The sequence below is a fragment of the Telopea speciosissima genome, chromosome 3 (genome assembly GCF_018873765.1).
Source record: "Telopea speciosissima isolate NSW1024214 ecotype Mountain lineage chromosome 3, Tspe_v1, whole genome shotgun sequence".
Classification (NCBI taxonomy): domain Eukaryota; kingdom Viridiplantae; phylum Streptophyta; class Magnoliopsida; order Proteales; family Proteaceae; genus Telopea; species Telopea speciosissima.
Window position 1 is genome coordinate 44,255,507 of NC_057918.1, and position 144,179 is coordinate 44,399,685.

Sequence of the window (144,179 nt, forward strand, 5' to 3'; positions counted from 1 at the left end):
AACTACTCCTTTTTACAAGTTTTTGGATGTCTATGTTTCCCTCTTCTCCGTCGTCTCAATGCCCACAAAATGGATTTTCGATCTGCACCATATGTATTTTTGGGTTATAGTCCTTCTCATCTAGCATACAGGTGCTTAGACCACTCTAGTGGTCGCATTCAAGTTTTTTGGCATGTTTCCTTTTCTGAAAATGTATTTCCTTTTGCATCTCTCTCACCTGCAACACCGTCATCACCCCAGGTTCATTTACCTTGGGCTACTGTACCCACGGCCCTTGCACTATTGCCGCACCCAACCATACCACCACGACCCATCCATCCACCAAATGTAACCCCAACACCCTATGGCAATACATCACCATTATCACCACCTCGTCGGTTTCAAAGTCCCAAATGCAGCCCACCATCACCACCCCAACAGACTAGACCCCTTGTAGATCTCTATCAAGATCCACCAGCCCATAACCCACCACCACCACCATCACGTCACCAAATGCGACTTCGTTCTCACAAAGCAGCGCTTCACTCAGTTCCAACCACCCAAACCCCACCCATTGAACCCACTTGCTTTTCGCAGCCTGTCAAGGTTCCCGAATGGCGCACCGCCATGGCTGAGGAGTTTAATGCTCTCATTAGAAATGGCACATGGAGTTTGGTCCCACCATCCCCAAGTCAGAACTTGGTGGGCTGCAGATGGGTCTTCCGAATCAAGCGGAAGGCTGATGGGTCAATTGAAAGGAACAAGGCCCGTCTTGTGGCTAAAGGGTTCCATCAGCAGTAGGGGTGGACTATGGTGAAACCTTTAGCCCAGTGGTGAAACAACCCACGATTCAGACAGTTATCTCGTTAGCAGTATCTAAAGGCTGGCCCATCAGACAACTGGATGTCCAAAATGCTTTCCTGCATGGGGAGTTGACCAAAGAGGTCTACATGGTCCAACCACCTAGTTTTGAGGACAAGTCTAATCCAGCCCATGTGTGCCGCTTGCATCGGTCACTTTACGGACTTAAACAAGCCCCACGTGATTGGTTCCAAAGGTTGTCCAGGTTTCTTTTATCTACTTGTTTCACAACATCTAAGACTGACACGTCCTTGTTTATATCAAGACAAGGTGGTTTAGTTCTTTAGGTGTTCATATATGTGGATGATATCCTAGTTACTGGTGACTCACAGACCAATATTTCGGCCCTGTTGGCTAGCCTGGCCAAGGAATTTTCTATCAAGGATTTGGGGTTGTTACACTATTTTTTGGACATTGAAGCCTCTTATACCCGTGGGGGTCTAGTTCTCTCTCAGCAGCGCTACATCTCTGATCTTCTTGATCGTGCAGGCATGAAAGACTGCAAGCCTATATCTACACCGATACCCACTTCTTCAAAGCCATCAGATTCAGGGGGTGCTTATTTTGACCCAAGCCACTACCGGTCTATTGTAGGTGCACTTCAGTATGTCTCCCTTACAAGACCATATGTGACCTTTGTAGTGAACCGTGTATGCCAATTTATGCACTCCCCAAAGAATGATGATTGGAGCCTAGTAAAACGGATTCTGTGATATCTGAAGGGCACTGTAACTCATGGTCTTCTATTTCAAAAGTCTCCATCATTGACGTTTCAAGCCTATACAGATGCGGACTGGGCTGGTAGTCCTACTGATCGACGACCTACAGGTGCCTATGCAATTTTCTTAGGGCCCAATTTAATTTCCTGGAATTCACGGAAATAGAAAACAGTGTCCCGCTCATCCACTGAGGTCAAGTACAAAGCTCTTGCTGATGCAGCGACTGAGTTGATCTGGTTGCAGGCCCTGTCCAAGGAACTTGGCATTCCACAGTCTATAGCCCCAATTCTGTGGTGTGACAATATAAGGGCCACATATCTGTCGGTGAATCCGGTTTTCCATGCTCAGACCAAACACGTGGAGATCAATTTCCACTTTGTCCGAGAACGAGTTGCTGCCAAGTCCCTACAAGTTCAGTTCATCTCGACCCAAGATCAAATAGCAGACGTATTGACCAAGGCGCTGCCAACCACAAGATTTCAGTTTATGAGGGACAAACTAAAGATTCTGCCACACTTGCTCTTCATCTTGAGGGGGTGTATTGACCAATATAGCCGTTCCCATCCTTGGAACGTGCTATATTGGTTCCCTTCCATTTATATTTCCTACCATGAATTGTGCATTCCATTTATATTCCCTACCATGTATTGTGCATTCCATTTGCATTCCTTTCCATTTATTGCATTGATTTGTATATATTTCCTACCTTGTATATCCACATGTGATATGGACTGTTTCCTATTATCACATGTGGGATCTTCACCTACTGGGGATTCTCTAATCCTCTATATATACTTCTTGTAAACCAATTATAGTGATTGAGAAATAATATCCCAATTATCCAATCCAATTATAGTGTTTTATGTTTCAAAACTATATTTTACATATCCAGAAGCTACATTTTCTTGTCAGAGGGACAGACAATGAAGGCCTATCTCCAATGCAAGCCATCCATCATTTGCTTGATTGAAATTATATTTAAATCCTTCCCAACCTCAGGCATGTTTCTCAGCACTGTCATAAACTGAGTAATGTTGTGATATATACATACTCGTGAGTTGAGGAGATGGAGGATGTAAATGAGGTACTGTTGTATCTCTCTATATTGGCTCGAGATACATCAGCCATGGCCTTGCAATCCATTAGGAAATCTGAGGTCGTACTCCTCTTCCTAATGGAACTTGGTGTTCTGATAAGCCTTCAATTAATAGATGGGGGGATTCTCTTCTACCTCCCCAGCATCAGAATCTCCCAACCCTGTCAAAAGGAGTATTTGGAAGAGACTGATATGCTTCTTGATTGATTCGGGTGAAAACTCTTTTAGTGATATATTATTGATCAATCTCTTCATCTGTGTTGAGAGAATCCTTACCGTTTCCAATCCCATAATTCTCAGTGCATATGAATCACCAAATACCATTTGTAGTTTTGGCGACTAGGGCAATTCATTTCTTCTATATTTTGACCAGATTAGGTTTGCTTGAAAATTTATAAGAGCTTACTACCATAAATAGTAAAATATTTTTCCAGGTTACAGTATGAAAAAACATAAGATTCAGTACTCTGTTACCTTAATTTGCCAATCCTAGACACCCTCATCCTTAACAGTGCAAGTCCTAGTCACAATGTTCCAACTGAAGTCCGATGTCTCCAACAATTTTTTGAAACTGTTATAATCAGCCGTCAGTTTATTCATTTTATTACGGAGCCGTAAGATCTTAAAACTACAACCAGTTTTGGCCTCAAGCTGGTTTTTAATCTTGTTCCATCATACTCTAACATCTTGTGAAGAATACCATCATCATCATCACCATCTGCTGTCACAGCATCAGCCCCCTTCCCATATAGCCTATATAGTGTATTAAAAACTCTTTTCAGAATACGTTGTTCATTGTCAAGCCATCGAAAATGAAAGGATTTTTTAGAGAATAAAAAAATAGAACCATTTGAAGAACTTCACAAGAACAAAATAGAATAACATGAACCTAACAGTAACAAAAACAGATATAGTTCCCAAACACAAAACCATCAAGAGAACACATATATATATTTTAAATTATTTTTTTTTTTGGGGGGGGGGGGGGTAAGACAAGGACTTGAATATCCTAAAGTAAAAAGATTATAAAAGGACAGGTTTTATCACTTGGCTCTCCACCATAAGTCTTTCCATGGAGAAGCAAAAAAAAATTAAATAAATAAGGAAATGTTAAGGAGACTGGCCTTGTACCCCTGTACCACGTTCAGTAGATTGACTATGGTCTTCTTCTGCTTGACGCTGCTCTGGAAGTGGGTAACAAACTATCCACATAACTCTGCGAACGAACTTATCGACCTCAGTCGTAGTCTGGAGAACCATGATGCAGTTGCACCCTTGAGGGATGCAGGGAACGCTCGGCAGGAGACCACGTCTGATCCCCCATATAAGGTCATCATCCCGTTGAAGTAGTTGATGTGATCATTGGGGTCCGTGGTACCACTGTAGAGTTCGAAGGTAGGTAACCTGAACTTGGAGGGGAGTGTGGCTGCCATGATCTCTGTAGAGAATGGATGTTGCCCGGGTGTCGAGTGTGTCTCGCCCTTGGTCTGCTTCTTTAATCCTTCCAGCTTCTCATCTAAATCTCGGAGTTTCTTGTCTAGCTCCTCTTCTCCTGATTGTCCCCCACATCTGGTTGGATGTTCACTGCGACCTCGCCCTCGACCTCTCCTTGAAGTTCCCTCCCGTCTTGAGTGTTGGCGGGATGGAGAATGGTTATGTTGTGATGACCCCTGGCGTGAACGTGAGGGGCTTTCTTCTTGATAGGTCTGGCTCCACCCTGGTGTGTGACTTCCTCCTAGTCGACCTTGGAACACCAACCTCCTAATTGATCCTTTCGGACTGGGTACCACGTATTGGTGTGATGGTGTCCTCCCACGGTCTGACCGTACTGGGAGGTCCACTGTTCTCGTGGGATGCTGGGAGGGATCCCCCCGTTGGTGAGTGGCACTTGCGCGCCTGGTGTACCTCTCTGATCTGTCACCCCGGGGAGGTAACCTCCTAGGGCTCTGCTCCTATCGTGGAACAGGATTTGTTCTTGGTGGTGGCAACGTTCTACGGCGTTGGGACGTCACACGCTGCCTTAGGTAGTCTCGAAAGAGTTGTTGGTCATTAAGGATCTGTCACTGCAAGTCATTGATTTGACCCACAGTCGCTGGTGCATTAGGGTCAGGTACTGGCTCCACGGCTGCTTCGGGGTTGAGGTCGACTACCTCAACCTGTTCGTTCTCTGAGATCTCCCTCTCCTGAGAGACAGGGTAATTGGCTCTGCGACGTGAGCTCTCTGGAGGAGGTGATCCGTTCTCCTCCCTCGCAGCATTGTTGGTGGAGGGAGCGGTCTTCTTACCCCGTGGTGCCATTGAGTGATGGTGGAATCGAGCTAGCAGGTACAATGGCTAGCGTCGTTCCCACAGACGACGCCAATCTGTTGCGTCAAGAAATCGTCCCCCTTCGAGTGTCGTAACCTGCAAAAGAACCAGAGTGACAAAGGAGAACCGGTGTGGTTCCGGCCTAGGACTTTGATGCCTCAGCTAGATCTCTCTAAGCAAACATTCAAGACAGATTATGAGGTAGAGTACCTTCCCTTTTAAAACCCCCAGTTCAAGAACAAAAACTAGATTTTTGGCGATAGGTGCAATTTTCAACTTTTAAATGCTGGGGTTTTTATCAAATATAAAAATCCATAAATCTTAATATGGTAAAACATTGCTAAAAATCAAAAGTGCGGTAAAATATTCATTTGTTTTGATGTCTAAAAAAATATTTTCATTCAGGGCGATTTTGACAGCATTCGCGCACACCAAATTAAGTTTGACCGGTACATAACTCCTTCAATATAAATCAGATTTAAGCAATCTTGGTTTATCACCTCAGTTAAGATTCTTCCCTTCTTGTGTTCGATTTGTTATCCTTAAAATACTACTCTGTTAACCATTGTTCCTACAGGTTTTATTTTCTGTTTTCTCGTATCCCTACGATTTTCTGGGTTAACCTAATATAGGAGTAACTTTGTCTTAATGCTTCTCTTAATCTAACCATTGGATGATTTCAATTTCTAATATAATCTCCCCTTCCCTCTTCACTACAATCAACCAAAATTTAGTAGTAATCGGATTAGTAGATTGGGAGTTATGGGCTATTCTTTGACTTACTAATTCTGTCTTTTATCAGTTTCTATCTTCTGACGATGTTTGTTTCTTTTAATCCAACCATTGGTTGACCTTGATATTTTGTGCACCTAGCCTACCCATTAGGACCTCCATTCAGTCAAAGTTCCAGCCCCATCGGGTATAGGGATTGAGAGATCTATTCTGTCCAAATTTCTGCCATATACTATTAGTATTGTTTCACTGCGATTCTGGCTTTCTCTAGTAGGTTTTCTGGTGTTGTATTTTCAGCCAAGCAAACCTCATCAAACTCCCTTTATCTCAGATCTGATCATTGGATCTGCTTGCATCTGAGATCCATACTGTGGATATTCAGATTGCATTACAAGAATTAACTTGGAAGAGTACAGATAGAAGAATTACAACTCCTTCCCACCAAATTCAAATTTGTTTACACTAAATCAAGAGATGGTTAGGAAGAACAGAAAACTTATACAACGGAACACATTAGATTTCAAGTAAGGAATAATTGAATGAAAGAGAAATTAATACCAAATTGTTCTCAGAAAATTTCGAAACAGGGGAAGAATGAACTGATCAATGCCCCCTTTCAAATGTTAAAGGACAATCAAAGATCTCTGAGAACAGCTTCTCCAAAACTAACTTCAACCTATTTCCGTGGAACTAATGATAAGAGAAGTTCAAGGTTAAGTGTAGAAACGGTAAGAGAAAAAGCTTACGAACGATAAGTGCAAAGAAATTTGTTCTCGAACACAAAATGCTCTAACCTTTGACTATATGTGATAACAACAAACAATCTTTGGAACGGGGTACTAAAAGAACGCCGAGGATTTAAAGCCTGAAAAAAGAAGTTATCAATGAATCCAGTGGCAGTAAGCACTACAAGATCACTTGGAAAACTATCAATCTCCTGCAATCAAAGAGCTTCAAATACGACCAGTGTAGATTTCAAACAGAGCTCTCAAAAATCGGTAACATAGAAGATTTCGAATCAGAGCTTCAACATTTGAAGATCACTTCGTGAAAAAAAGAAAAGAGTATATTTCAACTAATATTTACGTAAATAGAGTTCTAAAAAATGGGGAAAAATCAGAGCATTATCATTCAAAGATCACACGGAGAAGTATCAAGAACTCATATAACAAAATCGAGCTCTGAGTTATCAATAACACCGGAGAATATTATATGAGAGCACTGTAAACATCAAAATTTACAGAAATGAGATCAAAAAACGGAGCAATCAATCTATACCTGATAAGCCGAAGTGGCGACTCCGAAGACGAAGTTGGAAGGAAAGTCCTTTCGAGAAACTTCTTCGGAGATCTCTTCCACAAAGTTCATCCTCGCCATTGACGAAATGCGTGTGTGTGTGTGTCTGTGAGTGAGAAAGAGAGAATACTTCTCAGTTGTTCTGTTGTGGCTATTTAATTGGTATATGCGAGAGAGAGACGCTCTTGTTGCGACATTGCAAAGGTCTTCAGTCACATCACATGAGAAAGAAAGGCATTTTGGAGGTGCTTGATGTTTTTTATGTTTTATTATGAGAGAGTGCTTGCAGATTTGGTAATTTGGGGTCGTGCAGATACCAGAACAATTTTTCCTTCTTTCAAGTGCTTTATTGCCGTAAACGGATGTAAGGAATCGAAGGGTCGGAGTCATGATTCTCTGGAGCGCTATTGCAGAGAGAGAGAGAGAAGCACGGTTGGAGCCTTCGACAAAAAAAACTGAGATTATGATTATATCGATGGTGTTTACACCCATTTTTGGTCCATATTGACCGATGTTTGTGGGATGGTTAGCCAAGTCAGGATGTTTCGGTCAAGGAGACCGATGTTTAGTGAGCATTGTAAGTAGTTTTAAAGATGAGCAACCAGAGATAGTTATAACTGCTTGAGGAATAAGGTTGCAGTTAAGAAACTACCTTTGGAGGGAAGAATCAGAGAATGTATATAAAAAGGAGAAGATTGAACTTTCGAAGGGGATCAACAAAAAAATGCAGACTCAACACACAAAATGTGTACTTTATCAATCTTAATTTTCTATTGTTTAATCTGTTGTTTTTCTTTCCTTCTCCTGACTTCAACGCAAAAGTTGATCTGTCGAATTTTACTTTGTAATTTTCTTAGAGTTATCCAATAAAGCTAGTGTTCAATTCTAGACTTTTGGTTGTTTACTTTCTTTTGATTCAATTACTTTTATTGTAAACCCTTTTCACGTAAACGTCCTTAGAGTGATCAAGGCAACAGTGAAGATTACTCTCGTTTGATAAAAGTCAGATTAAGTTCTTTTGGGCTTTCAAAGTCTCTGGCACGTCTGCAACTTTGAGATTGCCAAGTTGAAAAAGAGGTAAATTGTAATACCCCTATCCTAGAATTGTCGATTTAATAATTGATTGTTGTTGAATTCACAGAATGACCGGACTGGATGGAAGGGGACCAATTATAATGTATGATGTTGCTAGATTATGGTAAAATTTTCATGTAATTATGATTTTACTTGTTTTATGATGATTTTTAGGCATATGTATGATTGATGGTCTTATATGGATTTATGTTATTTTATAATCCATGATTCTATTTTATAGACTATTATGTGATTTTATACACTATGGTTGTATTTTTATACATTATGATTAATGATGAAAAAATATGTATTTGAGTGACCTAGGTATATGTTATATATTTTTGGGTTCACTTATGTTATCTCTTGATGGTTGAATTTTGTTGGTGGCTGTGTATCTCTTGATTTTTTGGAACTTATATTGTTCAATAAATGGATTGATGTAAGGCCAAATGTGAAGGCTTTAAGGCCAAATATTGAATTTTTGTTGGTCAAAATGTATCTCTTCCTTTCCTCTTCTTTTTCTTATTCTTTTTGTTCCAGCTTCAGAACCGATGTATTGGCTGAAGCATTTCATGTTCCAGTTGTTCTCTTCAATGATTTATTCTTTGAATTCTTCAAGGGCACCCTATCCTTTTGCCTTCTCTCTCTCCCATTACAATGGGAAGCTAATATGTTTTTCTTGTGTTATTATTTCTATTTTTTTTTCTCTCTTTCTATATTTTGGGTTTGAAAATTTTCTCTATACTGCTTCCTGGAGATCATTTCCTCTTTTATGTCCTATTTCCCATCTTATTACGTAATTTTTTTGCTAAGTTCTGCTTCTAACTTATGAAAATTTTAAGAAACTCACCACCAGATAGGTATGGTAGTTGTTCATGTGTCCATGGTGAAGGCAATATATACAACAGCTATGAAATTGCAGTGCTAGATTAGGAAGGAAAATGTAGCACCCTTATCAGTGAATCAACCATTTTTAAAGAATAGAAAGGTCCAAATTATAGAAAATTTGTCAATAGTTTATGTTGTGATTTTGATCACTCATTTATATTAAAAGATCTCTTATAGATTGTGGAACACAATGAATAAATAATGAATAAAAGATTCATACCTTTTTGGTTGATAACTGAAGTTGATCCCCGTAGCTTTTAGAGCTTCCCAAATAGCCTTCCACAGCCTTTCACTTTCAACTCCTGTGAGCAGGAAAAGATAAAGAATGACAAGTGACGGTTGTGGGGACCTTGGGTTGAATATAATATTCACCTGACCCTAATCACACTCTCACAATTTGTTAGGTCAGAAATACCCCTGACCTAAACTTGGAGTGGGTATCCTTTATTATGGGCCCAATAAGCAATGTGTATCAATGAAGCCCAAAACCCAATAATCTCCCACTTGGGCAAAATTAATATCTTTTATTGGAATTGGTCAGAGTCCCAATCTTTCACTCAAATTGCTTTGATTTAATTAATAATCATTTGTGTTGAACAACAACAGAAGATATGCCTCAACATACGGCATACAACTTTTTGTCATCACAACCACAAATGACCTATTAACGCGAACCACTTTGGCTATATGTATAAACAAGGAAACTGGAGCATAACGAGTGATCACCAAGTACATGCTCTTTCATTGTAGGTCCTCTACTTTGAAAATCCTCACAGGTAGTATACTTTGACATTAACTCATCCTTGGGCAAAACTGCCATGAACTTGAGTTAATGTCATACTTCAACTCATCGCCCATGGCTAACTGCCATTTTAGAATCTTTGGCTAAATACCGTCTATGGCTAACCGTCATTTCAAAAATTTTAGCTAGATACCACCATTTAGCAAGACATGTCATATAAGAATAAATAATGAAACCATAACCAGTAAATGTATTAAGATGGCAAAAGAATACAAAACCACTGGCCAGAATAAAGAGCTCAAATAATAGTCCAAAAAGGGAAAACAGACTCCCACTAAACAAACATATCAAAAGACTCTATAAGTCTCATGCTGGTAACATGACCTCTGGAAACTCCCAATGAAAGGGCCTTAGTGAGAGGATCAGCCACCATCTTCTCGGTTGAGATGTGTACAACATCAACCTCTCCCTCAGTTACCTTCTCTCTGACTAGAAGATACTTTATCTCAATATGCTTTGAACTGTTTGACTTCTTGTTGTTCTTTGAGAAGATGACTGCAGAGTTATTGTCACACCATAGCCTCAAGCATTTAGAGATAGTGTCAACAACCTTCAATTCTGCAATAAAATTTTTCAACCATACTGCTTGCTTGGTCGCCTCAAAAAGTGCCACAAACTCTGCCTACATGGTGGATGAAGCTAAAATCATCTGCTTGACACTTTTCCATGAAACAGCTCCTCCACCCATCAAGAAGACATAACCTAAAGTTGACTTCATGTCATCAATACATCCACTGAAATCTGAATCTGAGTATCCAATCATTACAACTTGTTATCTCTTCTGTAGACTAGCCTAAAGTCCCTAGTCCTCAGTAAGTAACGCATCACCTTCTTAGCTACAGTCTAGTGAGCCAAACTTGCATCAGACTGAAATCTCCCAAGGACGCTAACTACAAAAGCAATATCAGGGTGAGTGTATACCTATGCATACATCAAGCTTCTCATAGCAGAAGCATAAGGCTTGTCCTTCATAGAGTCTCTCTCAAGGTTATTCTTTGGACACTACTGCTTGTTCCACTTATCCCCTTTGCTGATGGGTGCATCATTCTCGAAGCATTGGGACATGTTGAACCTCTTCAAGATTCTGTCAATATAAGCCCTCTGTGATAAACCAAGAAGACCTCACTTTCAAACACGATTTATCTCAATGCCAAGTATATAGGTGCTTTCACCTATGTCCTTCATCTAAAAATTACTAGATAGAAACTGCTTGGTCTCCTGGAGTAGACCAAGATCACTACTGGCTAGCAGAATATCATCTACATAAAGTACCAAGAAGATGAACCTGCCCCTAGCAGTCTTCAAGTAAATATAATTGTCAATTGCATTCTCAATAAACCATATGAAGTCACTATCTGATCAAAATTCAAGTACCACTATCTTGAAGCCTGTTTCAGTCCATATAGTGATTTCTTCAGCTTGCAAACTTGATGCCCCTTTCCTTTCTCCTCAAAACTCTCGGGCTGACGCATGTAAACTTGTTCAGCCAGATCACCATTCAAAAATGTTGTCTTCACATCCATCTGATGCAGTTCAAGGTCAAAGTATGGTACAATGGCCATGATGATTCTGAATGAGTCTTTCGAAGACACTGGAGAAAAGGTCTCCTTGTAATTTATACCTTCTCTCTGTGTGAAACCCTTTGCTACAAGTCTGGCCTTATAGCGCTCTATCTTTCCCTGTGAATCAGTCTTGGTCTTGAAGACCCATTTTGATGCTATGGCTTTGTAATCCTGTGGAACATCTACCAGCTCCCAAACACCATTGTTCTGCATGGATTGTAACTCTTCCTCCATAGCTTTTACCCATTTGTCAGAATCTCTGCTATTGATCGCTTGTAGGAAGGTAATGAGATCTTCCTCCTTACTTATGTTAAACTCACATTCATTCAGATATGTGACATAATCTGAGTGAATGGTAGACTTGCGAGTCCTGGTAGATCTCCTCAAAGGCTCAGGGTCTGTAACGGTAACCGTGTTAGCTAGTAACGGATCATCGAACACAGGCAACAACTGCAGTGACCTTAATAATAGGATCTGTGGGCACATCCATATCAACATCCATGTGAGTGGCATGGGTACTCTCTACTATTCTATTCCCTGAACCTGGGAAATAGAATCTGTAGCCCTTAGACCTTTCTGGGTACCCCACAAAATAGCAGCTCACAGTTTTTGGGTCCCAAACTTTCTGTTGAGGATTGAAAAGTTTGGCTTCTGCAGGGCATCCCCAGACTCCTAGATGTCTAAGGTTGGGCTTCCTACTAGTCCATAGTTCATAAGGAGTTTTACTTACAGACTTACTTGACACTCTATTAAGAATGTAAGCTGCAGTTTTGAGTGCCTCTCCCCATAAAGACTCTGGAAGATTGGTGTTACTGACCATAGTTTGGACCATGTCCTTTAGAGTACAATTCCTCCTCTCTACTACACCATTTTGTTGAGGTGTACCTATCATGGAGTACTATGGAGTTATCCCTTGTTCTTGTAGATATTTGGCAAAAGGCCCAAGTTGTTGTCCTGTATCATCTGCTCTTCCATAGTATTCTCCACCCCTATCAGACCTGATAGATTTATTTTTTCTAGAATGGAAGAATTCTACTTCAGCCTTGAATATCATAAAAGCATTCAACGCATTCGACTTCTCAGCAAGCAAGAAGATATAATTGTATCGAGAATAGCCATCTATGAAGGTGATGAAATAATGCTGGCCTCCAAGTGCAAGAGTTAAAAAAGGTCCACATATGTCTGTGTGGATGAGGTCTAGGGCCTCACTGTGGCGGAATGCATCCTTCTTCGTAAAAGAAGTCATCTTCCCCTTTATGCAGTCAGTACATGTTTCCATGTCCTGGAAATCCATGTCATCAAGTACCTTCTCCTTGATCAACCTATTCATTTTCTTCCTAGAGATATGGCCCAACCTACTATGCCAGAGTACAGGAGACTTCTCATCCACTAATTGGCGTTTAGTGTCAACATTCATAACCCAAGAGGAGGCACAATTCAATCTATACAAACCATCAGAAGAATAACCAGAACCAACAACAACAGAATTCAAAACCAAGGTGAAGCCATCTTTATTAAAATTAACAGAATATCCATCTAAAACTAATCTGAAAACTAAAATTAAGTTCTTCCTCATAGAGGGAATAAAGACAACATCCTTCAACTCAACAAAACTTCTGAACTATCTGATTTCAAAAGTGTAAAACCCTAAATTTTGCCTAAGTATATTTTTATCTTTTCACCTGTTTCAGGGCTAGGGCAAGTTGGAGTGTGAGAAATTTGGGCTGGTTGGGAGTTACACTTACATAATCTTGGTAAGTAGTGAACCCTAGTGTGCCTTTTTATTTTGAATTACATTATTATTTTGCCTAATATGTAATTAGGGCTAATTAGGATAAATATTTGATTTTGTATGCTTATAGAATAAATAGTAACCTAACCTTGTGGTTTGATATTTAATTCAAATGAATAGAGGTCTAAGGTTCCATTCTTGAGAGGTAGAATTAAAATTTTTTTTATAATTTTTATTGGGCTTTAAAGGGGGGCTTCCATGATTCTAGCTTGGGAGTTTTTTCTAAATTAGAAAGACAGAAACATGAGAGCGAGGTTTCCTTGCTTGTGTGTGGATAAGAACTGCCCAAAGAGAGAAAATGGGGAATTTATATAAATCTAGGATTTTGTGTCACTAGAATAAAATATTAAAAAAAGGAAGTAGACCTTCTTTGATTAAATTAGAAAATAGAAGTTACTATAATTAGGGATTCTTATTATGGACTATTTCTTTATTAAAAGATCTAATTAAGTAAAAGATTCTAATCACTTTTATCCTATTGGTTAAGTGTCACCATAATAAAATTTCAAGGATAATTGCACTAACTAGGATTATTCTTATAGATAAAATTTAATTTAACTTAAATAGCATCCTAGTGGTTGAGTGATGTGGTGATAGGATTGGGAGTGTTTAAGACCTTTGGATTAGAATTTCTTGGGCTAGAAGAAAGGGAGAGAGAGAGAGTCCAAGTTGGAAGAAAATAAGCCATTGTGACTAGACTAAAAGGAAGTCACGATTCTACTCATTCTCCTATTCCCTCATTCCTTCATTCAAAAAAAAATAAATTGTTCAAGAAGAGAGAAGGGCTGGAAAATTCAAAGAAGGGAGGAAGAGAAAGAAAAGGAAGAAGAAGAGAAGAGAAGAAGAATGAAGGAGAAGAGGGGGCTTCGGGCTGTGCAAGACCAGTCACTTGATGGCAAATTTAGACCCAATTTGAAGTCAAATTGAGAAAATTCTATTGCACAATAAAGAGTAGCCTTGTCTCTTAACTTCGCAACCAAACTTGAATTACCCTAATCGGAGATCAGAGCAGAGAGATATCGCGGATTTACTGAAGGTAGTTTTTTTTGTCAAAAATCTGTGTTTTCCAAATCCGAATTTAAACAATACCTTGAAGTTGATTTCATCATTACCTTACTCCTTAAACTCCATTAAAGCTTCTCAACCCTAAAAGAGGAAGATCATCACCATTAGAGCACTTAGCAAGCTTGGGATTCCAACAATTTTTGGTATTTTTGTCTAATCGAATTTTCTTGAAGAGGTGAGTACTATGCATGATTTTACTTGATATTTTATATATGTCAAACCAGAATTTTATTTTCATGTCTCTTGTTTAGTTAATTATTTCATGCTCATATCAAATTTTTATATTGCTCAATTGACGCATACACTTGAGTGTTTGAGAAGAGTATTTTATTCTTCACTATTTAATTCAAAATAGGTCTTGCTGAAATTTTCTTTAAAAGTATGCATGCATAAGATAAAATTTATACATGATTGTGATGGTCTGACGAAGTGCTTTGAATAGTACTTCCTAATTGATAAATTCATATATTTTATTGCGCACAAAAATATTCTGTTTTATTATTTTGATTTAATGGTTGTAGTTATGCTCCAAGAGAATTGGAGAATTTGCTTACCGTTTGATTGGAGATTATTGTTTGATCTTCACGATTATGAGTGCATGTCTTGGATACTTATTGGCGCTTTAAAAATTCTGTTTTCACATAAAATTCTATTTTTATAGGTTTAGTTCGTTTTACCGTTAGTACATCATAGGGTGGAGTGGATGTGTAGCTAACCTTTATTTAAAAAATTGTTTGTATGGTATATGATATTTTTATTGATTTGCTTTTCTTACCTGCATGGGTTTACGTGTGGGAATAAGGTAAGACGATTTTTCTTATTGGAACATTGTGCTTCCATACCATAGTATTCGAGTTTGAGAAGCGTGCTGTTAAAATCTTCGGGGGCATTGTGGAGCTACTGCTACTATAGGTCACTAGTAGTGTCAATCATTTCTATTTGACTGACTGGGACGGTAGAATGATGTAGTTCACGGCTGTTGCATGTGTTGCTATCACAAGGGCCATGATCAGTGCATGATTACGATCGCTCTAGTAATCGATTTTACATGAGAGACGTAATTATTTTCTTCTGCCTTTACTTTCAGTATTTATTTATTTACTGTCTTTATTGCTGTTTTGATGAGCATTACCATCTTGGCTTATCTGTTTGATGATACACTATGATCATGGTGATGTACGTTTTCCTGATAGGATACTAGATATCTTACATTATATGTATGTCTTTTGGACTTGTTTGCATGATCATTTTTTTACATCTGTGAAATCATGTATTATACTTGCTAAGCTTTTTCCGAAGCTTACCTTCATCACATTTCAGATATGACAGAGTTTAGAGATGACTATGCATATAAGGGCATTGAGGACTTTACTCATGATGAGGAGGATGAACCTTTATATTAGCTATCTTTAGCTTTAGACTTTGGATTAAGACTTTTATGTTTTAAGACTTAAGTTATTCTTGAGGTTTTATATAATTTAGAATTAGACTTTTAATTATGGTTTGAATTTTCAATGATGTAATTTTCATTTCAGCAACTTTAAAATATTTAATATTAATGGAACATCTTTAGTTTAACCATTTTACTTTAATGTATCTGTCTTTGGTTCTGCTTTGGTTCGTAACCTTTAACTTGAGATCCTGTGGACCATAAATGTCCCTAAACCACTAGGGTGGTTTTGGGGGCATTACAAAAAGTAATCTAACAGTTCCTATAGCTTTCACTTGCACTTCCGCTCCATTCCCACGAACACTGTCACCTCACACTTGCTTGGTACCCTCCTTCTTATGAACCCCTGCAAGAAATAAGTCACATAAATGGATGGCCCAAAATCTAACCACCAAGAGTCTATTGGTGCATCTATTAGAGAAGATTCATAACAGACCAGAGATGTATTCTTACCAGTGTCATTTTTCTTATCTAGATAAGCCTTCCTCTTGAAGCAGTCCTTCTTCATGTGCTCTTTCTTCTTACACCAAAAGCATTCAACACTGTTTGAATCCTTATGCCTTGTGTTCTCTCTATTGCCCTGTTCATTGTGGTTCCTTCCAGTTCGGTAGGGTGTGTACCTGCCTTTCTTGGAAAACCTTCTGTTATTTCTGTGAGGTCCTCTAGATGAAGACCCCTTGCCCTGTATGAGATTGACACTCTCAATTCTGTCCCTATTCATTCTTGCCTCTTCCTGCCCAACTATGGTAATCAACTCATCCATACTTCACTTATCTTTTCAAAGCATTGTAGGTGCCATGAAGATGCTTATACTGCCCTGGATGTGAATTCAGTGCAATGGTCACTAGGAAGTCATCATCAAAATTTATTTCTAGCTCCCTAATTTTGTTTTCCAAGGAAACTAGACCTAGAAGGTGTTCCTTGGTGCTACCATTTCCATCAAACTTGGCAGTTGTTAGGGTACTCATCAAATCAACTGACTGGACCTTCTTTGAAGATTCAAACTTGACTCTAATTGCCTCCAAGTACTATGTTGCAGTCGCCTTCATGGTAATGTTATCTTTCATAGTCTCAGAGATAGCATGCTTTATGACTTTTAGGCATTTCCTATTGGCAGTGTCCTACTTCTCATGGTCAGTCTTCTCAGTCTGAATACTGCTGAGGCTTGGGTTCTCTCAGACAAAGATCTAGGTCTCTTAGGCATAAATAGACTTTTGAATCCTCATGCCAACTTCTATAGTTCTCACCAGAAAACTTGGGAATGCCCAACAAACCATGGCTTAGAGACATCTGTCATAATTTATGGATATAATAAAATCATACATCCATCGCAGGAAAGTAAATATATTAAACCGAGTATTTTTATACCTAAAACCCATGCTAGTGTATAAACTAATGAACTAGCCTATAAAACAAGAGTATCAATTGAAACTACATTTCTAACCTTTGGATTTTTTAAATGCACTAGTCCTCTCAACACCTTGCAATTACTATGGGACAGCACCAACCTTTGGAGAAATTGTCACCTTTGGGTAAACAATTATTCCTAGGTTAATCTCTCCCTGTGTGTGTGTATGTATTTCCTTTTAGTTTTTGATGATGTTACATTTGGGTGAGCATCACCTTTCTTTGCTGCCATTACAGAAAACCTTGAGTTATGGGTATTACGATAAAATCAGGTTTTACCACTTTGGTGAGTTCCAATTAACCTTATTATAATACCTAATAACCCATGATGCAGCTATGAGATATTTTCATTCATAAATATGAACAAACCAATTCATAAAACGTCACACACACAATAATTTAATAAAATAGTGCTACTGTTCTGCATTACATCATGTTATATCATCACAAGCATTTATCTCATGATCATTGGGAATAAAAAATGCATAAACACACATTCCAATCATTGAAAAACACACAAACATGCTCACTGTGGGTCCCATAAGTGACATTTGAAGCAAGTGTTATATACCAGTGTGTATAGCATAAAAAAATAGATGCAGCAGAAAAAATCGGGACCCCAAACTCGATCCCACGCGCCCTCACGCGACCTTGGAAGGCGACCAGCTTGAGATCACTCTTGGTCTGGGTTGGGTCTGGTCCAACTGAGCGGTTTGGCCCGGTTCAACCAACCTAGTCTGGATCCAATCGGTTAAACCCCAGTCGGGTCGCCCAAACGATCCAAGTTCGGGTCGATCAGGACGGGTTGGTTTAACCCAAATACAAACAATCGGGTTTGACTGAGTCAAACCAATTTGCCTCACCGGGTTGACTTGGGAACCCTACCGAGTCAACCCGACGATGAATCGTCCATCGCAATAAAAAATCATTTTTTTAAAAATCCAAAGTCAAGTGCGTGAGATGTACATGCTTTTTTCGACGGCGCATGAAGCGGTTTCTGGCAAATCGACTTATATGCCCGTGACCGCCCTGACCTCCTCTACAACCCCATATAAAAACTTTTATTTTTGGTGGCCGTACACCTCCAACAGTGACCGTACAGGTTGATCCAAAACCCAAAAAACCCAAGAAAATTGATTTTGTTAAAGAACATTGATTCCAGATCCATATGGGTTGGCTCTGATACCACTTGTTGTGATTTTGATCACTCATTCATATTAAAAGATCCCATATAGATTGTGGAACACAATGAAAAAATAATGAATAAAAGATTCATACATTTTTGGCTGATAACTAAAGTAGATCCCCATAGCTTTTAGAGCTTCCCAATAACCTTCCACAACCTTTCACTTTCAACTCCTGTGAGTAGGAAAAGATAAAGAATGACAAATGACGGCTGTGGGGACCTTGGGTTGAATGTATAATATTCACTTGACCCTAATCACACTCCTACAATATGTTAGGTCAGAAATACCCCTGACTTAAACTTGGAGTGGGTATTCTTTATTATGGGCCTAATAAGTAATGTGTATTAATGAAGCCCAAAACCCAACAGTTTAACCATTTGTGTGGAAAGTTTATGTCATGGCTATTTTCTGTTGAAGAAAACCGTAAGAACTTTATATTCATTGAATTATTTAGTACTTTTTATGGGTAATTGAGTTAATTAGTTCTTTGTTGGAAGGGTTATCTTTAGCAAATTTTGGCAAACTTGGTCTAATGACATTTCTATTAGATGGGTGTTGCACTTGGTCTTCATTCTTCCATGGTTTTACTTTATTCATTTACCTATGGATTTTGTTTGTTTTAAGATATGCTTATGAGGAAATTTTTATTTTGCAACTCTTATGAAGAACTGACCCCAAACATAATGGCAAAAAACAGATCCAACAATCCATGTTGAGTGAGTTTTGCTGGTCTAGCTAGCCCCTTAATCCTGTTAGTGGTGGTGGTTAATTGGTTATAAATTAGCTATATTTTTGTTAAGCCTATTCTATTGTCATTTTTTGTGCACTGAGACATATCTTCTGTATCTATGTTTATTTGCTTTCTATTGGTTTTTGTGTTTATGTGACTTCTTGGTATTATTAAATTCAATCCTAGATTCAATTTCATGATGTTGGTTGGTTAATTTGTGACAATATGACTATTTCCTACTAATCTTGGGCTTTGATGTGTATCATTTCCTATTGGTTTTATGATGTTGTGTACGACATGGCCAGGATATGTCATTTTGTCTAGTGTTACTACCTTAATTGTATTTTTATTTCATGGTGTCCTATGTTAACTGACTGTCAAACATAATCCATGTGTTATTCAGATATTATGGCTAGTTCATCAAAATCAAAAGTTGGGCCTACCAATTGTATCTGCTATGCCGTCATCGGATTTTCTGAAAGGTTAGTTGAAGAGTGCAATCACATCCTTAGAGAATCAAGCCAAGATGTTCAAAGACGTCCTTGAAGTTCTTACTAAGTTAGACTTGAAGAAAGAAGAAGACTTAAACAAGTTTTAGGTTGTCAAATTTGTAATTTCAGTTTTAATTAACTATAATTTGACATATTTAATTTATGTCAAGGTTGATAATTTATGCTTGGTTGGTAAGAGTGAAAAAACCTTGACATGTATTTTTTTGGTCTTAATATAGATGACAATGGCATTATTGTGATTAATATCAAATTTGGAAGAAAATTTTATCAAATGACATTTTTGTTCTATTATTGTTCCAAAAACGTTCTTTAGGCCATTACCAAACAACCATTTTCATACACAGAACACCGTTCTAGACTAGAAACGCCAAAGAGCATTCCTAACCAAGAACGGGTGTTCTTTACCAAGACCATTACCAAACATAGCCTTCCGTCCATATAAATTTCAAAATTTGAAACTTCGGGGTATTACAAACCGACTTGATATTGGTTGGACATTTTCTAACTAGTTGGACAACTGGTCGATCCGATTGTTAACCGACTTGATCCGGTTTGGCTCCTTAGCTTCTGGAACCAACTAGTGGATTCGATTGGATGAATTGGTTAGACCGGTTGGTGAAAAATCACCATGCTTTGAGAGTTTTCAATCTAGTCTTCTTGGGGCATTTTTACCAACGGTCCTTCTACAAATTTTGATCAATGTAATGGATCTTTAGGCATCTCCTAAGGTCTAACTAGGCTTAAGAGTAAATGTGTGAATGCATATTCTATGTAAGTGATGCAGTGTCATATTATAGACTAAGTTGTATTCGCTCTTCATTCTTCTTTAAGTTTCAATTTATTTCAATTCTTGGGCTTCTTTAATCTTCTATATCCTTTACAATGGTGATGTTCACTGATGTTCCATTCTTTGTTTCTCCATATTGGATCACTACAAGACATCATACTTAAAGTATTTGTTATCATCAAAATCAAGTTGTGATCAACTTAGGAGAGTTGGATTCCCATGTGGGCATTTTTCCAACAAAGTTGCAATGGTTTAAGTAACGAATGTTATATTAAGTACAGTTTTAGGTTTTTGTTAAATGCCATCAGTCCCTTGATAGATATGTAATTTTTTTAAGTTATATATTTTCGCTTATAGAACTTTGATGATTATATGGAAATGAATGAGCCTTTCAGACACCCATGCTCGTTATGGGATTTTAAAAATGTTAAGCTATATTTTCTCTTTATACCATTCCAATCAGATCTAGTGTCATGGGCCCCATCGGGTCTGTGAAATTGGGATCGTGACATAATTAATACAAATATATATTATTTTTTACTAAATTTCAACAGATTTTATAGAACTATAGAAGAAGGAATGGAAGAAGAATGTACATTAAAGATATCTAGAAGGAACTAGATATCACAAAAAAAAGAAAAAAAAAAGAAAATTGAAGGTAGATTTCCACTCCATATTCGACAATGCCATCGACAAAGAGAAAATCTAACCCAAGCAGACAACTATTCAAACGCAGCTCAATCTAAATTGAGGTCTTTCTTCCAAATCACATCTGAAATCCTCTATGATTAATGGTGGCAGAAACATCCAAGAGTCAGATTCATGTGATTAAGCTATCTTCTTAGCTAAAGAGTCTAAAACAGGATTCATCTCACGATAGCAATGGGAGATTCTGCACGTCGATACATCAAGGAATGATTTGTAAAAAATTCACTTATGCCGAAAACACCAAAGGATCGAAAGATTTCTGATGCACTCCACAATAGAAACTAAATGACATTTCCCCCAAAACTTATTTAATTCAAGTTTCTGCATAATCTCAAACCTTCAAAGAACGTAAAAATTCAGCACAGAAATTTGATGAAACACCAACATAAGAGCTAGAACTACTTAGATGCGTGTCAAATGAATTTCAAAAAATTTGTCCAATGCTTGCATGACCTGGATTCCCCAACACATTTCCATCAATACAAGTGTATATAATTGCAAGTAATTTTTGTAGAAATCGCTTTTGATTATGATAAGAGGCGTCGAATTTTATTGTCACTAACAGTTTGTTCCTCCATCTTCACTCCATTTAGAAATTCCTTGTACCATTTTGCAGATAATTTTGGTATTCTCTCCAATGTATTGTAGTTCACATAATGAATCCCAAATCGCAAAGAATATCCATTTGACCATTCAAAATTGTCGAGTAGAGACCATATGAAGTACCCCTTCACATTAGCTCCATTACTGTAAATATGATCAGCAAGAGTTGGCAAGGGTTAATAAGGGGAAAAGCATTCGTGCAATAAGCACTAAATATGGGGGAGTGCCTCTTGGCGTGGTGGTGGTTGCCAGTGCAATAAGGTTCTAGCCTAAGTCCAAGGGAGTAGTCATTGGTTTGACTCCCCTAATTGGATGTTTGACATCTTCATTCCACCTCCCACCCCCCATTGGCCGCCCTCTCCTCTCGGAGTTGGGTTGCTACCCTGGTTGCCCTCTTGGGCTGTCACCCCTAGTGGCTTATGAGCCTTCAGTACAATCTGGCCAAAAAAATAAAAATAAAAATAAAAGGTGGCAATTAGTTAAATTCAAGCTGTGTAGAAAAACATTACTATTGGTGCTTATTAATCTTAATCCCTAAATGATTGTACAAATAATTGCAACCTCTAAAGATTTAAAAGATATGATCTTGTTTGATTCTAGCAACGTACCTCATTGCCTTGGTTAGTGAAGTTAAATAGCTATTTAAAAAGTCTACTCTCTTTGTATCATTGAGAAAATCCTCGATTGGAGAATCATGATAGCTTGCATCAGCATACCCTACAAACAAGGTATTGTATTATTATTACGTTACAAGTATATGCATGTGCACAAATGTATACGGTTTGAATTATGAGTGTGCAAAAAAAAAATGCAAGATATCCAAGGGTTTTAAAACTATTATATTGACTAGAAAGCCTTACTTGTTTCTACCTTACTTGGTCTAATACTTGTTTGTGACATGTGAAAGGTCACGAGGGAATATATATGGAGCATTGGATATGCAAAAAATATTATGGATTAGCCACGCGTCAAATTTTAAACTTAAAGTTAGTCATATAACAACCCATGTATGTCCATGCACGCTTGTCCTTTTCAATTGTTTAAGTATTAACATGCAACATTGTCTTGGATTTTCAGAGTTGTAATTTGCCAATTGGCCAACTGGGCAAAAATTTGTCATGTAAGCAAGGAACCTTGATGTCAACTTTTTCACAAAAGTTCTGCCACGATTGACTTACCATATGCTAGGAAATTTGTGTAGACCTAATATTTCTCTGCTTAAAGGAAAGTGGCAATTAAGGGTGTCAAAGTTTAGTTGAATCGGTCAGATCTGTCAAAAGCGACCGATTCAGCCTGGACCAACCAAGTCCTTATTGGTTTGGTTTTGAATTGATTTTATGAAACCATTATAAATTAAAATACAAAAAAGGACTGAACCTGATAAGAAATTGAAACCAGACCATTAATAACCCAATAAGAAACCGAAAACACACAAAAAAAAAAAGATTCCCATTGATTTTCTTATGTATACATGTAAAATCAAAATCAAGTCGTACCGAACCCAATAGTAGCCCGTTTACAAATCGATATAAAAAATATCAATAAGAAATTGGACTAAAATTGACCAGAATCAAAACTTCTTAGCAGTTTGATCTCAAGTTGACCTAGTACCAGACCCAAACCGATTTAGCCCGACAAAAATCGGATTGAACCGAAGGATTGACACCCTTAGTAGCAATCCCCCACTTAGTAACTAGTGTTTTTTTCATATATAAATATGAAATACAATTTAAAAAACTGAAACATGAAAGAATAGGGGCAAAAAAGCAATAAGCAATTTAAGTGAATCACAAGTTTTATTAAATTGTAATGATTAGATCTTATAGTTGCAATTTAATGGAGAGACAAAATTCTAAGATGCTCAATTTCATAGCTACTTTAGTTTGGTTATAGAGGTGGAATATTGATGCAATGGTCCAATTAAACAAATCATTTATAAAAATGACCTATATGAATAAGATAAACATAGGCCAATTATTTTAGCATGTCATACCATTCTCAGTAACTATCATTGGAGTGCTGTGATATCTTTCTTTGAAATACATGACCACTTGCTCCATGCTAGAAGGAACCACATAAAAGTCTGGCATCCCTGTCTAAAAAAGAGGAAAACACATCATTAGAGGTACATAATAAATTTATCCGAATGATAAATAAAGAATTATAAAAAAAAATTTATGGCATTGACAACGGTAGAAAATGTGCTTCTTTTTGCTTCTTTTTTTTTTCTTCTTTTTCTTCAGGGGATATAGTGGACTACTATGATTAATCAAATCATGAAACTAATACTGAAAAGATTCATTTCCCAAAACATAGAATGTTGGAACCCACATACCCCCCCTCCAAAAAAAAGCGGCAAGTTATGTCCATTCAATCAAAGTAGTGGTCAATCGTCTAGAATGAACTAGCTCATTTGGGACACAATAGGTTTTGAGAATAAAATTATCTTTGATCCTAAAATCCCTTCTGTCCTGGATTCTATCAGGAACTTGCATTTAGCTACATGTTAGGGAATTCTAGTTTCCTTCTTGTAATGCCTATGTAATATCTTTGTCGTGGTAGCCTCTCTTCTTTGGGGACAGGCCGGACTCCCCTTCCTCCTCTCCCTCTTTTTCTCTCTTTCTCCTTCATTCTCTTCCTCTTGGGTGTTGTATGTTTTGGACTTCGTTAGATAAATTTATTTTTATTTTTAAAAAAAATAAGTTAACTATTCAATTTTCTTGTTTTTTTTTTCAAAATAAGTTCACCCATTTGACAACTTAATTGTTTGAAATAAATATATCCACAACTTAACTTCTCTTTCACTTACCGGCTCTCCAATAGGACGACCATCTCTTTCTACTGTAGGATTCACAAATGCATCAATTTGTGAAGTCATAGAGTTGCATCGAGAGAACAGGCAATCTTGTGCATAGAAGGTTGTATAATGATTAAGGCCAATATAGTCTAATTTATTTTTCAACTTTTCTTTTTCTTCTCGTGAAAATATTGGTAGTAATGGACCCAATATTTCACGCATTTCAGAAGGATAATCACCATACATTATGGGGTCCAATATCCTGCAAACATAAAACATATGAATATTTCAGAAGAAAATAATTGATGAAAACAAAAATAATTTTAAAAAGATATTTACTAGTTTTCAATTTTATTTATTTATTTATTTGGTGTTGTCATAGTTGTGTTTTAATTCTCCATTTTTTTGTCTGGCTAAGTTAGCCTTCTACCTAATGGAATCATCATCTTAGTCTGGTTATTTCTCGCTTATTGAAAGACTTTTTCAACAAAAAAAAAGAAAAAAACTTGGGCTCAGATTTAGCTATATTCTTAATGTAATCACATCTAAGGCATGATGATTATGTTGGTTATTAAGGTGTCAAAATAAAGATTTGAATCCATATGAGTCTTACCTTATGTAACATTAGGGGATTCTAACTAGAATAAGAGGGACATAAGTTACCTAACAGTCCACAATCGTAGACTCTCCAAAGAAATATATTACTAGTGAGCAGAACTTGATTTGCAATCCCTCGAACACCTTAATGTGTGGTGATAAATTTACATGGAGAAACAAAAAACTAACAAGGCATTATTAGTAGTAATAGCATTTATTTAAGATTATCATCTTATTACATCCACATATAGGTGAGGAATGTAAAATCATTGATTACTAGGCATCTATCTTTACATACACACATGATAAATTTTAAATTGATTACCATGCATGGAAGAAATCAATTGCCCGTTTAGCTGCTAAGTGATCTGCTGGGGTATCTCTATGTGGTTCATACCACATTGCATGTAAAACGATCCCAATCATACCTCCCTGCTTAACCTTTGTTTAAGGTTAAAAAAAATAATAATAAATAATAGAAACATGCTTGCATGAGATTCCAATTATAAACCATATGCATGTAGAGATCACGTAGAAGAAGAAGAAGAGTTTTTATATTACCTGATATTTTCTCCTATAAATGTCTACAACAGTGGCATGTGATAATATCATGTTGTGCGCAGCGACATATGGTTCATTTGCTGGGTTCCCATAACGACAACCATTCGAGGGTTTGGTGCAATGATTGGGTGGGATATCCCCTATGATATAACCAAGTTTTGCTACAAGATTTGGCTCATTCATTGTTGCCCAATATTTCACTCTATTACCAAAAGCTTTGAAACATACTTCAGCAAAATATCTAAAATCTTTTCTACATGTGTAAGTAGTGAAATTTTGAAGAAAATATAATAAAATAAATTAATAAAATGATAAGAATACAATTACAAAATTGAAAAACAACATAGTGAAAATAAAATAGACTTACTGTATTTTCGAACTCAACCATGAGCCATATCGATCTTCAAGTTCTTGAGGAATATCAACATGGGGTGCAATGTAACAAATGGTTGTATTCCTGTTCAAATCCGTAACAATTAAGATAAGAAAAAATTTCTCTAGTTGCAAGTAATTAAAGGGAAATGAAATAAAATTAATTAGAAAAAAAACATTATACTTAGCCCAGCCCATATGAGTCAAAATAACTTAAAATATTACTAAGCATGGTACTTAAAATTTTCAAATGTCCGAATTCCTTCTTTTTTTTTTTTTTTCCATTTCTTGGGCTAGCCCATATGAGTTGCTCCCTTAACTCAAATACAAGGAATCTGGTTGAGAATCAACAATAATACAATTACTGCATTTTTTAATTGTGCCATATATATTAATATGTCATTGGTGGTAATGATTAAATAGGTTCCATTTTGTTCTTAATTTCAGTTCCATTCCCCTCAATTTACTTCCAAACAAACAAAACCCAAAAATTTAAATTAAAAATAAATAAATAAGGAATTTTACCTTTTTGTAAGAGAGCATTAATTAGCTTGTTGTAAAATTCAATTCCTGCAGGGTTAACTTCTCTGAATCTACCTTCTGCATTTAGGATAGAATTGAAACATAAATATATCAAGTAGTGTTCTTATTTGTTTTAATTAATGTCAATAGAATTGAACATAGTAAAACTTACTTGGTAGGATTCTAGACCATGAAATGGAAAATCTATAAGAATTCACTCCAAGGGAATGCATTAACTCCACATCTTCCTGTTTGACAATCAACTTTAAATTATAGACCCAAGTTCTAGATCTTTACCCAAGTAATAAGATGCAATAAACTTGGTCTTTATTTATACAACAAAACAACTTAAAAATGAATAATAAGCTTTCAAAGATTAGAATCTGGTTAAAGTTGAGATTTAACCCTTTCATATAATGCCGGCCCTCATAATAATTTTAGGGATCATATGAGTGTGGACCAGCCTTCAATCCTTAAATAGGTCAAAAACTATGTCCTCTCAAATTGGCACCCTTTCGTCCAAAACATTTATTCCAGATAGTTAGGTTGTATGATTCAAGATTTTCTTTTGGGGTCGGGTTTGGGCTACATTGTATTCAATCGTGATTATTTGATATGAAAGTGACTTATTATGTTATTTTCAATAGTTGTCTTTGTCCATGTGAAATGAAATGATTTACCCTCATGGAAAAAAGAAGTGTTATACTAAAAGGGTTCAAAAGTAAGGTTACAATCTTGTTTTAACCAACCTTGGTGACAACAAGATTTTCCCAAAAAAATATTTGCTTCAAAAGAGCTATACTAGTTTCCAAAAAAAATATTTGTTATTATGAAGAACTTAATAAGAAATGAAAGGTATTTGAACACGTACCATGTAGCGGTGGTAGTGATCGGTAGAAACATCTGCATTGCTTCCATCCTTGATACCTCCTATAAGATGAACCAAAAAATATTGTTTAGATACTAGAGTAATTATTAAATTAATGAGTGATCATTAGTGTCATCTCCACTGTCTTCTCATGCTATTGATTATCCAAGGTCACAAATGAATAAATCCAGATTTCGTAGCCATTGTTAAGAGGTGCTATGAAAATTGTTGTTTTACCCTAAGGTTTTGTAGCTAAGTTGGCAATGACCAACACCTCACAATTAAGATGTCATAAATTCAACTCTCCTTCAGAAGCACCTATAAAAAAAATATATATAGTAATGGACCCAATTAAATTTCATTATTTTGGAATTTATCCAGTCTAAATTTTTATCTTTGTTGGAACTTCCTTGAGAGTGTAGACCATTTATTTTTTTTTCTATCTCTTCTCTAAGTCGGTTTGGGGTAACATTCTAGAAAATGTTGGTCTGTTCCTAGAGTTATCCTTCTACTAACAGAGAATAGAAGTAGACTATGTAATCTTTCAATAGCAAAATCGTTGACACTCTTGGTAAATTGTTTTTTAGTACAGTGAATCATCATATCTGGCGGGAACAAAATAAGAGGAGGACTTTTTTCTCGTGTTCTATTGAACAAATCTAAGACACCATTACTTTTGAGATAAGAAATAAAATTCTTCATAGATGTGCTATTTACCCAGATACTACGAGAAATAGACATCTTGTGTTGGCTTGAAATCTTCTTCTTGTTTTTCCCCCTACTTTTGATGAATCTTCTATTTTCTTTGTTTCTCTCCTCCCCCTTCCCTCCTTGTTTTATTGTTCCCACATTTGTTAGGTTGTTTTATCCCCCTGGATTTTGTTGTATCTATTTTGATGGTTGCTCAGTTTTCTTTTGTTGAGGTCTGTCCCCCTTGCTAGCCTTTGGTTTTTGGATTTTATCTCTCTTTTCAATAATAAATTATCCTTTCACAAAAAAAAAATTGGTACCAAATATATGTTAATTAGGATCTCACAATATGCTACAAATAGAGCTAAACTTCATTGATTCTCTAATCTTTCCATTTAGGAATATCATCGTTAATGCAAAGTGTAATGCCTTAAATTTGATTTATTTGTTCACGACTCATGAAAAGATTTCAAAGTAGTAGTCAATTTTAGTAATTTAAAAAGGAATTCCAGAAGTAGTGGATTGTAGACTGCATCTCAAAAAAGTAAGGTCAAAAGTGGAAGTTACCTGGCAGATGAGTAAATGCATCCCAATTGTTGAGGCTTTTGTTACCTTCTAAGTAAGCACCTTCAACCTGGAAAGGTATGTATCAAGCAATAAATCAAAACACTTAAGAAGATGGTCAGAGCTTCTGCAAATTGTGCAAGAGATATAGTAGCTTGATAACACCAAAATGGGAGAAAGAATGCCACCCGATCACGCAGCGCACGCCACACCTGTATATAGACACATGGGTGCACGTAATGACCGCTGCAACCCCTTGGAACGATGGAAATGACCAGGGGTACGGTGATCATTTTGCGCGCCCCTGTGTCTCGATGCAGGGGCAGCGTGCACTGCACGACTGGGTGGCGTTCTCTTTCCCTAAAATTTTTTTATCTCATATAGTTCAGATAACATAAATCCATGAAATTTAATGTGCAATAACAAATCAAGAGGACACTAAATAAGAGTTTGTAAAAGTTCTTGTGTCTATTCATGAAACCCTCTATCGAATATGGGTAGACCACCAAATTTGATAATCCGTTTGTTTTTGGTTATTCCGTTTTGTTTTGGTTTGGTTCAAGATATTGAATATAGAAATCAATATTGAACCCAATCGAGAATAAGAACACATTTTCAAAACCAAAACTGAACTGACTCGGTTCGATGAGTCGGTTCAATTTGGGTTTTTATTCTATTTCATTTTCAGTTTCTCATTCGGTTTATATCCTATTACTTAGACATGTCACCAATAAATAATATAGAATTGAGCCTCCAACTACTAATACAAATTGACTTGAATACAGTGCACAATCTTCAAGAAAAATAGAATGTTCAATTATCTAATTTTGTGAAGAATAAAAAAAATATAGTTCAAAATTAACAATGTATATTTAATCACTTGGATTCATAAGGATGAATATTAAAGAAATGCCCCAATTTTCTTGTGACTTAATGATGTTTTATGCCTTTATCTTAGAAAATTTAATTGGTTCTTCCCTTCACCATATCTGAACAAGCTGTAACTACTAATACAATTTAGAATAAATTCAGTTCAATGCTAATCAAACGGTTTTACCCTTGAAATTGAAATCGAACCAAAATTGAGAAAAAATCCTTATTTTAAAACCAAAATTGAATCGATTCTTCTGCGATTCGGTTCAAAACCCGGTATGCCACATAGAAAATTAAAAGTGTTAAAAAAATGTTTAAACATAAATATAAGGATAAAAATTTGAGGAAATAATCCCAATATATGGAGGTATATGGTTGCATTGACTTTAAAATTGGATATGTGGTGAATCAACAACTTGCCTATCTATTATTTCCACGTGGGTGCTATGTGTTGTATGGGCAGTCTTTCCTATATGTGACCAAGCTACAAAGAACTTTTCTCCTTTGGAATGTAAATCCTCAAAAATATTTTCCATTAATTTATATATTAATCCCTTTGTAATACGATGTCTAGTTAGTTTAAATTATTCTTTTTATATTTGTAATCTCCCTACAAAGTATATATAGAAGAGTTATATATATATATATATATCAATAATCTCTAATAAAGCAATAAAGAGTATTATCAACTCTATACTATAGGGGCAAAAACTTTATGACCAAGATTGCACCTATGGTGCAAGAAAACTTTCTCCATTCTCTAATATATAATAATGGACATTAGTAGAATTTTTGCAATTTTCCAACTCTCGTCGCACTTTAAACCATTAAAATATGCTTATTTTTTTATGAAAATTGACCAATAAATGGTTGTGGTACTTTATAACATGGATCCACCCAACAAATGATAAGAAGTTCAATATTATTAGTGTATCAAGTAAACCATAACTTAAATCCTTTTCAAGTAAATGTACCATTTGTAGCATTGGTACCCATACTAATACTGCTTATCAATTCTTGGGACTACAATTTTGAGAGTGGGAATATAAAGGTTAAAAAGGGGTACATCTGGTTTTCACCAAGTAGTGAACTAAGAAAAAGGGGTGCATCTGGTTTTCACCAAGTAATGAACTAAGAAATGTAACCTTACTTTCATAAATAAAAAAAAAAGAAATGTGATCTTACTTTTTTGCCCTTTGTATTATTCTGAAAAGTTATTTAATGTGGGGTAATCTCGTCATTTAACATGAATAATAACAACTTTTGAAAATGACATAATGATAAATCACTTTCAACTTATTTTGAAAACTTTGGTGATTAAAATAACTTTCAGTAATAAGACAAGAGGCCAAAATGAACCGTTACAATCTTGTTGTAACCAACCTTAGTTATAACAAGATTTTTCGGATAAAAAATAACTTGAACAACTAATGTGAAATTAAACTTGACTACCACCCAAAAAAAGCACATTGTCATAAAAGAAAGAAATGAGTTGGTTGGTTGGAGTGTTTCCTTAATTACCTGATAAGCAGACGTTGCAGTTCCAAAAAGAAACGTTAGAGGGAACTGACTGCGATGCAAGAGGCAACTAGTGAAACAGAATAGTTGAGTAAAACAAACGACTGCAAAGAATAATTTCATCATCTTGATAATGTTTTTTTTGAAATTGCGTAACCAAAGGTCTTCTATTATGTTCTATTTTGGGCCATCTATATTTATATAGAAGCAAGTACTCAAGGAGAGTTATGATTCAAACAACACTTCTTTGCCTCACATTTCAGGAGATTTCATTTGGTGGCATGAAGAAGCATAAAGTATTCAAATACTTCTTTCTTCATACAAAAATGCCCTGTACCTCATGCCTCATGCCACCTTATTGTTTTGTGTGACGCATACATGCATGTATTGAACTATTGATTTTCCTTCCTCTTTTCTTTGTCCTTAATATAGCCTCTATATTTTTATGCATTTAAAAAATTCTGATGCTATTTTTTACAATTGTATTTAATTTTTTATCTCTTATGCTCATTTTGGTTGCCTGTTAAAACTTTCGAAGTCAACTATTGTCATATATGAAATCTGATGTCATCTTTTTAATTAATTAGAAGGTCTATATCAATAAAAGCAAAAGATGTTTGACTTTTAATGCAATTGTTCAAAAGTTATTGATAACATAAGTTGAAAGTATGGTCAACAATTGTCATACTTCATAAAATATAAAAACACAAGGCTATTAAAAGGGTTTGTGTAATTAATAGTATGAGTATTTTTTTTTGGTAATATTAATAGTATGAGTGTTATTAAAAGTGAAAATAGTTTCACTTACCGTTATAATTTCGTCATTTTCTTATTAAAAAAATATATTTTTTAAATAAAATCAAAATGCAATAAAGTGTTTTAAATTTTAATGTAATAATACTAAAATGTAAAAAGTAAAATGGTTTTACTTTTGAACTGATTTGAGTCCGTCCAAACCGAAAATGTCCTGACTGCAATCGAATTGAATCGAGTCAAATTCTAAGCTGATCCAAGTATTAAAAAAAAATCAAACCATTTTGTTCTTATTAAACCGAATTGGTTACATATGTTCGAATTTAAATTTCTATTTCTTTATAGAGATTCAAAGTCGGCCCTCTTGAGGATAAGGATTATGGGCCCTTTTGGATGCAATGGCAATAGAATATTACTCAAAATATTATAAATAGATTTAGAATCCTGGTTGAAATGGAAATCTATTTCGTACAAGACCCTGTACATAAGAGGACCTCATCACTATGAAATGTGACTGCATTCTTTGGATCATCAATGACTAAGACTCAAGCGAATTAAAGCCGGTGTCCTGGGAATGCACGAACATTTCATGAGTGAGAGAATTACTCAACATGGTCACCACTGCCCGATTGGAAAACATCAAGATAGAGATTGTCCGTGGATGGTCGGATCGGAATTTGGATCCAATGCTGTTTTAGAAATGGTTTTTGCAAAACCTATTTTCACATAAAATGATAGATTATATGTAGTTTCAATTGAAAATATTTTATCGTATTTTGCGGGACCCGATCACGTACACAGACGCTCTTGTATGGACATGTGCTATGGAATAGGGTTTGGCAGTACATGTGTACATGCCCTAGATTCCATAATGATGATGTACATTAGTGGTGTGTTGGTACATGGTAATTAATTATTATGTGAGGGTATAATTGGAATTTTCTAATTAATTAATTATTTATTGGATAAGGTGCTATTTTATTTATCCATTAAATATAAAATAAATAATTAATTAAACATTTTCTATTAGATTCTGCTTCTTCACCAATTAGAAGCCCATCAGGTTTAAACGGGTTCAAGTCAAAGAGGAGAGAGAGAAATAAACTCTCACTGGGTTTATTCAAAATAGGGTTTTAGAAACCCTCATTATATAAACACCTAAAAAAAGTGGAGGGGGGCACCATGTTTTTTCCAGCCTTGGGCGGATTTTTGGTGCTCCCCCTCCTCCCCGTTTTTGGCTCTCAAACTCTCTTTCTCTCCTTCTTGCTCTCTAGATTTTGAGAGTTTGGGTTTTGGAAACCCAGATTTATGCTTGAAGATCTGAAGAGATTATTGGTTTGACTTGGAGAACCTTGGCTGCACCATTGGAAGTTCAAGTTTGTTTACCTGGTGTGCTCATTGGAGGAAGAACCACTGTCTATTGGAGGAGAAACACTTGAGGCTCAACAGGTTAGCAAGTTCTTGTTAATTCCTCTTGTTTTTAATTATATGATAATCATGGGATATGAAAGAAACCCGAATCGATATCTTTCTGCTGCGCATTCAAGTATGGGTGGATCCCTCTTTCCATGGGATGGAAAAGAGATGAGTTTTCTCTCTCTTATGGATCCCATAATTTTATGGGACTAGAAAGAGAAGGATTGGGTATTGGTTTTTCATACCAAACCCTAATTGGGTCATAGTAGGGTTCCCTTGGGCGATCATAGGCAACCCTAAAATTTAAATAGGGTACCCATGGGATAACCCAGATTTCAATTGTTGTGAACCTAAGATAATTTTTCTTTTTGGTTTCCTAGGGGAACCGAGGAGATGATCCCATGGTCTGCAATTTGACTAACACTGAGTTCATGCAACCGGTTCATTACAAGTTGACACCTCCTTCTTTTAGAAGGTGTAGGGTGTTGTGGCACTCTTATCAATCGTGTTTCTTAGATCAATTGATTGATGATCCAAATATATTCAGTTTAGATCCTACCTGAACATATATGGGAAGATAACAGAAGAAAGATCAATAACCATGCTTTTAATTACGAGCACACAAACAAGCTTCTTCTTTCTCTAAATATCTTGAAAGGTTTCTCCAAAGAGAAATCCATACCACAAATCCCTTGGAAAAGATGGAATCCCACAAAGAACACAAATACTTGGAGAGCAAGAGATAGAGAGAGAGGAAATTTGGTTTCCAATAAATGGCCTTAGTGTTAGAGAGACTCTATTTGTAACTAACACACTAAGCCCCCCCCCCCTTTTTCACACTCACACTAGGAATAAAGAAAGGAGGGGGTAGAGAGTCGGTCACTTAAGTAGCTGGCCCACTCTCCCCTTGCTCGAGGGTAGGGCCGGTTGCCCTTTATGCTCACCACAGATCGGGCCCAAGGACGGTTCCTACTTACATCTCCCACTCCCCCACACAGGGTGCATTAGCTCAACTATGCATCCAAGTTTCTCACAATTGTGTAACTCTTCATATAGAAAATGGGACGCGCAACCTAATGAGATAATATAAAATAGGAGTACTATATTAAGCTTCCATCTAACTAACATAGCACATCACTCGCAAACAATCTTGAAATACCCTAAATGATCCAATTATACCAGATTTAGCACTCTCGATCCCTCATGATGATCAGTGCTAACCCCTTGTATGTAATGTACTTATGATTACATCGATCACAAACACGATAAGTCGCCCGACCAATGAGTCACAAAATAAAGGTTTAATATCAAATGCTTTCCCTGAGCCCCTCATGTCAATCCGATTATCTCCAACAACTTTCCCAATCGTGTTCCACTGAACTGCATCATCCATGATCTTAAGGAGTACGTCAAAGTAGCGTCATTGGGTTTCTACTTCATGACATTGTCTTAGGTAATAAGGGTACTTAGGGATTAATATAATCCACATGGCTCACATGGTATTGAAGTAGGGATCCATTCAGTCACTCTCACTATCGGTCAGTATAAGCACATACAGTATGATATGTATGCTTTGGCATAACTCCCACTGAGGTGGGAATGTCACTTTAAAAAAATAAACATCATATGGATCTTAGTCTAGCTATTGTGCCAAGCACCTAACCTGAGTTTCTAGCGCAGTTACCCTTATGGTTTCTGCTTGAAACCTCACATCCGACTTTTCATAGGCTATGTGGAAGTGTGGTATCTTCCATGTTGGACCAAATAAGGTCTCATCTTAGCTCTGACTAAGGTGCCATGAAGAACAAATGCTCATCGGTTCTACCCACAAGCGCCAAGGTGAGTCACCCGTGTGAGTGGGTCGACTCAATGCTTAGTGGCATCTTTACAATAATAAATGAATGTGTATACACAATATTACTCAAACAAATATATCTCATAAATAAATGAAAGAGAGATACAAATAAATGTTCATCCATAAAAGTGTCCCAAAGTAAAATACATATCACATTTGCCTCAATCCCAAGTTCTTAACATGAACCAGGAAAACATCTCTGGCAATGGGCTTCGTTAAAGGATCAGCCAACATACTACCAGTGGAGATATGCTTCAAAACTACTTCACCATGCGCAACCATGTTTCAAATGTAATGATATCGTATGTCAATGTGCTTGGCTCTCCCATGAAACTTGGGGTCCTTCACAAATGCCAGTGTTGTTGTATTGTCACAATGTATAAGCACAGCGGCGTCTGAGTGAGTAGAAACACTTAGTATTTGCAAGAACCTTCTGAACCAAATGGCCTCCTGAACTGTTGTCGAACATGTGACATACTCTGACTCCATCGTGGATAGTGTGATGTAAGTCTATTTCTTGCTACTTTAAGTAGCGACGCCGCCTCCTAGGATAAATACATACACTGAGGTGGATTTGCGCTCGTCTCTGTCACTAGCCCAATCAGCATCATTATAGCCTCAGTCTCCAATTTGAACCACTATAGGTGAGCAAGGGGTCTATAGTCCCATGTAGGTATCGAAGGATCCTCTTTACTGCTTGCCAATGAATTGGTCCTAGATTACTCTAATAATAGCTAACAATGCCGACAACGAAGCCGCATGCACATCATCGCATACATCAGACTACCTACTATGGCCACATTGGATATTTTGAACATTTTTTTTCTTTCTTCATCAATTTTAGGGCATTGGTCTAGGCTCAAATTGCATGCCTTATCCAGTGGACTATCTATGGGTTTTGAGTTGATCATATGGAATCGATCCAGGACTTTCTTTATGTAAGTCTTTTGAGACAAACTAAGAAATCTCCTAGCATGGTCCCTCACAATCTTCACTCCCAACAGAAAGTTGGCCTCCCCATGTCCTTCATCTCAAACGTAGAGGGCAACCACTCTTTATTGGAGACAATTAACTCCATGTCATTCCCAGCTAGTAGGATGTTATCAACATATAAGGATAGGATAAGGAAACCTTCCTTGTACCGTTTACATACATGCAGTGGTCTTTTACAACAAGGGGTCATATCAGATAGGGACTCTCTATATCTCTATGAAAATATCGGTGGTGCTGCAATTCTTTAGTCGGACAATCTCTGATGCTTCACCTTTAACCTATTCATGGAACTAAAGATCGGTGGTGCTACAATTCTTCAGTCGGACAATCTCTGATGCTTCACCTTTAACCTATTCATGATTAGATTGAAGCTACACAAGTGTAGGCAATATTCCCTGCATGAACAAACCCTAAGGTTTTGAATGGCTGGAAAAGAGGAAACGAAGTCCTTAGATTGGGGTTTCTTCTGCATAAAATAGGAGAAGAAGTCCTCTTAGCTTCTGAACTAATCTTTGCCTATGATAGCTCACTTCAAATCATTTTGAGAACACTCCATTCTAACAAGGGAAATAGAACTTAGATCTTTGTACGGGAATTTACAACATCATAAATGAGATCGGTGTTTTGATCGTATTCATAGTAGTGTCACCGTCGACAAGCAAGATCGGAATTTGAAGGAAACAAAAGGTTCTGGTTCAACGAAAATCAATTCCAAGACTCGTGGGATCACCAAAGGTTGACCTCCAAAGCTTGATTTTCTGATGTTAGGGTTTGTAGAGAGAATAGAGAAGAAGGGAGAGGAGTAGCTCCCCAAGATCCTAACATGTATGCTTATGGAGCAATCTTGTGGAGCTGCTGCTATGGAAATGCGGCGGTGGTAATGGTGAACAGCAGAGGGAGAGAGGTATGGGAGGGAATTGAGAGAGTGAGCGAGAGAAGAAGAGAATAATTAGGGGGAGAGAGAAACATGTGAGATATAAAAGGGATTAATATTTTCCATAATAGAGAAATAAGAGAGAGAATCTAATGTTAGAAAGGAAGAATATGGTATTTTTTATAGATACTCCGTCACTGAGAATAGAAAAAAATCTCCTGTGCGATAGGAAGTATATGGTATTTTTATAAAGAATAAAGAAAAAATAAATAAAAGGGTACCAATGATATGAGAAGAATAAAAAAGAAATAACAAAAAGATAATGAATGAGAGGGGGTAATTTTACAAAAAAGAAGGATAAAATAGTCAAGTGAAAAATTTGCCACAAAACATGAGTTCATGCACTTATATAATAGTATGATATGATATGATATGATATATATCTTACCTGTAATTATCCTTCGTTCATTGAATATAAATATATATATATATATATTCATATTTATACATACAAACAACTATGCATCCAACATTCCATTATTACTGTACACCGTAATAGATACAAAGTACTACATATTCAATCCACCAATGTTTAAGTTCGGGGTGTCGTATCGTTACTGTATATATATATCTAAGGGTTTTAATCCTAGTCGCTAGTAGTGTGAAAACTAGAGTATACCTTTACATATACATCCTTGCATTTCATGAATTGTTAATCTTTGACAATCCTATAGATTCAATCATAGTCCCAATAGAGCTTCACCACTCTGATACCATCTGTGATGCACTAGTCCCGAGATAAGAGAAATGTGCTAATCTCACGGGTGCTGACCGTAAGGTCGAAACAATAATCTATGAATCACAATCAAATTTGACATTTTAATTACCACAAATCTAATACATCAGAGTTTACAACATTTGTGGAAGCAAACTAAAATGAAACATATTACACATCAATGCCCTCCGGCACACAATATGTGACCAATTATCGGAAGCAACTGGGGTCTTATAAGTACATGTCATGCCTTGGTTGGAGATCATGGTTCCTTCGGGTATTTCCTTCGTCCTGTACAACATCATTCAACTCTGTCCAAGTTGTGTACGACAATATCGATATCCATAGGTTCCTGGACTCCTCATCACTGGGACACCTAAAAATACACTGAAGAAAGGGGGTCCCCAATGGGGAGAGCTAAAAAGGTTCAATGAGTAGAAATACCTTAAAATACTCCCAACCAAAAAAAATTCATTTAATAAACCTTTCTCTTTGAAAACGCTTTTGAAAAGCTCATTAATCAATCATAAAATCCATCATGTATTAGTATTGTACCAATCATGTACACATCACCCTTTTGTTTGAAAAACCCATTTACACTACTAACCTCACACCCAAAATCATACCATACTCACGCTAAGGATGAGCTGGGTCACATTACAATTCCTTACTCAATTCCCAAAACATCAAATCATTGCCATATTTACACACTCAAGGTTGAATATTGGCCTCACAGTAGTATCATTTTCTCAATTATGTCTCAAGATCAAGCCATACTTGCACTCACGACGAGGTGGACCCAAAATAGTATCTACACAATTTTCATCCCCATGCTTGCTACAACAGGTGGAGGTATCCATCTCATTTCATCTCTCATCTCTACCACGTCCTCTCTACACCATATCTGTACCCACCATCCCATCCTTACCCCCCGCTAGGTATGGTACGTGCCTATGGTTTCCCTATGATCCCATGCATCCCCCTCCGTCCACATGAGGTAAGCCGACATTTTCATTCCACAAAGTGAGGCATCCCACTCTACAAATTGAGGTATCCATCATCCCACTCTCCAAAGTGAGGCATCTATCTTCCCACTCTCTAAATTGAGGTATCTCACACTACCATATTCGTACCCTCCATGCAATCCCCCCTTCCACGTGAGGTACGCACCTATGGTCAAAATCTCTCATGCAATCCCCCCGTCCATTCACAATCACAAGGCATGACATCAATTCATAGAATTCACATCATCTCGCAATTATAAGATTCAACTCAATATCATTCTCATATTATCTTAGCACATCGTCATGATCACATTCATTCATCCAATATTCCAAACAAAATCAAGTCATTCATCCCATATTATGCATAACATAAAATATACTCTTTGTTGGAAAGGATTCCAAGGTAAACCCACTCACCATATTGAGCAATCAACGGATTACCCCACCGAAGATCCTGGGTTTTCCAATAAGCACATCACCATATGGAAAACAAATAGGGTCATCAAAACATGTCCTTACTCTTGTATAAACCCAAGGTCACACCCCCAGTAGATCCCACTCATCATAACATCTCGTTTCCCACAAAATAGGGGTATATCGGACTCACCGGTAGGTACTGGGATTCCCTACCAGACTCACCGGTATCCAATCTACCAGCATTCTCTATTCCAAAAATTTTAAGCATTTTACTATCGGACTCGCTGGAAGGTTCTATTAGAGATCTCGCAAGTGCACAGAACTTGCTCGAGATTCGGATTTTGGGGTTTTTCGCAAGGGGTTTTCAATCCCAACCTCTACACCTGGTTTCCCAACACTTCTTAAGGCCAAACACCTCATAGTGGCTAGGTTTATGATGTGGATTAAGTCATGACAACTCCCATCCATATACCATTTCCAGTTCTCCCCATTCTAGGGTTTTTCAACTTCATTCAAAGTTTGAATCCACTATCCCTCCGCATTTCTTTCAAAATCGGTTCCATACACACGTGCATTGGGTCTTAAAACACCCTTTGCAACTATTAAACTTAAGCCCCTACTTGTACAAATGAAACCAAATGAAAAATGAGGTATTTACTTCGCGGGAGACTTAGAAACTCTAAGTCGGTGAGGATCGGCAGGTCTCCCACCCATTTCCTAGGTCGCGTGAGCTCCGCCGCTTTCCAATGCCGCCCATTCCGGTTCTTTTCTAGGTAGAACTCCCCAGCTTGGTCAGTGGAGGCCTTCCTCACCCTTTATCTTCTCCTTTTCTTTCTCTCCTCTCTCATTCTTTCTATTTTGTTTTCTTTTGGTGTAGTAAATAGTGTTCACTGGCTAAGCCTTGTAGCCTTATATAGGCTAGCCCTTGGACCTAGTTGGTCCAGCCATGGGTCTGACCTATAGTTCAAGTGAACCCAGTCGAACCAAGAAATAAATTCTCACATGGTATACGGTCAATATAGTCAGTCCATTGTTCATCTAATATTCATTTAGACTATGTTTGAGTTAAAATAATACCACAAGCATACGGGTCAATCGTAGCTACGGGTTGAACACGAGGAGATATACGCCACTCTATTTAACTAACTTAAAAGTAATGCAAAGTTAACCAAATTAAAGTGTTAAATTAAACTAATAAAAATTAATGCAACCTAACTCATAAGCATCTAAAAAAATTAAGGGATTAAATTGGCGTCCTAACACATTAGCATCTAACCTATCAAACTAACGCAAATTGAAAGGAATAAAAATGCAGCCACACATAATAACCACATAAAAAGGAATAAGGGAATAAAAGTGCATCCACAAACCACAATCATATAAAAAAAATAAAAGAAATAGAGGGAGAAGAAGAAGAAGATAGAGAGAGATAGAGGAGAGGGAGAATGAGATTAAGGGTTTAGAGAATGAAAACTTGGATGTGCTTGAACCGGACTGAAATTGCTTCCTCTTCTAAATCTCCAAGTCTTGTTATCAACTTAGAAACTTAGACTATAAAGCTTGAAACTAAACTAGAATTATTACAACCATATTGAAGACATAAAATTAAAGCATGAATCAAAAGCATCACAACCATGAAATTGAAAGCATGAAATCAAACTAGAACTTAGAAAGCCAAAAACTAGAAGAAGAGAAGAAGAAATTTCACTAATTAATTGAACTAAAAACTACATTAAAAATCGAATTAAAATTGAACTAGAAACTAACTAAAAATTTGAACTAAAAACTAACTTGTTACAACCCAAAGGGCAAGGGGTATTTAGGGGGAAGGGAGAAGAGAGAAGAGAAAAGAGGGAAGTGGTAGGAGAAATATTCCCTAAGAAAAGAGAATATTCTCTTCTCCTTCCTCCTTTACATTGCCTTGAGTCCCAAGAAAAAAGAAAAAAAATAGAAAGAGGGAGAGAAAAGAATCCTAGATACATAAACCTTCTATTTATTAAAAATTAACTTTCTAATTTGAACTTGTGCTTTATTTTCTTTGTAGGTGTCTTCTCCAAGCAATGAGATCAATGCATCTTTGACTTTTCAACCTTCCATAGATGAGAAAATATTTTTCAAAAGAAATCTATCCCAAGTAGAATTTCAAAAGTGCCCTTGAAAAGTTGGAGGAGAGAGAGAGCAAGGGTGTTGACTAGGATTTCACTCACAATTAATGAAATGTCAAATCTCTCCTTTAAAAAACGTGGAGCATGGTATGTTTATATGGGCTTCACTGTTGTATTCCTTACAAAAAATCACCCAAAATAGACCCGAATTTTGTCCAATTTGGAGTTTGGGAGCCCAAGATATCTCAAGTTGAAGTTGGACTGCTCCGGAGCCTTCCAAATGGAATCTTTCGGCTGACAGAAAGATAACTTCTGATAATTGTGCTAAGGCCCCTAGAATCCGAACTTCCACTTTACTTTGTCTCCGATCGACTGTCAATACTTACAAATAAACCCCTATCCACGAAAACGGCCGTAACTTCTTCGTTTCAACTCGGAATCAAGTGTCGTTTGAACCGTTGCGAAGCTAATTCGATGGGCTACGGATCCATACTATTGACACCTCAAAATTATGCTAAAGGGCCCACTATAATCACATTCAAATTAGATTGATTGGTGTGATTCTTTCAGTGCTCAATCCAAACTTGATTTTCTCAACTCCTGGGCGCTTCCGGCTATTCTTAGCCTCTTTTGCTCCATTTTCATAAGAATTCACCTAAAACCTGAAAAACACCAAGAAAGCACCAAAGTAACTCTGTCCAATGTGGTAAAATGTATGCTTTATGCCCTAAGATTTCACACATAAATGTGCTCATCAGGCTACGTTTGGTAACGGTCTCAAAAACATTCTTTGGCATTTTTTCGTTCTTGGAGAACAAAAAAATAGAAAATCATGTTTGGCAAATCGATTCGTTCTTTTGGTCTTTTAGAACGAACCGGATGGATTTTTGGTCTCAAGAACCCATTTTACAGACCGTCTCAGACATGTTTTTTCGTTCTAAAGACCAACTTAAACTCACAAAAGAACTTCACTCAATCGAAAAAACCTGATATCAGCTCAACAAGAACCACGAGAAGAGAAGCTTTCGAAGCTCAAGAGCCTTTGGTGAGTTTCATCCCTCCTCAAATCTCTCTCTTTCTATCTCTCTCTCTCTCGCTCTCTGTTTCTAGCGAGTAAGAGCGTTCTGTTGTTGGAAGTTTTGATCTGACCTAGGTTAATCCCTATCCCATTTTGTCTTAGAAACTAGATCATAATCACCCTACAAGAAGAGTGTCTGGTGTTAGGTCGAAGAAAACTTATCCAAAGGTATTGATTTGCAAAGTTCTTGAGTAATTTAGGGCTTTTGTGGTTATATGGAATTGAGTGGGTTCTTGATGAAATTTGTCAAGGCTTTTGAAATAGATAACTTCATCTTCAATGTAATGTTCATGATCTTTCGTTATCTATGTAGTCTCTCTGAATCTGAATGTATGATTGTTTGATTTGGTTGAGGCCCAGTTAAGATCGACTACTTTTGTGCATAATGACATAGTGAATTTTGTTGGTGGTTGTGTATCTCCTGATTTTTGGAAACTGGTATTGTTCAATAAATGGATTTATATAAGGCCAAATATTGAATTTTTGTTGGTCAGAATGTATCTTTTCCCTTCCTCTTCTTTTTCTTATTCTTTTTGTCCCAGCTTCAGAACCAATGTACTAGCTGAAGAATTTCATGTTCCAGTTGTTCTCTTAAATATTCTTTGAATTCTTCAAGGTCACCCTATCCTTTTGCCTTCTCTCTCTCCCATTACAATGGGAAGCTAATATGTTTTTCCTGTGTTATTATTTCTGTTTTTTTTTCTTTCTTTCTATTTTTTGGATTTGAAAATTTTCTTTGTATTGCTTTTTGTAGATCATTTGCTCTTTTATGTCCTATTTCCCATCTTATTGCATAATTTTTTTTGCTGAGTTTTGCTTGTAACTTATGAAATTTTTATGAAACTCACCACCAGATAGGTATGGTAGTTGTTCATGTGTCCATGGTAAAGGCAATATATACAACAACTATGATATTGCAGTGCTTGATTTGGAAGGAAAATGCAACACCCTTATTAGTGAATCAACCATTTTTATGTTGGATTTGTGTGTCTATCAAATCCTATTCGGTCTGGTTTACTTTGTATTGAACCTTTTATACATTTTGGTTTAATATTATCACATGCGATATAAACCTTTTGAGCATTATATGTTCGTAAGTTTTACTTAAAATAGTAGTCACGACTAGGGTTTGGGCTTGGCACCCTTATCATATGGTCATCGCATTGGGTATGCCTAGACATGTTGATGTTGGGGTAGGAATGCGAGTGCACATTATCATGTGCATTGGCGAAGAATCTACTTTGTCAATTCCCTCATATATTTCTGCCAGATGTAGGATGGGACAGACATGTGTCATTGTGACTCTATAGCTTAGAGGACCTCGTCAGTGCGAAATGTGACCGTATTCTTTGGATCATCAATGACTAAGATTCAAGAGAGTCACAACCGGTGTTCTGGGAATGAGCGAACATTTCGTGAGTGAGAGAGTTGCTCAACATGATCACCACTGCCTGATTGGGGAACATCAAGATAAAGATTGTTTGTGGATGGTCGGATCGAAATCTGGATCCAGTGCCATTTTAGAAATGGTATTTGCAAAACCTATTTTACATAAAATGATAGATTATATGTAGTTTTGGTTTAAAATATTTTATCTTATTTTGCGGGATCTGATCATGTACATAGACGCTCTCATATGGACATGTTCTATGGAATGGGGTTTGCCAATACATGTGTACATGCCCTAGATTCCATAATGATGATGTAGATTAGTGGTGGGTTGGTACATAATAATTAATTATTATGTGAGGGTATAATTGGAATTTGCTAATTAATTAATTGTTTATTTAATTAAGTAGATGTGGTGCTAATTATTATTTATCTATTAAATATAAAAGAAATAATTAATTAAACATTCCCTATTAGATTATGCTTTTTCACCAATTAGAAGCCCATCAGGTTTAAACAAGTTCAAGTCAATAAGGAGAGAGAGTGTCAAACTTTCACTGGAATTTCAAAAATAGGTTTTTGGAAACCCACATTATAAAAACACACCAAAAGGGGGGGGGGGCTCCCAAGGCTTGGATGTTTCTGGCTCCCTCCCCCTTTGGATGGTTCTGGCTCCTCTCTCTCTCTTTATCTCTTCTCTCTCCTTCTACTTTCTCTCTAGCTTTTGAGAGTTAGGTTTTAGAAACCCAGATCTGTGCTTGAAGATTTGAAGAAGAAGATCTTGGATTAACTTGGAAAACCTTGGTTGCACCAATGGAGGTTCAAGTCTGTTTATCTGGTGTGTTCATTGGAGGAAGAACCACTATCTATTGGAGGAGCAACATTTGAGGCTCAACAGGTTAGCAAGTTCCTCTTAATTCCTCTAGTTTTTAATTATATGATAATCATGGGATGTGAAAAAAAACCGAATTGATCTCTTTCCGCTACGCATTCGGGTATGGAATGGATCCCTCTTTCCATGGGATGGAAAAGAGATGAGTTTTCTCTCTTTTATGGATCCCATAATTTTATGGGACTAGAAAGAGAAGGATTGGGTATTGGTTTTTCATACCAAACCCTAATTGGGTCACAGTAGGGTTCCCATGGGCAACCATGGACAACCCTAAAATTTAAATAGGGCACCCATGGGCGACCATGGGATAACCCAAATTCTAATTCTTGTGAACCCAAGATAATTTTTCTTTTTGGTTTCCTAGGGAAACCATGGAGATGATCCCATTGACTGCAATTTGACTAACAGTGTGGTATCAGAACCACTTTTCTCACCTATGAATATCACATAATTAAATTTTTGATGTAATTATTGCGTATGGGATGTAATTTTTTTTTATTTAAATATTTATGGTAGAATATGGTTATGGATGATTACACATGGGTTGCTAATATGGTTGTAACAACCTTCCCATATGGCACATGGGTAGTTACAAGATAGGTATTCATGTAACAACTTTGCCCATGTAAGATGATAAATATTCTTTTTATTAGTTAATTTTTATTTCATCATAGGGTTTAAAAACCCAATATTCCAGAATTTAAAGAAAAAAATGAATGTACCCTATTGTCCTTGTACACACCCTGCTGCCTCTACGCGTCCGTGGCCTGTGCATGGCACGCACGACGTGCAACTGTAGCAGGGCCGTGGCCTGCACCTTGTGTGCAAGTAGTGTGTGGCTACGGCAGGGCCGCATCCTGCACCACGGGCGCGTGCGGTCTGCCCTGTGCAGGTTGCGGGTGCCCTAGATTGCTGCCCGTGGTGCGCGGGTGTGTGCATTCAGCCCAGTGATTTTTGGCAGTTGATTTTTCCCTCAAGAAAAATAAAATTAAAAAAATAAAATTTATTTTTGTTAATTTTGTTTTGTTGTTGGAAGAAGAAGATGGGAGAAGGGATTCTTATCTTCACCCACTTGAAATTAAATTAATTTTGAACTGTGGGCATGGATACATGTTGTCACATTAGATGTGACGGTTTAATTTTGGAATGATCCATGTGATTGAGGGCCCATACAAGATGTTACATTGTCTATGTGATTATGGGATTGACTTTCTAATATAAATGGATGGCGTATTTATGCACGTGATGCGTTGATTTATTTATGGGACTATAACGCCCCCAAATCCGCTCAAGAGTTTAGGTCATTAACGGTCCACAAGATTGATAGTCTTATCAAAAAAGGACCGGAGTGTGAACCAAATTAAACCATAATAGCCTCAAATTACAGTAGAAGCGTATCTAATCATAACCATTCAAATAAATACAACGGAAGTCTTTAAAAAAAAATCCAACAACATCTACCTTGTTCCAATCATCCTCAAAATCTTAAACATGATATCTATTACAACCCTCCATAAAGTCGCAAATTAAAATCTTTCATTTTTGTTTAAACTCCAAAAAAATTTAAATCGGAGCTATAGTGTCTTCTAACAACAAAGATAGTAAGGTCCATCATTATCATCATGTGGCTCCTCCTCTTCAATCGGCCATCCACCAAGTGCGGTTTCAGGTTCTATGGGCTCATTATCTGAAATTTTGTAAGGGGTAAGCTTTCGGAAAAAAGCTTAGCAAGTACACAACATAATAACCATTCGAGTATTCTAAATTAGAGACAAATTAAGGAATAGAAACAGTCAAGATTAGATGAAAATTATGGTAATAACAGAGTAGAAGATCATAAACAAAGATGAAGTAATGCTATCCTCATGCTATAAAATAATTTTCTCTTTAATATTTCCAAATAAATTCTGAGTGAAAATGAAATATGGCCCCGTAACACAATAAGGCCTGTAACTTGATACAACCTTTAACCATTCCAGGTTTCACCAATGCCAACTCTTATGGGTACCAATATATATCCTTCAGGATCATGACATAGTGCCCCATTAGCGTGGTACGACTTGTAACGTAATACAGCCTTAAACAATATGTCATTACCATTAGGTGTAAATCAATAATTTTTTTTTTTATCCAAACGTAGGAGAACATAATCCCCAATTCACAAAATAACATGCAATGTAATTTCATAAAATTCTCCCTTTAGACACATGAATGAAAATAAATCACATTACTAATATTGCTATAGGAATTTAATTCATGACATGTTATATCCACCATATAAAATCACTATGGTAAATAACCAAAAGATAGGCTCACCAAATCAACCAAATTACTATTAGAATAGATCATAGGTTGGCTTAAGATATATCCACATACAATCATAAGATTAGTATTTTGATAGGAATAGATGATTATAGACCAAATTAAATAGACATAATTTCATTGGAGGTCAAATCAAATAGAGCATAGATCATTGGAGAATAAATCAAATAGAGGATAGATCATTGGAGAATAAATCAAATAGAAGATCAAAGAGGAATGAAGAATTCATACATGGAATCATAAAGTGCACTTACAGGTTTGTCGAATTAATCAATGTGTACTTCTCCTAAACTTTGAAATTTTCAAAATTCCTTACTCAACTTCAACTCAACTTTTGGTCCACTTAAAGGCAGAATTGGAAGATGTCTATTTCTATAAATTTTGTAGATTTTGGTGTCTTTTGACTAACGGAGTTAGAATCAATTGATTTCAATCTGTATTAAGTGAGTTAAGGTCTTCACAATTAGGTATAGGTCAAATCTGTACGGGATAGAATCAACTCACAATTTGCTTGAAAAATCAGATTTCCTAACAAAGCTGTGAAGGTGCTCTAATAGAAGATGATGAGCATGCTACATCTACAGGTCCAGCAATGGAGGCGAGGTAATAATGTTGACCTTTTCTCTTCCTCTTCTCTTTTTCTTCTTTTCTTCTTTTTTTTCTTCTCTTTTCCTTCCTTTCTCATTTCTTTCTCTTCCACGATTTCTCTTGTCAAGCCTGCCCCTAACTGGCTGGAAAATTTTAAAAGAAGGACAGGGACCTCTGGCCAGACATCCAAACACCCTATGGAGCATCACTCTAATAGTTGAACCTCCAAGGATGTCCTCTTACATACCTGCCAGAAGATGGATTGCAGCCCCATGCAGTTGCACTGCCCACATCATAATGTACTACATAAACCCCCAGATATTTTCTCTCCTATCCATAAATGTGGGGCCCACACCTGTAAAGATGTGTATTAAACCCTGGGTGAGGTGTTGGTACAAAGCCCAACCCCTGGGCCAAGCCCCTGTGCAAGCACAGAGCCTTTACAGCTTTACTGTATTCTCTGAGTGATGCACTGGGCACCCAATCGCCCAGTGAATCGCCCAGAGTGGCTGAATGGTGTATTTTGGACTCCAAACATGTGAGGACCATCCATACAGACCATGAACACCCTCTAGGGGTAGATGGAAATTTTAGGAACCATGGCCTACCCTTGGTCCCCTATGGACCCCACCTGAGTTGCCAGAATGGCTCAGAATCAGTTTAAAAACACATTCTTGGAATAGGGGGCCGGCAGCCAAATAGGCCTTAAATAAGGCTGGCCTATAAATAGGCAAGCCCAACCCAAAATTAGAACCTTTACACTATTTAAATCGTGGAGGGAGAGAAACGAGAGGAAAAAGAGAAGGAAAAGAGAGAGAAGGAGAAGAAGAGAAGGAGAAGAAGAGGAAGGAAGGAGGGAGATCACTCCTTGCATCCAGCCTCTATTCTTGCAGCCCAGATCAACCTCAGGTATATATTTTTACCTCCTTATGCTGTTGTTCCCTATATTCTCTTACGGATCTCTACTCTGTGGGGGTGAATCTGGCTAAGGAGAGCCCAGAACATTTGGGGGCTGCCTTGTGTTGCCTCAGATCTAACAAGCAAACCTGTTGCATGTAAGATCTGAGCATATTTTGTATGATATACCTGCTGTTTTACATCTAAGGCTGAGATCAGTCTCTGTGCCAGACTGCACTGCCCAGTTGCACCCAGAACAGGCAATCTGGGCTTGGATATGAGCATACAAGCTGCTCCTTGCCTAGCTCTGTGTAGGAACAGCTTCCTACTATGATATTACACTTGGAACCATCCTTGCATGCAGCCCAAACCGTGGCCTTGAGCTAGAACACAGCTGGGCTGCTGTTTTATGAGCTATCTGGACAACTCCTGGCTTCCAAATGGAGGAACCAAGCTATGATCCATGAGGACCATTGGATTCCACTCCTCATGGGGTCCCTAACCACCCTACATGCATTTAGGATCGACCCCAGCACTACCCCTGTAGAAAAATCCAAGAAAAAGGGCCTATTCACGCCTCAAATAGGCTCTAAGCGATGCACTGAGTGATTGGCCCAATCGCCCAGAGATGGAAAATGGGATGTACTGCTGTCTTGTCTCTGTGGGCCTTCACCAGTGGGCCATACACAGTGTGAGGAGGTGGTAAATGACCAAAATATCACCCTTCACATCTGTTCAATGGTATCCATACCTTGGGTACCCAAGTGGGCCTCACAGGGCCTGGTAACCATGCCAGGGATGGTCCAGCAAACTTGTTGTCCTGGGAACTATTTTGTACAACTATCAAGACCATGTACAATTGATTACATTGCCATATACCAGATCTAACCCTGATCCGCGTCTCTAGATGATGCACCGGGACGTGGACCCGAAAGTCCAGTGCAAGACCCGGAGAATTCCAAGTGATACCAGACTGAACACCGAGTTAGACCAGTGAGCCTAGACCAACACTAGGTTATCCAAAATAGATTTTAATATTAATTAACACATTTCTAATTTATTAAATTAGGATTTGATCCAATGCTCGAGGTGCACAGCCAGACACAGGCCGGAACTGAACAAACAACTGAACCAGTAGAATCAGACCAAGGTGAGTGAAATGTCATCTTGTATGTAAATGTAACAAAATGATGAGCACATTTTTTGTGTGAAATCTTAGGGTATAAAGCATGCATTTTACCACATTGAACAGAGTTACTCGGGTGCTTTTCTGTACTTTTCAGGTTTTTGGTCATTTTATGTTATTCTGGGCTATTGGGAGCTGCATGTCCGAATTTACACGTAAAGTCACCATTTTTCTTTCCATGACTATAAAGAGGACTGAATTTTGAGCAAGATGGATGTGACGGAATGCAAGTACGCATTTGTTTAGGCCACCGTGCAAGCGATTATTCTTTTCAGGCTAAGAAAAAATAATGAGTCAGAAATAAGCTAGAATGCAAGCCCAAGCCTGTCTGCCACGTCCCAAGGGTATTTTTGACATCAAAGAAGGTACTTCTAATCAAGGGTTGAGATCTACTACAAGTACAGGACCCTTTCTGTGATTTTCAAATCTTGAAGAGGGAGAAGAGCTACCATCCACACATGGGGGGACCACTCTTCATGTTTTTGGGGCACACATGCCACTCTCCACGATTTTTAGGGTGCACCAAATCTCCATGATTTTTAAAGGACAACATGGGGATTTAATTAATTTTTTAATAGAATCCTAGTCATCACTCTCTCTCTCCTCCAAATCTCCAAGGGTATTATAGGAATTTGACTATAGATGGATATTTTGTGGAGAATATTCTCTCATCCTTGGAAGGTTGAAAAGTTAAAGATTGGAGATGCCTTGATCACATTACTTGGAGAAAACTCCTGCAAGGAAAAAGAAACACAGGAATAAAATTGGAAAGTCTACTCTTTAGAAAATAGCAGGTCTATTTTGCTTAGCCTTGTATATTCCCTACTTTCTATTTTTTTATTTTTCTTGGGATTCAATCAAATTGTAAAGGAAAGAGAGATGAGAGAATCAAATTTTGGGAGGATTCTCTCCACCCTCCACGTTTTTCAGAGGGAGAGAACCTCCCAAAATCGTGGAGCTTCCCCCCCTCTTCTCTCTTCTTTTCTCCTTCTCGTATAAATACCTAAGGGGGTTGGGGGTTGTATGTTGTTCAAGTTAAATGCTTAATGAAATTTCTTCTTCTTCTTCCTCTAATTTTTGGCTTTTTAGTTTCTAATTTGATTTTATGAGTTTGATTCTATGGTTGTAATAATTTTATGCAAGTTTTAATTCAATTATTGTCTTCAATATGGTTGTAATCTCTTAATCTCTAGTTCTAGCTTTTATTTTAAGCTTTCTAGTCTAGGTTTTTAATTCTTGTGAGAAGACTTAGAGATTTGGAAGAGGAAGACATGCAAGGTTCATTCAAGTTTTTCAAGCTTCATCAACTACATCCATCCAATGCCTAATCAATTCATGCAATTACAAGTTTGGTAGAAGGGAGTAATGGTTCAAAGATCTTTTTTTTCTTTCTCTTATTCTTAGTCTCTTATTTCTTCCATCCTTTTTATTTTATTTTTACTCTCATCCCCTCTAATTCCTCCATTCTAGTAGGATTTTATTTTTCCACTCTTTTTATTTTATTTTCATTCTCTACCTCTCTAATTCTTCCATAGTTTTGGAATTTTTTATTTTTATTTACTATCATCATCATGCATTATGTTAAGCTCTTAATTTAATTATTTTTATTTTATTTTTCAGATTTGGTAGGAGAATTCAAGTGTGGTAGAGAAAGCCAATCAACTTCAGTCCGGTTCAAGCAACTTTGGGTTTTACTTCTTTGACCACTTGGATTTATTTTTCCTTTGTTTGTGTGTGATTGTGGTGTGTGGCTGTGGTGAAATCAGCGTTAGTTTTGATAGGTTAGATGATGAATGGTTAGGACGTCAATTCAATTCGTTAGATGGATGTGTGTTAGGATTCGATTCAGTAGATGCTTGTGAGTTAGGATTCGTTAGTTTAATCCAACACCTTAATTAATTTGGTACACTTTGCATTGCTTTTAAGTTAGTAAGATAGAGTGGCATACATCTCCTTGTGTTCGACCCGTAGCTACGATTGACCCGTATGCTTGCGGTATTATTTAAACTCAAACAAGTTTTTGGCGCCTTTGCCAAGAAGATATTTGTCCACTTTGTTTTCTTATTTTTAAGTAATTCGGAGTGCTTTATTTTCTTTTCTTTTTCATTTTCTTCTGAAAAAAAAAAAACCTCATCTTGTTTCTCTTATTTTTCAAAGACTATGCGCTCAATCTAAAATTCTTCATATGCCCAAACCCAGCCAATCTTGGTGTCCCTCATAGGATTTAGTTACCTATGACACTATCCCTTGATTCGTTTTGGTGGATTGGCATGTGACTTATCTTTGGAGGTGACCAAATTTGATAACAGGAAATCAATAAAGTGAGTGCTTTTGTTAGTGATTCTTTTTCCTAGTCCTTTTATTTTTTTGTCTTTAAATCTAAAAAAAAAAAAAAGGGGAGACTTCTTATCTATTTAGGTGGCTACAGTGTGGACCTATGATTCAACCAACCGTCTTATTAGAATACCACCTTTTACCATGGTTGACCAACCTCCACCCAAGACTCTTAAGGATAGGTTTTACCCTACCAGGACTGCACAGACTTCCTGCATCAGTCTACCAATTGCTACAGGAAACAATTATGAACTCAAGACCAACTTCATTAGTATGCTGCCCCATTTCCATGGGATGGCCAATGAAGATGCCTATCTCTTCCTTAGGGAATTTGAGGAGGTTTGTGTTCTGATTAAGGTCCAAAATTTATTTGATGATGCAGCTAGGCTTCGGTTTATAACCTTTGCCCTGAAGGACCATGCCAAGAAGTGGCTCTATGGACTGCCGACTAATTCCATTACTACATGGGATCAGTTTACAATTATCTTCTTAAAAAAATTTTTCCCTATTCACAAGACCAATAAACTCAAGAGTGACATACTTCAATTTAAGCAGAAACCACATGAGTCCTTCTCTAGATTCATGGAAAGATTCAAGGACCTCCTGTTAGAATGCCCTCACCACGGTATTGACTTGTGGCAAATCTGCCAAATCATTTATGAGGGCATAGACTTTCAGACCAAACAACTTTTAGAGTCTATGTGTCCTACCGGCTTTACCTCTTTTACTGATGAGAATGAGGCCTGGACATTTTTTATCAACTTGACTGATAAGACTAGGGAGTGGAAATCCACCCAAGAGGCTGAAAGGACCACTAAGGGTTAACTTATTGAGGGTGTACCAGCCAAGGAAGCCAAACTGGATAGCCTCATCAAAAGGTTGGAATCCATAGTTTCTGAAGAGCCTATACCGGTTAACCAGGTCAATCATGTATCAATATGCAGTTGGTGCCATACACCTGGACATCTTTTGGAGGAATGCCTCAACACCTTTACGGGTAATTCCAAAACTGAGAATGTAAGTGCTCTCTACCAAAATAATCCATATAGCAACACTTACAATCCATGATGGAGAAATCACCCTAATTTCTCCTGAAATCAAGGGAACCAAACAGGCCCATCCAACTTTCACCATCAAGGCTAGCTTGGTCTCCAAAGGCCTAACTATGCACCACAAAACCCAAGTATGTCTTCTCACCCCTTTCCCCCTTGTCCTCATTTAGGACCTCCAATGAAGTCTGCTAGGCCACCTCTCCTTGCACCTTATCAATAACCCCCAGGGTTAACCAATACAGGAGAGGCAACAAGAATAAGTGAACTGGAGAAAAGCATGTCCCTTCTCATGACAAGCCATAATAATATGGAGAAGCAATTCACCCAGCTTGTCATAATCATGCATGAGAGGGAAAAAGGAAAATTGCCTAGCCAACCTGAGCCGAATCCTAGACATCAGGCTCTAATTCAACAAGATACCCAAGCTCCTCTGCTCAATGTTGCACAAGGTCATCAGCATCAAGGGCCCTCTAATCAGATTAATGCAATATATGCTTTACAGAGTGGCCGTGAGTATCAACAGGGTAGTACTCCTCAGTCTTTACCATCTGACACTCCTATTGACTCTCCCCCTTCTGAGGAGGCCGTTGTAGTGCCTTCTGTTCTAGGTTCATTTGATGAACCTGAATAAATTCAAAATGATTTGGTTGAAGAAACCAAAGATGATTCTGTTGAGAAAGTGAAAAGGACCACCCTGGAAAGAGTGTATACCCCACCTGTCCCATTCCCAAAGAGGTTGGTTAGCAAGAAGTCTCCTTCTGTGGAGAAAATACTTGATGTTTTTAAACAGGTTTAGGTGAACATCCCTTTGTTGGATGCTATAGCCCAGGTCCCTGCTTATGCTAAAGTCCTCAAAGACTTATGTACCAAAAAATGGACCACTAATGTGTCCAGAAAGGCATTCTTGGCTGCTCACATTAGTTCTCTCATCGCACAGCCAGTAGTAGCCAAGCATAAGGATCCTGGAAGCCCCACCATCTCTTGCACTATAGGCAACACCACTATTGATCATGCTTTATTGGACCTTGGTGCAAGTGTGAACCTACTGCCTTTTCATGTCTACCAACAATTGGGATTGAGAGAGCTGAAACCCACCAGAATCACTCTTCAGCTTGTAGATAGGTCGGTAAAAGTTTCTAAGAGGATGGTTGAGGATGTCCTGCTTAAGGTTGGGGAATTCGTATTCCCTGTGGATTTCATTGTCTTAGATAACCAACCTACTGTAAACTTTAAGGACTAAATCCCTATTATCTTGGGTAGACCATTCATTGCTACCAGTAATGCTTTAATCAATTGCAGGAATGGTCTCATGAAATTATCTTTTGGCAACACTTCTGTGGACTTTAATGTGCTTAGGTTGGGCAAGTAGCCTGATATAGATGAAGAGGTACATATGCTTCAGGGATTCCCCAATGATGTTGAGACTTTCTTTGAGATTATTTTTTATTCGGGATTTCAGGAATATATGAAAGAATTGGAAGGTGTTGATGATACCACCTTATCTAAGGTCTGGAACATCCAACCACCATTGGAGCCCCTTAGACCCCTATCCACCTCCATTCCTAAACCTTCCATTATTGAGCTCCCCACATTGGAGTTGAAAGCATTGCCCTCCAATCTCAAGTATTCCTTCCTAGGGCAAGATCGCACTCTTCCTGTAATTGTTGTTTCTGATCTGACTTCTAGTCAAGAAGAAGAGTTGATCAAGCTTCTAAAAGAACATAAGGAAGCCATAGGTTAGACCATGTCAGACATTAAAGGTATTAGTCCCTCCATTATTCAGCATCATATTCATCTGATGGAGAGTTTCAATCCTTCTAGGGAACCCCAAAAAAGCGCTAATCCTGTGATGAAAGAGGCAATTAAGAAAGAGATCCTAAAGTGCTTGGATCATGACATAATTTATCCTATTTCTGATAGCCAATGGGTGAGTCCTGTGTGGGTTGTGCCTAAGAAATGAGGAGTCACTGTAGTTGAGAATGCAAATAATGAACTGATTCCAACCCGTATCCAAACGGGATGGAGAGTGTGCATTGACTATAGGAAGCTGAATGCGGCAACATGGAAAGACCACTTCCCCTTGCCTTTCATTGATCACAAATGTTACAAAGACTAGCTGGCCATGAATATTATTATTTTCTTGATGGATATGCAAGCTATAACCAAATCCCTATTGCTTTGGAGGACCAACACAAGACCACATTTACATGCTCTTACGGAACTTTTGCTTACCGACGTATGCCTATTGGGCTTTGCAATGCCCCTGCTACTTTCTAAAGATGCATGATGAATATCTTTTCTCATATGGTAGAGCACTTCCTAGAGGTGTTTATGGATGATTTTTCTATTCACGGCTCTACTTTTTCTAATTTCATGCACCATCTTTCCTTGGTTCTCAAGAGATACATAGAAAAGAACTTGGTCTTGAATTGGGGGAAGTGCCACTTCATGGTGAAGCAAGGCATAGTTTGTTGTTATATTGTTTCTAAAGAGGGGATTAAGGTTGATAGATCTAAGGTGGATCTTATTGTCAATTTACCATCACCCAAGAGTGTGAAGGATATTAGATCTTTTCTGGGTCATGCTGGCTTTTATAGAAGATTCATCAAGGACTTTAGCCAGATAGCTAGACCTCTTACTACCCTTTTGGCAAAGGACCGTCCCTTTGATTTCTCTCTTGAGTGTCATAAGAGCTTTAAGCAATTAAAAAGAGAGTTGACCTCAGCATCCATTATTCAAGCTCCAAAATGGATAGTACCATTCGAGCTTATATTTGATGCCTCTGATTTTGCTATAGGAGCTATTCTTGGGCAGAGAATCAATAAACTGTTCCATGTCATTTATTATGCAAGTAGAACTCTAGATGATGCACAGCTTAATTATACCACTACTGAGAAAGAATTTTTAGCTGTTGGGTCACATGTGATTGTGTACACTAACTATGCAGCTATCAAATATCTTGTGTCGAAGAAAATGCCAAGGCTCGCCTCATTAGGTGGGTCTTCTTGTTGTAGAAATTTGATCTTGAAATTAAGGATAAGAAAGGTAGTGAAAATTTGATTGCAGACCATCTAGCCCGGCTGTCAAATTCCTTGACTGATACTTCTCTAGTCAATGAGAACTTTCCTGATGAGTATCTGATGGCAGTGTCTAGTGAACCTTGGTTCGCTGACATTGTTAATTATCTGGTTACGGGTGTGACACCTGCACATTGGTCCACCCAAGATAAGAATCGTTTCTTTTTTCAAGTTAAATATTTCTTTTGGGTAGATCCTTATCTTTTTAAGACCTGTCCGGATCAAGTCATTCGGAGGTGTGTTCCTAATCATAAGCAATAATCTATCTTATCTTTTGACCATGATCAGGCTTGTGGAGGCCATTTTGGGCCCAATAAGACAGCGGCCAAGGTGTTACAGTACGGATTTTATTGGCCTAGTCTTTTTAAAGACGCTTTTACTTATTGCAAGGTGTGTTCTTCATGCCAATCTTTAGGGTGTCTCTCAAGGAGGAATATGATGCCCTTCAATCCAATTCTGGTGGTTGAGGTGTTTGATGTATGGGGTATAGATTTCATAGGACCTTTCCCTAATTCTTTTGGTAACTTGTACATTTTACTTGCTGTGGACTATATATCCAAATGGATTGAGACAATTTCTTGCAAGACCAATGACCACAAGGTGGTTGTAAAATTTCTAAAGGAGAACATTTTCTCCTATTTTGGTACTCCCCGTGCTATCATTAATGATCGGGGCAAGCATTTTTGCAACCGTCGCTTTTAGGCCCTCATGAGAAAGTATGGTGTCATTCACAAGTTGACCACACCCTACTATCCCTAGACCAGTGGCTAGGTTGAGGTTTCAAATCGGCAAATAAAGTAAATCCTTGAGAAAACCATTAACCCGAACTGTAAGGATTGGTCTAATAATTTGGTAGATGCTTTGTGGGCCCATAGGACCTCCTTTAAGATCGACCTTGGTCAATCTCTGTACCGTCTGGTGTATGGAAAAGCGTATCACTTACCTGTTGAGCTAGAGCAAAAAGCCTTTTGGGCTATTAAAAAGCTTAACTTTGATCTACCTACTGCGGGTGCCCATAGGAAACTCCAACTATCTGAGTTGGAAGAACTGAGAAATGAGGCATATGGGAATGCCTGAATTTACAAGGCAAAAACCAAGGCTTTTCATGACAGGCATATTTTGAGAAAATCTTTTGAGGTAGGTCAGAAAGTATTGTTGTACAATTCTCGTTTGCACATCTGTCCAGGTAAGTTGCGCTCTAGATGGGATGGCCCCTATATTGTTCAAACTGTTTATCCTCATGGGGCTGTTGAAGTTGTCAATCCAAGTACAGGTGTTACTTTTAAGGTGAATGACCAATGTTTGAAGCCATACATTGAGATGCCCATTCCAGTTGTGGAAGAGGTAATGGATCTCCATGAGCCTCTTTACCTTGATGATTGATCTCCTGGTATGTTTGCCCTCCCTTGTCCTTGTTCTTTATTTTCTGCATGCATTGAGGACACTGCATGGATTAAGTGTGGGGGGGGTATGTGAATTTAATTGGTGAATTTTGATTGTGGCGATAGTTTTGGTTTTGTGCATACATTTCTTTGCTTGCGAAGCAAGAGAAAGAGAGAATTAGGTGCCCCTAGCATGCGAAATAATAAAAAAATCCCTTTCCAAAGCCTGAGTGATTGGTATGTATCCGGTGATGGGGGTTGAGTTGGAAAATATGAGCACCATTTCATTTGATGGCTAGATTCCTCTATGTGTTTTATGGACCCTTTGATCTTTTGGCTAGTAGCTGAGACCAATTTGTTTGTGGAAAGGCATAAAATTGAATGAAAAAAAGAAAAGAAAAAAAAAAGAGACAAGAAAAGAAAGTGGAATTCCTTGGAACTAGATAGGGCACTGGTGCCTCAAGAAGCAGGGTGACTTGTTCGAAATTCCTTGGAAGGAAACTCAAAAAAAACTCCAGCATCAATGTTTTAATATCTTTATAGATATATGCAAAAAGCGAAGCTACCAAGTACTTGGGTGTCTGGTGTATGCTCCACCATGTCATTCAGGGAACAGTAGTGGAATGGAAATAGTGTTCACTGTTTGAAGAGAAAGAAAAGTTATTGCCTTAATGCCTGAAAAAGTATGGTAAAAAATGCTCAAAGCCTGAGTCTTTGGTTCCATTGATGCTATGAGTGGTTTACCTGAAGGTGAGTAGTGTTCAGAAGATATGAGGAGATCCCTTAATCTTGATACATGCTTGTTACTTAAATTGATGTGGGGTAATAAAATTCAAGTGTGGGGGAATCTTTGGCTCCTTAATCTTTAGTTGAGAATTTTTAGAGCTTGTGTGCACTATTCTACTTATGCCATGATTAAAATTTGTAGCATTCTTTTTGACTTATTGAATTTTGGGTGTACATTCACTACAAACATCCACGAGACTAAACTCGTCCATTAGGGGTAACCTAGGGGTTCAAAGGCTTGTTGCACATGCTAAGTGCAACCGTGATTCCTACGAAAGTGAGTTAGGATTTCTACATTTTAGATTAGTTTTTGTTTTGTTTACTTGAGGACAAGCAAAGTTCAAGTGTGGGGGAATTTGATGAGCACATTTATGTGTGAAATCTTAGGGTATAAAGCATGCATTTTACCACATTGAACAGAGTTACTCGGGTGTTTTTTGTACTTTTTAGGTTTTTGGTCATTTTATGCTATTTTGGGCTATCGGGAGCTGCATGTCCGAATCTACACGTAAAGTCTCCATTTTTCTTTCCATGGTTGTAAAGAGGACTAAATTTTGAGCAAGATGGACGTGATGGAATGCAAGTGCGAATTTGTTTAGGCCACCATGCAAGCGATTATTCTTTTCAGGCTAGGAAAGAATATTGGGCCAAAAATGAGCTAGAATACAAGCCCAAGCCTGTCTGCCACTTCCCAAGGGTATTTTTGACATCAAAGAAAGTACTTCTAATCAAGGGTTGAGAACTACTACAAGTACAAGACCCTTTCTAAGATTTTCAAATCTTGAAGAGAGAGAAGAGCTGCCATCCACCCATGGGGGGACCACTCTCCACGTTTTTGGGGCACATATGCCCCTCTCCACGATTTTTAGGGTGCACCAAGTCTCCACGATTTTAAAAGGACAGCATGGAAATTTAATTAATTTTTTAATAGAATCCTAGTCATCACTCTCTCTCCTCCAAATCTCCAAGGGTATTATAGGAATTTAACCATAGATGGATATTTTATGGAGAATATTCTCTCATCCTTGGAAGGTTAAAAGTCAAAGATTGGAGATGCCTTGATCACATTACTTGGAGAAAACTCCTACAAGAAAAAAGAAGCGCAAGAATTAAATTGAATAATCTACTTTTTAGAAAATAGCAAGTCTATTTTGCTTAGCCTTGTAAATTCTCCACTTTCTATTTTTTTATTTTCCTTAGGATTCAAGCAAATTGTAAAGGAAAGAGAGATGAGAGAATCAAATTTTGGGAGGATTCTCTCCACCCTCCACGTTTTTCAGAGGGAGAGAACCTCCCAAAACCGTGGAGCTCCCCCCCCCCCCCCCTCTTCTCTCTTCTTTTCTCCTTCTCCTATAAATACCTAAGGGGGTTGGGGTTGTAAGTTGTTCAAGTTAAATGCTTAATGAAATTTCTTCTTCTTCTTCCCCTAAATTTTGGCTTTTTAGTTTCTAGTTTGATTTTATGAGTTTGATTCCATGGTTGTAATAATTTTATGCAAGTTTCAATTCAATTATTGTCTTCATTATGGTTGTAATCTCTTAATCTCTAGTTCTAGCTTTTATTTTAAGCTTTCTTGTCTAGGTTTCTAATTTTTGTGAGAAGACTTAGAGATTTGGAAGAGAAGACATGCAAGGTTCATTCAAGTTTTTCAAGCTTCATCAACTACATCCATCCAATGCCTAATCAATTCATGCAATTACAAGTTTGGTAGAAGGGAGTATTAGTTCAAAGTTCTTATTTTTTTTTCTTTCTCTTATTCTTAGTCTCTTATTTCTTCTATCCTTTTTATTTTATTTTTACTCTCATCCCCTCTAATTCCTCCATTCTAGTAGGATTTTATTTTTCCACTCTTTTTATTTTATTCTCATTCTCTACCTCTCTAATTCTTCCATACTTTTGGAATTTTAATTTTTTATTAAGTAACATCATCATGCATTATGTTAAGCTCTTAATTTAATTATTTTTGTTTTATTTTTCAGATTTGGTAGGAGCATTCAAGTATGATAGAGAAAGCCAATCAACTTCAGTCTGATTCAAGCAACTTCGGGTTTTACTTCTTTGACCCCTTGGATTTATTTTTCCTTTGCTTGTGTGTGATTGTGGTGTGTGACTGTGGTGATTAAATCCTTCAAATCCACATTAGTTTTGATAGGTTAAATGATGAATAGTTAGGACGTCAATTCAATTCGTTAGATGTATAATTCGTTAGATGGATGTGTGTTAGGATTCGATTCGGTAGATGCTTGTGAGTTAGGATTCGTTAGGATTCGTTAGTTTAATTATTGTTAGTTTAATCCAACATCTTAATTAATTTGGTTCACTTTGCAATGTTTTTAAGTGAGTAAAATAGAGTGGCATACATCTCCTTGTGTTCAACCTGTAGCTACGAGTGACCCGTACGCTTGCGGTATTATTTAAACTCAAACTAATATGCTGAAATGAATTATAACATAATGAAATTGTGTTGTATATTTAATTTATTGAATCTTGAAATCTGGAAACAACAATGTGTTGACTGTTAGAATCAGTGGTTGAATATTGTATGTTGTATGTGATTGTTAGACTAGATGCCGTACCTGGCTTGAAAATTAGGCCTGTGGTAGCCCGTAGAATGGGATACGGTTGACACCACCTGACTCATACAATGCCATATAGACATATTGGGCTAGCGTTTCATCACCAGTGCTGTGCACCCTTGCCAACAGGGGTTAAGATGTTGGATGCCTGTGGGAGTGACCATATGAATGAGAAAAGAAAAGAAAAGAAAAGAAAAGAAAAGAAAAAAAAAAAAAAAAAAAAAAAAAGAAAGAAAGAAATGTGATTGCACTGAAAAGGTGATTATGGGCTATAAGCCAGAGAAAAGAAAAGAAATGAAAAGGATGGATGCCTCACATGTTAATCATAGAGGGCTGGTCGGGTTGACCTTGGTGAAAGCTGCGGGAGTTGATTGGTCCTCTCCGACAACTCAATGGGTATATCACGGGAAGGGGTTAAAAGCCTGCACCAGGGATACATGTATTGGGGATTGTAGTAGCACTAACCTGCCTTAGTTGTGATGTTAGGTGGCTAATAAATAAAATTGAACTACGCCTCATGTAGGATCCATATGGTTGTGATTGCAACTGCATGCATGATAATGTTATCATTCACGGGCTCAGTGGAGCTCACACTCTGTTATATATGTTTTTCTGTTAGATGATCCTACAGGTGGATGTCACTGTGGCGGGGAGGCTTATTACCTGGAGGAGAGCCATGGTGGTTATGACTATATTGGTGTGGACTCGGACGGAGGTCATACTATTGGTGCGTGTATTTTCGGTGGTAGCTGAGGATGACCCGTGAAGGGTGTTGGTGTTGACTTTTTATCTTGGGGACTCCTTTTTGTTTTTGATGGAGTTTTCCCCGTTTTACTTTTAGCTTTCTTTCTTTTTGGGGCTCGGGTTACCTTGCCATGTATATATTTCTTTTGTTAAAAGTTGTATATGGTAGAGATAGATACTACTACTTTCTCTGTGGGAGTGAGTGAGGGAATGATCAGACACAGTATTGAACATATTATCATTTCCTGTACTGCTACACTTTTCAAGTGTTTTAATATAAATATAGTTTTTCCACAGCACTCTGAGTTTTACATGATGTATTATGGTGGATGTGTGTCTATGAATGGATTAACTGCTTCTAAATCCGTGGGATTTGGCGGATTGCTGACTTGCAATTCGGGCCACCTACCTAATCCTCCTAGGGGGTGGTTTGGGGTGTGACAGAGCTTGGTATCAGAGCGAGAAGCTCTTTCTACATTCACAGACAGCGGAATAGGAATAATAAATTTGTAAGAAAATAAAACATGTAATAATTAAAAGCTACAGGGGGTAAATATAAATAAACGGCACTACACATATTAAACTTTAATAAAAGGTACCTGTGGCAGAAGCCACTACATAGAATTTAAAATGGAAGTACTACTTCCAATTACATTTGCAAAGGAACAAAAAAAAAAAAACTACATAAACCATGATAAAAAAAAAAAAAAAAAAAAAAAAAAGGAAAGGAGAACTACATCATGTCAGGTTAAAAATAAGAACTGGTGCTAGAAGGCTACTCCTGGGGAGGTATGTCGTTCGGCGGAGGTTGAGTTTGTCTGGAGTCAACGCACTAGTAGGAGTCCTAGAAATCTAGGCGCTACTCCACTAAACCTACTCTCCCCTCGAGGGAAGTGAAGCCCTGATCCATCCGTGTCGACATTTGAGTCAGCTGGGTGCGGAGACCCTGAAACTGTTCCATCATATCAGGCCACCCATAGGATTCTGGCACTTGAGAACTAGAAGCACCAGTCGGCTCATAAGTGGGCAAATCTACAAATTGTACCCCAGTACCCTCTGGATCTCCCTCCTGCTCACCCAGCTCTGTCCCCTCTGCTTCCTCCTACTCCATCTCCATCTCCTCCTCGAACTTGGGATTGCTCTCAGGTTCCCCTTGCATCTTCATCTTCTGGATCGAGGTCTTGCTAATGGGTTTTGATCTGTCCCCATTCGTGTATTCTCTAGCCAGTGTAACCCCGAAGTACTGGAACACAAGAGTTAGGAACTTTCCATAGGGTAGGTTCCCATCAGATGGGTTCTGTGTGTGATAGAGCATCACCTATTGATCACTGGACCCCCCTTACCAGCCCCCAACAGACAATATGTGATATATGCCCAAAGCATAGAAATACTACCCCGGTTTTCGCCCTTCGGATAAATGTTGTAGGAGATGCACCTGCTAATGATCCTAGATGTAGGCTTGTAGTCAACCTCAGTCTTCGGAACCCCTTCTGTCCCAGTCAATGCCTTGAATACTGTCCTCCTAGTCTCTAGAGAAAACATATCGGAAATATCTATCCGAGGCTTGTAATAACACCTATCGCCTGTAATGGGCAGTCCCAAGATCTATGCTAAGATGGTAGTGGTAAGTCTCATATCAACTCCCTTCACCCTGCTCTCCAGACCAAATCCTTGCACTCCAGATGGTACAAGGTTACAATAAAAATACCGAACTAGGTTCGGTTAGCATGGCTGTGTGGGTGACAGCATCGATGCCTAGCCTAGGGCATTAAACCTGGCATACAGTCCATAAATGTGGAAGTCATCCACTTGCACCACCCTTCCATTCACTATGTTCTTGGACTTGAACTTCGCCCAGTCCTTCGAGTTCTCAAACCTAGAGAACCAATAGTGGTCAAACTCCGGTTCCTCAGACGAGGAATCATCTCTTGGCAATGCAGCCGGTACCGTAGATGGTGAAGAAGGTGTAGGATTAGACCACAGCCGTTTGCGGGTCACTGCCTTCCTCGCTGTACTATGCCTACCACTTGTGGACATGGTGCTGCAAGCAAGAAAGGAAAATAAAAACAAATTAGGGCATAAAAATCTGTATTTTTAAACAAAAAGACAAGGAAACTGTGGACAACAGTCCAAAATAGGAGAAAAAGTGTAGAAAACTTACCCTAGATTCGCGTGGATGCGCGGAGGACTCGTGAAGACACGTGGATTTGGTGTAGAAATAGTCAAGGAAGCCTTTGGAGCTCTGCCCTTGAGGTTTAGAAGACTTAGGAAGGAAAATGAGTTGACAATGACAACTCTCGAACTGATATAGCCTGGGCCCTGATTCTCTAGGCGATGCACTGGGTGATGGGACCAAATGCCCAGAGAATCGCCCAGAGAATGGAAATTTCAGCAGTTTTGAGATATTTGTTTATGAGCTTATAGATTCTACCCTAAAATAGTATGATAAACATAATTACAGTATTCAAGTGATTATGTGAATAAAAAAAAATTATATAAATAAATAAATAAAATATATATATAATAATAAAATAAAATTGAATAAATAAAGCAATAATGGAGAAAACCACATTGGAACAAACTAATAGGATAAGGAGTGAGTGGTTTAAGGAAATAAAATTTTCTTTTTAAATGGCTTATTTTAAACATAAATTATACGTTTAAATATTTAAATATTATATGTTCATATATATGTATGTATGAACCACTGTATGAGTGATGCTGTGCAAACTTGAACATAGATACATAGGCATATTGAATTATGTGGTTGTAGAATCTCGGGAACTTAGGCCTTACCATACCCATAGCCTAGCCCAACAAGGATTAGACCTAATAGGCTGCCGAGCAAGATAAGAACCCCGTAGGTACTGTAATACTGTGTGCAACCTCGAGCTGACCTATTTATTTTCCTATCTATGCTACTTAATTTTCCTATAGTGCCACACTTAATTTTAAGTTGAGTAGCCATAGTGACCTGATACTTAGAAATTCTCCATGATAGGACTTTATTACGTTGTTCGGGCTTGGAGACCCCAGCAACATGCTTTACATTAGACAACTGAGGAAGAGACTAGCCTAGATATAAGAGATACAGTCCCGGGCCGAGAACCGATTGATTGTCTTCTTGGCACTTACAGATACTAGTGGACCCAAGGGTCGTGCCATCTACCTTTCCTTAGCAGACGAGGTTAGGAGTGATATAGGATACCTTTACGTGCAGGCTCATATTACTAGGACAAAGTTGGAGAGACTTGCATGCTAGACACAGGTATAAAACTAAGAAATTTCTATTTAAAGTAAATCTTCAACATAACATCATGCATAACAAATCATGGCATAAAACACTCCACGAACATGAGACACTTAATAAAAACATTCAATAAATAACACACCTTACTAAGATGATAACATGATTTCACTGGAACTGTAGATTAGGTAATGTACAAGTGATCGTTAGGAATTATATGTTGACCTCGTTAGAAGTGTGGGGAATATTGAACATATAGCTTCTTTCAGAAAAGCAATTATGGTCAACACTAGATCCAACCGAGGTGGTCGTCGAGAAAAACGCCCTTGATTTGTTCCAGAAGTTGAGCTGTCGGATGGAACCGAAGCTCAAACTTTTGAAGTGTCGACTACTTCGCCGAGGGTTCCAATGGCTGCCCAAGGTACTGCCGCTGCACCTCAGCCAGGTATAGCAGATGGAGAGGTGAATACCTTCATGACCACCATGATGCGGACCATACAGCAACAACAGGAGCTGCTGGGCCAACAATTTGCGGCCATGATCAAGAGCGAGCAGTACCACCACCACCACCCAACCGATCAATACTCTTCCCACTACCCGTGCCCTAATACATAGCAAAAAACTCTATAGCTAAGGTGATGGAAAGTTTCAAGAAACTCCAGCCGCCCATGTTTTCCAAGTTAACTTCTGAGGCAATGCAACTGGAATGGTAGATTAGCGCCTTGGAAAAGGCATTTGATGTACTTGAATGTACGGATGCGTAAAAGTTGATATGTGCTAGATATTAGCTACAAAACGAGGCAAAAGCATGGTGGAAGGCAACCAAGCCTAACCTTGAAGCAGCTCATCCAAATCCTACTTGGGAGCAATTCAAAGAAGTCTTCTTCAAGAACTACTTCCCTGAGAGCTTTAGGGACATGAAGGAAGCCGAGTTCTCTGCACTCGTGCAAGGAACCAAGTCTGTGCTGGATTACCAGTAGTAGTTCGAAGATCTATTCCATTTTGCTCCGGAACACCTGAAAGGGGAAGTTAGTAAGACGAAGAAATTTGAGAAGGGACTCAAACCAGAGATCGGGTCCATTTTGTCAATTATGGATATTCGGGATTACACACAAATGGTCGACAAGGTGAAGACCATGGAAGACAGATTGAAGGAGAAAGAGAAAGAGAAAGCTACAATGTCGCCCAACTTGGGTAAGAGGCCAAGTAATTACCAAAATTTTGGTTGGCCGAGCATAGTTTTCTGAGGAACTAGTTTGAGCCCTAACCAACTCTGTACCGTAGACCAGATGTGGGCCAGAACTCTTTCCACTCCACTTATTACCGGCCTACCCAACCAACTCCAAGTCAAGCGACAATAGTAGCTTCGCAAGCCCGACCTGTAACAAGCCAAGTGAGCCAAGCCTCAACACCGATCGTGTTGTCCAACAGATGCTATGTGTGCCACAAGGCAAGACATATGGCCAGGGAATGCATGCAACGCGGATACAACACTTACTCTCCAAACCAATCCTATGCTCGACCTTTCCAGCCATGGGACAATCGGACTCGAGGAAAAGTGTTCGCGCTGACTAATGAGGAAGCGGAGGCAAACCCCAAAGTAATGATCGGTAAGTCTACTGAACACTACTAAATTATAGGGAATAACCTATGGATGCCAGAAAACTAAATTTTATACAAACCCTAGGTACCCTGATTGTCTCGTCCGTCCCCGCAAGAGTACTATTCGACTAGGGCGCATCCCACTCTTTTGTTTCCATCACCTTCGCGAGTAGGATGACTATTCAACCAAGGGACATTAGGCATGATTTAGTAGTCAACACACAGACTGGTAGTGTCGTAATCCTGAAGGAAGTCTATGACCCCTGTCTGGTAGAAATTTGTGGGAAGAACTTAACCGCATGTCTGATTAAGTTCGATATGAAGGACTTTGACGTGATACTAGGCATGGATTGGCTATCCGCCTATAGAGTTAACGTCATGTGTGCGGAGAAGAAGATTATATTCAAGTTAGATGATGGCTCGGTTTTCACCTACCAAAGTGAACCGATGAAGAAGCCCAAAAGAATAACCTTATCCACCCTCCAAGTGCGAAAGTTGATGGATGATGGATGCCAAGGCTATTTGGCCACGGAAATGGATACCGAAGCAAAGATAAAGCCTTTGGAGGAACTTGACGTCGCTAGAGAATTTCCCGATGTTTTTCTAGAAGACCCAGCTACCTCCTGATCGAGAGACAGAGTTCGCAATCGATCTGACTCATGGTGCGGCATCGGTATCAAAGGCACCATACCAAATGGCACCTATAGAGTTGAAAGAACTACAGGTCCAACTACAAGACTTGCTTAAGAAGTGATTCATACGACCTAGCGTGTCTCCCTGGGGAGTGCCTGTGCTATTCGTAAAGAAGAAGGATGGTAGTATTGGTCTGTGCATCGACTATCGAGAACTAAATAAACTGACAATCAAGAATCGATACCCGTTGCCACATATCGATGACCTATTTGATCAACTATAGGGAGCAAAATTTTTCTCCAAATTTGATCTTAGGTCCGGATACCACCAATTAAAGATCAAGAGTGGTGATATTCATAAAACGGCATTTAGAACTCGATACGAACATTATGAATTTTTAGTATTATCATTCGGGTTAACCAATGCCTCGGCAGCATTCATGGACAGGATGAATAGAGTATTCCATGATGTGTTGGACAAGTTCGTCATTGTATTCATCGATGACATTTTGGTGTATTCTAAGAGTGAAGAGGAGCATGCTTGACACCTTACCTTCATGCTGCAACGATTACGGGAGCACCAGTTGTACGCCAAGTTCAGCAAGTGTGAAATTTTGGCTCCACCAGATTGGATTCTTGGGGCAAATCGTCACCAAGGATGGCATCAAAGTAGACCCGGACAAGGTGAAGGCGGTTCTTGAGTGGGAGACACCGAAGAATGCCACCGAGATCCAAAGCTTCTTGGGCTTAGCCAGGTACTACCGCCAATTTATTGAGAATTTCTGGTGCATCTCGGCACCCATGACAAAGCTAACAAGAAAGGTGCAAAATTTGAATGGGCCGACACTTGCGAGAAAAGCTTCCAAGAGTTAAGGAACCGATTGGTGACGGCACCAGTCTTGACTATTCCAGATGGCATCAGAGGAATGGTGGTCTGCACTGATGCATCCCAAACAGGATTGGGTGGCGTATTAATGCAGAGAAGTAAACTGGTAGCCTATGCCTCAAGGCAGCTGAAGGAACACAAAAAGAACTACCCCACTCATGGCCTAGAGTTGGCTGTGGTAGTCTTTGCGTGGAAGATGTGGTGACATTATCTTTATGGTGAAAAGAGTGAGATCTTTAGCGATCACAAAAGTCTGAAGTATTTCTTCACCCAAAAGGAGTTGAATATGAGACATAGACGGCGGTTAGAGTTAGTGAAGGACTATGACTGTGAGATCCAGTACCACCCTGGCAAAGCCAACGTAGTAGCGGATTCGTTAAGCAGGAAGTCCCAAACCGCATATCTCGCTTCCTTGGTTGTAAGCGAGCAACTGATAGAAGAAGCTCAGAAGTTTGATCTGGAGCTTATGATCAAAGGAACGACTATGCATTTAGCAGCCATGGATATACAGTCGTCGATCCGGGAAGAGATAATTGAAAAGCAGCCTGCTGACCCCGAACTAGCCAAGATAATTTGGGAAGTGCAGCATGGTGTCCACAAGGACCCAGACTTCACACTGGCCCATGATGGGGTCTTAAAATTCAGAGACAGATTGTGCGTGCCTGATGACTATGACGTGCAAGACCGAATTCTTAAGGAGGCGCATAATTCACCCTATTCAATCCACCCCGGAAGCACAAAAAAATGAACAAGGATCTGAAGAAGTACTATTGGTGGATTGGAATGAAGCAAACCATAGCCATATACGTGTTCGAATGGAAGAGTCTACAATAGGCACTGGGATCTCAACTAAATCTCAGCATGGCTTTCCATCCACAGACGAACGGACAGTCCGAAAGAACAATCCAGACTCTGGAGGATATGCTCAGAGCCTATATATTGGAAATGAACGGCAGTTGGGATGCCCACATACCCTTGGTGGAATTTGCATACAATAATAACTACCACTCCACCATTGGCATGGCACCATATAAAGCTCTTTATGGTCGAAAATGCCGGACCCCGTTGTATTGGGACGAAGACGGAGAACGGAAGTATCTTTGGCCTGAAATGATACAGACAATCTACGAGAAGGTGAATATAATTAGAGAAAAGATTAAAGCGGCCCAATCAAGACATAAGAGTTATGCCGACAATCGAAGGAAGAACATAGAATTTGGGGTCGGAGAGAAAGTATTCCTTCGAGTGTCTCCAACAAAAGGATTGCTATGTTTCAACTAGAAGGGCAAACTAAGCCCAAGATTCATTGGTCCTTACAAAGTCCTCAACAGAGTGGGACCCGTAGCATATCGACTAGCATTACCGCCATCCTTGCAAGACATCCATGATGTTTTCCATGTGTCGATGCTAAGGAAGTACATCAACAACCCGTCACATGTACTCTCAACTAAACCTGAACAAATGGATGCAGATATGACCTACAAGGAGCAGCCAACGGAGATATTGGACAGAAAGGAACATAACCTCCGTAACCGCATGGTCGTATTCGTCAAGGTTTGATGGGGAAACTATCCCATAGAGGAAGCATCGTGGGAACGTGAAGAGGAAATGCAGGAAAAGTACCCCGAACTATTTGAATTACAAGGTAAGCCAATTTCGAGGATGAAAGTTTTGTAAGGTGGCGAGAAATGTCAAGCCTGCCCCTAAACGGCTGGAAAATTTTAAATGAAGGACAGGGACCTCTAGCCAGACATCCAAACACCCTATGGAGCATCACTCCAATAGTTGAACCTCCAAGGATGTCCTCTTACATACTTTCCAGAAGATGGATTGCAGCCCCATGCAGTTGCACTACCCTCAGCATACTGTACTACATAAACCCCAGGTATTCTCTCTCCTATCCGTAACTATGGGGCCCACACCTGTAAAGATGTGTATTAAGCCCTGGGTGAGGTATTGGTGCAAAGCCCAAGCCCTGGGCCAAGCCCCTATGCAAGCACAGAGCCTTTACAGCTTTGTTGTATTCTTTGGGTGATGCACTGGACGATTGACCCAATCGCCCAGTGAATCGCCCAGAGTGGCTGAATGGTGTATTTTAGATTCTAGACATGTGGGGACCACCCATACAAACCATGGACACCCTCTAGGGGTAGATGGAAATTTTAGGAACCACTACCTACCCTTAGACCCCTGTGGATCCCACCTGAGTTGCCAGAATGGCTCATAATCAGTTTAAAAATGCATTCTTAGAATAGGGGGCTGGCAACCAAACAGGCCTTAAATAAGGTTGGCCTATAAATAGGCAGGCCCAGCCCAAAATTAGAACCTTTACACTATTCAAATCAAGGAGGGAGGGAAAGGAGAGGAAAAAGAGAAGGAAAAGGGAGAAAAGGAGAAGAAGAGGATGGAAGGAGGGAGATCACTCCTTGCATTCGGCCTCTGTTCTTGCAGCCCAGATCAACCTCAGGTATATATTTTTACCTCCTTATGCTGTTGTTCCCTATATTCTCTTATGGATCTCTGCTCTGTGGGGGTGAATCTGGCTAAGGAAAGCCCAGAACACCTGGGGGCTACCTTGTGTTGCCTCAAATCTAACATGCAAACCCGTTGCATGTAAGATCTGAGCATATTTGGTATGATATACCTACTATTTTACATCTGAGACTGAGATCAGTCTCTGTGCCAGACTGCACTGCCCAGTTGCACCCAGAACAGGCAGTCAGGGCTTGGATATGAGCATACAAGCTGCTCCTTGCCTAGCTCTGTGTAGGAACAACTTCCAACTATGATATTACATGTGGAACCATCCTTGCATGCAGCCTAAACTGTGGCCTTGAGCTGGAACACAGCTGGGCTGTTGTTCTTTGAGCTGCCTGGACAGGTCCTGGCTTCCAAACGGAGGAACCAAGCTATGATCCATGAGGACCATTGGATTCCACTCCTCATGGGGTCCCTAACCACCCTACATGCATTTAGGATCGATTCCAGCACTGCCCATGCAGAAAAATCCAAGAAAAAGGGCCTGTTCACGCCTCAAACAGGCTCTGGGCGATTGGGTCAATCGCCCAGAGACGGAAAATGGGTTGTACTATTGTCCTGTCTATGTGGGCGTTCTGCAGTGGGCCATACACAGTGTGAGGAGGTGGTAAATGAACAAAATACCCCCCTTCACATCTGTTCAATGGTATCCATACCTTGGGTACCCAAGTGGGCCCCACAGGGCCTGGTAACCATGCCAGGGATGGTCCAGCAAAGCTGCAGTCCTGGGAACTATTTTGTACAACTATCAAGACCATGTATAATTGATTACACTGCCATATACCAGATCTAACCCTGATCCACATCTCTGGATGATGCATCGGGACATGGACCCGAAAGCCCAGTGCAAGACCCGGAGAATTCCAAGTGATACCAGACTGAACACCTAGTCAGACCAGTGAGCCTAGACCAACACTATGTTATCCAAAACATCTTTGAATATTAATTAACACATTTCTGATTTATTAAATTAGGATTTGATCCCATGCTCAAGGTGCACAACCAGACACCGACCAGAACTGAACAAATAGCTGAACCAGTAGGATCAGACCAAGATGAGTGAAATGTCATCGTGTATGTAAATGTAACATAACTAATATGCTGAAATGAATTATAACATAATGGAATTGTGTTGTATATTTAATTCATTAAATCTTGAAATCTTGAAACAACAATGTATTGATTGCTGGAATCTATGGTTGAATATTGTATGTTGTATGTGATTGTTAGACTAGATGCCGTAGCCGACTTGGAAATGAGGCATGTGGTAGGCCGTAGAATGGGATACGATTGACACCACCCAACTCATACGATGCCATATAGACATATTGGGCTAGGGTTTCATCACCCATGCTGCGTACCCTTACCAACAGGGGTTAAGGTGTTGGATGCCTATGGGAGTGACCATATGAATGAGAAAAGAAAAGAAAAGAAAAGAAAGAAATGTGATTGCACCAAAAAGGTGATTATGGGCTATAAGCCAGAGAAAAGAAAAGAAATGAAAAGGATGGATGCCTCATAGGTTAATCATAGAGGGCTGATCGGGCTGACTTTGGTGAAAGCTACAGGAGCTGACAGGTCCTCTCCGACAACTCAATGGTGTATCGCGGTAAGGGGTTAAAAGCCCACACTAGGGATACATGTATTGGGGATTGTAGTAGCACTAACCTACCTTAGTTGTGATGTTAGGGGGCTAATAAATAAAATTGAACTACACCTCATGTAGGATCCATATGGTTGTGATTGCAAGTGCATGCATGATGATGTTATCATTCACGGGTTCAGTGGAGCTCACACTCTGTTATATATGTTTTTCTGTTAGATGATCCTACAAGTGGATGTCACTGTGGCGGGGAGACTTATTACACGGAAGAGAGCCATGGTGGTTATGACTATATTGGTGTGGACTCAGACGGAGGTCATACCGTTGGTGCATGTGTTTTCGGTAGTAGCTGAGGATGACCCGTGAAGGGTGTTGCTGTTGACTTTTTATCTTGGGGACTCCTTTTTATTTTTGACAGAGTTTTTCCCGTTTTACTTTTAGCTTTCTTTCTTTTTGGGGCTCAGGTTACCTTGCCCTGTATATATTTCTTTTGTTAAAAGTTGTATATGGTAGAGATAGATACTATTGCTTTCTCTGTGGGAGTGAGTGAGGGAATGATCAGACACAGTATTGTACATATTATCATTTCCTGTACTGCTACGCTTTTCAAATGTTTTAATGTAAATATAGTTTTTCCGTAGCACTCTGAGTTTTACATGATGTATTATGGTGGATGTGTGTCTGTGAATGGATTAACTGCTTCTAGATCCGTGGGATTTAGCGGATTGTTGACGTGCAATTCGGGTCACCCACCTAACCCTCCCAGGGGGTGGTTTGGGGTGTGACATGTCTCCCTTTCTCTCTCTCTCTCTCTCTCTCTCTCTCTCTCTCTCTCTCTCTCTCTCTCTCTCTCTCTCTCTCTCTCTCTCTCACATTTTTGGAGGGGAAATATGGGACCTTCCACTCTTATTTTCCAAATTTAATACTCTTTTGAATATTAGATCAAATTCCTGTATGATTCTTCCTAAAATCCTATTCAAATTTTGATTTGTTTTCCTCCAATAGAATTATTTCAAAGGAATCTTTGGTTTAGGGTTCTTAATTTAAAATCAGATTTGGTAGTTTTAATCTAACTTAACTTCCTTATTTTTCTAGGATTCTATTTTGTGGAGATTTTCTCTATCCATAGAGAAATGATTCTCTTAGTGCTGAGTCCCCAACCAATGAGAGATTGCCACATCACCTCAATCCTCTCATTAAAAAAAATCAAATAAAATCTATATAATTTACATAAGTCATTCAAACATATATCCTTTAAAATAATGTTATTTTATTAAGCTATAATAACTAAAGTATAATTTATTAAGTCCACAAATGTTAGGCCCATTCACACTAGGACAGACCGGTTTAGGTTTAGCCCAAATTAGGTTAAAGTATGTTTGGTTGTACTAATTAGAAATTAATGAATTATTCAAATAGTGAACATTTATTAAATTACTTATTAAATTATTTATTGTGGAAAATTTCAAAATTACCCTTTTAGTTTCTCTCTCCAGAAAACCCTGAAAATGATATTTTTACCCTTTTTGGTAAAACTTTTAGAAGAACTCATGGGAACTAACCTTGACTATGTACGGACTTATTTTGGCTTAAAAGCCAATAAAATATTATTTTATGCAAAAGTACTAACCCCTGATTGGTTGTCTCAAGGCCAAAGTGCTCACAGGGCTTTCGCAAAAATCCGATCATCCTTCTGTCACTTCTATAGGATATACATAATGAATAAAGTTTTAAATTAATTCTCTTATTATTCCAGAATATTACAATCCACCCCCATTAAAGAAATTTCGTCCTCGAAATTTACATATCAGGATCTCTAAACTGTTGCAGATACTTGGATCGCATTTCATTTTCTTTTGCTCATAAAGCCTCTTGAATATCATAATTCCTCCAGAGAATTGTCACCAATAAAATAGTACAATCTCGTAGGACTTTCTCCTTTTGATCCAAAATCCAATAGGCATTTCCTCAAAATCTGAATCACTCTCTCTGACTGCCCATCTATTTGTTGGTCAAGATATTTTATTTAGAAACTTAACCAATTTACTAAATTCGACTTTGATTAGACTAAATCTATTGATCGATATAAATAATATCCAACATGGTCTACCTTAATAGACCAGAAAATCAACTTGGTTCCTGGTTAAAACGTTGAGTCACTAAGCTGAACCAAAATTAACCTATTATTCTTAAACCACTAAAGTAACATGCAACCTTAGCTAAATCAGTATCTAAAAATTTCTTGATCATTATCTCTATATTTCTGGCCAATTATTTATACAGAATAGGCTTGACTATAACTGAACCACTCACACTTGAGTTGGACTACCAATGAATTGAATCAGAATTGACTTGGTCCACAAATATTCAACATTTATCCATATAGAATCATGCAAGCTCAAACCCTTCGAATTCTTTTGTGTGAGTCACACATAGTCATGTATCACATAATCTCGCATACATGCACCTTACATTATAAGTCAAATTGTTTTTACCTTAGCATGTACAATCAATAGATTTCCAAAAAATTTCAGGTTATTACATCCTCCCTTCCTTAAAAAAATTTCGTCCCCGAAATTATGTGTCCTTTAAACTTGGAGGGTCCCATAAATCTAGGCTTAACTTGTCCTCCATATCAAACATCATTATTCCCTCATCAAAATATTAAACACTAGTGTAGTTGGAGGTTAAACAATTCACCCAAGTTGTTTAAGTTCAAACCTAGGTGTAATGTCTCTATGTTCAAAATCCTTTGTCACCAGTTTTGAAGTTCAAGGTTCACTAAAACTCATCTCTAATGATTCTCATGTTGTTTCATAAATCAAAGTTCATCCTTAGTTGGTGGTGGTGGAGGATTTCCATCATTTGGTAGTGCATTGCATTGCCACCTCGCTCTTCACAGAGATGTTTTGGTCAAGTACAAAAGATCAACAACTCACTCCCAAAATTGTAACTCATAAGAAAAAAATTGTGTTTTCTCCAAGTCTGCCCGTTTACAGTAGAAATTAAGAACTAAAACTTCTGAAAGTCAATATCAATGGAAATTATTTTAAATGAACCTAACTTAGAGTTTTTAAACATATCCAAATATCATACTATAAACATTTGTGTAAGTTAGGTTTCTATGTTCTCCAAAATCAGTGTACTTAACAAATTCTGACCCAAAATTTTAAACAGTGGGAAAATGGGTTTGCCGAACTCAATTCTGTCCCAAATTTTTCAAAAAATATAAAAGACTCCTAATAGTGTTTACAGTCCAAAAATCACCCAAAATCTTGAACTCTAAGTTCCTCTGTGAACCCTTTCTTCCTCAGGTTCCAGATTTTCACCAGGACAGTACCACTCAATTCTCTCTAATTATTTGACCTATCAAACCAACTCTATTTTAAATGAAATTCGGTGGAGGTCCTCTAGACATATAGAAGTATCCCAAGTAAAATTTTTAGATCCAATTTTCACACCTAAGTATGTCAAATATCCAAATCAAATCCAGACTACCATAGTGTTCACTGCAGTGAAACTTTTCCTAAGTTACAATGTTCAAGTGTGAGTTTTTATGTTCTTATAGGTTCAATGTCAGTGTCTTAGGTTCATGTTTCTAGTTCTCTTTTCATCCTAAAATAGCTGCTCTGATACCACTCTGTAACGCCCCCAAATCCGCTCAGGAGTTTAGGTCGTTAACGGTCCACAAGATCGATAGTCTTAGCGAGAAGAAACCCGAGTGTGAACCAAAATAAATCATAATAGCCTCAAATTACAGTTGTTACACCCGTACCCAAACCTCTACTAATTTAAACTTGTGTGTAGGGGCAAAGCTCTATTATGTTGGGGACCTCTGGAACATCACTAAATCAACCTATAAGATCTTCATTATGTCGGATGGTGAGCCTGTTGAGGAGAGATTTCTCGATAGGGATCAAGGGAGGTTCATCAACGACTCCGCACATGTCAACCTTCCCCCAAGACTACCCCCTTAGAGGAATGAAGGTATGTACAATTCACATTATTTTAGTTCCAATTATACCCCTGGGGGAATTGGTGTACCAACCTCCTCCATTGATGCCCATTAATACCCCCTCTTTGGTTGGGACCCACTCATAGAGGTCTTAGCACTTTGGGGCCTCTGAACTGCCATTTGGAACTGGCGGCTCATGCATGAGCCGCTAGCCCATGATCCGTTAGATGTCAGATTTGTCACTATGAGGCTAAGGGCAACTTGGTTCGACCTTGCCTTGACCCAGGGCTTAGCCAATGTTTAATTTAGGTTATTTGGGACCCAAGGGACCCATTTTAAACTACAAGCCATGAGCCTATGGACCGTTTGGGCTACACCTTAAAGTAAACCCATTTTGGACCTTAAACCCATCCCCAAGCCAAACAAGACCTAGACCATTTATATAACCTAACCAAAACCCTATCCCTCCTCATTTCACTCATCTCACAACCCTTGAGAGAGCTGAAAACGTGGAGAGCAAACCAAGGAGGAAGAAGGAGGAAGAAGGGAGAAGGAGTGAGTGAAGAAGGTCTCCATCTCCATTTGAGCTTGCCTTAAGCTCACATCTCTTCCCTAGTCAGCCCTTCACTCACCAATGGAGTAGGAGTCCATGGAAAGGTTGTCTTGGAGCCCAAGCTTAGCTTAGAAACTCCTTCTCTTGCAACTCTTGGCTGGAACTCATTGTAAGCCATCACTTCCACCTAGTTCTTATGCTAATTTATGTAGATTTCATGTATTGATGTCCAATCCATGCTCCAACCTGTTGGATGTAACATTTATGTGTCTATCAAACCCAATTTAATTTGATTAAATTAATTAATTTAGTTTTATTTAATTATGTGCTTGTCATAATTGTATATTGCATTTGCCCAATTCAAACCGTTTTGTCCATAACTACGGATATATTTGGGCAATCTGTTCTATGGTTGCTATATTTTACATTCGTACAATAGTGATTAGACCAAAATGTAAATATATGCATATTTCATGTTGAACATGATCCACAGGGATTCTCAAATTATTCACCGTCAAGTTATAGTTGCAACAAGAATCTCCGGTAGTTATTTTTTCTGTACTTGAGAGATATTTGCCATTTTATTTATGTTCTATACATTTGTGGTGTGTTAATGGTTGATGTCTACCGAAAAGACTGACTATATATCGGCCGCTTGGTGTGCACAATATAAATAGTTATGGATGTGATTCTCAATAAAATTTCCACTGTCTGTAAAGGAAGAACACCAAAACAGAGTGAACGGATTTGATTGTGCCAAATCCAAGGCCTTGGTATTTTGTAAAGTGTTTGCAAAGATTATTTTATTTTATTAATATTAAATTAAATATATTTTGGAAAAGAGTTTTCAAAGAGTTTTATGGCCAATCAAAGTCCTCCATACTCTCGTGATAAATTATAATGGACCGGAATTGTGGCGGTGGCATTTATTCCATAGTTGCAATGGCCCATTATAGGTGTTAGTAGTGTGGGGAGAAAATATAATAAAATTACCTACCACAAGGGGTTTTTCAGGTTACGCCCTGGTAGGATCATCCTTTACTATGATTTTAGATAAATTTTGTCTTTATATACAATTTAAGATAATCTTATGGGCTACCCTTTAGGATCACACTACTTGGTTAGATCTGGACCGTAGGTTTGCAACCTCCTCAATTATGTCTCTATATATATAAAAAGACCTAAGGCCAAAGATGATTGATGATGATAGAGAAAAAATCATTAGAACAATTTGCACAAAATTGTGAGAGAGCTTAGAGAGAGAAAAAGAGAGTCTTCTTCTTCCTCATGCACTATTGGCCATTTGAGGTGAAGCAAGCTTGGGAGATCTTCTTCAAGTGTTGCATTCCTTTGGAGGAACACACCATTTGAGTGTTCTAGGTGACCTTGCTCTCCCCTTGAGGTTAGTACATTAATGTATTTATCGAGATCCTTGTATGCTCATAAAATTTTGTGATTACATGAGAATCCCATCGCTTCCGCCGCCACTAACAATTGGCATCAGAGCCTAGGTTCTTCATTAAACACATGTCAAAATCAACTTGCAATGTTCTTCTTCTTCCTCTATTATTGTTTTTGAGTTTTTTTGAATTTTGAGTATTGTACACAAAATTCGAAGTTGACAATAAATGAAATGAAGGAGAAGAGGCCACACCAGCCAGAACCGCCGGTCGGTAGTCGCGTGGGCAGCGGCCCTTGCATCTCAAAAAAAAAAAAGGGTCCATGGGGGTTGGGTAAGATGATGATTTTTGAAATTTTTTATGTGTGCATGTGATGTAGATTTAAAAAGTTCATCTTCTTCATGTCAAATTCCATCTTGTAAGCTCCATTAATGGAGTTCTAGTTGAAGCTATTTTAATGGAGATTGCTTGAAGATGTTCTAATTGTGTTTTAAACACAATAGGACTTTTAGCAAAGTTTCCTAATTAGATTAGAAAACTTGTATTTGAATTAATTTCCTATTTTGGATAGGAATCTAAATCTAATTAAGTTACTCACAATTTAATGAGAATTTAAAAGGAGTGGGATTCTGATTTCCTATTTGGAATCAAACTCTAACTATTTTCTCTCATGAATGGAAATTAATTTTAAATAGGAATCCTAACTTGATTAAGAAAGTCCAAATTAAAATAGGATTCTATTTAATTGTAAATTGACCCATGGGACCCACTTTATTAATACATGGGTTGGACCCATGGGACCCACACGGTTCGGCTTTGGGCCGAACCAAGGGCCGACCCACATGGGTTTAATTGATGGGCTGGTCCATGTGGATCGGACCACTTGGGTTGACCCATGGGCCGACTTGACTTGTAAATAAAAAAAAATGTTTTGAATGAAATATATGCAAATTTTATTTTTTAATTTAAGGTTTCACTTGGTGTGATTAATGAAAATTGATTGGCCATCGAGTTTTATGAGAACCGAAGTGCATTTTCATCCTACCATCGTTTAATTAAAGAAATTATAGAATAGTTCTTGAAATTGTGTAATTAAACAAGTATGTGTGAAATTATAATTTTGCCCTAATTGCATTTTGTTATGAGATAATATAGAGAATGCAATGCTTTCTTGAATACATGCCTACCTATCATGTATAGATTGCATATCCAAGTGTTGGGTATTAAAGTTGATACTTGAATCATTTTTAAAGAGTTAAAAGTGGGATTATGAGATTCATGTGGTTCTAGCACTTTGATTTTGAGCAATTGATCTAACCATTTGTTTTGTAGCATGGAATGGTCATGGAAGTAAGTATGTGATGGTTGTTTTATATTTATGTCACTTCTTAATTTCCCCCCTCTCTTCTTACCCTATTCTAAATGGTTGATTTCCCTTGGGCAGCCCTATAATTGGAGGGTTGGTTTCCCAAGATTTTCTAAATGGTTGTAAAATTTTAATCTTTATTTTTAAATTCATGAGATGTAATTTAATTTTAAAGTCATGGATGTAACCGCTTGAAGGCATAAGATGATCTTTGAGATGAAAGAAGAAGAACGTGACTTCAAGGAAGACAAATTTTTGAGTGGGAGCTTCTCAAGTTTCAAGGAGTTGAAGACCTTCGAGAATCCCATGACCATACCATATTATTGCTTACTTTATTTTCTTTATATGGTTTGCTACATGTTAGTACATAGGATAATATTTGTTTGTGCGCGTTACTAGATGCATGTGATGTATGCTGGTTAGGAGTAACATGATTAATGCGTAGTAATATTAAAATTACCTTATTACCCTTGACTAAGTAAAGCAAGTAATAGTGCAAAAATCTTTAACGGTTAGAATCCCATGACCTCCTATCTTGATGAGAGAATGGACTATCTATAGACCACTTTGGGAACTCCAAAAGGCTAACCTTAGTGATCAGTGGATAAGTAGCATCCTCCCATCTCTAGTGCGATAGAAACAATTATAGTAAATAGGTATAGCCTGAGTGTCAGCATTACCTAAGAGCCATGAATTATTTTGAGGAGATAGGTACCCACTTGACTTGAGTGTGCAGTGAACTCCGAAAAGCTAAGCTGTCACTCAGGTGGCCAAAGTATGTTGGAGGTCAACCCTTATATTAGGATATTGACAGCAAAGTATATACACAATGAACTCCGAAAGGCTAAGCTATGCATATTAAAGAAGACTCCAATTCACATTTTTGACTGAGAGGGATGTTGATTTTGTGAGTTACCATTGGAATGTGATGTATGTTTCCTTAAGTATTTCGATGGTATGGTAACTAATTAATTGCTTGTACGTTATTTGTAGACCCTAACTGCCATCAATATGACCAACAACGCCACCCTCAATTCCCTACTTAATGACAATAGACTGACCGGGACTAATTACCCCGAGTGGAAGCGAAAGCTTATACTCGTTCTAAAGGTAGAGAAGATCCACCATGTCATTTCTACTGATGGACCTCCCTTACCCCACACCATTGAAGGTGATGACTATGTGACTTGGGAGACCTTCAAAGAGAAGGACGCTCTGGCCACCGCCTATATTCTTAGCTCCATTGATAAGAACCTCCAGAGCTCATATGATGACCTGGAATCGGCCAAGGATATGATGGAACACTTAGAGCAGACTTTTGGCAAGCAAGATCATCTTGCACGCCACCAAATCTCCTTAGCGCTGTTCTCTGCAAAGATGCACGACAGTACCACAATCCAAGATCATATGATGAAGCTTACCAAGCTCTTCTCTGGATTGGAGAATAAGGGTACTCTATTTGAGTTGGACTTCAAGATAGAGATCATCTTTGCCTCACTTCCTGATGCCTATAGCTCCTTTATCATGAACTTCCACATGAATAAAGTAGTGGTTAACAACGTCTCTGAGCTTACTAACATGCTTATAGAAGCAGAACGTACACTTAAGAAAAATAAGGTTGTTTCTCTTGTTACTGAGAAGAGTTCTCAGGGTTCAAAGAACAAGAAAAAGAAGAGGACTAAGAAAAGCAAGAAAGGCAAGGCAACCGGTGTGAAAGAGGGAGGTGTGCAGGAGAAAAAGGCCAAAGCTGACAAAAGAAGTGTTTCCATTGTGGCAAGATTGGACACTAGAAGAGAAACTGCCAAGAGTACCTAGCTTCCTTGAAGAAGGACTATTTGTGAATCTTTTGTTGTTTCTGAATCTCTTATGTTGGTTGGACCAACTAACATGTGGTGTGTAGACTCTGGGTCCACCGCACACATTTGCAATAAGTTGCAGGGGTTTCAGGAGAGCAGAAGGACAAGAAGGAATGAGATCACCCTCAAAGTTGGAACTGGAGATGAAGCTGAAGTAGTAGCTGTAGGAACTTTTTTCATTTATTTTAGCAATGCTGGTTATTTGAGACTTGATAATTATTATTACGTACCTGGATTTAGTAGGAATTTGATTTCGGTTTCAAGACTTATTAATGATGGTTATAAGATTTCATTTGATAATGATATGATCATTACTCTTCAGGGCAAGTTTATTGCCTCTGGTTTTAAATTGAATGGCCTTTACTTTCTCAATTCTATCTTGAATGAATCCGGTGATTCCAGCATGAATGTTCACGTAGTGAAAAGAAAGTACTCTCTAGATAATCAAACGTATTTATGGCATCTTAGACTAGGCCACATAGGGATAGACAGGATAAACAGGTTAGTTAAGGATGGACTTCTTGAAAGCCTAGAGGTTCTGTCATTTCCAACATGTGAATCATGTCTACAAGGTAAAATAGCTAAGTTACCCTTTCCTAAGAAAGGAGGAAGAGCCAACAGAACGTTAGATTTAATCCACTCAAACATTTGTGGACCATTGAATATCACTCCTAGGCAGGGATATCAGTACTTCGTCACTTTCACCGATGACTATTCACGTTATGACTATGTTTATCTAATGCATTGCAAATCGAAAACCTTTGAAAAGTTCAAAGAGTTCCAAGCCGAGGTTAAGAACCAATTAGATAGGCACATTAAATGCCTCAGATCCGATCGAGGAGGTGAATACTTATCCTAGGAATTCTTGGACCACTTACGAGATAAGGGGATCTTATCACAGCTGACGGCACCAGGCACACCACGATAAAACAGTGTGTCAGAGCATAGAAACAGAACTCTATTAGACATGGTTCGATCCATGCTCACCTATTCTCAGCTGCACTTGTCATTTTGGGGATATACATTGGAAACGGCTATATACATTCTAAACAGGGTTCCAAGCAAGTCTGTGGCCAAGACACCATATAAGTTATGGATAGAGTGCAAGCCTAGTCTACGACACTTTAAGGTATGGGGTTGTGTTTCACATGTGAAATGATAGCATGCAGACAAGCTTGAACCCAGGACTGATAGATGCTATTTCCTAGGCTACCCCAAAGGCACTGTAGGTTACTATTTCTATAACCCAACAGAGAAAAAGGTGTTTATAAGCAAACACGCCATGTTTCTTGAGGATGACCAAATTGCACCCAGAACTGAGCCGGTTGTAATTCAAGAGTTGGATAACATGGATACTCAGATGGTCCCTACACCACCCGTTGAAACTTCACCACCAGTTATGAATCCTATAGAGCCTAGGCACAGTGGGAGAACAATCAGGGCTCCTGACCGTTTGGTTTTCTTTAGTGAGGAATCAAACAAAGTAGAAGAGTTCTACATGGTCGCCGATACTTTGAATACGGATCCCTGCACCTACCAAGAGGCTATAGGAGATGAAGATGCAACTAGATGGTTAGATGCTAAGAAAACCAAAATGGACTCCATGTACTCTAATGGCATTTGGGCTCTAGTGGATCCACCTGAAGGCATTAAGCCTATAACATGCAAATGGATCTACAAGAAGAAGAAAGTCACCGATGGAAGCGTGGAGAGATATAAGGTAAGGCTGGTAGCCAAGGGCTATACCCAAAGAGAAGGCATAGACTATGAGGAGACCTTCTCGCCAGTCGCAATGTTAAAATCCATTCGGATTTTACTTGCCATAGCGGCACACTTCAATTATGAGATCTGGCAGATGGATGTCCAGACAGCCTTCTTGAATGGACGTCTTGGTGAGGACATTTACATGTCTCAGCCAGAGGGGTTCATTTGCCATAGGGAAGAGAATAAAGTGTGCAAATTGTTCAAGTCAATTTATGGACTTAAACAAGGATCTAGAAGCTGGAGCATCAGGTTTGATCAAACGATCAAAGAGTTTTGATCAAAACGTTGATGAGCCATGTGTCTACAAGAAATTCAATGGGAGTTCGGTCTGTTTCCTTGTCTTGTATGTAGATGACAAACTTCTCATTGGGAATGATGTTGGAATGCTCACTTCTGTTAAGAAATGGCTTTCCACCAACTTCTCAATGAAAGACCTGAGTGATGCCACGTATATACTAGGCATTAAGATAGTTTGAGACAGAAAATGCAAGATTTTAGGTCTGTCCCAAGCTAATTACATAGATAGTTCTGGAGAGGTTTAACCCTCAGGACATAGAAACTATGAAAGGGGTTCCATATGCTTCGGCCATTGGAAGCCTCATGTATGCAATGTTATGTACCAGTCCAGATATTTGTCATGCAGTTGGTATGGTTAGTCCATTCCAATTAAACCCTGGACAGGAACATTGGACAGCTGTTAAGTACATCATGAAGTACTTGAGAAGAACAAAGGATTATTTCCTTGTTTATGGTGTAGATAACTTATCAGTAATAGGGTACACAGACTCAGATTTCTAGTCAGATGAAGATGACTAGAAATCGACATCTGGCATGATATTTGTGCTAGGAGGAGGGGCTGTCATAAGGAAGAGTGCAAAGCAGAAGTCAACGACGGATTCCACAACTGAGGCTGAATATTTAGCAGCTTGTGAAGTAGCTAAGGAAGGGGTATGGTTGAGAAAAATTTTCTCCCACATGGAGGTAGTACCTGACCTCGTCAAAGACCCCATGACTTTGTTATGTTATAACAAAGGATCCATTGCTCAAGCTAAGGAACCAAGAGCAAATAAGAAGAACAAGCACGTGGAGCGCAAGTATCATCTCATTCGAGAGATAATACAAAGAGGGAACGTATCGATTGCCAAAGTTGATTCTGCAGATAATTTGTCCGACCCCTTAACCAAGGGACTGACTCCAATAATATCTAATAGACATGTTGACAACATGGGGATAAAACTTGTTGGACATTGGGTTTAATGTACTAGTGGGAGATTGTTGGATGTAACGTTTATGTGTCCATCAAACCCAATTTAATTTGATTAAATTAATTAATTTAGTTTCATTTAATTGTGTGTTTGTCATAATTGTATATTGCATCTGCCCAATTCAAATCATTTTGTTCACAACTACAGATAGATTTGGGCAATCTGTTATATGGTTGCTATATTTTACATTCGTACAATAGTGATTGGATCAAAATGTAATATAGGCACATTTCGTGTTGAACATGATCCATAGGGATTCCCGAATTACTCACCGTCAAGTTGTAGTTGCAACAGGAATCTCCAGTAGTTATTTTCTCTGTACTTGAGAGACACTTGCCATTTTATTTATGTTCTATACATTTGTGGTGTGTCAATGGTTGATGTCTACCGAAAGGACTGACTATATATCGGCCGCTCGGTGTACACAATGTAAATAGTTATGGATGTGATACTCAATAAAGTTTTCACTGCCCGTAAAGGGAGAATACCAAAAGAGAGTGAACGGATTTGATTATGCCAAATCCAAGGCCTTCGTATTTTGTAAAGTATTTGCAAAGAATATTTTATTTTATTAATATTAAATTAAATGTATTTTAAAAAAGAATTTTCAAAGAGTTTTATGGCCAATCAAAGTCCTCCATACTCTCGTGATAAATTACAATGCACCGGAATTATGGCGGTGACATTTATTCCATGGTTGTAATGGCCCTTTATAAGTGTTAGTAGTGTGAGGAGAAAATGTAATAAAATTACCTACCACAAGGGGTTTTTCAGGTTACGCCCTGGTAGAATCGTTCTTTACTATGATTTTAGATAATTTTTGTCCTTATGTGCAATTTAGGATTATCTTATGGGCTACCCTTTAGGATCACACCACTTGGTTAGATCTGGACCGTAGGTTTGCCACCTCCTCAATTAGGTCTCTATATATATAAAGAGACCTAAGGCCAAAGATGATTGATGATGATAGAGAAAAAATTATTAGAACAATTTGCACAAAATTGTGTGAGAGCTTAGAGAGAGAAAAAAGAGAGTCTTCTTCTTCTTCAAGCACTATTGGCCATTGGAGGTGAAGCAAGCTTGGGAGATCTTCTTCAAGTGTTGCATTCCTTTGAAGGAACACACCATTTGAGTGTTCTAGGTGACCTTGTTCTCCCCTTAAGGTTAGTACATTAATGTGTTTATTGAGATCCTTGTATGCTCATAAAATATTGTGATTACATGAGAATCCCATCGCTTCCACCGCCACTAACACAACCAAAGGGCTTTTCATTTCTAAGGACCTAATCCACTGAATAAGGCTTGATTGCACCAATTAATGCCCAAGAAGGGACCAATCCCTCAGTTCTTAGCTTACACAGCTTGGAAACCCCAATTGGAACACCATTTCCATGGATGTTGGGTGCTTGGGTGAAGTTCCAGCCCATTGGGTACTAATTGGAGTCATATCCACTAACCTAATGACTCCATTAGGGACCCTTGACACCCCCCATGCTGTCCCCGAAGAACCCTTGGCCATTAGCCTCACTTTGGATGCCATCCGAGCTGAATACAACTCTCTCGGAGTCTGGCAGATGATGCAGTTGGCAAACAATGCATGATCCGGTAGGTTATACAGGGCATCGTCCGCCAAGGCCAAATTGCTCTGTTTTGGTGGTTCCAGTCTCGGGGCTTCAGTTGAGCCATCTCTCACTTGTGCACACTCATTTTATGATATATTAGGCTAACGTGCACGTGTGGGAGGGACGTACATTACACGAAAATCCTTATCACCTAAGCGTGAACTTCTGTGAGTGGATCGAACACTTGAACTATTTTACGGAATGTTTCTCATTAAGCATTAAGCTATGTATGCATGATGAATGGCTATGAGTATGTTACACATGTTTGCTTTATCTTTAATATGTCTAAGTTAATGAAATCAGACTCTATATGAAAGGAGACATGATCAGCTTTGCATGTCGGTGATATTGAGAAGGAGACATGCATATTATAGGATGTTTATATATATATATATATATATATATATATATATATATATATATATATATATATATATATATATATATATATATATATATATATATATATATATATAATTCTTCATATTGATTGGTTTATTGAATTGATTCGGTTGGTGACCGCACTGTTATTTCGGTATCACACCCGTCGTATTGTTATTTGGGTGTGGGTGTAAGCTGGAGAGACGAGAGGGTAGTGACCTTCGGATTAGGCATTATGGACTTAGTCTCCAGACTACACTCGCACAGTGTGGAATTGTAAATATAAATATTGCATTCAATAGTTGTTTATTGGCTAGAGGGTGATGTACCCAGTGCTACGACCCTTCCGACAAGGTATGTAGGTGTCGGGCAAACCCATGGGTCCCGATCGTATTTTGGGGTAGCCCACCGCAAAGTCATCGTCGTATTTCGGTGATGCCAGGACGGGATTTATATTTGGGGCTCGCGGACAATTCGATGAGTTGGTCCGATCTCGCGGGTTTCCTTGGTAACATGGGATTAACATGGTCGGAATATCATCTATTTCTATGGCACTGTTAATTGTCATTCATTTATGGTACCGTTTGCCGACGATGCTACCTGTGTTATTGTAGTACTTGACCTGACTCGGAATCTTGTTACTGGGTGGGAAGTTGGGTAAACGCATTCATGCATCATATGTGATGTGCATACCTTGGCATGCATTGATGGTGTATCTATTGTTGTATATTGTGGATGGTTTGGTCGCTCGTTGGGCTTTGTAAGCTCATCCCTTGGGAATCTTATTTTTAGATGTGGATACAGGGGCAGCGGATACAGTTGAGGGAGATTCGACGATATCCTTGGGCGAGGACTTTGAGGCTAGGGGAGCTCAGCAAGAGTCGGAGCCGGTGTCAGGTTATCTTTGCGATGAGTGCATCCATGAGGGTTATTACTTTGAGCCTGAGGCTTGAACTTTGGATTTGATATTTCGTACTTATGGATTTGAAGATGGATGTAATAATGACATAATACTTGACTTTCTTCTCTTACTCTTACATGGTGATTAGTACTAGTGTTCTACTTGTGAATTGGGATATTTGAGTTAAACTGTTTATTTTACTTATAAAATATCACATAGAACTCCTAATCAATTGTAATCATTACGTTTATGTTCTTCTGCCATAACTCTAATTTCTTCTTATTCATTGAATGAGAAGCCGGGTAGTGTACATGACACAACAAATTATGTCGATCCTGTTGTTTGGTGTGGAATACAGGGGTATTCTCGTAACATTTCCCTGGATCAAGGAATGGGGGTGTGACAAAAGTAGAAGCGTATCTAATCATAACCATTCAAATAAACACAACAGAAGTCTTTTAAAAAAATCCAACAACATCTACCTTGTTTCAGTCATCCTCAAAATCTTAAACATGATATCTATTACAACCCTCCATAAAATTGCAAATTAAAATCTTTTTTTTTTTTAAACTCCAAAAAGACTTAAATATGAGCTATAGTGTCTTCTAATAGCAAAGATAGTAAGGTCCATCATTATCATCACGTGGCTCCTCTTCAGTCGCCCGTTCACCAAGTGCGATTCCAGGTTCTGTGGGCTCATTATCTAAAATTTTGTAAGGGGTAAGTTTTCAAGAAAAAGCTTAGCAAGTACACAAAAAAATAACCATTCGAGTATTCTAAATTAGAGACACAAATTGAGGAATAGAAGTAGTCAAGATTAGATGGAAATCATGGTAATAAAGGAGTAGAAGATCATAAACAAAGATGAGGTAATGCTATGCTCATGCTATAAAATAATCCTCTCTTGAACATTTCCAAATAAATTCTTAGTGAACATGAAATATGGCCCCATAACGTAATACGACCTGTAACGTGATACAGCCTTTAACCATTTTTAGGTTTCACCAATGCCGACTCTTATGACTACCAATATATATCCTTCAGGATCATGACATAGTACCTCGTACTGTGGTACGGCCTGTAACATAATACAACTTTAAACAATATGCCATTACCATTAGGTGTAAATCAATAATTTTCTTTTTTGTTTATCCAAATGTAGGAGAACATAATCCCCAACTCACAAAATAACATGCAATGTAATTTCATAAAAATTCTCCCTTTAAACACATGAATGAAAATAAATCAGAATACTAATATTGCTATAGAAATTTAAATCATAACATGTGATATCCACCATATAAAATCACTATGGTAAATAACAAAAAAAAAGGCTTATCAAATCAACCAAATTACGATTAAAATAGATCATAGGTTGGCTTAAGATATATCCACATACAATCATAAGATCAATAATTTGATAGGAATAGATCATCATAGACCAAATCAAATAGACAGTTTCATTGGAGGTCAAATCAAATAGAGCTTAGATCATTAGAAATAAATCAAATAGAGGATAGATCATTGGAGAATAAATCAAACAGAGGAACAAAGAGGAAGGAAGAATACAAGCATGGAATCATAAAGTGTACTTATAGGTTTGTTGAATTAATTAATGTGTACTCCTGAAATTTGAAATTTTCAAAATTCAACTTCAACCCAACTTTTGGTCCACTTAGAGGTGAAATTGGTAGACGTCTATTACTGAAAATTTGTAAATTTCGGTGTCTTTTGACTAACGGAGTTGGAATCAATTGATTTCAATCTGTATTGAGTGAGTCATGGTCTTTGCAACAGGGAAAGGTCAAATCTGTACGGGATAGAATCAACTCACCATTTGCTTGAAAAATCAAATATCCTAACAAAGCTTTGAAGGAGCTCTAATGGAAGATGATGAGCACACAGCATCTATAGGTCCAGCAATGGAGGCGAGGTAATAATGTTGATCCTTTTCTCTTCCTCTTCTCTTTTTCTTCTTTTCTTCTTCTCTTTTCCTTCTTCGTTTTTCTTTTCCTTCCTTTCTCCTTTCTTTCTCTTCCACGGTTTCTCTCTCTCTCTCTCTCTCTCTCTCACGTTTTTGCTAGAAAAATATGGGAGCTTCCACTCTTATTTTTCAGATTTAAAACTCTTTTGAATATTAGATTAAATCCCTTTATGATTCTTCCTAAAATTCTATTCAAATTTTGATTTGTTTTCCTCCAATAGAATTATTTCAAAAGGAATCTTTGGTCTATTCCATGGAGATTAAAAATCAGATTTGGTAGTTTTAATCTAACTTAGCTTCCTTATTTTTTAGGATTCTATTCCATGGAGATTTTCTCTATCCTTAGAGAAAATATTCTGTTAGTGCTAAGGCTCCAACCAATTGGAGATTGCAACATCACCTCAATCCTCTCACTAAAAAAAATCAAACAAAATCTATACAATCTACATAAATCCTTTAAAATAATGTTATTTTATTAAGTTAGAATAATTAAATTATAATTTATTAAATCCACAAATGTCGTTCACGCTAGAACTAGACCGGTTTAGGTTTAGCCCAAATTAGGTTAAGGTCTGTTTGGTTGTACTAATTAGAAATTAATCTATTATATTAATCTATTATACAAATAGTGAACATTTATTAAATTACTTATTAATTTAATTATTAAATTATTTATTGTGAAAATTTTCAAAAATATCCTTTTTAGTTTCTCTCTCCAGAAAATCCTAAAAATGATAGTTTTACCCTTTTTGGTAAAATTTCTAGAATAACTCCCGGGAACTAACATTGACTATGTATGGACTTATTTCAGCCTAAAAGCCAGTAAAATATTATTTTATGCAAAAGTACTAACCCCTGATTGGTTGTCTCAAGGCCATAGTGCTCTCAGGCCTTTCCCAGAAATCTGATCATCCTTTCGTCACTTCTATAGGATATACATAATAGATAAAGCTTTAAATTATTTCCCTTATTATTCCAGAATATTGCAAGGACTATGGGTGGATGTGATGCTTCTCTCTCTCTCTCTCTCTCTCCTCCTTTCTTCTTTTATAAACAAATGTACTCCACCCCATGGGCAGCCCAAATGGTGGGTTGATTTCTCTACACAAGGTTTCTTTATTATGGAAAGGAAAGTCTATAGAATTTTTCCTAGGTTTCCATTGTAATTTTTTAACAGAGTTAGGACTCCCAGGGCATGTTGATGATGATCCACATGTGGTGCTCAAAGATTATGAAGATCTAAATCACCAACTTTGAAGACTGATCGGGTGGAGGAGATGGACGAGGAATGGCATCTGGAACATCCTGGCATGATGATGCACCCATGATTCATAGAAAGTTATTAGTTTTAATTTTTTTTATGGGAGGGTTTAATTATTACTTCTATTTAAAATTGTCGTCATCCCATAACCACTTTAATTATTACTAACGGTTAATTGCTATGCATGTATGATGTGCGAGTTCATCATTACCCCTCTTTGATGACAATACATGTATGATATGGATTAGTCTAGGTTAGTAGACATTCCATGGCCTCCTATTGAAGGTCAATGTAGAGGTTGTATGATATGACCCTATATACGCCGATAGGATATTGCCAGGCTCATTATCACATGATTATCTATATTTATCCCTATCTAGATACATTAGGGGATGGATTGTGAGAGGGCATTGCGACAGTGGGTCATATTTCATGATTCCATGGTTCTAACCAATGCAATAGGTGTATACATGACTTTGGTGTATGTTAGCCAACAAGATCTGGATATGACTCTCCACTAGCCGAAAATATTGGAAGCCCATGAGGCGGACAGATTAGTCCACACTACCACAGTATGTATAATGACTCATGATAGGGTAAGTTATGCATGCAAGGGTTGTAAGTATCCAGTTCATTTTTTAGGTCATGAGGGAGACCTAAATTATGAGAGACCATTAATATGTATGCTCATTTTTTATTGATGGTTATTGATATGCGTGTGGTTTACTTGAACATGTTTAGATTCTAATTCAATGACTGTCGTTAATTCCAACATGTTAGCGCTCATTAGCGAATATTGGTTTTGATGTACAAGTGGGAGATTGTTGGATTTGTGTGTCCATCAACCTGGTTCGGTCCGATTTACTTTGTATTGAACCTTTTATACATTTTTGGTTTAATATTATCACTTGCGATATAAACGTTTTGAGCATTATGTATTCTTCAGTTTTACTTAAAATGGTAGTCATGACTAGTGTTTGAGTTGGGCATCCTTATCATATGGTCATCGCATTGGGTATGCCTAAACATGTTGATGTCGGGATACGAATGCGAGTGCACATCATAATGTGTATTGGCGAAGAATCTACTTTGTCGATTCCCTCATGTATTACTGCCAGATGTAGGATGGGATAGACATGTGTCATCGTGACCCTGTACCTGAGAGGACCTCGTCATTACAAAATGAGACCGTATTCTTTGGATCATCAATGACTAAGATTCATGAGAGTCAAAGCCGGTGTTCTGGGAATGCGCAAACATTTCGTAAGTGAGAGAGTTGCTCAACATGGTTACCACTGCATAATTGGGGAATATCAAGATAGAGATTGTCTGTGGATGGTCGGATCAGAATCTGGATCCTGTGCCGTCTTAGAAATGGTTTTTGGAAGACCTATTATACATAAAATGATAGATTATATGTGGTTTTGACTTTAAAAAATTTATCGTATTTTATGGGATCTCATCATGTACACAAACGCTCTCGTATGGACATGTTCTATGGAATGGGGTTTGCCAGCACATTTATACGTGCCCTAGATTCCATAATGATGATGTTGATTAGTGGTGGGTTGGTACATAATAATTTATTATTGTGTGAGGGTATAATTAGAATTTACTAATTAATTAATTGTTTATTTAATTTAGTGGATGTGGTGTTAACTATTATTTATCCATTAAATATAAAATAATTAATTAATTAAACATTCCCTATTAGATTCTACTTTTTTACCAATTAGAAGCCCATCAAGTTTAAATAGGTTCAAGTCAATGAGGAGAGAGAGTGTCAGACTCTCACTGGGATTTCAAAATTAGGTTTTTGGAAACCCACATTATAAAAACACACCAAAAGGGGGGCTCCCTTGGCTTGGATGTCTCTCTCTCTCTCTCTCTCTCTCTCTCTCTCTCTCTCTCTCTGTCTCTCTCGCTCTCTTTATCTCTTCTCTCTCCTACTACTTGCTCTCTAGCTTCTGAGAGTTCGGTTTTGGAAACTCAGATCTATGTTTGAAGATTTGAAGAAAAAGATCTTGGATTGACTTGGAGAACCTTTGTTGCACCACTGGAGGTTCAAGTCTATTTACCTAGTGTGCTCATTAGAGGAAGAACAACTGTCCATTGGAGGAGCAACACTTAAGGCTCAACAAGTTAGCAAGTTCCTTTTAATTCCTCTAGTTTTTAATTATATTGATAATTATATGAATCGATCTCTTTTTGCTGCGCATTCGGGTATGGGATGGATCCCTCTTTCCATGGGATGGAAAAGAGATGAGTTTTCTCTCTCTTTCGGATCCCATAATTTTATGGGACTAGAAAGAGAAGCATTAGGAATTGGTTTTTCATATCAAACCCTAATTGGGTCACAGTAGGGTTCCCATGGGTGACCATGGGCAACCCTAAAATTTAAATAGGGTACCCATGAGCGGCCATGGGATAACCCAGATTCCAATTCTTGTGAACCCAAGATAATTTTTCTTTTAAGTTTCCTAGGGGAACCATGGAGATGATCCCATGGACTGCAATTTGACTAACATTTTAAAGGATAGAAAGGTCCAGATTATAGAAAATTTGTTAGCAGTTTAACCATTTGTGTGGAAAGTTTGTGTCATGGCTATTTTTTGTTGAAGAAAATCGTAAGAACTTTATATCCATTGAATTATTTAGTACTTTTTATGGGTAATTGAGTTAATTCGTTCTTTGTTGGAAGGCATAGATAATGCGAGACAGAAATCAAGAAGAAGATTGAAGGAGGTAGAAGAAGAAGCCGGAGGGGGAGGGGAGAAATCACACAGAAGAAAGGGGAAGAAGGAGCCATGAGAAGAAGAAGAAAGGGGGGGGTGCACACACACAAACTCACTTTGTTTTCAATTCATTCATTCCAAAATGTGGCTGAGTACAATCTTAAATAAAGACAAGAAAAATGAAATCCCTAACATAAAGACTCTTAATTACTTACTAAAACCATACTAACTAAAATAGAAACCCATAAACTCAAATTGGAAATTTCCCTATCTGTCTAATAACTACCTTAAAATAAAAGATTACATAATAATTTTCCAAATAAAATAAACTTCCTACAATCCTACTAGATCGAAACACTCAAACTGGGCCCGGTTCAACTGGGTTTGGGTCGATCCAATGTGGTAAACTAGTTGGGTCGGCCCGGTCCAAGATTGTCCTGCATCAACTCTCAGACTCCCGATGTTGAGAAAAACTCGACCACTAGTTTTAAAAAGGAGAGGATCAACACCACTCAATCAACATCCACGATCAACAACTTGGATGGGGTGAACGTACGAATGTAATCGTAAAGACAAGGACGACACTCCTCAAAGTACTTCAAGGGGATGACGAATTCTACGTGCCCAACCGTAACGTCATCGGATGTATCCATAGGGCCATATGTGTCACCTTCCATTGTGTTCCTGACCTCCATAGTTTCAATCTCAAGCTCCTTAGGATCCTCTTGGCTGGTCACAATCATCACAGTTGTTAAAGGGCCAAGTTCCTTGGTCTCGACCTCATTGTCCACTAATGCGACCATAATGCTTTCGACGTCTTCCACATGAGTGTCGGTAACAGGAACTTCATGGGCTGGATCTTCCTTAAATACGGAACTTACTGAAACTTCTTCATTCTCAATCAACGTTGCTTCAACGTCAGGCTCTTCAGGGACTGTCCTATTAGCAGGTGGGGCAGCCATTAGCATTTCATGGGTAACTGGAAGGTTTTTTAAGACCTCTCCAATCAAACGATCCAACCGTTCAAGTCTTGAGAGCTCTTCATCTTGAGTTGATTTGTTTGTGAAATCCCATGACCATATAGTATTGCAGTTCACTTGTAACTCACTTAGGCATAAAAATTGGATGTTCAGTGTACAACAATCATCATAAACATTACGGCCTTGAAGAATATTCATTGCTGAAACGGCACTCAGGAGTGATTGATACTGGATAAGGGCTTGAGAACTATCAGACTTATGAAATGTTGTCATGATCTTTTCCACCAATCCATAAGGAGAAAATACCTGATGCAGTGCTTCCACTGTTACAAGATATAAGAGGTGATGGATTGTAACCAAGAGAGTCCTACTATTGGTCTATTCCCGTAAATATGGTGAAGTGTAGAACATTGATGGCACAATTGTAAATATAATGGGATCTATGATATCAATGGCAGAATTATAATTCAACTGAAATTGCTAAATGGATGGTAGATTGGTAATTATGGAGATTCAACTAAAATTTTGAATGACATGTGAGGGGGGCAAACTTGGAATAAAAAGGAAAAAGAAAGGTGAATCCAATTATGAAGAAAAGGGGAGGGCAAATTGGGAAAAAAAGGACTTTAAAGAGGGACTTATCGTGTTTTAGCACTCAGTAGGGTGGAAGACGTGTTTGAGAGGGCTGAAGAGAACCTTCACATGCAGTTGAAGACTTGGCAAGGGGATTTTACTCCTCTCCATTTCCAGATCCATTATTTCTTGTTATTTCCCCCTCCAGAGTGCAACACATGGCGGTCTTAAACCTAACGGTCCTAAATCATTCTCTTACTTTTGAGTAATGAACTAACTATGGTTATCCCAACCCAGAGCCTAACCCGGGTCAAGTTTAACCAAACCAACATTAAACCCATGGTTAAATCAAACTGAAAGCCCAACCCTAATCTCAGGATTCACATCCTCTACTTCCATTATGTTCAAACCCTTCTTCCCAAACGAACACCGTCGTTGCTGCTCTCTTCTCCCATGAACATCATCTTTGCCGTTGCTGCTCAAAACGATTCCTGTGAGATCGTAGAGTTCGGCCGATGTTTCAAAGCCTTTCTTCTCCTCTTCTATGGCACCGTCTCAAACTATTCAAAGTCATTCTTCTCCTCTTCAAGCTCTATAGAGCCTCTTCTATGAACCAAGTTGCTCAATCCGGGCCTTTCTTCTACCTATTTTTGGTTGAATATTACCCTATGATTCCATCATTCCAGCATTGGACTGTAATCATGCCCTAGGCACCCACCGCCAACCATGTCATTGGACTAGCATCTGCTATTATTTAAGAAGAAGAAAGAAAACATTAAAAACTCACACTTAATGGCCTTTGTCAATGAACTTGACATGCCTTTTCACGATTAAATGGGATTGTGATCCCGTTTCTCCATTCGATCAACTCTATTTTTTTGCCAATAACTGAATATGGAAAGGTTTTGCTCACAAATAATTGCTTATAGATGATAGAGGGTTATCCTTGCATAAAAATATCATGATGAGGCCTTTTAAACTTTATAACAGTGGGGTATCAAGAACTTTGTAATGATGCAGCTATAATGGAAAATTCCCAGAACTGAATCTAATCAAACCATTGAAGTTTGAGTAGAGGTCAATTTGTTTATTTAGGTTGGGTCCAGTCCGACTACTTGGTGGAAGAAGAGGAAAAGGGAGTGAAGAGGAGAAGGGCGCGATGGATTAGAAGGGCGCGATGGATTTACACTGAACTTGCAAGTGATCAAAATCAAAGTACCCATTTCGTTCCTTCATCTTCTTAAGAATTTTATTAATTATTTTCTTCCATGAAATCTGAAAGTAAACAAACACTAAGGAACAGGAACTAATTTGTTACTGGAACTTAGCTTTTTACTCTGTAATTCATGTAATATATTCTTTCATCTTCAGATTCAAGGGGGTTGCTTTCTTTCTTTTTCTTTTTCTTTTTTTCTGAGATCAGTGTATCAGGTCTCTGATACAGCTTGGTTTGGTTCAGATTTGTTCTAAATCAGATGAATAAGAAGGCTCTTTAGCTACTACTGGAACTAACCTATCTTTGTATTTACACTGAAACGATCTGAAAGAAGACGAAGAGAGACAAAGAAGAGAACCAGGACTGACAGATAAAGAAGAAGAGGAAGAAAAGATGAGTTGGGTTGCAGTTTTCTTGGTGGGAAGTCTTTGTGATGGTACTGGGAAAGAAAGGAAAATTGCGTGCGTTAGATCATATGGGCCATGGCCATGAACAATGGAGTTGGAGTTGCTCTGCGTTTTTCTCTGAGTATTGCAGCTCCTCGGTTGGGCTTCCGACGATAGCTTCTTTCGTCTCTGAATGAGGGCAATAGAAGAGAGAGAGAGGCGATGAGAACTTAGGGTTGAAGATTCGGTTGAGAGCGGCAAGAAGAGGTGGGCTTCCGATGAAGTTGTAGCTCCTCGGTTGGGCTTCCGGTTGCAGCTTCTTTCGTCTCCCAATGAGGGCAATAGAAGAGAGAGAGAGGCGATGAGAACTTAGGGTTGAAGATTCGGTTTGAGTTAACCATGGGTCTAACATTGGTTTGGTTAAACTTGACCCGGGTTAAACTATGGGTTGGGGTAACCATAGTTAGTTCATTACTCAAAAGTAAGAGAATGATTTAGGGCTGTTAGATTTAAGACCGCCACGTGTCGCACTCTGGAGGGGGAAATAACAAGAAATAATGGATCTGCAAATGGAGAGGAGTAAAATCTGTGGCGAGGAGGGTCGTTTTCCTCTGGCAGCGGGATTTTAGCAGGAATGCAGTGGAGAAACCAACGGTATAAGAATTTTGAGCCAACAGTGGTGGAGTTCGAAATCAACGATGACTCCCACGGCGACGATGGAACCGCGCTAGAGTGCTGGGGCCTGACAACGACGGGAACCAGGGATCTCTTCCTCTCTCTCAACTTCTTCTCTTCTCTGATCTTTTCTCCCTTTTTTTTTTTGGCGGGAATCGCAGGGGTGGGTCACTGGAATCAATGAAAGGAGAAAATAAAAAAAATGGTGGTGTGGAGTTGTCGCTGGGACTCGACAGGTTTTTTTTTATTTTTTTTTATTTTATGGGTTGCTGTTGGTAGAACCCCAAAGTGGGAGGGTTCGATCGAAGTTGTGGAGAGGGAAGGTGGTGGGTATAGCCGTACAGTGAGGGTTATCGCTAAGGGAATCGGGAGTTGGAGGGGTTATGGGATTTGGAGTGATGCAGCGATGGGATGGGTCTGCTTAATTATTATTTATTTTTATTTGTTTTTTGGTCACTGTTACAGCAAGGAAGAAAGGGGTTGTTGCGGTTGGGGTTTTACGGGAAACAAAGGGGAAGGTGGGAGTTGGTGCTGGATGCGAAGAGGGCGGCAATGAAATGGGCCGAGGAGATGGAGAGCTACCGTGAGTCATCATAGCACCAAGTTTGGCTCTGATACCAGATAATGCGGGACAGAAATCGAGAAGAAGATTGAAGGAGGTAGAAGAAGAAACTGGAGGGGGAGGGGAGAAATCACACAGAAGAAAGGAGAAGAAGGGGCCGTGACAAGAAGAAGCAAGGGGGGGTGTGCACATGCACAAACTCAATTTGTTTTTAATTCATTCTTGCATTCATTCATTCCAAAATGTGGCTGAGTACAATCTTAAATAAAGACAAGAAAAATGTAAATCCCTAAAATAAAGACTCCTAATTACTTACTAAAACCATACTAACTAAAATAGAGACCCATAAACTCAAATTGGAAATTTCCCTATCTGTCTAATAACTACCTTAAAATAAAATATTACATAATAATTTTCCAAATATAATAAACTTCCTACAATCCTACTAGATCCAAACACTAAAACTGGGCCCGGCTCAACTGGGTTTGGGTCGGTCCGACGTGGTAAACCAGTTGGGTTGGCCTAGACCAAGATTGTCCTGCATCAATATATCTTTAGCAAATTATGGCAAACTTGATCTGATGGCATTTCTATTAGTTGGGTGTTTCACCTGGTCTTCATTCTTCCCTGGTTTTGTTTGTTTTGTGATATGCTTATGAAGAAATTTTTTATTCTGCAACTCTTATGAAGAACTGATCCCAAGCATAATGGCGGAAAACAAATCCAACAATCCATGTTGAGTGAGTTTTGCTGGTCCAGCTAGCCCCTTAATCATGTTAGTGGTGGTGGTTAATTGGTTATTGTTATAACGGAATCGCACAAGATGATCAAATATGGAAACAAAAAAAAAAAACAATCAAGACAACAGCAAACACAATCTGATTTACGTGGTTCGGTTTCACGAGAAACCTACATCCACAGGAAGAGCAACGACAAACTTCTCACTAAGAAAAAATGAAGATACAAGTTATTTTTTTCTAACCCTAGAATGAGAGAAAAGTTCCTTATATATACGGCTACAATCTCAACTTTTCCTCCCTATCGGCCCAACCCTCCACGTCATGAACTAAATCTCAATTTTTCCTCCCTTTCAGGTCGTGCCACAAAATATGTCAGGTCAGGTCGGATCCACATCGCACTCGGATCCTTAGAATACAAGACATACTCAAAAGTTATAGATTAGCTAAGCCTATTCTGTTGTCATTTTTTGTGCATTGAGACATATCTTATGTATTTATGTTTATTTGTTTTCTGTTAATTTTTGTGTTTATTTGAGTTCTTGGTCTTATAAATTCATTCTTAGATTCAATTTTATGATGTTGGCTGGTTCATTTGTGACATTATGACTATTTCCCACTCATCTTGTGCTTTGATGTGTATCATTTCCCGTTGGTTTTGTGATGTTGTGTGCAACATGGCCAGGATGAGTCATTTTGTCTAGTGTTACCACCTTAATTGCATTTTTATTTCATAGTATCCTTTGTTAACTGATTATCAAACAAAATCCATTTGTTATTCAGATATTATGGCTAGTTCATCAAAATCAAAAGGAAAATCAAAAGTTGGGCCTACCAATTGTATCAGCTACGTCGTCATCGGATTTTCTGAAAGGTTATTTGAAGAGTGCAATCACTGTAATACCCATGCCCAAAATATAAGGGTAATTTGGATTTTTCACCTTGTGTGCAGAATCTGCACCAGTGGACCAGTGAAGGATGGAATCTTGGTCGTTAGCATACACACTCGAGGTAAGAACCTTGCTAGTTTGTTAAAGTGTAAGTGCTTGGTAGGCATACTTGTAACTTCACATTTGCATTGGTTATAGGCAACTTTAATGTAAATATATTTATTTATAGGTTTATTAATATCTAAACTAGTTAGTCTAGTGGTTAAGATTGGTATATAATTAAAGTGGTCTAAGGATCAAATCTTGTGTGAAGGAATAAAAGTAGGGATTTTATTCTTTTACTTTGAACAACATGGTGGGCCCCACTTACAAACTACTAGGTGAGAGAAAAGGAGAAAAAATCCACATTTGAGGAGCGGATGAGTGCCGAGAGAAATAAGGAAATAAGGAGATAAGGAGATAAGAAAGAAAAGGGGAGAGAGAGAGAGGGATCATGAGATAAGGAAAAATAAATACTTAGAAAAAAGAGAAATTATGAAGGAGAAAGAGACAGAGGCATATAACGTGAAAGAGGGAGAGAGAGAGATAACATAATGACAAAAAAAAAAAGGGGGAGAGAAAGAAATCATGAAAGGAGAAAGAGAGAAGGAAAAAGGAAGGAGGGAACTTCATACCTTCTCCTTTTCTCAAGTTTGGGAAGACAAGCCCTTGTATCTAAAGATTCGATTGTTTATTTTGGTTCAAGAGCAGTAAGTAAATAGCATATTTCAATTCTTGTATATTTTCATCTCTCAACTAGAATTTTCAACTTGATCTTAATCCTCCTATCAATGTTGATTTTAGTTAACCTATGATCTAATTCCTTAATCCATCAATGCTGATTTTTGCTTAATCTATGATCTTATTCTTAATCCTATCAATGCCGATTTTTGCTTAATCTATGATCAAATTCTTAATTATATCAATGCTGATTTTTATCTGATCTATGATCAAATTTTTAATCCTATCAATGCTGAATTTATTTGATCTATGATCCTATTCTCTTATTGATCCTTGTTATATGTTGATTTACCAAGATCCATTAAATCAAAGCATGAAGGTTATTTCAATACCATAATTTTCCTAGCATAAAATTCAATTGAGGTTTTGACAATATGCATGATATTTTAAGAGATGGGAATACTGTATTCACATGGATTCTTATATTTATACAAGTCTTCCTATGACTATGTAATTTTAAAGAATTATGTGGTATCTACCAGAATGGGTAATGTCATATTGTTTAAGATCGTATGTTACACTCGTAACCAAATCATTACTAACTTAAACCTTTGTATAGGGACGGAACTCTATTATGTTGGTGACCTCTGGAACATTACTATGAAGCCAACCTTTAAGATCTTCGACATATTGAGTGGCAAACCAGTCGATGAGAGGTTTCTCGATAGGGATCGAGGAAGGTTCATCGATGATTCCGTATACGTCAACCTTCCCCTGGGACTTCCCCTCCCTTCTGAGAGATGAAGGTACGTACCATTAACATTGTCGAATCCCAATTATACCCCTCGAGTAAATGGTGTACCAACCCATGGATATGGACCGTAATATCCCCTCAGTAGTTGGGACCCACCCTAGAAGCCTAGGCATTTTGGGGGCCCTGAACTGCCAAGTCTGGGATTGGCGGATCATGCATGAGCCGCCAGCCCATGATCCGCCAGAGTACGGGATTATCTCTGTAAGGCTAATAGCTGCTTGGTTCACCATTGCCTTGACCCAAGGCTTAGCCAAGGATTGAGTCTAGGTATTTGGGACCCCAAGGACTCTTTATTAGTTACAAGTCATGAACCTATGGACCACTTGGGTTACACCTTAAAGGTAAACCCATTATTGAGCCTTAAACTCACCCCCAAGCCAAACAAGACTTAGACCACAAATATAACCCAACCAAACCCTATTCCCCTTCATTTCCACTCATCTCCAATCCTTGAGGGAGAGCTAAAAACGTGGAGAGCAAGCTTGGGTGGGAGAAGGAGGAAGAAGGGAGAAGAAAGAGAAAGAGAAGGAGGCCTCCATCTCCATTGGAGCTGTTCTTGAGCTCACCTCTCTTCCCCAACCAGCCCAGCACTCACCAATGGAGTAGGAGTCCGTGGAGAGGCTGTTTTGGAGCCCAAGCTCAGCTTATGAACTCCTCTTCTTGCTGCTCTTGTCTAGAACTCATTGTAAACCATCTCTCCCACCTTGTTTCTATGCAAATCTATGTGGAATTCATTTATGGATGCCCAATCCATGCTCCTATCAAGGGGCTTTTCGTTTCAAAGACCTAGCCCACTAAGTACTACATGTTTGAGCCAATTAATGCTCATTGTTAGCTTAGGTAGCTTGGAAACCCCAATTGGGCACCATTTCCATGGATGTTGGGAGCTTGGATGAAGCTCCAACCTATTAGGTACAAACCGGGGTCTCAACCACCAACCTAATTGCTCCAATTGGAACTCTCTGTACGCCCCTTGCTGCCTCCGAAGAGCCCTTGGCCTCTGGCCCCAATTTGGGAGCCATTCGAGCTTAAGGAATCTCTCTCGGACTCTAGTGGATGATGTAGTGGGGACGATGCATGATCCGCTAGATAGTATAGTGCATCATCCGCCAAGACCAGAATGCCCTGTTTTGTTGGTTCCAGCCTTGGAACTTCGTTGGGGTCACCTCTCACACATTGCACATTGTTATTATGATTTGATAGCCTGGCATACGCGTGTGGGTGGGACGTACATTACACGGGAACCCTTTTTCCCCTACGCGTGTAAGCTCAGTGAGTGAATTAAACACTTGAACAATTTTATGGAGTGTTTCTCATTAGGCATCCGGTTAGTTGTGCATGTTGAATTAATTATGTATTATAAGCATGACTATCTCTCCTATGTTATGTGTAATGAATGGGGGCAGGTTTATTCATGTGTGAAAAGTGTTGGGCTTTACTTATTGATCATGCTATTAGGGGGGGTGTAGATTATAGGATGCTTTATTTATAATTCTTTATTATGATGGATTGTGGAATTGATTCGATTGTGACCGATCGACCGTTATCTCGGTATCACACCTGCCGTATTGCTACTTTGGCATGGATGTGAGTCCGAGAATGAGAAGGTAGTGACCTCCGAATTAGGTACTGCGGACTCAACCTCCGGGTTACACTCGCACAGTGTAGGATTGTATTTATGATCATTGCATTCATTGGTTGTCAGTTGGCTAGGATGGGATGTACCCAGTACTACGACCCTTTCGACAGGGGTGTAGGTGTCCGACAAACCCATGGGTCCCAGCCGTATTTTCAGGTAGCCCACCGTGAAGTCATCGCCGTACTTCGGTGATGCCAGGACGGGATTTGTATTGGGGGCTCGCGGATAACCCGGTGAGTGAGTCCAGTCTCATAGGTTTCCTTAGTAACATGGGGTTGACATGGTAGGAATACCATCTATTATGACATCGTTATTGTCATCCGTTTATGGCACCGTTATTTGCCATCCGTTTATGGTACCGTTGGCCGACGATCCTGGCTGTGTTATTGTAGTACGCGATCTAACTTAGAGTCTCATTGTTAGGGGGGCGGGGAAAGGTATCGATTAAGAACATTCATGCATCATGTGTGGTGAGCGTACTTTAGCATGCATTGATGATGTATCTATTTTATATATTGTGATTGGTTTGATCGCTCGCTGGGCTTTGTAAGCTCATCCCTCGGGAACCTTGTTTTTAGATGTGGACACAGGGACTGCCGATACTGTTGGAGGAGATTCGACGTTGCCCTCGGGCGAGGACTACGAGGCTTGGGGCGCCCAGCCGGATGTAGAGCCGATGTCGGATTATCTTTGTGATGACTGCGCCCAGGAGGGTTACTAGTTTGGACTTGGGTATTGAACTTGGTTTGACTATTTGGTACTTGGGGATCCGTGGGTAATTGTAATAATGATTTGCACCTTTTACTTTCTCTTGCCCTTCGGTATTTAGTACTGGTTATCTCTTTAAATGCTTTGTTGGTGTATGACTGAATTCTTTATATTACTTATATGGTATCACTTAGACTTCCTTATTTAAAGTGATCTTTATATGTAAGTCCTTCCGCCAATCTTTGTTCTCTTCTTATTTTCCGAATAAGAAGCTAGGTTAATGTACATGTCACAGCAAAGAACGTTGATCCTGCTGAATGGTTTAGGATGCAGGGGTATTCCCGTCACTTTTCTCATGGTCAAGAATTGGGGGTGTGACATCGTATCATGTTATAGGCCATATTACGTTACAAGGCAATTTGTCACACTCTGGTAGGTTGTACCAAGAATATTTTAAAAGAAGGGTTTAGAATGGAACCTGAATGTGGTTAAAGGTTGTATTACGTTACAAGCCGTATCACGTTACAGGGCCATAATTTAGATTGCTCTTTTTTTTTTTTTTTTTTGTTGAATTAATACTGTTAAAGACTGGAATTGAAATGGGATATTTTTATACAACATATGCATTAAGGGTGTCAATTTGGAACCGAAACCATATACCGAAACCGAAATCGCCCGCGAAAATCAAGCCAAGATGTTCAAAGATGTCCTTGAAGGTCTTACTAAGTTAGACTTGAAGTAAGATGAAGGTTAAAACAAGTTTTTAATTAACTATAATTTGATATATTTTGGTTATGTTAAGCTTGGTAAGAAAGATATTTTAATTTATGTTAAGGTTGGTAATTTATGAGATCTTTTAATTTATGTTAAGGTTGGTAATTATGAGATATTTTAATTTATGCTTGGTTGATAAGAGAGAAAAAACCTTGACATGTATTATTTGGTCTTAATATAGATGGCAATGGCATTATTGTAATTAATATCAAATTTGAAAGAATAGGTTTTACCAAATGACATTTTTGTTCTATTATTGTTCCGAAAATGTTCTTCAGACCGATACCAAACCGCCATTTTAATACACAAAATGCCATTCTAGATCAGAAATGCCAAAGAATGTTCCTGACTAAGAATGGGTGTTCTTTACCAAGACCGTTACCAAACGTAGCCTTAAAATATTTATTTAGATTATTTTTCTTAATATATCAATATTCAAGTCCAAATTATGAAATTACCCCCATCCATATAAATTTTAAGATTTGAAATTCGGGGTATTACTAACCAACTTGATATCGGTTAGACATTTTTTGACCGGTTGGACAGTCGGTTGATCCGGTTGTTAACCAACTTGATCTGGTTTGACTCCTTAGCTACTACAACCAACTAGTCAATGCGATTGGATGAACTGGTCAAACCGGTTGGTGAAAAATCCTCCTGCTTTGTGAGTTTTCAGTCTAGTCTTCTTGGGGCATTTTTACCAACAATTCTTCTACAAATTTTGGTCAATGTAATGGACCTTTAGGCATCTCCTAAGGTCTAATTAGGCTTAAGAGTAAATGAGTGAATGCATATTCTATGCAAGTGATGCAGTGTCTTATTCTAGAATTAGTGGTATTCGCTATTCATTCTTCTTTAAGCTTCAATTGATTTCAATTATTGGGTTTCTTTAATCTTTTATATCCTTTACAATGGTGATGCTCACTGATGTTCCATTCTTTGTTTCTCCATATTGGATCACTACAAGACTTCATACTTGAAAAGTATTTGTTATCATCAAAACCAAGTTGTGACCAACATAAGAGAGTTGGATTCCCATGTGGGTATTTTTCCATCAAAGTTGTAACGGTTTAATTAATGAATGTTATATTAAATACAGTTTTAGATTTTTGTTAGATGCCATCAGTCCCTTGATAAATTTGTAACATTTTTAAATTATATATTTCCACTTATAGAACTCTAATGATTATATGAAATGAATGAGCCTTTCAGACACCCATGCTCGTTATGGGATGTTAAGAATGTTAAGCTATATTTTCTCTTTATGCTGTCCCAGCCAGATCTGGTGTCATGGGCCCCACCGGGTCTGTGAGATTGGAATCGTGACATAATTAATACAAATATATATCTTTTTTTTGCCAAAATTCAATAGATTTTATAGAACCCAAGCAAACAACTACTCAAACGCAGCTCAATCTAAATTGAGGTCTTTCTTCCAAATCACATATGAAATCCTCTACGATAAATGGTGGTGGAAACATCCAAGAGTCAGATTCATGAGATTAAGCAATTTTCTTAGCTAAAGAGTCCACAACAGGATTCATCTCACGATAGCAATGAGAGATTCTGCATGTCGACACATCAAGGAATGGTTTGTAAAAAATTCTCCTATGCAGAAAATACCAAAGGATCAAAAGATTTCTGATGCACTCTACAACAGAAACTAAATGACATTCCCCCCAAAATTTATGTAATCTAAGTTTCTGCATGAATCTCAAACCTTCAAAGAATGCAAATTCAGCAAAGAAATTCGATGAAAAACCCACATAAGAACTTAAACTACTTAGAAGCGCACCAAATGAATTTCTAAAAATTCATCCAATGCTTGCATGACCTGGATTCCCCAACACATTTCCCATAACTGCAAGCAATATTTTTAGAAGTTGCTTTTGATTATGACAAGAGACATCGAAATTTAATGTCACTGATAGTTTGTTCCTCCATCTTCACTCCATTTAGAAATTCCATGTACCATTTTGCAGATATTTTGGTATTCTCTCCAATGTATTGTAGTTCACATAATGAATCCCAAATCGCAAAGAATATCCATTTGACCATTCAAAATTGCCGAGTAGAAACCATATGAAGTACCCCTTTACAGTAGCTCCATTGCTGCAAATATAATCAGCAAGAGTTGGCAAGGATTAATAAGGGGAAAAACATTTGTGCAATAAACAATAAATATGGGGGAGTGCCTCTTGGCATGGTGGTGGCTGCCAGTGCAGTAGGGTACTAGCCTAATTCCAAGGGAGAAGTCATTGGTTTGACTCCCCTAATCGGATGCTAGACATCTTTATTCCACCTCCCATCCCCCATTGGCCGCCCTCTCCTCTCGGAGTTGGAATGCCACCCTGGTTGCCCCTCTTGGGTTGTCACGCCTAGTGGCTTATGAGCCTTCAGTATGATCTCACCAAAAAAATAAAAATAAAAGGTGGCAATTAGTTAGATTCAAGCTGTGTAGGAAAACATTATTGTTGGTGCTTATTAATCTTAATCCCTAAATGATCGTACAAATAATTGTCATCTCTAAATGATCTTGTTTGATACTAATAACGTACCTCATTGCCTTGGTTAATGAAGTTAAATAGCTATTTAAAAAGTATACTCTCTTCATATCATTGAGAAAGTCCTCGACAGGAGAATCAGAATAGCTTGCATCAGCATACCCTACAAATAAGGTATTGTATTCTTATTAGGTTACAAGTATATGCATGTACACAGATGAATACTGTTTGAATTATGAGTGTGCAAAAATAATGCAAGATATCCAAGGGTTTTTACTCTATTATATTGACTATAAAACCTTACTTGGTCTAATACCTATCTGTGACATGTGAAAGGTAATGAGGGAATATATATGGAGCATTGGATATGCAAAAAATATTCTAGATTAGCCACACGTAAAATTTAAACTTAAATTCAGTCATATAAGAACCCATGTGTGTCCATGACCGCTTGTACTTTTCAATTGTTTAAGTATTGACATGCAACACAGTCTTGGATTTTCATATCTGTAATTTTCCAATTGGTCAACTGGCATAAACTTGTCATGTAAGCAAGGAACCTTGATGTCAACTTTTTCACAAAAATTCTACCACGATTGACCTACCACATGTCAGGAAATTTATGTAGACCTGATATTTCTCTACTTAAAGGAAAGTAGCAATTAAGGGTGTCAAAGTTCTGTTGAACCCGTCAAACCTGTCAAAACCTACCGATTCAGCCTGGACCAACCGAGTCCTTATTGGTTTGGTTTCGAGTTGATTTTATGAAACTATTATAAATTAAAATAAAAAAGAGGACTGAACCTGATAATAAATTGAAACTAGACTGTTAGTAACCCGATAAGAAACCAAAAACACATAAAAAAGAAACAAAATTTCCCATTGATTTCCTTATGTATACTTGTAAAATCAAAATCAAGTCGTAACGAACTCAATAGTAGCCCGATTACAAACCGATAACAAAAAATAATAAGAAACCAGACTGAAACCAACCAGATTCAAACTTCTTTAATGGTTTGATCTCAGGTTGACCTAGTACTAGACCCAAACCGATTTAGTCCAATGAAAATCGGATCGAACCGAAGGATTGACACCCTTAGCAGCAATCCCCCACCCAGTATCTAGTGTTTTTTTCATACATAAATGATGAAATACAATTTTAGAAACTAAAACATGAAAGAAAAGGGGCAAAAAAGTAATAAGCAATTAAAGTGAATCACAAGTTTTTTTTTTTTTTTTTGGATCGAAAAGTGAATCACAAGTTTTATCAAATTGTGATGATTAGATCTTATAGTTGCAATTTAATGGAGAGACAAAATTTCTAAGATGCTCAATTTCATAGCTACTTTAGTTTAGATATGGTGGTGGAATATTGATGCAATGATCCAATTGAACAAATCATTTATAAAGATGACCTATATGAATAAGATAAACATAGGCCAACTATTTTAGCATATCATGCCATTCTCAATAACTATCATTGGAGTGTTGTTATATCTTTCTTTGAAGTACATGACCACTTTCTCCATGCTAGAAGGAACCACATAAAAGTCTGGTATCCCTGTCTGAAAAAGGGAAAAACACATCATTAAAGGTACATAATAAATTTATCAGAATGATAAATAAAGAATTATAAAAAAAATATTGTGGCATTGACAACGGTAGAAAATGTGCTTCTTTTTGTTTTTTTTTTTCTTTTCTTCAGAAGATACAATCGACTCCTATTATTAGTAAAATCATGAAACTAATGCTGAAAGAATTCATCTCACACCCCCCCCCCCCCAAAAAGCGGCAAGTTATGTCCATTAAATCAAAGTAGTGGTTGATTGTCTAGAATGAATCAGCTCATTTGGGGGACATAATAGATTTTGAAAATAAAAGTATCCTTGATCCTAAAATCCCTTTTGTCCCAGATTCTATTTGGAACTTGCATTTAGCTACATGTTAGGGAATCCCGGTTTTCTTCTTGTAATTCCCATGTAATATCTTTGTCGTGGCGGCCTCTGTTCTTTAGGGCCAGGTCGGACTCCCCTTCCTCCTCTCCCTCTTTTTCTCTCTTTCTCCTTCATTCTCTTCCTCTTGGGTGTTGTATTTTTTAGACTTCGTTAGATAAATTTATTTATATTTTTAAAAAAAATAGGTTAACTATTCAATTTTCTTGTTTTTTTTTTCAAAATAAGTTCACCCATTTGACAACTTAATTTGTTTGAAATAAATATATCCACAACTTAACTTCTCTTTCACTTACCGACTCTCCAATAGGACGACCATCTCTTTTTACTGTAGAGTTCACAAATGCATCAATTTGTGAAGTCATAGAGTTACATCGAGAGAACAGGCAATCTTGTGCATAGAAGGTTGTATAATGATTAAGGCCAATGTAGTCTAATTTGTTTTTCAACTTTTCTTTTTCTTCTCATGAGAATATTAGTAGTAGTGGACCCAATATTTCACGCATTTCAGAAGGATAATCACCATATATTATGGGGTCCAATATCCTACAAACATAAAACATATGTAGTGTCCCAGTAGGGTTGATGTCCTTAGTAGATAGACAATTGCGTGTGGTGATAAGATCTTTGATGTATGAGTCCGTCAGGGTGACGTGACTCGTAGGCGGTGGCCTAGAGTCCTTGAGATGGTGCATGTCTTGTCGATGGCCGCGGTAGTGGCTTGGCCCTATACCAGGGTCTAATGTCCAAGTCCACTCTGTACCCGAGGTCCGTGCCCCTAGGGGGATCCGTGTTCGGGTGTCATACCTGTGAGGCCGTGCCCGGAGGCAGCGCCTGTGAGGCCACGCCCATGAGGCCGCGCCGGTGGGGCTGCGCCTATGACCATGCCCATGAGGCCGTGCCTGTGAGGTCACACCTGGAGGCCGCGCCTGGGAGGTTGCGCCTAGAGGCCGCACCTGTGAGGCCACGCCCATGAGGTCGCGCCTAAGAGCTCCAGCTTGGGAGGTCGCGCCTAGAGGCCGCGCCTATGAGGCCACTCCCATGAGGCCACTCCCATGAGGTCGCGCCTGTGAGGCCACACCCATGAGGTCGCTCCTATGAGGTCGCGCCTGGGAGGCCGTGCTTGTGAGGCCACGCCCATGAGGTCGCGCCTGTGAACGTGTTTGCGGATCATGTCTGAGCTGATTCTCCTCCAGGTTTGGGTCGGCCCACTCTTTGGACTGGGACACGTGGCAGCTCACGATTGGCCGGTGTGATTTTGGGTTTATCATTAAGTATTCAGATTTTTTTCCATACGGATTTTTATTGGAGTATTTGGATTTTTTCTAGATATCTCTAAACGAATATGGAAGTCCCTAAACGGATATAGATGCAGATCGGATTCGGATTTTCGGTTATCCATTTACAGCCCTACCCACGACGAGATATATGGTTTCCTTATTAGATTGCAATACTAATTGACTGCAAGATTCTCTAGGGAATGATCCCTTATTCATAGGAGGTTTCCTTATAGGAGTTCTTTATTTGCGCACAACCTGCTGAGTAAACTAACTGTTGTGGATTATGCGTGGGTTGGGTTTTGTGCGGGTTTGACCCGATGGGATCTATTCAGTCGACCGCAGATCTTGTCGGCCATGTGTCGTCATATCACTAGATGGCCATATTTAGGTATATCACAAATCATAGAAGGTCAGGTCATTCGCAACTCTGACCGTGACTTAAGATTTTCCAAATAACTATCATGCATATGGTGATATTTGTACATGAAGTTCCTTAGGGCATGTCGCATTTTATATGTAATTCCCCAAGGCATGTAAGCTACATGCATTAATAGTGTTGTTTGTCAAGAAATTCCTCAAAGTAAAGCATACATGAAGTTCTTGAGAGCGTGTTGTATTTGACAAGAAATTCCTGAGGCTTACAATTATAAGGATAATAATGTAGGACATGAAGTTCCATAGATATGTCATTCTTTACACAAAATTTCCAGAGCATGACCCACTGGGGAAATATATTTATTTATTTATTTTTGGTCAAAGGGGATATATATTTATGGAGAATACAGAAAGTTCCCGAAGCATGTTACCTTTGACATGAAATTCCTCAATCATGTAATCTTGCATAAGATGAAAGGGTGGTGCATGAAGTTCCCAAAGGTGTGCCAACTAATGATTCCATAGGCATGTCATTTTTAACACAAAATTCCTTAGGAATGTGTAGGCGCCGAATTTTATCACCCCTTCGGTGATGACAACAACAGAATACAAACAGACATCAGTATCTCTCTCAAGGAGGACTCATACACTTGCACCCAAACCGTATCACCTTCACATCCCTAAAAATAATTCAAAAGACCCTTTTTACCAAATGCTGAAGATATGAATGATAGAAAACCTTAGAAACCCCCCCCCCCAAAAAAAAAAGAATCCAAAAAACCTCATTTTTATGAAATCTGGCGTGCGGAGGCTACATGGCACCGTGGAAACCCTACGACTCTGTAACCTCGTTTTTATATGATATGATATAATAATAATAATAATAATAATAATAACAATAATAATAATAGTAATAATAATAATAATAATAGTAATAATAATAATAATAATAATAATAATAATAATAATAATAATAATAATACTTATTATTATTATTATTATTATTATTATTATTATAATAATAATAATAATTATTATTATTATTATTATTATTATAATAATAATAATTATTATTATTATTATAATTATAATTATAATGGGTAAGAGATCGTTGCTTGGTTGTAGCCTATGCACCAGTGCGAGGGCCAATGAGAGCACACGTAGGGGTATCAACATGGATGGGTTTTTTTATTTCATAGGGGCGGGACAGTAAATGTGCATACTCCTATGTCTATTATGCACATGAACTATGTGACCAAATAACATTCTTTTCCCCTAATATAATATGATATAATATGCAAAAAAGGATCTTTGCCATGTGTGTGGCTTTTGCGCCAAAGGAGATGAGGAGATGCCCCACGGACTTAAAATCCACTATAGTGCGAGCATCTTGTGGTGCACTGCAGTGCGGGCCTAAGAGCTTGACACGTGGAAGAAGGCGAGCTCGATGCAAGGCAGTTTTTTTTTACTTTCTTCTCGAGCTTGGCACTGTTGGATGTCACATCTTTCACCTAACGAGCTCTCAGGTCCGCACTATAGTGCATTGCAAGATTAGGGTATTGTAAATGATTTTTTTTTTCTATGGCCCCCATCTCCTGAAATGTGAAAATCCTATCACTATTGATGCCCCTACGCCTGCTCTCATTGGGCCCCCCACGGGCTGTGCAGCGTGGTAATCCCAACCCTATAATATGAAAAGTTATAGGGTATAACAGTATGGTTTTTTTTTTTTAATGATATGATAAGATTAGGATAAACAAGAACTTTCACCGTTACGCTATATAAAACGGCAGAGGGTTTAAAGAAAGAATGGTAGACGAGAAACAAGTCGGACTACTGACATAGAGAAAGAAAGAAAAAGAGGCGATGGCGAGGGACAGCTGCCTTGCTCGGGTCACAACAGGCGTTGCAGTCGGCGGTGCTGTTGGTGGCGCTGTCGGTAACTCTCTCTCTTTCTATCTCGCTCAAACCCTAATCCTAATTTCGTTGTTACTTCTACGTCGTGTTTGCTCTCATCTTGGTTTGGGATTTGGTGCTTCTGGGGTTTTTATAGTTTTGAAGGGTAATAACATTGTCAACGAATCGATCTAATTATAGGATCCTTAGGTTTGCATATTCATTGGTCTGTAGACCCAGTGTGGTTTCGATTTTGTTCAACTTCTTGATTGTGATAGTATTATTTCTAATTTGTTGGTCATGTGAATGTACTGTATTCCTCCCTCTTGGTTGACAATAAGTGTAAATTTTGTGGCGTTTCTTGGGTTATAGGTTATCTGATTAGTATGCTTCTTGTTCAGGTGCTGTTTATGGGACTTATGAGGCTATAAGGTATAAGGTATGGGTTCTATTTGTGAGGTCTTCATTATCTCTGTTCTCTTTGTTATATTTAATGCTCTTGTTGGCTGATTGACTTGGTCAAAATTTCTTCTTTATCTTGGATTTATACCCGTTTCACGCACTTGTACCATGGTTTCCTTTTTTATTTATTTATGTCTAATTTGAATTTTATCAGTATTCAATATGTTGAGCAATAGATGGATATCTCACAAAATCAGATGGTTTTGTTGTCGTGGATAACTTGAACTTAGGGATATTCGATTGGCTTGTAGATAATCGAGATAAGATAGTAAGAATTCAGAAGTACCCAAAGAATTACATATCCCAAAGAAAAAGCAAAGTCAGTTCCTCTGTGGCACTATTCTACTAGCACTTGGGCAAACATACTTTGTGGGCACTAAATGAATCCATTATATATGTAACCACATTATTCCATAAGGTTCATCATGTTTTCACCAAGGTGGTGAAGTTAGAAGTTGTAACCTTCTTTTGATTGCCCCTTGTCTTATTTCCAAAAGCTATTTAAGTCGAAGGTACAAAGGTATTTTCAAAATAAGTTGAAAGTGATTTATCATTATGTCATTTTCAATAGTTGTCATTCTCCATGTGAAATTACATGATATACCTTAATGGAAAAAAGAAGTGTGTTATACTATAAGGGAAAAAAAGTAAGGTTACAATCTTGTACTAACCACCTAACATAAGGCTAGATTACAAGTAATCCTAACCCTAGATATCGCTCACAGTAAAGGCTAAACAGTCCCTACAATAAAGGTCTTTAATCAACAGTTCTCCAAATTAGAACCTAGTAAGAATTAGAAGTTTAGTGGATAAATACCAAATCAGTCAGCAGATTACTTCCAGATTTGGATCAAGTGGAGAAGTTATTGGCAGGGGTTCTCCAAAATTTATTAATTCTGATGGCTTGATAGGGAGATCTGAAGTTGCAGCTGTACAGATTTGCTGATCAAGTCACTGGATGCCTTCAATGGAAGAATGCTGATATCAATATCTCACAAATAAGAATTGAGTGGCCCTCTTGACAGAATGAAAATAATCACCAGATCTGATGTACAAAATCCCTTGTATTTGCAGAGCTAACAACCTTGAAGAACCAGCAACAGAAATAGAAGAATAGAAGATGGAGGGGATCGAGTATGATGATGGGATGGGGTCTCACTCTACGCCTCTCACCTTTCCAATCTCTGGAATGGCAATTGCAAAAGCAACAACTAGTCTATTCATCCAATCGTGGGCTCACAAGAGCTGATTACATTGTTTAAATAGCCTAATAGCTGAGACAAATAACAAAATAGAATCTAGACTCTAATGAGGATTCCCAACAAAATAGAAACTAGAGCCTAACTAGGATTCCCAATAAGGATGACAACTAAAAAGACTAAATAAGAAGATTAGATAAAAGTCTAATGAAAACCTAATCAACATTCTGCAATTTATGTTGGTGTAGGGGGGATCCCTACACCTACCCTACGGTGCTGCTGGTGTAGGGGAATCCCTACATCTGCGGTTGTGTTTCTTGTTGGACAGCCAAGATACATCAACTCCCCGTTCTTAAAATCATTTGCCTTTGACGAATGGATAAAGGACATGTAGTTGTTGTAGCATAGTTGTCAAGGCGCCTAGGCAGATTTCTAGGTGCCTAGGCGGCTGCCGCTTTATTGTAGGGTGCCTTGCATTGGTTTAATGGGTATTGAACCAGGTTCTGGCACTTATTTATGCCAAATATCATTAAATAAATGTTATTATATATGTATTTCATTTACTTAAGATGTTTTATATTTGTTATTTCATTTACTTAAGTTATTATTCATAAATAAGCAAATACCCCCCCTATTTGAATCTACTAAAAATAGTTAGAAATTCAACTTCCAAAAGGATAAAAAGTCAACCCCCCGGTTCAAGAACATAAACTGAATTTTTGGTGGTAGGTGAAATTTTCAACTTTCTAATATTGGGGTTTTTTTCAAATCTAAAAATTCCATAAATCTTAATGTGATAAAACATTGCTAAAAACCATAAGTGCAGTAAAATATTCACTTGTTTTGATATCTAAAAAAATATTTTCATTCGGAACGATTTTGATAGCATTGGCGCACACTAAATAAGGTTTGACCGGAACATAACTCCTTCAATATAAACCAGATTTAAGCAATCTTGGATTTGTTGGAAAGCTGGTTTTGTGCTCTACCTAATACAATAAGTCTCATATAAAAATAAAATCATTTGATCAATCAAATTTCTTAGAGAACAAGAACATTTCTCTAAACCTAGAGCAGGTTAATTACTTATTAAGAAGATCATAGTTTCTAAGAACAGTATAAACCAAATGTGAGACTAGGTATACCTGAAATGACCAATTCCAAGAACATATAAACCAAATGTGTGTTTTGATTGTTTCACACATATAACTGATATATTAAAAAAATAATATTGGAATGCGATTTAGGCCGGCTAGGCGCCGCTTAGGCATCACCTAAGCACTTAGGGAGGATCTCAACCGCCTTGGATCACCTAGTGCCTTGACAACTATAGGTTGTAGAGGTTTGGATCAAGATGTTTGAATTCGTCAGCATGAATCCACATGCTGTCAATAGCTGATCGGCCCTTCCATTTGACAAGAAAGGAATAGTAACCCTTACCACCCCACAATAATAGTAGTGAATTTTTTGTCAACCACGTCCTCATTGATGTCTTTTGTGGGAGTTGTATACTGTGGGAGCCGTAGGGCGTGTTGAGTGTCAACCTTGTCAGAATGGTGGCCTACATAAAGTGTACGATCAGCTATGTTGAAAATGTTGCTTATCTTCATGGATAGTGGTAGCTCTAACATGTAAGAATTGGTTCCAATGCGTTGCAGCACTTTGAATGGACCCATTTTGCGAGGATGGAGGTTGTGATTGGCTCCGAAGATACCCGAACCATTACCATATCACCTAGTTGGACCTCCAAGTATTGACGATGTCGATCAGCTGTTGCCTTGTACTTGTCATTGCTAATAGCAATGCACCATCAGGTGTCTGTGTGAACCTCCGTAAGATGCTTTAAAAACTCGTCCGCTTCTACACTAGCTTAGGCATGATGAGATAAAGGAATCAGGCCCATTGGATGTATAGGTTGAAGATCTAAAAAATCTCAAAGGGAGTACGACTGGTAGTACAATTGACGGAGCTGTTGGAAGCAAACTCTATGATGTCAAGTATTGAGGGCAATGTTTTCTCATGGTCACAAAAAGGCATCGGAGAAGGTTGCCAAGCCTACAATTGACCACCTCTGTTTGTCTGTCGGTCTAAGGATGGGAGGTTGTAGAGGACTTCAGTTTTTTGTTGGTCTTCCCCCACAAAGTCTTCCAAAAGTAGCTTGTGAACTTTACATCCCTATCTAATACAATAGACTCTGGCAACCCATGTATGTGTACCACCCCTTAAAGAGAAGCTTGGCTATGTAACTGGCGTCAAATGTCTTCCGGCATGGAATAAAGTGAGCCATCTTTGAAAATCTGTCAACCACTACGAATATAGAATCAAGCCGCTCCTGTGTAGATGGTAGACCAAGGACAAAGTCCATGCTAATATGCAGCCAAGGTGCATGTGGCATTGGTAGAGGTGTGTACAACCCTGTGTTTTGTTTATCACCCTTAGCAAGTTGACAAGTGCGACACCTTTGTATAACCTGCTGTACATCATGTTGTGGATGCGGCCAAAAGTATAAATCAGCAACTGCTGAATACGTCTTGCTAACTCCAAAGTATCCTCCCATACCGCCTCCATGTAGTTCCCTAATAAGGTGCTTCCATAGAGATGTGTTAGGGTCTTGGGTATACATAGGTGTGTTCCTAGGAAGAGGTAGCCGTCATGTAGAGAGTACTTCACATCTGTTCCCCCTTGCTGTAACATATCAAAGGTCTTCGAAAAATCAGCATCTGGTAAGTAGTCATCTCTGATATGTTCTAAGCCACTGTTGTGAGTGGTGGATATGGTCATTGCGAGTAGTTTGCAGCTCAATGCATGAGCTACTTGGTTTTCTTTGCCTGATTTGCACTTCAAGGCGAAGACGAACTCCTGGAGATAGGAGATCCACTTGCATGCTGATGACTAATAGATCGCTGAGAGTGGAGATACTTGAGAGCCTCGTGATCAGAGTATAAGATGAACTGCTTGGCGATAAGGTAATGCCTCCAATGCTTTAGTATCTGGATCGCTGCATAAAGCTCCAAGTCATAGATGGAATACCGCCGCTTGGCGTCATTAAGCTTTTCATTATAGAGTGCAATAGGGTGGCCTGATTGCATTAATACTCCGCCAATTCCCACATGGGATGCATCTGTAGCCCCTTCAAATATAAGATTGAAGTCGGGTAAGCGTAGTACTGGCGCCTCTGTCATTTTCCGCTTGGTCAAGGCAAAACCCTTAGGTGGCCATGATGGCGCTGAAGTCCCTAATAAAACGCCGGTAGAGTGAGGCTAGGCCATTTAAACTCCTGACTTCAGTCAAGGTCTGTTGTACTGGCCAATCAACCACACTCGATCTTCTACTCTGCTGGAAGATACTATATACCCAAGGAAAGTAACTTTAGGTAGCATGAAAGAGCACTTTTTGAGGTTGATGTAAAGTTTCTCTGCACGTAGGACTCTCATCTCCCATTGTAAGTGATCAAGATGCTCATTAGTGGTTTTGCTGTAGATAATTATGTCATCAAAATAAACCACTAGAAATTTGCCGATAAATGAACGGAGTACTTGTGTCATGATGCGCATAAATGTACTTGGTGCATTGGTAAGAGCGAAGGGCATAACTTTCCACTCAAACAGTCTGTCTTTCATCTTGAATGCAGTCTTTCACCCATCTCTTGGACGGATGCAAACCTGATTGTATCGTCTCTTCAGATCAATCTTCGAAAAGATTGCAGCACCGGTAAGCATATCTAACATGCCATCAAGGCGCAGAACCGGGAGTTGGTTAATGTATGACTAAAACCAGTTCAGGTTTAGTCCCAAGTAAACCCACAATAACCAATGAACAAACCCAAGTTACAGGGAATGAACTAACAAAGATTCAGAAAGGGCTAATATCAAGGTCAAGTTCAAGTCTGGACCAACACAGGTCACTCCCAAATTTGGGGTCAAATTGGATGGCTAGAAACAGTCAGAGAAAAATCACCAAATTAGAAAGTAGGGGACTTAGCTGTAGAAACCAAACCAGACAGTAACTTGGTCCAATACTTGGATCGAGTAGAGGTCCTATGGAGGTCATCCTTTGCTGTAAATTTCTTACAATTCTGATGGTAGAATTGGGAGTTGCAGGGGTGTCACCAAAATAGAAGGTTTGGCTGGAACTTGCAGACCAGTGGGAGTCTGGTCGGCAAACCAGGATTGAGTGTAGGGCCTGGTGTGGGGACTTGTGCTCCAATTCTCTGCAGAAACTGAGGGATTGTGGAGTTATGAGGCCTTGAAGTTTGCAGCCCAACTGTAGCAGAAGCTGGAATCCGCAGGAGGTGGAGGATCCATGATTGATCAGCAACAGCAGCAGCAGTCACACTCGATTGGTCTTCTCAATGCGTGGAGCAGTCACAAAACACAGCAGTACTCAAGGATCTATGGAGAGGCAGGGGAGGTGGAGAAGATAGAAAATAGAAGGTAGGGGGTAGGGGGGATGGCTCTCTCAGCCTGGGTCTCTCACCCACAGCTGTCTCAGCTGTTGCAGGCTTGCAGCACAGGGGGAACTCCCATACTCGATGGCTAATTGGCCTGACGATTCTTTTCTCTATAATTTGGTTATTTCATTAAGATGTGATGCCTTTTAATAGCTTAGGCAAGCTTGCAATAGAATAGAAACTTTCCAAAATAAGAACTAATCTAAAATAGAAACTGCTAAATCCTAATTAAATAGAAGTTAACTAAATTAAAACTACTTGGCTTTATACTTCAGCCACAAATTAGAAACTATTAAATGTGGAAACTACTTAAGTGCACCAAATCTAGCTGACTGGTCAAAGGAGAATTCTCTCTCAAATCGTGGAGCATCTTTCTCTCAAAATTGGAGAGCATCTTTGACTGGTCAAGGGGATCCTTGTCACAATCGTGGGGCATCTTAGACCTCTGCTTGGCTGGCTCGAGTTGGCACTGTTGGGCTGGCTCGAACTGGTTCATCTCTGGCCCAAAGGGAGGGCCTGGTCCTTTGTCTCTTCCTCTGGCCAGAATCTACATCATTGGTACTTGACGGTGATTGTGTCGATGGCTCTGCTATCGATGCCCATACACCACCTGCCATCCTTTTCGGTGTCAAAATTGCTGGGCAAGCACATGGACTCATGCTCTTGAATATGAATCTCTTGCGAAGAAGGTTGCCCACTTGTCTCTTGAGCTCGGCATGCTCCGTGGGGCTGTGATGGTAAGTGGGTAGGTTTGGCAACACCGACCCTGACACTAAGTAGATGGCATGGTGAATATCTCTCATCAGAGGTAACTCATCAGGTAATTCATCTGGAACTATGTATGCAAATTCAGCAAGTATGTCCCTTATAGTTTTGAGATGATCAAAACTGGTTACATGACAGATCTCTCTAGTCACTAGTGCAAAAATTACGCCTGTATCTTCACTTGTGATTAGAAATTACCGATGAGGTAAAGCAAACAGCTGTGGCTCCATTGGCTTTGCTTTACTGGTACTCTTGCTGGCTGAAAACCCCTTGGAGGGCTGCTTTGTGATAGACTTCAAAATCTGCTATCTTTGCCTGGGCAGCTCTAAGGTTCGGCTTCATCAGTGGTGTGTTTAGTCGGTTAAGTGCCAGTGGCTTCCCTTTGAAATCAAAGAAGCACTGATTCTTTGTGCCTCCCACCAAAACATTATTGTCGAGCATCCATGGTCGCCCCAATAATACATCAGTCAAGATCAAGGGATAATATCGCACCATACGTCCTCTTCATAACCTGAAATCTTCGATGGTGCAGAACAACAGTGTTTAACTTCTAACGTATCACCGAAGTAGGGATACCTTATATAGCTGCGGCTGTGGTTCAGATTTAAGCTTCCCGTTGATGACAAAGGCCTGAGAAACTACATTGACACAACTCCCGTTGTCCACAATCACCTGTGCTGTAGCTGGTCCACTAGTCAACAGTGTGTAGAAGATATGATGTTGATGCCAATCTTCCCTTTTTGCTTCTGCGGCCAGAATACATGTCAGTATGTTCACCTTATAGATATCATCATTATCATCCTGGGTGTCTTCGTAGTCTTCCCCCTCAAGGGAAGCATGGCTCATTCATCCTCTAGCTGTGGATCACATACTAACATCTCTGGATTGGACTCAATGGCTGTAAGAACAGAATTTCTTTCCCTTTTTTTGAACAGAATAGTGCATAGTGCCCTATCCCAATACAATTATAGCACATGGTAGAAGTCTGAGGAGCCTTCTCTCGAGCCTCTATAGTTGATGGGATTCGGGGAGGGAATCCACTAGGCCGAGTAGAAACGAAGGACCTCTTACCATTACCTGTCCGTGGAGTGAATGTCCTCGGGGCAGATTTGAGTAGGTCTTCAACTTCCATTGCTTTCTCAAAGCACTCATTCAGACTCTGTAGATGTGTCACTCCCATTTTTTCGCGGATGTCGTTGCGCAAGCCTAGTTTAAACCTGGACAGCAGCTTCACATCTTCCTCATCTGTGTCAGTATGTGCAATGAAGTCATCAAACTTGTCCATGTACTCCTCAACAGTCAAGGATCCTTGGCGAAGAGTGTTGAGCTGATCATTCATCCTATGCCTGGAAGTAGTTGGTAGGTACTTCCCCTTCAATAGCTCCTTCATCTCCACCGATGTCTGAGGTTCTTGGTGACGACATAGTCTATCCTCATAAGTGCACCACCATTCTCTAGCTGTCCCTGTCAACTTGGTGCATGCAAGCCTCATCTTACGCTCTTCAGCCAGGGGGAACCAGTGAAAGTAATCATCTAGGGCACATAACCAATCCTAGAACAGAGTTGGATCATGTTTCCCGTTGTACTCCTTCAGCTCCAACTTCACCTTATGTCTGTCATCTGGTGGATGGGTTATGGGTATAAGTGTCTTTGTCTGTACTCTCTTCAACCCTGGGCTGCTCCGTTTGTCGAGTATATGCACCTCTATCGGTAGCTTCCTCAACCCTAGGCTGTACTCTGTCTGGAGTGCGCTGATTGAGGCGATGTATAGTAGATCACACTTGATACCTGTCTTCGTCTAGGTGCTGTGGATTACTAGCTTGTGCTGGAGGAGTGTGATTCCTTTCCTTATTTGCCAGTAAGCTGTCCTCAACACTTCTCTGATTAGTTTCTAACTGAGTTGGAATCTGTCTTAGCATACCCATTTACAGTACTCAACAAATCAGATGGAAGTGGAAGTATGGGTGGTGAGTTGTCCCCTGCCATTGTTAGGCTCTGATACCAAATAATGTGAGGCTAGATTACAAGTAATCCTAACCCCAGATATCACCCACTGTGAAGGCTAAACAGTCCCAACAATAGAGGTCTTTAATCAACAGTTCACCAAATTAGAAACTAAAGTCAGAATTAGAAGTTTAGTGGATAAATACCAAATCAGCGATCAGATTACTTCCAGATTTGGATCGAGTGGAGAAGTTATTGGCAGGGATTTGTACTCCAAAATTTATTGAGTTCTGAATTTCTGATGGCTTGATAGGGAGATCTGAAGTTACAGCAGTAAAGACTTGGTGATCAAGTCACTCGATTCCTTCAATGGAAGAATGCTGATATCTCACAAATAAGAATCGAGTGACCCTCTTGACGGAATGAAAATAATTACCAGATCTGATGTAGAAAATACCTTGTATTTGCTGAGCTAATAACCTTGAAGAATCAGCAACAGAAATAGAAGAATAGAAGATGGCGGGGATCGAGTATGATGATGGGATGGGAGTCTCACCGTAGGCCTCTCACCTTTCCAATCTCTGGAATGACAAGTGCAAAAGCAACAACTATTCTATTCATTCAATCGTGGGCTCATAAGAGCTGATTACATTGTTTAAATAGCCCAATGGCTGAGACAAATAACAAAATAGAAACTAGACTCTAATTAGGATTCCCAACTAGTATTATCAACAAAATAGAAACTAGAGCCTAACGAGGATTTTCAATAAAACTAGGATTCGCAATTAGGATTTCAACTCAAATAAAATACTAAATAAAAACTGAATAAAAGACTAGATAAAAATCCAATTAAAAACCTAATCAACATCCCATGATTTATTACAACTCAAATAGAAGACTAAATAAAAACTGAATAAAAGACTGGATAAAAATCCAATTAAAAACCTAATCAACATCCCATGATTTATTACAACTCAAATAGAAGACTAAATAAAAACTGAATAAAAGACTAGATAAAAATCTAATCAGCATCCCATGATTTATTACAACTCAAATAGAAGACTAAATAAAAACTGAATAAAAGACTAGATAAAAATCTAATCAACATCCCACGATTTATGCTGGTGTAGGGGGATCCCTACACGTACCCTATGGTGCTGCTGTAGGGAAAAGACATCACCACCTTGGTGACAACAAGATTTTCCCATATATATATATATATAGCGAGAGAGAGAGAGAGAGAGAGATGGTGTGGCCATGTACAACGGAGGCTTTTAGATGCTACAGTATGGAGGAGTGATTTGATATAGATTGAAGGAGCTAAAAAGAGCCAAAGGCAGACCTAAAATGACTTTGGGGTAAAATGGTAAGGAAAGACATGCTTAGCTTAGGCCTTGTATCATGTATGGCTTTGAATAGAGCTGATTGGAGGGTAAGGATCCATGTAGCCAACTCCATTTAGTTGGGATAAGCTGAGTTGTTGTTGTATATATATATATAGGGAAAAAGAATGCTGCCTGCTCACGTGACTCCACAGCACATGCTCTCGTAAGCTGCCGCGTGTGCGTGGCCCCTGCACTCGCCCTCTAAATATAGGGAAAAGGAATGCTGCCTGGTTGTGTGGATCCTGCGCCCAGACACAGGAGTGTGCGAAATTACCGCCCCGCTTCCCATAAAATAAAAAAATCTCAGCCATGTTGATGCCCCTGCGCATGCTCTCATTGGCCCCCATGCTGGTGCAGGGGCCACATGACAAGGTAGCTATCTCTTGCCCATGTCTTCCCTATTTCATTTGATTTTCAACCCTCTATTGTTATGCTGGTAGTTCAAAATCATGTATTCCAACCAAACCCTCGACAAGTTTTGGGTTCATTTAAGATTATAAGTTTTGTCACCCAAAAAAGATAAAAGATACACTGGTTGGAAAATGGTTTCTGGAGAGGAAATCTGTAACAACCTTCTATTGTTATGCTGGTAATTGAAAATTAGTGAACATGTGTTCTGACCAAACCCTCAACAAGTTTTGTGTTCATTTAAGGTTATAAGTTGTGTTACCCAAAAAAAAACATAAGACAGGTTGGGAAATGGTTTCAGGGGAGGAAAATCTACAGGAGAGCATGATTTTGGATGACTTGGTTTAGGGGTGGAATTCTCATGTTGAACTGAACATGATTGAACTTTAAGATACATAGGTTCTGCAGCTTGGTTAACTTGATTTTTTCTGAAGGTGTGCTGGCTTAAAATCCAGAATCTTTTGTCATGGTCTAAAAGCAAACACTTGGTAACAACCATGAGATAGGAATCACAGTATAGTTTGTGATTAGGAATTAGAACAGATAAAAGCAAGTAGCAATGGAAGAGAACAACAAGAAATCATGGAAAAACAAGGTACAGAAAATAATAAAGTGATGCAGGACCTTATTGGATAATGCTTGTTGATAATGGGCCTACACAAAACAGGTCAAAGTTTCCACAAGAGTAATCAAGTAAATACCAAAGGTTTAACCTGTCCAGAACTGGTCATATTGGGCTCTAGCTGGTCCAAAGAACATCAGAACAGAGCATTTTCAGTTGAAAATCCTGAGGAACTTAATTATCTATAAATCGAATAGATTTGTGTAGATTGCCAAATCAATAATCAAAGAGTAGATTACTCAGATCAGCCTATGAATTTGGCTTTACATCCATACAATAAACCAGAAAAATTCAAACTAGAACTTTTTAACTTTACCAATTAACTTGAAGAACTACTGTCCTGTGATGCAGCAATAATTGAGCTTCACGACCTTTGGCATTACTCTTAGCTGGTTTGAATTGAAGTAATGAATCAATGGATAGTAAACTGGATGAGGAAGTAGCAACAACTAACACTACCCAAGGGCAACAACTACTAGAGAAGATAAGAGCAACAACTCAACTTTTTCTCAAACCAAGCAAATGACAAGCTTAACAGAGTTTGAAATCCCCTTCCCTTTATTTGTCTTTATGTTTACATCAAATTTTTAAGAATCAGCATCAGATCATGTTCATCATCTAATCTGTATCGATATTGCCAGTCCCCGATCCATCCGATGGAGCTGACATCTGGTGAGACCCGCCAATATTTGTTCAATATCCTTGCGTATCAGCTGAGCCATATTAGTATCACCAGCCCTTGACCTGACCCCCCCTGTACATTGCTTTGGTAAATTAGTTACTGAGTTCCTTTCTAATTCCCTATTACCTAGTAACTTTTCCCAATGGCACGAATTGGCACCTAAATCATGGCACCTAAATCATGTAAACCAACAAGTATAGAGAGTTATGCTGTTAATGATTAGGAAAGTTTCCAACTTGTTTTTGTTCTATCTTTACAAAATTTTACAATCAACCAGATGGATCTTAAATTTATTTCTCCACAGAAAGGGTGGGGAAAAAACCTCTTATGGAGACTTCTATAAACTATCGGGAGAACAAATAAATGATGACCACAAGTGTCATTATAGTTGAATGCCACGAGTAGTTGAGTACTAGCTTCAGTAATATATCCTGGCCCACAATTGCCAGTTCTAAGATTGTTGGAATCATGCAGGTCCCTGGACTTCTGAAAATTAGGTACATTGGGCAGACAACACTTGGCAGTGCAGCCATTTTTGGTCTTTTCTTGGGAGCTGGGAGTTTGATACATTGCGGGAAGTCTTATTGAGATCCTTTTGTGCCAAGAAGATTGTCCGTCTTTGTGGAGAAATTGCCTTTTCACAAAGATCTGTAGCATAGGCCCTTTATTGGAGCATGGTTTTTTGTCGTTTAATATAATCTTTTATTTATGATGAAATTTACCTCTCTTCAATTTTCTCAGAATCCTGAAGTAGTTTGTATTTGGTTGGATTCTTACCTGGCATGTGTGTGGCTTCTTTGAATGTTTGTGAATTCAGTACTTTCAACTAGTTTGCTTTTTGAGCTCAGATGCAGTTTCATCATCTGTATAAATTTAATGATCTTAACTGGTCGCACTTCCTGTCTCGTTGCAAATTACGGGTTGCAAGAAAACAATTAACAAGCAATAATAATTGATCTAGTCATTACCAACTGTGTTTCCTTTCTCACTTGTTATGATAAGCTTCTCTAAGTGGCCCTAAATATCTGCTGTGGCATCTTAGTTGATGCTGAAACTTTGTTTAAGATGCTTCCTCATTTGGTAGACTCTGGATGCTGCCTCATGGAAATGTATAAACTTTGAATGAGGGTTGAGGATTCAATTTTATTGGTGATTAAGTACCACTATTATGCAAAAAGGAGAGAATTAAAGAACTTGACAGGTTCACACTACCCAAAGCAATTAATTTCTAGGATCTTTTTCGTGGAGTTCCCTTTGCCCTAGTATGATCTAAAATAGAGTTGATTGGAGATCAAAGATCCTTGCGGTCGACCCTATTTAGTTGGACTATGATGATGTGATGTTTTCTACATTATCTCCATTCTGAGGCCTATGAGTGGAATGTTGGGCTGTTAAGAAGTGGTACGTACGTACCTATGGTTGATGCCCTAGAGTCTGTGTAAAGTTTTGTTTCGATGTTGTATATCCCACCCCTGTTACTTCGTTTATTATTCTAATTTCTCTTCTGGGATCTATGTAGTCGATCCCATTAAGTTGGGATAAGACTATGTGAGTTGCCTCTCATAGTGGGCTTGTCATTTATCCAAGTTCTTCCGATAAGCTTTGCAAAAGTTGTCAGGCAATCAACATATGGGAAAGAGAACTCTGCCTATGCGTGTGCGGTGCACTGCCCTTATGCCAGCCGTGAAATTACCATTGTGCCCTTGGGAAATTCAGCCTTTACATGGTGGTATGACGGTTATTTTGCGTGCCTTGAACGCATAGGCAGCACACCGCACACTTCCAGGTAACGTTCTTTCTCCCTATATAGGGAAAAAGAATGATGCTCAGTCGCCTGGCTCCTGCATTCAAACACAGGAGCGTGCAAAATTATCGTCCAATCCTTTCTAAAATAAAACTTTCATCCATGTTGATATTCCTACATGTATTCTCAGTGGTCCCTTTGAGTTGGATCAAGACTTCCAATTGAATGAGTAAAAGATCCATGAATAAAGATACAAAAATTTATTTCTAATCATAAGCATTGTTGCATGCGCTACACGACCAAGTAATGATGATCTCTTGCCCATGTACATGTATTCTCATTGGTCCCTATATTTCACCCATTTGTTTAGTTACTTCTTTTATCCATGTATTGTTTTTGTTTTCTCGGAAAGCCAACTGAGTCTTTTGATTCATTTCCTTTCTCGGTTTACCAACCGGTAGTCGATTTGGAATCAAATTATTGTTCGGCTATTATGTCATTGTTGTCATTTAGTTAGTTGTATTGTATGTGGTGATAATGGCTTATAAAGTGCCCTCTCAATTGTTTGTGTGTGTGTGTGCTCTCCCACAGGAAAAAAACTCTATCAATAGATCAAGGACTTGAACATAGATGTAGGGTGGGGCAAAATGACCGCCCCACCCCCATGAAAGTCCAAAGTTTCTCTTTTGTTGATGCTTTAGTGCATGCTCCCATTGACCCTGCGTGAGCTAGTGATTGGCCACGCTCACGGATAGAAAACTCTTCTCCATATATATATATGGAATAGGTGTACTTAGAACTTGATACTTTCTTTTATTTTTTCCTTGTCGTATTCTCAAAAGTTCTTTAAGATAGGGGTATAAGAGGGTTTTCAAAAATAATTTGAAAGTAATATATCATTGTCATTGTTATGTACAGTTTTTTATTATACATGTGAAATGATACTATTACCCTCATTAGAGAAAAATGTATATCATACTAAAAAAGGGAAATGATTTTTTTGGGGAGAGCATGACCCTTGGCAACTGGACACAAAGGGGGGGGGGGGGGGGGATGAATGTCCTGCCCCCATGAAAGGCAAATATGCTCACCTTGTTGATGCTTCCGCCTGTGATCTTATTGGTCCCCTTGCACGTGAAGGGGCCATGCTCCTCTACAAAGAACTCTCTCTCTATATATATATATACACCCTCCTGCTTTTTCCTTTATTGACAAGACTTCATTAAAGTCTGGATGCACATCCATGTTGTTTTTTTTTTTTTTTTTTGTATTTTTGATAACCAAATGAAAAATTAATTGAGACCTCAGCTGCCCAAAATAAAATCCCCTGAGGGTCAACACAAAATGACTCGGGAAAACTCAATTTTATTTTTAATTTTTGCATATAGCAGTGTGACTGCTTAGTTTACATTGGAAAAACCAAGCAAGAATGAATTGAGGCAATTAAATTACTCAAGTACTTGTCAAGGGTCGACTGCTCCCCTGGCAGTTCCAATGGAGTATAGTATACTCATGGCTTCTGTGGGGGCCTTTGGAGATTAGATGAAGTTAGGATTGGAGATGAATTAGAGAACTGAAGAAGTCGCCTATGGGCCCATTAGCAAGGTTAGGCCCATGAAATGAAGAGCATTGGTATTGTACGTCATCTCTACTCAAGAAGACTTCACATATGTGTGGGGGGGGGGGGGGTGTAGCTGGGAATTGGTATTTCGATTAATTTTTGCATCCTTGGATGTCAAAGGCTATTCTACAATCGATGACCGTTGATCCAATCTTGATCTATCCATTGGGAGAAACTCCTGATTGGAGATGACTTGTGAGTTATTATTGTTCATACCCGTTCTTAATGGGAAGTCAAGATAAGATGTAAACTAACCCTAATGGCAAGAGATCTACTAAAATAGCTCAAGTGTAATTGCCAATCTTACCGTTCTAAAGGTCCTAATCTTATTGATAATTTGCTCTGCCACCTCTCTGTTGCGAAGATGCATTGGTTGGTTGAAAACGTGGATCCATATATTTAGGAGGTTCACATGAGTATCCTGATTCCATTTTTGGAGAGCAAAAATCCGTCCAACAGTAACAAAGTCACAATTTATCAGCTTGTACATACATAGATCTGTGTCAAGAAACTCTAATCTAGTTCTTTTGTCATCAAGTCTGGGATCTAGATATGAAAGAACAAGATCCAGATCTAAAAACAACTGAACAGGATTAAAATCAATGGAGATGAAATTATTTATCAGAAACAATCCATGGTTGATTCCTTATCGCAAAAGGACAAATTGGTACAAATTCGATGGAACTTATCGGTCAATCAACCCTTACAGGAGGGATACCTCTCGATCGAGGGAGAAGCCCTTAGCAAAACAAGGGAAACAATAAATTATTAGCAAAGCAAGGAATGATTATCTATCTGCCAATCACCCCTCACAAAGAGGGATATTTCTCAATCTTTCTTCACATAGTTTGTAGCTCCATCACAGATTTCTATCAACAATAATTCTTCTCAATCAATATGTCATTTCTTCCATCAATGGTTTCACTTCAAAGACTGGTGTTTCATCATTCTCTTAGCAAATATGGTAGAACACCCAAACACATATCAAACAAAAGTTCATATCCTTAGCACGTTATATACTTAGAATCTTTTAGGTTCAACAAATATTATATTTGTGAACTATAGGGCTATAATAAAATTATTGTCAAACCCTAATTCACTAAACATGCCCATACCGAGATTCTGTAATTGAAAAAAAAAAAGTTTGAAAATAAATTTCAAATAATTATATTTATAAATAGTATTAGACTAAAATAACTGCGTTAACATTTTATAAAACATTATACTGGATCCAAATTTATGTTCGATCATACGTAACACTCTCTCCTCAATATTCTGTAATAAGGGGCTAAGGACAATGGATTCCTTGTTGATCATCTTGTTTGTTTACGACATGACACCACAAATCTAGTACATCAATATGTAGTCCGAGGGGCATCAACCATTGGTACGTCAAAACACATGATGCGTTACCGAAACAACAAGGCCATCTCAAGTTAAAAGGGCCAAACGAATTCTATAAAAGAGAATCTCATTTATCAACTGCTGATAGTAACACACGTGGGACTCTTACGTGATTCTATTCAATACACATACTGTATGTGTACTCGCATTTGTGTCCTAGAATAACCGTTCTTTGAAACACATGATGTGACGACCGTATGAATATGCTGTTAACCTTATTCCCTAGACAAAAACCTGAGGACAACCATAACCTATATATTACGCAAAAAATTCGAAGTTGAGACATATTTCCAACTACTTTGCTACACAAATGATAGCATATCAACACCCTGAGGTATTGGGCTTTTGTTTTTTTTTTTTGGGTAAGGACACCTGAGGTATTGTTAGGTGCCTTGATTCTAACATATGTAAATGCTTCATTGAGAGCCCATCATACTACCACGTGGTCATATAAGTCAGTAGTAATGGTAGCCAAGTGGATTCAGATCCTTTCTGGTGTGGCAAGGTGTCTGGTGCACATCGGACGGTTAGAGCATCCAGGCACACAACCCAGCATACAAGCGTTGGATGGGGCTGTGTGCTCGGGTGCTCCTAGCTGTCTGATGTGTGTCGGACATCTTGCCACGCCACAGAGGAGCCCATTCAAGCCAGGTGTTCGTCCATCTTCAGGCACGGGAGGAATATCGCCATGTGTCATGATTTCATTTGCTTCAACGGGAGAACATTCCTGTTTTTTTTTTTCGGGTAATGGAGACCATTGCTGTTAAGAATTTAGAATCTCAACAGCGGTACATCCACTATCCACGGTCTTAAAAGTCAGTTAACCTTTGGTGTGTGATTTGTCTGATTACACTTTCATCAAAAAAAAATCTCAACCGCGAGATAGTCTCCGTTTAGGAATATTTTCCACGTTTCATCTTTTAAGAGTTGATAGTCTCCAGTTAAGCGAATGGAATCGTGACACATGGCATTATTCTTGTAGCGTCTGTTCACTTCGGCGAGGATCCACATCCTCTACTTCCAAAATTCGTACTTCCATCCTACTTCCAGCAGCTCATAGTGCACCACCTGGCCTCACCAGCATCCAACGGATGATATTGAATGTATTCAAAATATTTTGAAAACATCATGAGATCCTATTGGAACCACATTGAACCCCAAATCAAACCCACCCGACCGGTTCGGCTCATCAACCCAAACCCTTTTCACTCAAACTAAACCCAAACCTCTCATTTGTCTAGGGTATCAAATCGATTTGGGGCCATCGTCTTCTTCCTCCCTCTCGGCTGCTCCACTCCAAGGCTTCTCCACCGGATCTGCAACTGCGTTTCTCAAGTTGCGACGAAAGACGCGTCTTCAACCTCTTCTGCTCTTCTTCCTCCATCGTGACGAAAGCTCAAGGAAACATAGTATAACAATGATTTTAGGGTTTTAGGTGCTAGGTGATTTCCAAAAGAAAAAATACAATGAATCGTACATCTACAAAAACAGAATAGTTGCAACCGATTCGTGAGAAATTTGTGTTTTTTTCTTTCTTAAATCCGAGAGAAAATGGCGGATTCTTTCCCGCTACTAATTTGTTGAAAAGACTCAAAAGCTAAAGCGGAAAAATGAGGAGAAAGTTTGGATTAAAGATTTTACCTTTTCTGGAATTTTTCTCAGCCTTCAATTTGTGTTAAGCAAAAGACCCAATCAGTGAGGGAACAAACCTGTATTTTCTTATGGTTTTCTCTTTGAATTTTAAGAGAACTTATTCTACTCATGGTTGATGTATTCCTAAATATGTTTCGAATAAGCCAATAGCAAGCACCCAACTTCGGAAGCATGAACACAAGGGCTCTGCCGTTCTCACTTGGCTCAAAACAGAGTTTTAGGATCGATGAATGTGAATGTGCCACTGACTTTGAAGATTGAAGACATGAAGCTTTGTAATTGCAGAGAAACAATTTCTTCCTGCTTATTACGAGTTGTCACAGTTAAAATTTTTATTTGTACATGTAGACTGGATCGTTGCTCAACCAACACCCATCTCATATCCCTTGTCAAGCAACTAGAGAGAGAGGGATTAGACTTTGCTTCTAATAAAGCAAAAGTAAAAGAAAAAAAGAATAGAGGGCCGGAACCTTTGTTTGTTATGACAAATGAAGGCGGAAGAAATGTTACATGATAACAGCAAAAGGGCTTTCTATCATATGCTTCATGTTCAAGATTCTCAGAGGTAGTAGAGCTCGTCTGCGTCAGTTTGAAATCCATGGGAAGATGCAGACAAGAATGCTATCCCCCAAAATAAATTATGGAGCTAACACTGATCAAATTTGTGGAAGGCTAAGCCTAACCCGATCTGGTGGAAGCAGAGAAGAAGGGAGCGATGGAGAGGATTTGGGAATTTTCCGGATTTCTCCTAAACAATCTGAAACCTAGGCGGATGAGAGGTTTGGGTTTACTTTGAATGAAATGGGTTTGGGTTGATGAGCCGAACCGGTTAGGTGGGTTTGATTTGAGGTTCAATGTGGTTCAAACAAGAACTCATGATGTTTTCAAAATATTTTGAATATATTCAATATCATTCGTTGGATGTTGGTGAGGCCAGGTGGCGTACTGTGAGCTGCTAAAAGTAGGATGGAAGTACGAGTTTGGATGTAGAGGATGTGGATCCCTTCGGCAAGTTGCTGACATGTCCGATAAATCTTAACACGACTTCATCAGAGGCTGAGAGAGAGAGAGAGAGAGAGAGAGAGAGCTATGTATCCTCGCTTCCTATCCCTTGCGCGATCCTCGAGATCATCTCAATCTCTTATGAAACCTTCTCTGCTGTCTTTCTCTTCGTCATCATCTGCTTCTGTTAAAATTTCAAAGCCTGAATTGCCACAAACCCTTGCGGGTCTAAGAGAAGTACTGGCAATTGAATCACCTTCCCTAACTGATTTCATCCGTCTTCAACAGAACGATGAGTATTCAGTCGAGGTTAGCACGAAGAAGAATCCCCTCCCAAAGCCCAAATGGATGAAAGAATCAATACCTGGTGGGTCTAAGTATGCTAAGATCAAGAGCAAGCTCAGGGAATTGAAGCTTCACACCGTCTGCGAAGAAGCCAAGTGCCCCAATTTAGGGGAATGTTGGTCCGGTGGAGAGACAGGAACCGCCACTGCGACTATAATGATCCTTGGGGATACTTGCACTCGAGGTTGCAGGTGATTGGTGAATTACTCTGTTTTAGAATTTATAACTTTTGTGTAGTTCGTGTTTGATTCTGTTCATTAGATGGGTATAATTTGAGAATAAAAATTAGAAATGCATTGTACATGAGGATAAGGGTCGTCATTGTTGGACTTGAAGCACCCTTGATGAAGCCAATTGAGCAAGATCAAAAGGAGTTTCAATTTTTGCAACTTTGATGATCAATTTAAGATATATCCATTTATAGGAAAACAAAAGAATCGAAAAGGAAAAGAAACTACGGAAAGGTTATGACACTTTTGATAGAGGCTTGTCTCCAAGTATGTACTTCCATTCAGGTGGGGGGGGGGGGGGGAGGGGAGGGACGCTGAAAGACGATTCGTCCATTCCACAAGTGATATGATCATATTATCCTTTTTCATATAACTCATTTTATATACAGGCTGTTACGTGCACTCTATGCTAGGCATGTCATAAGAAGTCACTAAGTTATCGGATTGGTTATCTAAGTTATTGGGTTGGTTATCTTGTGATTAGTATGTGCAAGTGGTGGTGTTAGCATGGTTAGTTAGTAATGGTATATAGTTGTAACTATGGGTTAGTACAAGTAGAGTGATGAGTGGGAGAGTGGACGGAACTATTAAGGGTGATGTGTAATTGTGTAACGGTTGCCTCTATTAGCAGCCTATAAATTAGTAAGTAGCAATGAAGAAGGTAACTTGAAAATTCCTGAAACCTATTATTCCTACAATTTTCCGTAATTTTCTCTTGCTCTATTGTGTTTACCAAGATAGGTAAATGAAACCAGTCTGTGTACATACCACAGGCTCTAGTTCCTTTCTCTGGTCAATCCAGTCATCCTTTTGGATCAAACTCCAGAGTCACTGGTTGGATCTTGCATTAACCTGCTGAACTCATTTGACTCATTTCATGTTCAGCATTGCTTTGATATAATTAGTCATTCTCTTTTCCCTTCCGAAAAAGGGGTTGTGATTGGGGTAACCAGTACTAACCACCATTTGGGACATGTCTCAAGTCCAAATAGATCTTAGCAGTCCATGTTTCTTGATCTAAGACCTTCCATTTTGACTAATCTTTCAACCATTCTTTTTCTCTTCTTCGATGAAAACCAAAATTTGTTAGAGAGCTTTGCGGTGCATTCTCACTCTCCCAACTCCCAACTCCCAACTCCCAACTCCCAACTTGTTCTCTTGTTTAAAAACCAGGTAGAGAGAAGCAAAGAGCTACCTGTCTTGACCTCTTTGAGTGTTCTCACCTAGAAAAGAATGCTCCAATTTCGGAACACTCTCGGCAAGAGCTATGCATTCTAGCTATTCCTTTCCTTGTTGAACCTTCCTCTTCTTCTGTGTCTCTCCTCTATCTTCTTGTCACATCCTCAAGCCTTGCTAGCTCTCTAACCTCTGATACCTATTCACTGAAAGCATTCAAGGCCCCAATCAATCCGAATTCTATCCTTCCCTGGTCATGCCCCAGTTTCTGAACTTCATCTTTGATCCTTGCTCTCTCCCTCTCAACTTTTACTTAATCTGTGGCATCACCTGCAGCCCCTACTCCACCCAAGTCATCTCACTAGTCCTAGAGGACCTGGACCCCACTGGCTACTCAGGCACCCTATCCCTCCTCATCTCCCAGCAGGCCCAACTAACCCAAATCGACCTCTCAAAATTTTTTCTGAGGCCCATGAACTTTGCGTGGAGAGTTTGCGCGTGGTTGCAGACATGGGATGATAAATTGAAAAGGGTATTGGGGTTGAGGAATGGGGATGGGGGTATCTTGGAATTACTATACTAACCTTATAATTAAAAAAATTCTATAATTTTGTGAGGGGTATCCTTGTTACGTGAGTCAATTCACAAAGCTTTGTGACGCTAAGTTTTTAAAAAAAAATTATTCGTGTAAACTGCATTTATAATCATAGCTTAATTTTATTTGGGGGAAAAAACAAGTAGGACTTCGAAGGAGAGAACTCCTTTGATAGATCTCTGTTGGTCCTGATATTTTAAGGGGAGGTCAACAATGATAAGGTTTTATAAATGCACATCAACAACAACCTAGACTGAGGGAGAGGAGACCAGTCCAAGCTCTGCAATGGCTACCAGGCTGTAGTAGCAGTGTGAGTCTGTCTGAGAAGATAGATCACATCAAAGGGGTCGAATGAAGGAACAAACTCTAGCTTTAAGTTGCATATGACAAGGGTACTCACACCCAAAATATCAAAGACAAAGAAGAGGGGGTTAGGGAGTTCAATGAGATATCTCTCAGCCCTGTAGTCCAATAGCAGCAAGGGAAGAGAAGGAATATGGGAGATTTAAAGAAAGGTGTGGGAAGGAACAAGAAAGGAAGAAAGAGAAGATTGTACCTGTGATGAGGAAGAGAGGGAGAAAGTGAGAAACAGCCGACCAACTCGACCAACAGAATACATGAGCACTCACCAACATATGCAAACTTAACCAAACTTAATTTCATTCAATTCTGTATGTCGATGAGTACATGCTAGCATAAATAAAGAAAAGGATTAAAGACTCCTATTGTAATACTATGACTAAAATGGAATTGGACTCTACCTCCTACGTAATTTAATCAAAGTAAAACATTATAAAAGAATAAAAAAATTACAAAATAAACTCAATAAATAAATAAATCCTACCAACCATTGTTGGTCCAAAAACCCGGGTTGGTCTGGTTCCATTTGGGCTTTGGTTTCCAAACTCGGTCGTGTCGGTCGAGCCACTGCAGTTCTACTACATCAATTTCCTTATCAATCGGCCTTTAATTCTCCAACTATTTTATGTCATAACTCTAATATGAACTCAAGATTTCCTGCATCATTTAGCTTGGGACTTATTTCTAACATGATTCAAATTTTTTATGTTTTTTTTTCTAATTGGAAGATTCTGAAGTAATGGACTTATTATTATGGATATAAGTCAATCATCTCACTAATCAGGAATATTCTTTTGATAGCCTATTACATGAAGTACCTTTCTTCAAAGTTGAGGCGTTTGGAAGGACTGAGGAACCTAAAGGTAGCAATTTGAAATTTTTAGTCATTGATCACATGGAAGAAACAAGATCCCCTGAGGCTAAGATGCATAAAAAGATAACAGCAAGGAGTAGATTGAAGAGACAATAGGGAGGGTAGAGATAAGCTGGAGACAGAAATTAAATCATTAGTAGATTAAAGAAGGTGATGGAAATACTTTATAAAAAACTCCTCTTGCTCAACAAATAATATATTTAAATTCTCCACCCTGGTCCCACAACTAGCCAATTGAATAATAAAAATGACAAATTATAACCCACTTTTAGAATTTAAACACAATACAATTCAACAAAACACATGATTAAACAATACTCTGCTGGAAATCCCAACCTGAAGTCTGATAATTAAGGTTCAAGCCCCCAGATTCTTTGTACAGATGCTCCTACAAGAAATTCTGTTATTTGCATCGTCGCTGGGGTGCCCCATGGTGATTGGCCTATGAAGTATTTAGGTTTACAATTTATATAGGATTGAAGTTCCTTAGTGCATTCTAGAGCAGCTAGAACTGAAGTTCTGAAGGAAAAGGTTAATTTGAATTTTGATGGCTCCTCTTTTGGGAACCCAGGACCATCGGACATTGGTGATGTCTATAGATTGTGGGATGGATCCATAGGAGGACCTTACTCGGGCCCAGTTGTTGAAGGTGATTCCACTAGTGCTGTATTGTTGTCAGTTAAAGTGCGGCCAGATTTCTCCATATCTAAAATTTTAATTAAATTATTGTTGAAGGAGACTTGGCCAATGGTATTAAGTGGATGAGATGTGATGATTAGTGTTACTCTCTGTTCAGATCAGATTCAATAGAACTCTTGCAGCAGGGTTGAATTGTTCAATCCTTTGTATTCCAAGAGTGGTGAAGCAAGAGGTGGCTAGACCATTTTTTTTTGGGGGAGGAAGGGGGGAAGCCTTCCATTGTGAACTTTTAATTTATGTTCTGTTTTTTTTTTTTTGTTTGTATGAGTGAAAAATTCACTCTGGGAGGTTGTGTCAATAAATATTTTCTTCTTATGATAAAGCTTATTTTACTTAAAATAGCGAAAAAAATCTTCACAGATTTGACCAAATTTGGTTTTTAGACCATGAATCAACTAGCAAGGGACTCCTCCACTTTCTTACGAATGCATCGGGAATTCATATCTTGGACGTATGACAATACAAAGGAAGGTTTCCTTTTAATTCAAAATTTTCTTTGATTTGATGCTAAACACATCTGTTTCAATGTATAGTTAAAATTATATTCACCTATCTGTATGTCTTCTTATTTTTATTTTAAGGGTTGATGATGGAAGTTACTATTGATAGGTTCCTCTGCAAGAATTGCAGCCTTTTTCTTTCTATTTATAAATTTATTTGCCCTGAAATGTGGTTCTCTGTCTTAACTACTTCTTAGATTCTGCAATGTGAAGACATCAAGGACTCCACCTCCACCTGATCCAAACGAACCTGCCAATGTGGCAGAAGCAATTGCATCATGGGGTCTGGATTATGTGGTGATAACAAGTGTCGATCGAGATGATTTACCTGATCAAGGGAGTGGTCATTTTGCAGAGACAGTGCAGAAATTGAAGGCTTTAAAGCCGAGTATGCTGATAGAGGCTCTTGGTATGGATTTTTCTCATTTTTCAATGAAGTTATCAATGTGTTTGTTAAGACAAAGTAGCTTTCGGAAGTTATGTTCGAATACGAAGGCTTGCAGATATCAGATTGATGAAAAATTATGAACGTTAAATGCAAAGTATGAGTTTTATGGACCCTACCTAAAAGGTCTAGAGATCAGTGATCAGGATCATGATCTGGTTGATGTTTAACTCGGGAGTGTTAGTGTTTTCTGCCAAATAATGGATCCGAAATCCTCTGCACATGCAGACATGTGTAGCCCATGAACTTGTGGTCATTAACTTGTCATGACAATATTCTAAGACTGAAAAACAACTATTTTATAAAGGGAGGCCACTATTTGAATTCATCAAGACACTGTCAAAACATGCTAAATTTTTTATCCATATAAGCATATGATTGCTGGGAGATACCATTATTGTATTAGCACTTAATGCTCTTTAGTTGTTTTTTTTGTTTTCTCCACTTAGTCATTTTTCATCTTTTTGACTGTGTCTGCATTTTATTGTGATTTTATAGTTCCTGATTTTCAAGGGGACCCGGGCTGCGTAGAGAGAGTAGCAAAATCTGGGTTAGATGTTCTTGCTCACAATATTGAGACAGTGGAAGAGCTTCAAAGTGTTGTTCGGGACCGTCGTGCTAATTTCAACCAATCTCTAGATGTTCTGAAGATGGCTAAAGATTATGCTCCATCTGGTACACTTACCAAGACATCTGTAATGTTGGGTTGTGGAGAAACACCTGATCAAGTGGTTAAAACAATGGAGAAGGTAAGGGATGCAGGGATCGATGTCATGACATTTGGGCAATATATGAGACCATCGAAGCGCCATATGCCGGTATCTGAATATGTAACTCCTGAAGCTTTCGAAAAGTATCGTACTCTAGGCATGGAGATGGTATGCTCCAACCCTTTCTGTTCCATAAATTTGTATCTCAGTATATGGCCATCTTCCGCATAGTAGGACTCATCTTAATTTGACCAAATTAGTATCTCATGTGTTCGATTTTATAAGAGTATTATGTATCTATATGATTTGTAACCTATATGTTATATATTACAAGTAAATTTCATACAAGAAATAATAAATATACAAATATGGAATATTTTGCCCCAAGTTTTGTTTGTGTAATCATATTAAATGCCCATGGTCATTTGCCTCTCCACCCTCCCTGGTGGGTTGGGGGGGGGGGTGGCTGAGTTCCAATTTTCTACCAATTTTAAGTCTCAGTCATTGATTGTTGAACTCAAATTACACCTCAACTAATGCAATCTAAAAATCCAGATCATGGGTCTCGGATGCAAGTAGGCCCAATGGTCAAATTTCTGATCAGATTTGATTGTTGGGCCTACTTGCATAATTTGTGATCAGATCTGAGATACAGGAACCAACTGTGTTGTTAAGGGAAGAAACCAGATTGATGGAAGTGGAGGGAAAAGGGATGAGATCAATCTTCTTGGGAAGAAGAAGAGATAAAATGTGTGGAAGAAAAGAGTAGAAGCGAACAGAAGAGAAGAAATCAGGCTTGGGATATGAATCCCATATGCAATGCTCAACAACACCAAAACTCTTAAAAAACTCATATTCTTTACTCAAATCCTCTCTAATTGATGGGCATGTATTATATATATATAAGGACCTAAAATTCCTAAATTGACTCACGAAAAGACTCCTATGACACTCACACACACTCAATAAAGTAAATAAATTTAAAACAAAACTCTAACTATTAATTATTCTAATCTAACTCAAACACTTAACTACTAATTCCGTGTACTAATTTTATCCCCACTTTATGGACTTATAGAGTAGGCCCAATACAATGAAATTCAAAAAAATTAAATGCCCAACTTATAATATAACTATTCAAAGGTTAATTTCAGCCCCTTGGACTACCACCAGCACCTTATGGGCCTCCCAAGCTTGCGCATAGGCCGTCATACAGGATTAATGTCTAATGCAACTGTATCAATTCCATCGGTGTTGAGAAAACACTCACCTTCATGTTTTGTAGAACGGTAGGAAAAAGAACACTTTAACGGGTGCTTGCAAGCTGCAACCCCTTCTCTGTAATTCGAACAAAATATCCAAAAATATGAAGCTTTGTTGTTGCATTCGTGTCTTGAAATGTGTAGGTAATGACAAATTCAATATATAGAACATCAATCACTGCAGTAGAGTCTGTAGTTGCTTCACCCATAAGAATCATCTCGTCCCCCTTTACCGTTACTTGTTGACTTACATCAGAGCGGTGTTCCTCTTGTGTTGACTCTTTCAACTCTTCTCGTGGCTGCACTGTTGGTGCCGACTCTATTGGTTTTGAGCATACTTCGTCAATCAGTCCTTTTAAGGCAAATGTCATTCTTCAACCAGTCCTTTAAAACAAATCTCATTTGTAGATGGGAAGGCTTTAAGGTACACAATGACACCCCTTCGTGCTTCCAACCACTCTCAACTCACTTTAATAGTACACTCAGAAGAATCAAACACTTCACAATAAGCACTATCACAATATTGGGAAATTGCGAATTCGACGAAGACATCATCTTCAGACTCAATAATGATTTCATTGGTCTTTGATAACATCTCCATCATAGGCCGTGAGATGAAATTGTCCGTCATCCATAGCTGTCAAGGCATTTCCCAGGTGTCCAGGCAGATTTGTTGGGGTCTAGGCGACTGTCGCCTTAGTGGTATCGAACCATGTTTGGCCCTTATTTATGCCAAATATCATTGAAGTAAATGAATTACTTAAGATATTATTCATAAATAAGCAACCCCCCTCCCTATTTGAAAATCTAATAAATGTTAAAAAAATTAAATTCTAAAAGGATAAAAAGTCAACCCCTAGTTCAAGAAAAACTGGATTTTCGGCCGTAGATGAAATTTTCAACTTTCTAATGCTTGGGGTTTTTCTCAAATCTAAAAATTCCATAAATCTTAATATGGTAAAACATTGCTAAAAACCAAAGAACGGTAAAATATTCATTTGTTTTGATTTTTAAATATTTTTTTTCATTCATAGTGATTTTGGCAGCATTCGCATACACCAAATAATGTTTGACCGGAATACAACTCCTTCAATATAAATCAGATTTAAACAAGCTTGGATTTGTTAGAAAGCTGGTTTTGTGCTCTACCTGATACAAAAAGTCTATGTAAAAATAAAATCATTTGACCAGTCAAACTTCTTAGAGAACAAGAACATTTCCTAAATCGAGAGCAGTTTATTTACTTATGGATAAGATCATATTTTCTAAGAATAGTATAAACCAATGTGAGACTTAGGTATACCAGGACAATGACCAATTCCAAGAACAGTATAAACCAAATGTATGTTTTAATTGTTTCAAATATGCAATAGCTTGCTTCTTCAGTTCTGCTGTCTTCAAGTTCTGTGTTGATTTTTGATGACTTGATGTGACTTAATGTTGGTTTTTGATGACTTGATGTGGCTTAATGTTGTTTTTTGATGACTTGATGTGTCTTAATGATGATTTTTTATGATATAAGGCATATATTATAGCATACTAAATAATGTTAGAAAAGAGGGGAAATAAAAAATGACACTTGGGCACCTAGTCAATTCATGGGTGGGTGCCTTGTAGCCTAAGTGCTTAGGCACCCCTCCACCGCCTTGACAACTATGCCTTTATCTATGAGTAAAATAACAGATTTTCGGTTGGGCAAACAAACTCTGGTCTTGAAAATGTAGGTATCCATGGTCAGGTTCAGCTTTGATACCAATTAATGCAATCTAAAAATCCAGATTATGGATCTCTTATGAAAGCAGACCCAATGATCAAATCTGTGACAAAGAAAGCAATGGTGTTGTTAAGGGATGAAATCTGATTGATGGAAATGGAAGAAAAAGAGATGAGATTGATCTTCCTGGAAGGAAGAAAAGAGGAGAAGAGAATAGAAGAGAAGAGAAGAGAAGGAATCAATTTTGGGATACTAATCCCGTATGCATTGTTCAACAGCATCAAAACTCTTAAAAAACTGCATCATAATTATAGTGGGAGCAACCTTTTCTTAAGGATGTAATTGGAATAATGCAGTTCAGAATTCTAGATGAAGTCTAGAAAAACAAAAGGGTGCTAAACCACACTAACAGTCCAGGATCCATAGAACAGAACAGGGACAGAGTAGGAGAAATTCAATATCTTTCAATTCATTGGAAGATCAAGCAGAACACCTGGTTGAATGTAATGTTTTAGCTTATCTAACCAATATCAGAATCTTGAAAATCAAAGACAGGAAAAGTAGTTGAAACTCAGGTTGCTTTATAATTATGCTGATAAGAATTGATAAGCTGATCTATAATGATGTCTATGGAATAAAGATGATCAGATATGAAGTTTAAACACTGAATCAGCAAGCACCTACTTAGTTTAGCAGATCGATATGCTCAGTAGGAGGGAAAATTAAGAAGAAAACAATAAATAGAAGAAATTCGGGAAAAATAAGAAGAGGTGAGATAGATAGCACCTGATAACATTGATATTCAGAACTAGAAGAAGAAGCAGACGACGATCAGGAAAGGAGCCTTCGGCCACTTATTCAAAGGTCAACAGCTTAAAAACACTTGAAAAACTTCACTCTCTCACTGATGGGGGAATGTATACATATACATAACCTTTTGAAATTCATAATTAGACTCGTAAAGGACTTCTAATCACTCTCCCACACTGACTTAACTAAGTAGACTCAAAAAAGAACTTTATCTAACTAATAAGTATACTAATAACTACTAATCTTGTGTACTAAATTCATCCCCCATTTTATGAGTATATAAACTAGACCCATTAAAATGAAGCCCAAGAAAATAAAAAGCCCAACTTTATAATATAATTACCCAAAGCTTATTTTCGAACCATCGGACTGCCACCTGCCCTGTATGTATTTTCTAGACTTATGTCTAGGACTACATACAGATTCACAGTCTAATGCCAACTGCATCAAGAATATATCGAGTCACAACTAACTGTTTCATGAAGAGCTACATGTGAGATGCAATGGCTTTCCTAGACTTGGTTATATACCTTAGCTGACGCTAAGAGCATATAAGATACATTTAATACAAGTACAAATTTTTTGATCAGAAAATATGTGAAATCCTAGTTGCCCTTTTGTGTTTGTATGTAAGTCCTGTTCATTATTATATCTTCAATACTGCCTTCTTGTACATTTCATACATAGTTTTCATGGCGCCTAGGTGACCAAGGTGTTGGAGGGCTGCCTAAGCGCTTAGGTGACAAAGCGCCCGCATAAGCTTTGTCTAGGCACGCTAGTAAAAATTTATTTATTTATTTATTTTTTCTCATTTTATGTATTCAACTATCCATTATATCTATTATAGCTATGATATTATTATATACTAGATATAAAATACACAAAGTTACGAACATATAACACTTTCCAATTAACAAAACAGTACAAAGTTTTCATCAATTATGATTTATGAATAATTTAACAGCCCATTAAAGCTAGTGAGGTACACATACATGAATAAATTATCAGCCAAATCCAGAAATAGCAGACTTAATCAATATATGCTAACAGCTAACTAAAAGTTTCTTTAGTTGAATTCAAGAATGAAAAGGGTAATCAAGATCATTCCAACATTCCCAACATTAACATATATTATAATGATAGTTCGAGAACTCGCGAGATCTCGATCGAGATCTCGGTTTTTTGGGAGGTCAAGACGAGATGGCATACGAGTTGAAAAAGTGCAACAACTCAAGCGAGGTCTCGACCCAAACTCCTTTATATGAGTGCTAGATCTCGAGATCTCGGTGGGAAATCTTGGTATATAGACACCTATCTATGCAAGCCTTGGTATACAGACACTTATTTATGCTAGAAATCATGACAGACACTTAGTAATACCTTTTAAGTAAATGTTTTTTGTATTTCATTTACATAAGATATTATTCATAAATAAGCAAATACCCCCTATTTGAATCTAATAAAAATAGTTAAAAAATAAAATTCCAAAAGGAAAAAAAGTCAACGCCCCAATTCAAGAATAAAAACTGGATTTTCAATGGTAAGTGCAATTTTCAACTTTCTAATGCTGGGGTTTTTCTCAAATCTAAAAATTCCATAAATCTTGATATGATAAAACATTGCTAAAAACCAAAAGTGCGGTAAAATATTCATTTGTTTTGATGTCCAAAAAAATATTTTCATTTAGAGCGATTTTGACAGTATTCGTGCACACTAAATTAAGTTTGACCGATACATAACTCCTTCAATATAAATCAGATTTAAGCAATCTTGGACTTGTTGGAAAGCTTTGTTTTGAAAGCTTTCCAACAAATCCAAGATTGTTTTATTAGGCATAAATAAGTGTTTGTCCTGTGTCTATCCTAGTTTCTGGCATAAGTGTCTGTTCTGGTCTCCCACTAAGTAAAATTCCTATTTGGACTTTGTTTTTGCAAAATTTGAAAGTGCCATTGTGTTTAAATGGCCTAAAATAGGCTGAGTACAAAGTTTCAGACCCAAACTAGGTCTAAAATCCACTGAAACCATGTTTTGAGTAGAAGAAACAAAAAATGCACCAACTCGACCGAGGTCTTGATTTTTCCCAGGGTCAAGTTGGGGTCGAGTTTCGAGTTTTAGTACCTTGATTATAACAGCAAGTTAATGCCAGTGAGAACGCAAATTGCAAAACAACAAATAAACTAATAAAGTTTGAAAATACTTTCATAATTCAAACTTCAACCTATTGCACATTTGATTACAAGAAAGAATCAAAGTGTATACATTGTATCTTATTTTTACATATGACACTTCCCCAGACCACGCAGTGACTGGAGCCTCGTGCACTGGATACGCCCCTTTTATCTTATTTTCACATATGTTCTGAAAAAAGCATCTTAGAATTCAGACTTCAACCTCTTTTTTATATCAACTTTCCCTACTCCTTGATTTATCTCTTGGACACCACAGATAATCAAACAGGAAGGATGTGTTGATCTCAATATCAAATGCAAAGGACTGTTAAATGGAGTAATAGACAACAAATAAACAAACAGGAAAGCAAGACCCAGAGGAGAAGAGGAGGAAGAAGAAAGGGGGGGGGGGAACCGAAGAAGATGAGTAGTAGGCAGAAGACACATAGAGTTTCAGGTTCCTTCTCTTATTGAGGAATAGCAGTCGACCAACTCCACCAGCAGAGCGCATGAACATTCACCAACGTACGTGTTGGATTTGGGGAATTGACCTTATGTCAATGAGACACAAGTCCTCTTTATTTATAATAGAGCTTATGAAGTACAAGTTACAATTATACCCTTAGGGCAACACCAACTAAACCCTAATGGACAAGTATACCCTTGTACCCATATTACAACACTCCCCCTCAATTTGGTGCATAGATATCAATCATGCCTAACTTGCTAACAATAGAAACAAAATTCTTATACTCAGTCCCTTAGTAAACATATCAGCTAACTGACTATCTGATGAGACAAATGGGATACAAATAATTCCTTGCTCCAGCTTCTCCTTTATAAAGTGTCGATCAATCTCAACATGCTTCATTCGATCATATTGAACTGGATTATAAACAATGCCGATTGCGGATTTGTTGTCAGAGTATAGGCGCATAGGCAGCTCAACTGTGACTCCTAAATCCTGAAGTAATCCTTGAAGCCGGAGTAGTTCACGTATGCCATAAGCCATATTCCAAAGTTCTGCCTCCACACTGGATCGAGCCACTACTGCTTGCTTCTTGCTTCGCTAGGTAACCAGATTAGCACCTACAAAGGTGCAATATCAGAAGTAGACCTTCTATCATCTGGGCAGCCAACCCAATCTACATCTATGAAGGATTCAATACATAGGTGTTCATGTGCAGAGAAGAGGACACCTTTCCCAGGGGCTGATTTCTAATATCTTAAGATGTGTTCATGTGCAGAGACGAGGACAACTTTCCCAAGGGCTGATTTCTAATATCTTAAGATCCTATACATAGC

At 38.4% G+C, this 144,179-nt stretch overlaps 2 protein-coding genes, 1 non-coding gene and 1 pseudogene across 3 annotated transcripts in view; 2 read left to right on the forward strand and 2 right to left on the reverse strand.

Annotated features, from left to right (window-relative positions):
• Window positions 1–21,480: 21,480 nt before the first annotated feature.
• Window positions 21,481–63,450, reverse strand: LOC122655210 (annotated as a pseudogene).
• On the reverse strand, window positions 52,319–52,425 carry LOC122657194. Its single transcript, XR_006332263.1, has one exon. It is a non-coding gene; the product is annotated as a small nucleolar RNA R71 (small nucleolar RNA).
• A 48,089-nt stretch (window positions 63,451–111,539) lies between the features above and the next one.
• Window positions 111,540–124,409, forward strand: LOC122653606 (reactive oxygen species modulator 1). Its single transcript, XM_043847503.1, has 3 exons — window positions 111,540–111,688; window positions 112,047–112,084; window positions 124,037–124,409. Exons 1-3 carry the CDS (start codon window positions 111,616–111,618, stop codon window positions 124,148–124,150), a joined length of 225 nt encoding a protein of 74 aa, XP_043703438.1. The 5' UTR covers window positions 111,540–111,615; the 3' UTR covers window positions 124,151–124,409.
• A 6,608-nt stretch (window positions 124,410–131,017) lies between these two features.
• LOC122656362 (lipoyl synthase 2, mitochondrial-like) overlaps window positions 131,018–144,179 on the forward strand; it is a 19,800-nt gene continuing 6,638 nt past the window's right edge. The window contains exons 1-3 of the mRNA XM_043850841.1: window positions 131,018–131,522; window positions 135,963–136,174; window positions 136,709–137,088. Of these exons, the coding sequence (XP_043706776.1) occupies window positions 131,074–131,522; window positions 135,963–136,174; window positions 136,709–137,088 (1,041 nt within the window). The 5' untranslated portion in view covers window positions 131,018–131,073. The remainder of the gene's footprint in view (window positions 131,523–135,962; window positions 136,175–136,708; window positions 137,089–144,179) is intronic.

Excerpts from the sequence above, each read along its gene's own strand:
- LOC122653606 (XM_043847503.1), top strand. The coding sequence starts at position 111,616 with ATGGCGAGGGACAGCTGCCTTGCTCGGGTCACAACAGGCGTTGCAGTC. Across the intron at positions 111,689-112,046 it reads TGCTGTTGGTGGCGCTGTCG|GTGCTGTTTATGGGACTTAT; the intron begins GTAACTCTCTCT and ends CTTCTTGTTCAG. Across the intron at positions 112,085-124,036 it reads ATGAGGCTATAAGGTATAAG|GTCCCTGGACTTCTGAAAAT; the intron begins GTATGGGTTCTA and ends GGAATCATGCAG.